This window comes from Rhinoderma darwinii, chromosome 5 (genome assembly GCF_050947455.1).
Source record: "Rhinoderma darwinii isolate aRhiDar2 chromosome 5, aRhiDar2.hap1, whole genome shotgun sequence".
NCBI lineage: Eukaryota > Metazoa > Chordata > Amphibia > Anura > Rhinodermatidae > Rhinoderma > Rhinoderma darwinii.
This window is the reverse complement of record NC_134691.1, coordinates 305,772,791-305,916,969: the sequence shown is the minus strand read 5'-3', so window position 1 is coordinate 305,916,969 and position 144,179 is coordinate 305,772,791. Positions and strand designations below refer to the sequence as shown.

At 41.9% G+C, this 144,179-nt stretch overlaps 1 protein-coding gene across 2 annotated transcripts; it reads right to left on the bottom strand.

Annotated features, from left to right (window-relative positions):
• Window positions 1-35,888: 35,888 nt before the first annotated feature.
• Window positions 35,889-136,766, bottom strand: UBE3C (ubiquitin protein ligase E3C). Of its 2 annotated transcripts, none has more exons than XM_075827401.1 (24): window positions 136,682-136,766; window positions 131,280-131,392; window positions 129,559-129,612; window positions 128,580-128,654; window positions 127,674-127,814; window positions 126,576-126,691; window positions 124,623-124,780; window positions 121,583-121,736; window positions 116,904-117,124; window positions 116,074-116,222; window positions 113,348-113,535; window positions 94,777-94,863; window positions 94,479-94,636; window positions 93,122-93,354; window positions 89,473-89,577; window positions 85,998-86,085; window positions 80,375-80,472; window positions 79,466-79,598; window positions 77,619-77,866; window positions 54,404-54,616; window positions 47,762-47,950; window positions 45,790-45,856; window positions 43,867-43,997; window positions 35,889-36,790 (listed from the first exon to the last, which is right to left on the bottom strand). In XM_075827401.1, the coding sequence occupies exons 2-24, from the start codon at window positions 131,343-131,345 to the stop codon at window positions 36,620-36,622; spliced, it is 3,243 nt and encodes a 1,080-aa protein (XP_075683516.1). In that variant the 5' UTR covers window positions 131,346-131,392; window positions 136,682-136,766; the 3' UTR covers window positions 35,889-36,619. The 2 variants fall into 2 exon arrangements, with proteins under 2 accessions (XP_075683516.1, XP_075683517.1); XM_075827402.1 differs by having other exon boundaries at window positions 93,122-93,351.
• Between the last annotated feature and the right edge of the window lie 7,413 nt (window positions 136,767-144,179).

Here is a 144,179-nt window from a genome sequence, read left to right as displayed (position 1 = left end):
TCAAGCACAAATATGATGTAAGTGCTAAAAGATTTGTCTTGTACTATAAGGGTATGTGCACACACAAACTCAAATATGTCTGAAAATACGGAGCTGTTTTCAAAGGAAAACAGCTCCTAATTTTCAGACGTTTTTTCAGCCACTCGCGGTTTTCTTGGCGTTTTTTACGGCCGTTTTTTGGAGCTGTTTTTCTATAGAGTCAATTAAAAACTGCTGCATAAACGTCCCAAGAAGTGACATGCACTTTTTTTATGCGGCCGTTTTCCCATTGAAATTAATGGGCAGATGCTTTTCCGCCGTTTACGGCTCGAAAAACGGCCAAAAATAAGCCATGTGAATATACCGTAACACTTACCCTAAGATACTGACTCCAACCCTACTAACCCTATTCATCCATAAAGCACCAAAAGTATGTATCATGCCACCAGAGCAGCTAAGCCACTTAAGATTGCAAGTTGGTGCATGTTACTGGGGTGCCCAGGTCTGGCACTTTTATGCCTTCCTACCACTATCTTTCTCCTTTTTACAGTTACTTGGACTCCGGAAGTCTCTGGGGAAATCTTTCAGAGGACTGACTATTTTACTTTTCTCATAGAACGTCTAGCCGTTCGTTGTCAGTAGGAGGAAAATCCAAGAGGAAATTGAGACACAGTATATGTTCTGGTTGTCTGCAGCCCTTTCCTGAGGATGCCCCCTTTGATCAATGTTCTGGGTGCTGTGGGGGTCGATTTTAAGAAGCAAAACAGTTCTTGTATTAGTTTAAGACCAAGCTGGCAGAGGGAATGGAGGATGTAAAAGCCTCCAAGACGCTTCAGAATTCTAAAAGTTGTAAACGCCATAGATGCTGTGACTCTTCTATGTCATCTGGTTCCTTGATAGAACTGTTAGAAGGAGAAGTTATCTCTGAAGTATAAGCTACTGAGGTCATGGAGGTTTATTATGTCCTTTACAGAGACCGTGCTCCTAAATTAGTCAAGAAAATCATGGAAACGGGTGAGTATTGGGGCGAAGTAGTTAAGCACATTTGTTCTATTTTCCCAAGAAACTAAACAAGGGTTCTACCTAGCCATCCTGATTTAAAATTTATGTTACAGAATGGGTGAGAAGAGAAGAAACCATACAGGAAACCGGATATAGCTGCCAAGTTTAAAGCTGTTTCTAAACTAGATCCTAGTGAGTCAGAACCCTGGGAAAGTCCTCAGGGAATGCGGGCTGAAGCTCATCTACTTAGTCTGTCAGCAGGCTACATACGGGGACAGCTCAACTCCAAAGCGGAATATCTGAGCAGGAAGATTTTGCTACCTGTGGAATGGTCGTTGAAGAAGAGTGTTTTTTCCAATTAACTGGGAAGTAGGGCACTCCCCAAATCGACCTCATAGCCTTCAGGCAGAATGCAAAACTTCCCCAATTTTGTTCTCTTAACAGGTTTATCCATCCTTTCAAGATGGATGCAAAAGCTTTCTTGCTGGGACCACAGATTTGCATATGTCTTTCCTCCTCTTCCGCTGATGCAGAGAGTTCTGGCTAAGATAAAAGAGAGACCAATGACCAGATTTATTGCTCTCATTTGGCTGAGAAGACCTGGGTTCCCACTACTGTTACACCTGGCAGAGGGGGAGTTCTGGGAACTACCTCTTCAGAAGGTTCTCTGATATGAGGGTCAGTTGTTCCAGCCCCAACTAGAGAAATAGCATCTTACGGCATGGAATTTGAAAGGAACATTTTAAGAAAGGAGGGTATTCCAAAATCTGTTATTCCAACATTGCTTTTCGCTAGAAGACTGGCTACTGTAAAATCTTATGCGAGGATTTCGAAGAAGTTTGAGTGGTGGTGTGAATCCAAGAAGCTGTTTAACCCCTGTATTCTGGATGCTCTATTATTCCAGCAGGAGGGTTTCGACTGGGGCTAAAATTCAACTAATTCAAATTCAATGAAGGTTCAACTAGCGGCCCGCAATGTCCTCCTGCAAGGTCAGTTTTCAGGCCATCCTTTGATCAGCCAGTTCTTCAGGGCCATTAAATGTCTTAGGTCTCCAGTTAGGGAGTCCTGTCTTACATGGGATCTATCCTTCGATCTAGAATAACTTATCCAGAGTCCTTTTGAGCCTATGGACAAAGTTCCGTTTAATTACCTTTGCTTCAAGACCTTATTCCTGGTAGCAATCACCTCTGCAAAAAAAGATTCGGAGCTGCAAGCCCTTTCCCCGGTGGATTCATGCAGTATATGAAAATAATGCCGGATTGTATTTTTTTCTAAGAACTGACCCTTCTTTCCTGCCAAAAGTATCTTCAGAGGGTAACATAAATCAGGAAAGTTTTAGCCCCTCGTTTTGTCCAGTCTTTGAGAATAAGGGAGCCAAGAAAGCTTTGCCAGAAAGCTTTGCCAGACACTATAAGCTAGACATCTCTGCCAGATCGGCCTTTGGTTTAGGGGTGTTTTCTAAAGCTGCTGATATTTCGCCCACCCTTTCTTTTGCTACTTAAGTCCCAGTGGTGATGCCTGTAGGACGAAGAGAAAGTATGAATTTACTTATCAAAAATGTGTTTTCCTCGAGCATAAAGGCAGCCACAGAAAGACAGTCCAGAGGCTGCCACCTAGAAAATTGTTTCATATTACACGTCTGCTTTACTGTCTTTAATGTCTACGCAGGTTTAATAGCATGTATGGAGGCTTGCCTAATAACTCGAATTGTCTGATCATATACTGATGACCTATCCTGTGGATAGGTCATTAGTATGAAAAAACGGTCTGTGCCCTGAGCCCCTGACAACCCCTTTAACCCAGTGATGCTACCTTTTGGAGGAAAATAAATTTTCGTGAGTAGAATTAATTCTGATCACTGTATTATAAAATGTCTTGGAATTTTCTTATATAATTCATATTTCAATTTCACAAAATTGTCAAGATATTTGCTTATTGCTAGTTTGCGGCTAAAAACCTTTACAGACCTATCACTTCTCACAGCTGAGAATTTGATACAATTGTATCCAGTCTACATAATCCTCTGACAGCTAAACATATCAGCAGCACACATTTCCCTCCTGTCATTATATTAGCTCACAGAAGATTGTCTATACTGGGTATAACTGTAGCAAACTCAAATGTGAGAAGTATTACCAGTACTTGTATATGGGGTTCTAGCCCCTGAATTTAAACAAGAATGTCCTCATTCACTAACAGCAAGTAGAGATGTTTGAAATGGTAAGGAAATAAAAAAAGAAGTACCGTACTTTAAAAAGTTGCAGAATCAAATTCAGACAGGAGATACAATGTTTCTCTGCCAGAGGCATTCCAACCTCCGCTCATCTCTTGCTGCTCATTAGGCAAAAAGGCCTCTAAATCCGCTGTACAATCTGCACGTGTTAAATGCAGATTTTGCAGAAGATTTTGCTGTGGATTTCAATCTTTGCATAGACATTAATAAAATCTGCTACAAAAAATCCTGAAGAATGTCATATATCTGTTCATATTTTTTCTACTGCATGTGAATAGTGTCTTCTAAACCTCATTTACTAGCATCGTACTGTAGGATATGGTGGATTTTTGTGCCAAATCCGCACCGCCAAATGAGAGAAACTGTGCATTCTCATATTAACCTACACATGCATGTTTACATTGTAACTTACCCAGGACAGTTTTGTACTTATTTCGCTCAGTATTGTGCCCATAAGTACCATAGAGAAAGCCCATGCAGTAATTGGGCTTGTGAAATATGGCCTCATCCCCTTTGCTATGGCTAATTGAACCAGCAGCGGACAATCCCTGCTCAAAATCACAACAACATTGGATAACAAGTAAGTGGAAACAGCCAAGGTTTATACAATACTAATCCCTATCACCTATGGTTTCCACCAGGATACTGGAGGCCGGTAAAAGTAAAATAATTTTACTGGCAAGAGCAAGTGCCGGTATTCTTCCATTATAAAACAGTGCTTGTGCAGTCAGGTAACTTCCTGCCTAGCTGCCCAGCCGTAGGACCGTCGGCAGCGTCAGGACTATGTCAAGTGTGGGATTGGCGCTGGTGGGAGAGCCAGAGACCCTCACATTCAGCAGTCGGACATGTGCACACTGCCTGTCTGCACAGCCTCGAGAGTCAAGAGCGGAGGATGAGGATAGTGAGTGAGTTACAGTCATTGTCTGTCTGAAGCTGCCAAACCCAAGTGGCAAATCACGCTCAGTGTGAAGTCACACCCCCAGAACCATACCCACTTTTTACCCATGTTATACATGCCGATATTGTTTGTTTTTTTGGGGGGTTGCACAATTTGCCCAAAAGTGTGAATATACCCTGAATCTGGATGGTGTTTTCAGTTGAAAAAGGTGGCAACTCTATTACCATCTTACTAATAGCAACAATAAAGGGAATTGACTGGTTTGGACATGCTACCCTTCTCTTCTACAAAGGATAGGAGCAAGCTCTGAGGCCTCCTGTCCTACAATATAGTGGTGTGAAGGAAGGAATCAACAACAGGAAGGGAACCCATTTTATTTTTTTCTCTGGGACCATCTCTTTGTATTATTCTAATTATTAGTAGTCAAGACAGAGCTTATTAATTGAAAGAATGAATTTATGTGAGTTAAAACATTGATGTGAATACAGGGCATACTACTAACAACTGAGAACGGTATTCACAAAAATGACACTTTCCCTCTACGTTTCATTCTTCAGCTAGGATAGCAAGCTCCGTGTAATATGTAAAGATTTTCAGTGCCCATGTGGGCAGTCAAGAAGCGGTTTATAATAATAATAGTAGTAGTTATAATGGATGCATCTGGTTCGTGGTGCTACTGTATTTCCAGGAACAATCTGCTCTCTCCGCTGATGGGATATTTAAAAGGCAATGTCCAGTCAAGGTTCAAATGTAAAACTATTCATAAGGATTGTGCCCTTGAACACCTAAACCTAATCTCCTTCTTCTATTACTTTCCTATTGTTCTTACGACTCTGGCAGTGACTCAGAGTCACACAATCTGCTTATTAAAGATTGCAATGCAGTAGAATTACAGATATTAGATATTTTCAGAGCTACATTTAACAAGGAACATTAAAATAGATGTTATACTTACTGGCAATATTAATATAAAGCCTGGTCTCATAAGATAATAGAAATTGTACACTAGACTGACTTTTTTTTTAACGGAACGTCTCATGTATTAAATTTTAGTATTAATAATTAGATGTAAATTTGTAGAAAATAAATATTGTGTTTGTTCTTTGTTTAATGTTGTAATTTTTTTTTTTTAATAAAAACTTTCTTGGGGCGGACATATTGGAGAGACACACTTCTTTATTGTATTGCTTGTATACGAGGGAGTGACAGGAGAGATGTATACAGAGCCTAATCTGTGTGTGTATAGGGTTAGGCTGGCCATACACTTGAGATAACTTTCGGACGAACGATCGTTTGGTCGACATCTATTCCACCCCGAGAAGCCCATACACATGCACTCTCAGCTTGGCCACTGCCAAACTTCTCTCTCAGCAGTTTATCTACTTGCAAACATAAAGACCAGACATTTTGAAGTTCACCAACCCAATCCTTCTCTTCCCAACATCTGCCGCCGGGGGAGAGTCGAGACGCCGCCGTACGTATTGGATGGGTTTGGTCGACATACATCTAATGTGTACAGCTACCTTTAATATCCTTCCTTATCTATGTCTTTAGCAGTACAATAGTGTTATCATCTATCATTTAACCCTAGCTCCTAATGATAATGAGATGATTTTGTTCCTACTGTTCCACTCAAACAACAGAAGTAGGCTGGCTATAACTGTTGGATCTATAATTGGTTGTAATGTATTGGAACTATCATGTATTTTCGGGGGAACAGTGTAAAGCATCCAGAATTTTGCAGGATAGTTCACATCTATCTCATAGTCTTTGTTTTGATTGTGTGATCAGGGTACAAACAATTTCCTATCCTACTGCACTGCGGTTTCTAAATAAGTATATATAATTGTACTGTTGTGAACTGTTCGATATGTCCTAATCCAATGTGCTTTGCTTGCATGCATTAACCCATTGTTCTTTTACATTTTCCAATATGTAAATTGCAGATTTTTTTTTTCTGGGATCGTCATATTTGGCAATAAAGTTTATATTCTAATAAATATATCTCTAAATGATATCTAGTCACATATGAACCATTGCGAAACTGAACTCAATTTATTATAGCAGCTTTGTATCTTCTCAAACGACTTCTAGATGAGCCGTTACTTTAGATCTCTGGTCTGGATAATGTCCAGTTTTCGATGAACAAAATTGCAAAGAAGTATTTGGCAGTAAGATTGGATTTATAAATCTGCTCGCGAAATGGGATAAGTTTTGTTGTTAATGGAAAATGTGAACCTCATTTCCTGTTCATCATGCTAAAAATGTGACTCCTGATCGTATGAAATATTGTTAAATTATTGTGCAATAAGAAAATTTTCTTTGCTAAAAAAAAATAATTAATGACACCCGTGGGTGGAAGCTTAATATAAAATAATTGCCGTATTCGAAGGCCACATATTTCTCATACACTGACAACTAAATTTACGTCCGGATATTACAGATTTTTGGACATTATGGATTTTGTGATGATCATAGAATAAGACACAGAAGGGGGAGTTCCAGATACAGGTGGGCTCTGCAGTGACCTTGTAATGCTGAAGCTTGGTCTGTGCTGTTGCCCTCATAGTCTAGCTGGTCAGTAGCCGTCATTCATGTCAGTAAAGGGCTCTTTTCTTCCTTCTTATCTTGTTACAGTTTGTATATATAATTGCCTTCGCATGTCAGGTTTAGTTCCAGCTTATCCATAGCCAATTTCCTCAAGACATTAATTGGATCAGTACATTCACCACAAGTACTGTGATCTGTAGGACTTTATTTCAATGGCCCCCAACCAACCAGTTCTCTAAATGAGGACCCACTGGTGATCAGCTGCCAGACATGAACCCTGGGGAAAAAATGACAATCATGAAATATGAGAGGGTGATCATGTTTCCTTCAGAGTGGGAGCCGCTCTCCCATCTGACTAATAGAGAGTGATCCCAAGCAGAGCAGACCCCCTCTATAAGAAAAAAGCGTAGCTCGCTGTACTATGCTGTGACTGTAACTCCCATTCACTGCACTGATTCTCCGACTTGGATGAGGGGGCCAGAGGCATGGGGTCATGAGACCCACTGTAACTTCTATGGCCGAGGGCTGTGGTTCAGACTTATCCTCTGATGGCCCTGGCCATGGACATCTGTGTTCTCAATGACATCTCCCTCCAGGGAAACGCCGGCATTAACTTCCAGCTTCTGGGACTGTTTCCCGCAGGGCGCGCGCACCCGCATGGCCTTAAAGGGCCAGTACGCGTTCAGCTGTCATTAGTCAATAATTAGCCCAGAATGCTGCTGGACTATAAAAAGGGTTCTGCCCACTTGATCCTTGCCTGAGCGTTGTTGTATATGTAAACTTTGTCTTGCAAATGGTCTCCCAGCGTTTTCCAGTTCCCAGTGTTACACGTTCCTGCTGCCTGTACCCTGTATCCCATGCTATCGTATCTACTGTGCCATCTACAGTGAGAGTCAAGTTGTGTCTCCGCTACTGTCTACATTGCCTCAGGTACCCTTTCTGGACTATAGACATTGTTTTGTACCTGGTTGGCCAGCTGCTATCCCGCTACGCGGTACGGCCCAGTGGGTCCACACCCCGCGCCGTGACAGTACGCTCAGGCCATGGACCCTGCTCATCAATTCAAGGGCTTGTCACCCTCCCAAGCCATGCAGGTGGAACCTGAAGGATCTGCGAGCACGACAGGATCAACTTCTTGTGGCAGTAAACTCCATGGCACAGCAGCTAGGGGCGCTGGCTACATTCTTCTCTGCTCCTATTCTAGCTCCTCCAATCGACCCTCCTGCTACACCTCCTGGCAGCTCCGGTTTAGATCCTCGGTTCTTGCTGTCATTGCCACCTCGGTTCCATGGAGACGCAAGTTTGTGCAGGGGGTTTCTGAACCAATGCCATATCCACTTCACTCTGCACGCCCGAGCATTTCCTTCGGACGGAGCCAGGATTGCCTTCATTATGCCTCTACTTGCTGGCAAGGCCCTGGCATGGGCAAATCCTATCTCGGAACGATAGGGACCTATGACTTCCAGGGGTTCATGCGGTTGTTCCGTACCATATTCGAAGAGCCTGGACGAGTCTTGTCGGCAGCCACTGCTATCTTTAACCTTCGCCAGGAGGTCGCCTGTGTGGGCAAATACACCATCCTGTTCCGGACCCTGGCAGGAGAATTGTCCTGGAACAATGAGGCCTTGGAAGCATCCTTCTGGCATGGCCTATCGTCCGAGATCAAGGACGAACTTGTTGCTCGAGATCTACCAGCTGCCTTGGATGACCTGATTCTACTTGCTACTCGAGTGGACATAAGGCTCAGAGAGAGATCTCAAGAGGTTTGACAAAAGAGACGGCCTCCTAGACTGGCGCCCAACTTCCAGCAACCCCTCTTGCCTTCTTCTTCTGCTCCGCAAGAGGGTCCGATGCAGGTGGATCGGCTTAAACTGTCCGTTCAAGAGAAACAGTGCAGGCGCACCTTTGGACTCTGTTTATATTGCGGCCTTGCTGGCCATGTCGTGTGTCTGTGTCCTCAGAAGCCAAAAAAAAACAATGCCTAGGATTGGTTGGAGAGACAACCCTGGGCGATACTGCATTTAATAGAGAACTCTCCTCCAAACTGTTCATTCCTGTGACCATCGTCGCTGGCGAGAGACCTCATCTAGTCTCTGCCTACCTGGACTCTGCAACCAACTTCATCTGCCAAGACCTCATGGATCTTCAGTTGCCCACTGTTCTGCTGGAAAGGCCGTTGATCATTGCCTCGGTAGATGGACTGCCTTTGCCTGACCCAGTTTTGTCCGTGACCAAGCCGTTAAGACTCCAAGTGGGAGTTCTTCACTCTGAACTCATCTCCCTGTTTGTCCTGCCCAAGGCTGTCAACCCCATGCTGCTGGGTTTGCCTTGGCTCCATCTACATGCCCCAGTCCTGGATTAGAACTCTGGAGATGTTCTCCAGTGGGGCCCCAGGTGTCTGAACTGCTGTCTGGTGCATGTCCATCCGCCTCAGCCAACTCCGCATCAGTCACTGGCAGGGTGTCCTCCTAGTTATTCTCTGTTCTCAGATGTCTTCAACAAGAAGGAAGCAGAGGCATTGCCTCCACATCGAGCATATGATTGCCCTATCAACTTGGTTCCTGATTCGTCCCCTCCTCCTGGTAGAGTATACCCTCTCTCCTTGCCTGAGACCCAGTCTATGTCAGCCTACATTAAGGAGAATCTGGAGAGGGGCTTCCTTATACGAAAATCCTCATCCCCGGCCAGAGATGGGTTTTTCTTTGTCAAGAAGAAAGTTGGATCCCTCAGTCCCTGCATTGACTACCGAGGCCTCAACCAGATCACGGTGAAGAACAGGTACCCATTCCCTTTGATTTCAGAACTGTTTGATCGCATACGGGGGGGGGGGCAAACATTTTTCTAAGCTAGACCTGCGGGGGGCTTACAATCTAATCCGGATATGTCAGGGTGATGAGTGGAAGACTGCATTTAATACTCGTGATGGACACTACGAATATCTGGTGATGCTCTTCGGCCTGTGTAACGCCCCCGCAGTGTTTCAAGAATTTGTCAATTACATTTTTCGTGATCTCCTCTATGTCTGTGTTGTGGTGTATCTCGATGACATTTTGATTTTTCCCCCAGATCTTGAGACTCATCAGGGTCATGTCCGCCAGGTGTTGCTTCGACTAAGGGAGAATCATCTTTATGCCAAGCTGGAGAAGTGCGTGTTCGAAAATAAGTCTCCACCCTTCCTGGGCTATATCATCTCTGATCAGGGTCTCAAAATGAACCCTTAGAAGGTAAAGGCTGCCCTGGAATGGCCACGCCCTCAAGGCTTAAGGGCCATACAACGCTTCCTGGGATTCGCCAACTTCTACCGGCTGTTCATTCCTAACATCTCTTCATTGACTGCTCCCATCTCCAACCTCACTAAAAAGGGTACGAATGCCAAGTTGTGGACTCCAGAAGCTGAAGTCGCATTTAAAACCTTAAAAAAGGACTTCACGTGAGCCTCTATTCTTCATCACCCTGATGTATCTCTACAGTTTTCATAAGAGGTGGACGCTTCCTCTGCTGGTGCCGGTGCACTTTTGTTCCAGGGAGGTTCGAAAGGCAAGACTGTGGTATGTGGCTACTATTCTAAGCTGTTTTCTCCCGCAGAGCGCAACTACTCGATTGGGGATCGGGAATTACTGGCCATCAAGCTGGCCCTGCAGGAGTGGAGACACCTACTGGAAGGCGCACAGACCACAAGTACCTGACCTTTCTACAAACGGCTCAACGGCTGAATCCTCGTCAAACCAGGTGGTCGTTGTTCTTTGCTCGGTTACGGTTCGAACTCCACTACCGACAAGAATGTGTGGGCCGATAATAGTATTGACTTCCTGCATCTATTCTGTTAACCCTCTGTTCTCCATCTCCATGGAGAAGCTGGCACTCACTTCCAGGTTCTGGGACTGTTTCCTGCAGGGCACGCGCGCCTGTGCGTGCACGACCTTAAAGGGCCAGTACGCATCCAGCTGTCATTAGTCAATAATTAGCCCAGAATGCTGCTGGACTATAAAAAGGGCTCTGCCCACTTAATCCTTGCCTGAGCGTTGTTGTATACCTAAAGTTTGTCTTCCAAATGGTCTCCCAGTGTTTTCCAGTTCCCAGTGTTACCCGTTCCTGCTGCCTGTACCCTGTATCCCATGCTATCGTATCTACTGTGTCATCTACAGTGAAAGTCAAGTCGTGTCTTCCGCTGCATCTTCTGTGCCATCTACAGTGAGAGTCAAGTCGTGTCTTTCGCTGCATCTACTGTGCCATCTACGGTGAAAGTCAAGTTGTGTCTACGCTACTGTCTACATTGCCTCAGGTACCCTTTCTGGACTATAGACATTGTTTTGTACCTAGTTGGCCAGCTGCTATCCCGCTGCGCGGTACGGCCCAGTGGGTCCACAACCCGCGTCGTGACACCCTTGTTCCTGAGGTAAGTGCGAGTCCCAAAGGTGGGACTTGCGTCTATCAGACATATATAGCATATACCGTGGATATGCCATATATATCAGATATTGTGGGTCAATGCACCAAGGTTTACTTGGTTTCACTAGTGTCTTGTCCTAGATATGGTTAATAGTGTACACTTTGTGTATACTGGCAAGATCATCTCCTGTATGTACCAATAGGTTTATGTCATAAATATCTAAGATAGGAATACCCCTTTAAGGTAAAAAAGCAAAAAGTTGCTAACCTTATTATAAGACTTTAGTGTTCACATCAAACGAGATACATTCACTTGTACATTGTTCCAGAATTGGATGTAGTAGATTAGTTATAGTCCTTGTTATAGAGTTTAGTAACATGTAATAGGTTCAAGTGCAGCAAGGAGACGCTGTAGCCTGTATCGTTTCCACGTGTTTATGCGGAGTGCCTGTGACTAGCAGAGTGACATCACAAAAATGGTACAGTGGTTGATACTGGCCAAAACAGTACCAATGCGTTTTGGAAAACATGATTTCCTTCCTCAGGGAAATGGCTTATATCAGCGTACAGCTCTTTTTTATATGGTCCACGTAGCAAGGTGTACCAAAGTTACAATCCTAACCTCATTTGTATCCATTGCAGTAAGATACTTAACCATACACTATTCCCAAAATACAACTTTTCAATACTAATTGAATTACTTTAAAAAAAATCAACACGTTATTAATACTCAAAATCCCCCATATATAATATGTAATACTTATGACAATAAAATTGCATAACAATGATAGAAAAAGCTTAGACAAAAAGTTCAATCCCCCAGTTTAGACCCTTCTGAGTTAAGAGTTAAAAATCCAATTACTTTCTGCCCTCTATTTTTTTTAAATATAATCCCCCTTTCTCCACCCTTGTGGATTTTAGTCTTAAATCTTCTATGTACTTGTGATAATCGGTGTCCCATAAAGCCATTTGGCAACATTAATGAAGTGTTTTCGCAAACTTTTATGTAAAGATCTTTTAGCAGGACCCACGTAAGTTTTGCTGTACATACAGCTGATTGAGTCGATAGAAAGCTCCTTGAGTATGACCGGTGATAAGTTCTTTAATTGTAAAGCGATTTGTGCCATCTTAATCTTTCTACTTTAATTGTACTATGTTGAATTTTACAGTTTAGTGCCCAACTTGTACCCTATGGTCTAAAACCCAGTGTTTGGGTTAGGAAATTTGTATTAGTACTGACCTTATTACATAGATTTTTCTTGATTGCAGGTGCTATTAAATTACCCACCGTTTTTGCTTCTCTAAAAACAGTTTGTTCATTGGGCAGATATTCGGCTATAGTTTTGACTTGTTTCAAGAAGGGCCAGTATTTTCTCTCCACCTTTTTGAAAATTGTCTAATTATCCTATATCGATGGAAACATTAGAAATATAATTTCCTCGTTGCTAGCTTATTTGTTTTCCTTCATTATGCTGTGGAGCAATTGTTAATTATGATCAGATGGCTCTAAGATGCTAATATAATAATAATAATAATAATAATAATAATAATAATAATAATAATAATAATAATAATAATAACTGTTCCTAATGTTGCTAAATTGAAAGATAATTTTAACATCCTAACCTGCAATAGAATTAAAGGATTATACCATCCTAAACAGCAGAACATAGGGTTGGTTGGTTGGTTGGTTGGTTGGTTGGTTGTATGGAATGAAGTAAAACTTTATTATATTCAATATATATATTATATTCAACAACCAAAATAGTTTTTAGATTTAGGTGGAGTAAAAATATCAGTTTTTGCATTACTTTAAAGTGTAACTAAGCTTTTAAAAAACTTTTGACATGTCAGAAGTATTGATCGGTGGGGTTCTATGCACTGAGACCCCCACCATTTGCTAAAATGAAGCGTCAGAAGCGCTCAAGTGAGCGCTGTGCCGTTTCGGTTCTGATCAACTTTCTTCGGAAAGATGAGCAAATGGTGTATCCTATTGAATAACTGCAAGCAGAGATCTTGAAAACCATGAGGCATTGATGAAGAAATCTTATTATGTTATATTTAGAACTCCTTTAACCCCTTGAGTACCCAGCTCATTTTGGCCTTGAGGACCAGACCCATTTTTTTAATGTATCACTTTATGTGGTAATAACTCCTGAATGCTTTTACCTATCCAATTGATTCTGAGATTGTTTTCTCGTGACATATTGTACTTTAGTTTAGTGCAAAAATTTGGTCGATAAATTCATTGCTTATTTGTGAAAAACACCAACATTTAGCGAAAATATGAAGAAATTATGATTTTTCCCATTTTAAATGTATCTGCTTGTAAAACAGATGGTAATACTACACAAAATAGTTACCAATTAACATCTCCCATATGTCTACTTTATGTTTGCATCGTTTTTTGAACATCCTTTTATTTTTCTAGGACGTTACAAGGCTTAGAACTTTAGCAGCAATTTCTCATATTTTTAAGAAAATTTCAAAAAGCGATTTTTTCAGGGACGAGTTCAGTTCTGAAGTGGTTTTGAGTGCCCTATATATTAGAAACCCCCATAAAACACCCCATTTTGAAAACTGCACCCCTCAAAGTATCCAAAACAGCATTCAGAAAGTGTTTCAACTCTTTAGGCGTTTTACAGGAATTGAAGGAAAGTAGAGCTGAAATTTTCAAATTTCATTTTTTTTTACAAAATTCATATGTAATACATTTTCTTCTGTACCACAGAAGGTTTTACCTGAGAAACGCAACTCAATATTTATTGCCCAGATTCTGCAGTTTTTAGAAATATCCCACATGTGGCCCTAGTGCGCTAATGGACTGAAACACCGGCCTCAGAAGCAAAGGAGCACCTCTTGGATTTTGGGGCCTCCTTTTTTCAGAATATATTTTAGGCACCATGTCAGGTTTGAAGAGGTCTTGTGGTGCCAAACAGTGGAAACCCCCAAAAGTGACCCCCATTTTTTAAACTACACCCCTCAGGGAATTTATCTAGGGGTATAGTTAGCATTTTGACCTCACAGGTATTTTGCTATATTTTCTGGAGTTAGTCTGTGAAAATGAAAATCTACTTTTTTTCTGGAAAAACGTAAAAATTTCTAATTTTTGCAAGAAATAAAGGAGAGAAAGCACCCCAACATTTGTAAAGCAATTTCTCGCGATTACGGAAATACCCCATATGTGGTAATAAACTGCTGTTTTGACCCACAGCAGGGCTCAGAAGGGAAGGAGCGCCATTTGGATTTTGGAGCTCTGATTTTACTGGAATGGTTTTCAGTGCCGTGTCACGTTTGCAACGCCCTGGAGGGACCTAAACAGTGGAATCCCCCCAAAAGTGACCCCATTTTGGAAACTATACTCCTCAAGGAATTTTTCTAGTGGTATAGTTATCATTTTGACCCCACAGGTTTTTTGCTGAATTTATTGGAATTAGTCTGTGAAGATGAAAAGAGACTTTTTTTTGGAAAAAACACAGAATTTTCTAATTTTTATAAGGAATAAAGGAGAAAAAGCACCTCAACATTTGTAAAGCAATTTCTCCTGATTACGGAAATACCCCATTATGTGGTAATAAACTGCTGTTTGGACCCACGGCAGGGCTCAGAAGGGACGGAGCACCATTTGGATTTTGCAGCTCAGATTTTGCTGAATTGGTTTCTGGGGGCCATGTCGCATTTGCAGAGTCCCTGAAGTACCAGTACAGTAGAAATTCCCCAGATGTGATCCCAATTTGGAGACTATACCCCTGAAAGAATTAAATTAGAGGTGTAGTGAGCATTTTGAGTCCTCAGGTGTTTTATAGATTTTATTAGAATTGGTCCGTGAAAATGAAAACATTTTTTTTTCCAATAACCTGTAGCTTTAGCTCAGAATTTTTCATTTCCACAAGAAATACAGGAGAAAAGACACCCCAAAATGTGTTACACAATTTCTCCTGATTACGGAAATACCCCATATGTGGTTGTAAACGGCTATTTGGACATACGGCAAGGGTCTAAACGGAAAAAGTGCAATTTCGTTTTTGGAGTGGAGATTTTACAAAATTTGTTTTTGACACCATGTTGCATTGCGCTGAGGTACGAGTACAGTGAAAACTCCCGAGAAGTGACCCCATTTAGGAAACTACACCCCTCAAGGAATTCATCTAGAAGTGTAGTGAGCATTTTGACCCCCAAAGGTTTTGCAGAAATTAGTGCACAGTGGATGTTGAGATTGAAAATTGACATTTTCCACATATATGCTATTTCAGTGCCCAATGCGTTGGGCCCAGCTTGTACCACTGGAGACATACGCCCCATAAATTGTTAAGCGGTTCTCCAGAGTACGGTAATACCCCATATGTGGTCATAAACCGCTGTTTGGGCACACTGCCAGGCCCAGAAGGAGCGCCATTTGGCTTTTGGAGCGCAGATTTTGCTTGGTAGTAGTTTTGTTTAGTGTTTTACTGGTGTTTCAGTTTATAATGTGGGGGCATATGTAATCTGTGCGGAGTACATACATTTTTTGCGTGACACACTGTCGTTTTTATTGGTACCATGTTTGGCTACGCGCGACTTTTTGATCACTTTTTATTCCATTTTTTTGGAAACAACGTGACCAAAAAAGGAAATTCTGCCATTGTTTTTTATGGTATTTTTTTTACGGTGTTCACCGTGCGGGATAAATAATATGATATTTTTTTAGGTCAGGCCGATACGAACGCGGCGATACCTATTAAGTCTAGTTTTTGTCTTTTTTTTCATTTTTTTTCTAATTATAAAGGGCTTGATCAGGGAAACAAGGCGATTATTGTTTTTATTACGTAAAACTTGTATTTATTTATTTATCTAAAACTTTTTTTTAACTTTTTTTTAACTTTTTATTTTACACATACTAGGGGACTGGAAGATCTGATCTTCTGATCCCCTGCACAATACACTGCACTACTTCTGTATGTACTGATGTAGTGCAGTGTATTGTAACTGTCACTTTACAACTGACAGTTGAGCCTATTACGTCCTGCCTTGGGCAGGACCTAATAGGCTCCCGTACCTGGCAACCAGGAAGCCGTTGCTAGGCTTCCTGGTTGCCATTGCAACCATCAGAACCCCGCGATTTTTCGCGGGGGGGGGGGCAATGGGGTGCAGAGGGAGCCCCCTCCCTCTGTATCAATCACTTAAATGCCGCTGTCGCTATTGACAGCGGAATTTAAGGGGTTAAACTACAGCGATCGGAGAGGACAGTGATCGCTGTAGTTGCAGTGGGATGTCGGCTGTATATTACAGCCGACATCCGATGAAGATGGAGCGAGCACAGCTCCTGTGCCCGCTTCATCCTCAGGGCGTTACTATACGCCCATTTTCGGGAAGGGGTTAATAAAAAGTGTTGTTTTTTTTTTTACACCGCTTTCTCTGATCTCCTCACGTATCTCACAGAAGTGAGGAGATCAGAGAAAGTGACAGGAGCTTTCTCCTGCAGACGACGTCACAGACGGCTGTGATTGGTCAGTCTTCAGAGACTGACCAATCACAGCAATCGCCGGCATTGGGGACTGCTAATTGGTCCCCAGGCCGGTAGCAGAGACGGTTAGCTGTCAATGACAGCTGCCGCCGCTGTTCTGTCACTATGTGATTTCACATAGTGACAGTTTATTCCTGCGCCGTAATAGTACGTCGAAGGTACGCTGGCATAAGCGGCCAGCGACGTACTATTACGTCGAAGGTACGCAAGGGGTTAAGATGCTCAACAAACATAAAACTAGGACAGTCAATTTCAATCACTAAATGGGCTACGAAAGTGCCATCAAGGGGTTGAAATATTGTTACGTATGCTCATCATCTGAGAGAAGCATTTCAGTTAAGGTGGGTCATGTGGGGCAATCTTCCAAATTCATGGCAGGTCTTGAGTGGACCTCACTTATTAGTGGGCTATATAGCAAGGACAATTGCCACTAATTCGACTTTAATAGGACTTTCATACAAATACCCTAATCTAAATGGAACTTAACCAGGTGACAGGTTTCCTTGAACTTGGCTGGGTTGCTGTAACTACTGAACAATGATCAGCCAATTTCCAGTTCTAATAGATCCATTGTCAATGCATTTTAAAGTTCCAAGTTACATTTCCAATTGACAAACATTCTAGGATTAAACACCTCCTCTTTGTGTGTTGTATTTCATTGTTGGAGTCCATTTACATTGTATTGCATCCAACCACGGCTAATTAAACCAATGTCAATGTATCATTTTTATGCAATGAATATATTTAATCTTCTGCTCTGAATTCTCATTTTATCGTTTCCTCTTTTGACAGCTCACTAATCTCTTCCTAAGAGTCAAGTTCCAATATTTCTTGTAGAAGCTTTGTATGAAAATCTGGGAGCTGGCATTGGTTTTGTGATCAGATTTAATGAGTTGTGTCTATTTATACTGGGAATAAAGACCACTGTCTTTTTCTATCCTATATCGACAGAAACATTAGAAATATAATTTCCTCGTTGCTAGCTTATTTGTTTTCCTTCATTGTGATGTGGAGCAATTGTTAACCTTCAGGACACGGCCAATTTGACTTTTTTCATTTTCGTTTTTACCTCTCTGAGTTCCAAAAGCCATAACGTTTTTATTTCTTCATCGACATAGCCATATGAGGGCTCGCTTTTTGCGGGGCAAGTTGTAGTTTTTCGTGGCACCATTTATTGTACTGCATAATGTACTGGTAAGCTGAAAGAAAATTATTTGTGGGGTGATATGGGCAAAAAACAGCGATTACACCATTTTTTGGGGGTTTTGTTTTTACGGTGTCCATAAGGTGGTAAAAACGACATATTCACCTTATTCTACAGGTTGATACGATTACAGCGATACCAAATTTATATGTTTTGTTTTATGTTTTACCACTTTTAAAAAAATAAAACTATTTGCTAAAATACAAAAAAATGTTTTGTGTCGCCGTAATCTGAGAGCCATAACTATTTTATTTTTCCATAAATTTAGCGGTGTGAGCTGTAGTTTTCACTGTTACCATTTTGGGGTACATGTGACTTTTTGATCACTTTCTATTTTTTTTTGGAGAGAAAGGTGACCAAAAAACAGCAATTTGCATGTTTTATATATATATATATTTTTTTATGCCGTTCACCGAGCGGGTTAAACAGCGCTATATTGTGATAGTTTGGACTTTTATAGACACAGCGATACCAGTTATGTTAAGTTTTATTTTTTTAACATTGCTTTAGGGGAAAAATGGGAAAATGTTTTTTTTTAACTCTTAGGCCTCAGGCACACGACCGTAGCCATGTGCACGGCCTTGATTTTCGGGTCGGCCGGACGCGGTTGTGTCACCCACGAGCCGTTCACATGGCCACGTCCATTATTTCCATTTCTCAGAACACGGCCGCAATAAGACATGCCCGTTCTTTTTGCGGTCCTGGTTCCTGGGCCATGCACGGACTGTGGAAACGACGGTCGTGTACATGTCCCCATAGGAATGAATGGGGGCCCCAATTCTCCCAAGGATTTTCGGGGGAATTGCGGCCGCAAAAGCACGTTCGTGTGCATGGGGCCTTAATACTTTTTTTTTTCTTTTTTTTTGGAACATAAAACAAAAAACCTTTATTTTACTGGTTTTTACTTTTTTTTTTTTATTAGTCCCCCCTAGGGGACTTGAGCCAGCGATCGTTAGATTGCCTGCATGATATACTGCAATACTAATGTATTGCCCAAGGCTTCAAAGGAGTACAAAGATGGCAGACCTGGGGGCCTTCATTAGGCTGCCATGGCAACCATTTTCACCAGCCAATCGCATTGCGGGGGGGGGGGGGGGTGTGATGGCATGTTTGAGGGGCGCCCACCTGATTCTAACAATTTAAATGGCGCAATCACGATTGACCGCGGCATTTAAGGTGTTAAAAGGGCAGAATCAAAGTGATCTTTGATTCCGCCCATTGCAGTGAGGTTACGGCTGTATAACACAGCTGTCACCCGCTGAGTATGGGGCAAGCTCAGCCCGTGAGCCCGCTCTATACTTCCCCTCAAGGGCTGTCAAGTTACCAGTATGTGACATGTCGTTATAAGGGGTTAATTATGATCATGTGGCTCTAAGATGCTACTATAGTAATAATGATAAATATGTGGATTCACACTGAGTTTTTTGGTGCTGATTTTGACGTGGAAACCGCATCGGAATCAACGCCAAAAGACGGCTGAAATCGCCTCCCATTTACTTTAATGGAAGGTCGGAGGCATTTTTTTCCCAAGCCGCTCATGGGAAAAAAAGTGGTATGTCCTTTCTTGCTACAATTCTGCCTCTTACCTCCCATTGCAATCAATGGGAGGCAGAAAAAGCATTTTTCGCAGCGTTTTTTACCCGCGGTGCTCAATGGCCGTGGCCAAAAAACGCAGGGAAAACCACGGCAAGAAAGTGTAGGCAAGTAAAAATCTGCCTCAAAATTCCTAAAGGAAGTAATAATAATAATAATAATAGTAATAATAATGTCTGTTCCTAATATTGCTAAATTGAAAGATAATTTTAACATCCTAACCTGTAAAAGAATTAAAGGGTAACTAAATGTTCGACAAACTTCTGACATGTTATAGTGACATGTCAGAAGTTTGGATTGGTGAGGGTCCGAGCACTGAGACCTCCACCAATCTCTAAAATGAAGCAGCTGAAGCGCTCGTGCGCGCGCTCAGCCGCTTCGTGTCTGTTCGGCTTTTTCCAGAAAGCCGATGTATTGGAGTACGGGCTCAGAGACTTTCTATTGAGTCCGTACACAGATACATTTATTTGCGGAAAAAGCCGAACAGTCACGAAGCGGCTGAGCGCTCACACGAGTGTTTCAGCTGCTTCGTTCTAGCGATTGGTGGGGGTCTCAGTGCTCGGACCCCCACCAATCAAAACTTCTGACATGTCACTATGACATGTCAGAAGTTTGTCAAACGTTTAGCTACACTTTAAGGGATTATTCCACCCTAAACAGCAGAACATAGGGTTGGTTGGTTGGTTGGTTGGTTGGTTGGTTGGTTGGTTGGTTGGTTGGTTGGTTGGAATGAAGTAATATATTCAACAACCAAAATAATTTTTCAGATTCGGGTGGAGTAAAATAAACAAATCAGTTTTTGCATTACTTTAAGTCCGGTGTCCCACGGGTCGGATACGCTGTGTAAAACTAAGCAGCGTATTTGACCTGGAACCCGCAGTACATTCCGTCCGAAAAACCGCACCACATTGCGGTGCAGTTTTTCGAGCAGAGTTTCCGCTGCGTAAAGCAGCAGTAGAAAAAAACAAAAAAACACTTTCATTTGTACCCAGCCTTTGTCATGGTGAAAAACTCCCTCCATTGACGTCAAGTCCGGCCTCCCTGGATGGCGCTGCAGCCCATGTGTCACATGGGATGAAATGTCGTTCCAGGAGGCCAGACTGGAGGAAGGAGCAGGGAGTTCAGGTAAGTGTAAACGAAAATGCAGCATTTAAATTCAGCACCGCAGGTTTTCGCTGCGTTTTTTTTCCGCTAAGTGGGAATCCGGCCTAAAGAGTAACTTTTGACATGTTAGAGGTTTTGATCGGTGGGGGTCTGATCACTGATATCCCCACCGATCGCTAAATGCTTGGGTGAGCGCTGTGCCGTTTTTAGTTTCTAATCTACTTTCTTCGGAAAGCTGGGTGAGCAGTGTACGGACTCTTATACTTTCTATTGAGGCAGTGACCGCTCTAAGGAAAGCCGATCAGAAACTATGTAGCACAGTGCCCACGTCTGACACTATTTTTTTATGATCGGTGGAGGTCTCGGTGCTCATTCTCCCACCCATTAAAACTTCTGACATGTTACTGTGACATGTCAAAATTTTTTCAAAAGTTTAGTTACACTTTGAATATATATATATTTTACTGCAGCTATAAAACTTCTCTAGCTGATAAACAACCTCATCTTAAGGGCTCGACAATGCCCAATGGTCCATATTATAGAAATGTACAGTCAGACTAGCGCCTTTTAAAGCTTTTATTTATTTTTTACATTATATACTTTTTTACATTAAAAATAGGTAAACAATTAAAATTTTGTGATTAAATTAATGAAAACCAATTCTAATACGAATATTGTGTCATCTTTAAAAATTCCATCCTAAAAAATGGGTACATAATGCATTTACAACCTTATATATAAAATCTGATATTATATGGCATGTTTTCTTCCTCTATAAAGCATGGAGGCACATGGGATCCTTAAAGAGAACCTTTCACCTCCCCCTACATGTGCAGCTGAGTGCAGCATGTAATAGGCTGGGCTGCACAAACCCTGGGGCACTTTAATTTTTTTTTCTACCCTTTATTTAGATATCGGTGCCATTATATTTGGCGCCCAATATTTAATTGACCTCCTGAACTGCCAATGGGGCGTGTTACTATGGCTGTGACACTGTCCAATCACATACGGACTGTGTTACAGCAAGAGTGAGGATAGAGGAGAGAGTGTGCGCGCACGCTCTCACTCTTCAGCTTTCAAGCGCACTCTCATCTATTCAGCTCTTGCGAAAGATCAGTCTTGTACTTTGTCTGCCGAACTGGCAAGGGGTGTGTCACTGCTACGGACAGTGTAAGAGCGCTCTCCAGCTCTTACATTGCCCGTAGCAGTGACACGCCCCCTTGCCAGTTCGGCAGAAGACTGATCATGAAAGCTGAAAAGTGAGAGAGCGCACGCACACTCTCTCCTCGTTCTTGCTGTAACACTGTCCGTATCTGATTGGACAGTGTCACAGCCATAGTAACACGCCCCCTTGCCAGTACACGCCCCCTTGCCAGTACACGCCCTGTTGACAGTTCAGGGGGTTATTTAAATATCGGGCGCCAAATATAACGGCACCGATATCTAAATAACGGAGGAGGCTAGAACAAAAATGTAAAGTGCCCCAGGGTTTGTGCATCTCAGAACTCGTAAAGAGCCATAATATGGTTGTGTGCATGAGGTCTTACACATATTAAAAGGAAAGAATGGATCCTAGAGAGGAAAGGAATAAAACGTCTCCATTTTAGCCTTTGGCTTTGGTCCCTCCCCCCCCCCCACTTTTTCTAAAGAAAAAATTACATTAAATTAAAATGAACATTACAATAAAATTGTGACGTGTGAACTGAGCCTAAAACTATTATCCAGTATAATGAGGGCAGGATTTTCAGTCAGTCCACCATATTGTCATAACACTTGCATTGCCAAAGTGTACTTAGAAAATATTTTAGCATAGATTTGCGTTGACCATTCTCACCTCTTTAATGAAGAAAATGCGTCCACAATGTTTTATTCGTTTGCCTCTACTCTTGAAAAAATGACTCCTTGATTATGACTTAAGGTGGAAACATGTTGATAAGTTATAACATCTTGTGTACAGATCACCTCCGTAGTCTGTATATTACTTCAAGTTTTGCCTTCTACCCGTGTTTATGACAGCGCTTAACACTTTGAACTATGGGATATTTTATCTGCAGTAATGGATGATAATGTACTTCCAACAACGCAGCCATCCTCGCTGAATACATTACACTTCTTGCTTGCAATGAATTCAGATACTTTAGGCGACTGAGAATTTTTTATGGATTTATTGTGGTATGAACTGAATTAGTAAGTGCGTGAATAGAGATGAGGTTGGGTAATTGCCTGTGTAGCCTTTGGATGGTAGATGATCTATAGAAATTGAATGCTGGAATCACATGATCCCCTCATAAAAAAGAGAGATAAAAAACACAAACAAAACATTTGACTTGAAATCTTAGAACATATTCAACCCCTTCCCTCTTTGGCCACTTTTGACCTTCCTGACAGAGCCTCATTTTTCAAATCTGACATGTTTCAATTTATGTGGTAATAACTTCGGAATGCTTTAACCTATCCAAGCGATTCTGAGATTGTTTTCTCGTGACACATTGGACTTTATGTTACTGGCAAAATTTGCTCGATACATTCAGTATTTAGTTGTGAAAAACAACAAAATTTAGTGAAAAATGGCAAAGATCAACATTTTTCTAAATTTGAATGTATCTGCTTGTAAGACAGGCAGTTATACCACACAAAATAGTCACTAATTAACATCCCCACATGTCTACTTTAGATTGGCATCGTTTTTTTTAACATCCTTTTATTTTTCTAGGACGTTACAAGGCTTAGAACTTTAGCAGCAATTTCTCACATTTTCAAGAAAATTTCAAAAGGCTATTTTTACAGGTTCCAGTTAAGTTGTGAAGTGGATTTGAGGGCCTTATATATTACAAAACCCCAATAAGTCACCCCATTTTAAAAACTGCACCCCTCAATGTATTCAAAACAGCATTTAGAAAGTTTCTTAACCCTTTAGACATATTGCAGGGATTAAAGCAAAGTAGAGGTTACATTTACTAATTTCATTATTTTTTTTTGCAGAAATTCATTTTTAATCCATTTTTTTTTGTAACAAAGAAGGTTTTACAAGAGAAATGCAACTCAATATTTATTGCCCAGATTCTGCAGTTTTAAGAAATACGCCACATGTGGCCCTAGCCAGCTTATAGACTGAAGCCCCAGACAGGCCCCAGAATGAGAGGAGCACCTAGTGGATTTTGGGGCCTCCTTTTTATTAGAATATACTTTAGGCACCATGTCAGGTTTGAAGAGGTCTTGTGGAAATCCCCAAAAAGTGACCCCATTTGGGAAACTTCACCCCTCAAGGAATTTATTTAGGGGTATAGTAAGCATTTTGACCCCACAGGATTTTTGCAGAAATTATTGGAAGTAGACCGTGAAAATGAAAATCTACATTTTTTTCAAATAAAATGTAAGTTTAGCTAATTTTTTTTAATTTCCACAAGGGCGAAAGGAGAAAAAGCTCCACAAAATTTGTAAAGCAATCTCTCTTGAGTAAAACAGTACCCCACATGTGGTCATAAACAGCTGTTTGGACCCACCGCAAGGCTGAGAAGGGAAAGAGCGCCATTTGGCTTTTGGAGCTCAAATTTAACAGGAATGGTATGCGGAGGCTATGTAACATTTGGAAACCCCCCACGTGACCCCATTTTGGAAACTACCCCCCTTGAGGAAATTATCTAGGGGTATAGTGAGCATTTTGACCCTACAGGATTTTTGCAGAAATTATTGGAAGTAGGCCGTGAAAATGAAAATCTAAATTTTTTCAAATGAAATGTAGGTTTAGATAATTTTGTTTCATTTCCACAAGGGCAAAAGGAGAAAAAGCAGTTTCTACCGAGTAAAACAGTACCCCATATGTGGTCATAAAAGGCTGTTTGGACACACGGCAGGGCTGAGAAGGGAAAGAGCGCCATTTGGAGATCAAATTTAGCAGGAATGTTTTGCGGAGGCCCTGTCGCATTTGCAAAGCCCCTGATGGGATAAAACATTGGAAACCCCCCCCCAAAATTTACCCCTTTTGGGAAACTATGCCGCTCAAGGAAATTATTTAGGGGTAAATAAGCATTTAAATAAATGATCCAATTAAAAATCCATGGATGTGTGATAAACTTTGAAGCACTCCTTTATACACAGGCCAGGTTTGTCGGGGCAGATGTCACACTGATAAATGGTGTCTTTTCTTCTCCCCCTTTTGTAGCACACTTTGCACCCTTTTTACCAGTGGAGGGTATTTCGCTGGGAAAGTGTTGTCCTGGTACAATACGTGGACCATCGCTTCTAGAAGTACTGGGGCCCTCCCCTTCCTGCTTCCCAAATACAAGGGCCTTGATAACCACCTCTTGAAAATTAAGGAATTTCCCTGTCTGGCCTGGTATAGCACGTAAGCGTTATACAAAGCCATCTGTACGGCCAGCTTTTTGTACCACACCTTTGTTTTCCGCATGGCACTGTATGACTTTAGTACTTGATCAGAGAGATCAACCCCTCCCATGTACTTATTGTAGCCGAGGATGCAATCTGGCTTGGGGGTCATTGTAGTGCTACCTCGGAGAGGGACAGGGGTGCTGCCGCTAGCGTGTATTGTGGTCAACATAAGAACATCCCTCTTGTACTTATACTTGACCAGCAACATGTTCTCGCTGTTTAGTGATCTGCTTTCTTCCTTTCTTAGGGGTTGCCCAATCAGATTGTTAGATAGGCCTCTCTGGTTTTTGCGCACGGTGCCGCATGCTGAAGTACTTCTGGTGGAGAGGCATTTAAGTAGTGGGATGCTGGTATAGAAGTTATCCACGTAGAGGTGATAACCCTGGTCCAGCAGTGGGTGCATCAAATCCCACACTATTTTCCCATTAACTCCCAGGACAGGGGGGCATTCTGGAGGTTCTATCCTGGAGTCCTTCCCTTCATAAAGCCTAAACCTGTAGGTGTACCCTGAGCTACTCTCGCACAGCTTGTACATTTTAATTCCATACCTCGCCCTGTTGCTTGGCAGGTATTAGCGGAATTTTAGTCTTCCCTTAAAATGTACAAGGGACTCGTCTATTGCAATGTTCTTTTCGGGGGTGTAAGTTTCTTGAAATTTGGTGCAGAAATGATCAATGACTGGCGTAAATTTTGAATAAGCAGTTGTATGTGGGGTCATCACGGGGTGGGCACTGTGCATTATCATTATAATGCAAAAATGTCAGAATAATTTCAAAACGTGTCCGGGTCATTGCCATGCGATTAAATGGGGTGCTGTATAAAACGTCCGTACTCCAGTATTGCCTAATCTCTGGCTTTTTTACTAGGCCCATATGTAGCACAAGTCCCCATATGTCATCATCTCTGCTGCCTCTATGAGGGTCCACCTAGCAAATGATGACGTGGGGTTTTGGGCTAAAAATTGCTGGACGTATAAATTTGTCTGGGCCACCATTAAATTAACAAAATCCTCAGAGAAAAAGACCTTGAAAAAGTCAATTTCTGTGAGGCCTGCAGTCTCTAACCGAATTCCTGAACTCCCTGTGAAATCCGGAATGTGAGGCTCATAATTCTCAGGGGGTGGGTTCCACATGATATCACTAATTTGAGGGGTTTCCTGAGCTGATGTCCTGGGGCGCCTTTGTGGGGTTCCTCATCACTGGATGAGGAGGAGCTCAAGAGGAATGGGACAATTTCCTCTTCTCCCTCGCTGACCGATTCAGTGTCAGAGGCCAGGATGGCGTATGCCTCCTTGGCTGAGTAGACCCTTTGGGATGATTGGGACATTTTTATTAGGGGGGTATGTAATGCTTCAACACGTGTAATACTTCATTTATTTTTACAGAGGTGGTTGTGTGTGTTATGCTTTTACACGTGTAAATGAAATTTCTAGAAAAAAAAAAAAAAGGAAGAGAAGAAAAATAAGAAAAGAATAATATAAAAATTTAAGAGAAAGAAATTTACTGAACGTCCAATATAAAACTGTAAAAAATTCCTGACTACCTGACACTAACAAATGAATAACTAACACTAATTATAACGCTGTAAATTTACTCTAAAATTGTCACTACACTATCAAAATTTTAGTGAACGAACTTCAGTTAAAAAAACTGAATATCCGTCACTAACTGGCGCTAACTATACGGGCATGTTCACATGCAGAGTCAAAAACTTCTCAACATACGGAGCTGTTTTCAAGAGACGTATTTTGTGCCACTCGCAATTTTCGCAGCGTTTTTCACGGCCGTTTTTGAAGCTTTTTTCAATAAAGTCTATGGTAAACGGCTCCAAAAACATTCCAAGAAGTGTCCTGCACTTCTTTTTCACAGCCGTTTTTTTACACGTCAAAAAACGCAGCGAAAAACGCTGTCGGAATAGAACGCCGTTTTCCCATTGAAGTAAAATGGGCAGATGTTTGGAGGCGTTCTGCTTCCGATTTTTCGCCCATTTTTCGAGCGTTTACAGCCCGAAAAACGGCCGAAAATAGGCCATGTGAACATACCCTAGCACTGTAAATTTACTCTAAAACTGTAGAAAAAAATATATAGCTAAAACTTCTGCTATATATTTGTTTTACAAAACGAACGTCAGTAAATTCCGCTACTCTAAAACTCTAAGGCCTCATTTACACGAGCGTGTGAGTTTTGCGCGCGTAAAAAACGAAGCGTATTGCGCGCGTTGCCATTGCGTTTGGAATGCGTATACGCAGCGTTGTTGCGTTTTAAACGCGCGCACGACCAGCGTTTGCAACGCGCGTAAAAAACGCAAAGGTCGTTAAGGCGAGGCCAGCCTACAAATAGGCCTGCTGGCCCAACCCCTGCTTGCTGGGAAAACAGGTTTTGCGCCTTAATTGCAGCCTCTGCATTAAACCCCAGTGTCTGTTTCTCCATTTGAGTCGTTATCGGCTTTGCAAGGCACAGTTATGCCTTCTCAGTCGCTGGCACGTGTGCTTCTTGCGTGGATGATCTCGCGTCGTTTTGGGGACCGTCGACCCATGCTGCAGCACCAGACGCGTGGAAGATGTCGCATTTGGGTTTCATCCACTTGTGGCCCAACAAACCACCAAAGGGCATTTTCATACTCTGTATGAGGACTTACGCCGGCACCCCGAAAAATTTAGAGCGTTCTGCTGCTTGTCTGTGGCCACATTTGATCTTCTGCTTGAGCAGATTCGCCCTGGCCTCACCTACCAGAATACCAACATGAGACGCTGCATTTGCCCTGAGGAACGTCTGCTTGTGACCTTGAGGTATGTGTGCAGTTGCAATTACTTAGTCAATGACGCTGTCAGTTTTACAAGTCCCCCCTAACATGTGTTGTGGCTTTCTTTTTCTTTCTCTTTGCTTTCTAGATTTCTGGCCATAGTAGGCAATAGTTATCATTCGTTACATTTCTAATTTCTTTTGGGAGTGACCACAATTTCGTTCATTGTCACATCCACCTGTGTCGTGTTGTCGCAGAGTTTAAAAAGCACGGTCATGCCTCAGCCCACGACAGAGCAGTGGCTACGAATTTCGGAGGGATTTCTTAGAGCAAGTCAATTTCCTAACTGCATTGGTGCCCTAGACGGCAAACACATTCAGGTGAAAAAGCCCCCACGCAGTGGCTCGCGATACTATAATTACAAGCAGTTTTTTTCTATGGTATTGTTGGCCTTGGTGGACACAAATTATTGTTTCAATATTGATGAGATAGGCTCGTATGGAAGCTCTGCAGATGCCCGCATATTCCGTTCATCAAGAATGGGGAAGCGACACTTGAATAATCGCCTGGCGGTGCCGGAACCTTCCATCCTCGCTGGCTCCAGCGGACACCCAATCCCGTATGTCATCGTGGCGGATGAGGGGTTTGCCCTCACAAGACAAGTCATGCGGCCTTTTGCAAGAAGGGGCTTGGATGATCGTCGCCGCATGTTCAATCTCCGCCTAGGCCGAGCTCGTAGATGTGTGGAGTGTGCCTTTGGCATTATGTCGAACAGGTGGCGGGTCTTTTTGACGACAATGCAATTGTCCATGCAGAATGTGACACGTGTTATACAAGCGTGTGTCGTTCTGCATAACTTCTGCCGCATTCATGATGCAAGCTTTGATGCAGAATATATCCTAACACATGCCGCCACCAGCGACACTGTCCCGGCTATTCCTCTTGGCCGGTCTCTCACATCCGACCTTCGAGTGCGGGATACTTTGGCAGCATATTTTTAGTGCCCATCAGGAGCCGCACCATGGGGGCGTGATGACATTTGAAGGGTTGTCTATTTTTTGGAAGCTTCAGGATACAGGTCCCAAGTGGCCAGTGTTTGTTGTTTTAGGTTTTGTTTGGGTAGGGTTAGGGACTCGCAAAACATGAGGACCCTTGACGCGGGTTGCGAGCTTACATCTGTGGGGGTTTGATCAGGACATTTGCCATTGGGAAACACGTTTTCAGGAGATAGAATGATGGCCGGCCAAAAGTTAGGCTACTCCAATTGCGACTGTCCTTAGTGTGCCTAGAGTCACATGACAGCACCCAAACGTTCTCATCTCTTGCAAACAATGTCAAACCCTGATAGATGAACTAAAACCTCATAACACGTGTGCATGCATTGGAGGCCAAAGCCCAGCAGTGCGTGAGTGTATAGTCGAAAGAAATGTGGGGCAAACATTGTGTTGAGGGGTGCGAAATAAAAACAACACGCAATAGAAACAATGAACAACCATGTTTATGTTGACAGAACCTCAAAAATACATTTTCAACAAAATAACACCAACATGGTGGAAAATACATAAAGGGACTAGTTGCCAGCCCTTCAAAAATCCAGCTGCCAACTTGGAGCACACCAACACGCTCACAGGTGTTGGTAGTGGTGGCCCGGGGAGGAATAAGCGGGCATTTAAGCACCACTATGCTGGACCTGGAGCTGCGGAGGATGTTCCTCACCAGCGTAGTGGTGCTGATGTTGGCCCTGGTAAGTTGGGGGAGGGAAAGGGGGAGGCATAGGGCGCATATAGGGGTGGGGCCGTGCGATCGGGGTGGGGGGGTGATAAGGTGCCGGCAAATGTGGCGTGGTGGCCGGCGTGGCAAATCCGCGCCACTGTTCTATTGCCGTGAAGCAGTGGTGCGGATTGTGGGGGGGGGGGGGTGGAGGTGTCGATCAACGTGATGATCGACGCATGGAGCCGGGCCATCCTTTCCATAGGGACCAGCCTTAGGAGGGGAACAATGCCCCGGGCAAAAAAGTCCTGTCCATCCTCATCTGCGGCTCGGCTCAGGTACTCCAAAGCCTGCGTATCCACTTGGCCACCGGCGGTGGGCTGTGGAGCTCAGCGGCGGCGAGTTGGTATTCTCGGGGGGCGCTCCTCAGACTGTACAGGGGCGGGGTCCAGGGCTGTAGGCTCCGGGCTAAGGGGCAGGTCAGGGCCAGCAGGAGGTTGCGGCTGAGACTCTGCGAAGTCGGTGTCCTCCGCTGTGTCCTCCAAATTGTCGGTGGTTCTGGAATGGCAAAACAGCGTTAGAACACAATAGAGATCATTGCCCACAACAACAAGATGGCAAACAGGACCTGGGCGACAAAACATTAGACACATGCAAAAACACAATTTCTTACGTCCGCATCTCCATAATGTCCTTCAAGAACATCAGCTGCTTCATGTATATATATGGGCGCTTTCGCGAGGCCCCATCTCCGCTGCGTCCTTTGTCCCCCATTTCCCGACGGAACTGGTCGCGGCAGCTCCGCCAACGTGTTTTTATATCTTGGACTGTTGGAGGAAAAACAAATAAATGGTCACATATTGCGACCACGCCATAACAACTCTGCCCTATCAAAAAATGAGGGGCCCTACCCTGCTAATGACATGCTACACGGTGATGCGGCTGCAACACAAAATGTAATTTGGCAATTGAGTGGAAGACACATACAGGGCCACAGTACTTCAATAGGGATGACATTGCATCGTTTAAAAACACATGGTACTCACCCATCCTACTGCGGTCCCGGGTTCGGCCACTCTCCCATTCCGCAGCAAAAAGAGCCTTGGCGATCTCCTCCCAGGCGTCCTCCTTGGCCGTGCGGTCGTGGTATGACTCTGCACGGGTGTCCCATATCGCAGTTTGGGCCTGGACCAGGCTGATGAGGTGCTCCACATCCAGCCCACGCGGCATGCCTGCAGATCTCTGGGCAGTCTACTCTCTCTTCACACAGGCTGGCCCACTCGCAGAGAATACGCAAGCACTTCCTGGTTTGTGTTTGCTTGCTCCAGCTTTATAAACTCTTTTGCATGGACATAACAAGTGATGCGTGAAAATCGCGCATGCAACACAGGAGCATCCGTGTGGCATGCGTGGTTTTCACGCACCCATTGACTTCAATATTCGTATATTACGCTCGTGTAAATGATGCCTACAGTTACATATAAAAAAAAGAGGCCCAAAAAAACCCTGCGGCAACAAATTACCACTGTGGCTGATTATAGACTATAGATTATAGACACAAAAGATGGTGCAGTAAAAAAAAGGACAAAAAAATAAAAAACCTGCGCCAAGAATTGAGCACAAATGCTAATCAGTGACGGCGGTCACTGATCAGTGCTCAGCGGTCGCAGGATGCACACACTAAAATGGTGTGTACAATGGGTAAAAAAAAAAAAAAAAACTGTGTTAAAAAATTACCATAGATGATCAGTGATGGCAGTCACTGATTGTCACTCAGTGGCCGCAGGGCGCACACAGTGAGACGGTGCAGAAAACAGAAAAAAAAAATCCTGTGCCAAAAATTTAGTGCACAGATCGATCAGTGATGTCGCTCACCAATCCGCACTCACTGGCCGCAGGACATAAAAAATGGAAGAGGGGGAGGAGGGGAGGGGTACAGGGATAAGAAATTTAGGGACAAAACTAGTGCTGCTAATCATCAGCAGCACAGTTGATGATGATGACCACAGCAGAGGTGATCACACAGCAGCAGGAAGCAGACAGACGTCACAGCAGGATCGCAGCACGGAAGGCCTCAGAACCGGTACGTATCAGCTCACAGACGGTCACACCAGCTCTGCTCACCGTTCCTAACCGGAATGAGGTGGGCAGGGCTGGTGGAGGGTGTTTCAAAGACCCGCCATGGCTGCGATTGGTCGGTCGGTGCAGACCGACCAACCGTAGCGATGGGGGGGGGGGGGGGGGGTGGCATCACCGCCATTTTTTACATGGAACATGGTAGGGATTGGTGCTGTCCTAGACAGCACCAATCACCACCATATCACTGTGCCCTGTGGCACAGTAATTGGCTAAAGCCGCAAACGGCCGGTCTGAATTGACCAGCCAATAGCAGCTATCGGGGGGGGGGGGGGGGGGCGACACACCCCATGGCATCGTGTACCTATGGCCTGCTGTTATGAACAGTAGCCATCTTTACTTCAAAACTTTCTTATTCTTTACTATAACCGCTTTCCCGTTTATCTTAAGCATACATTTTGCGGGAAGCACTGGCTTTCCATGACGTATACGTACAACAAATGTCGGGAAGGGGTTAAAGACCACTGAACCTACAATATGTTATCTAATCTCAAAAACACCTATAGGGGCGTATGGACTTCATAGAGAGGGAGTCCTCAGTACAGACACCCCTCTATGAGCCAGAGATGAGAGCCACTAACAAGCAGTGGCTCTCACATATGTCCTGTTACAGCCACATGGATGGCCATTCATATGACTGGTCACATGTAATATTAGATTTCCTCTGTAGCCGCCACTGCAGGGAAAATGAGTCCTCCGCACACAGTTCAGTTTTGATGCCGTTTTTGACGCCGTTTTTGACACCGTTTTTTGAGACAAACAGGATGAGTGTTCACAACAGAAAGTATTTTCTTTATATCTTTACTTCCTCTTGGATCCACTTCTGGCTTTGGCTTAAAGCAACCCTCTAGTCCCCCCCCCAAAAAATTTTTAACGATTGCAAAATTATTTCTCTGTCTTTCCTCTTGCTCCGTTGCCTCGTTCTCGGTCCCAGTTATCTTCTATGCAAGGTGGCCACCGCTGTCTCAGACTTGCATAGGAAGCGTAGTATGCAAGTCTGAGACATGCCCCCTCCTTTACGGTCCTCGGATGGGTCAGCGCTGCTGACACTTCCCCCTGCTGGTTACCTGACAGGGGTTCCGTCTAGAGCAGTGTCAGTGAAGAGAGGACTGAAGACAGCGATGGGGACGTCAGGACTCATCTTCTGTAGGTAACTATAGCACTGTGTGTTTGTAACCTTGTTATGTCTTTTATTGTCCGTTTTTTTACAGGGTTCCTTGTGTTGGACTTTGGGCGGATTGTCGTGGGATTTAAAAAATAAAATAAAACGGTGAATGAGGGCTGTAGTGGTGGAGTATTTATTTCAATTTTTTTTTACTGTATACCGGTACTGACACCGGTCTTATAATGGACTGACACCTCCATTACTATTGCTAGGGCTTGGTGTCAGCCAGAGAACCTTCCCATCCTGATAATATCAGACTGCGGCTGTTGGTTTTCCTTGGGTGGTTATGGAAATAGTGGGGACCCTATTTTAATCATTTTCATAAATAAATAATAAAAAAAAAAGACCAGTATGGGGTCCCCCCTATATTTCCATAACCAGCCAAGAAAAAACAACATCTGCAGTCTGATATCAGGATGGGAAGGTCCATGGCTATTGGTCCCTTCCCATCCTAAAAATACCAGCCTACGGCTGCCCCAGGAACTGCCCGTCACATCAGCTGGGCCGCTCCTGATGGTTCCCGGCTTTTCCTGGTGCGTTGGTTACCGGGGTAAGGGTATGGAGGGGTTAGTGTCAGCCAAAGGTGAACAAGCGCAGCTCTGGCAGACACCAAGCCATAGTAATAGAGGTGTCAGACAGACACATCCATTACGAACGCTGGTATGCAGTAAAAAAAACAAAACAAAAAAAAAGCTTTATTGAAATAAATACTCCCCACTACAGTACTTTTTCACTATTTTATTTCAAATAAATGAATCCCACCACGATCTGACATAGTCCAATGCAAGAACCCTGTAAGAAAAAAAACCGTAGACAATTAAAGACAAAGTTACAAGCATACAGTGCTACCTACAGAAGAAGTCCTGACGTCCCCGGCGAGGTCTTCACTCCTCTGCTCTAGCAGAAACCCCTGCAAGGTAACCAATGTCAGTAGCGATGGACCAGCGCGGACGTCATCAGTGCGGGTCCATCAGAGGACTGTGAAGGGGGAGGAGGGGTCGTGTCTCAGGCTTGAATAATATGCTCCTTATGCAAGTCTGACAGCGGCGGTCATCTTTGATAGAAGATAATGGGAACCGAGAATGGGCCAACGGAGCAAGAGAAAAGAAAGATGGACAGCAGGTAAGTTAAAAATCATTTTGCAATCGTTGATTAAATTTTTTTGGGGGAATGGAGGGTCGCTTTAAAGGAGCAGTATGTGAAGAAATAACCCAATTTAAATATACATTGATCAAATACATATTACTGATTTATAAAGTCACACGAAATTGTGAATAGATATTTTAGTGTTGTAAATTTATTCTTTAATGCAAACTCCAGATCCATCCTTAGATGACTTACCTGTATACACTGTAGGACCACTTCCTTCACCAACTGCACACCAGAGAATAGCCTTCTTTAGAAATGTGGCAGAGCTCCTATCATAATCTGTATAATAAATGTAGGCTAGGTTCACACTGCGTCTGTAGTGACCTCTTGGTTTATATGCTGGGATAATCTCCCTATGTATAGGTCTAACGTGCCCATAGGCTTCAATATCCAAACATATGTCATGAGTGTTCTTTGCCATATCTTCAGCCAGGATATAACTGCCTCAACTGTACTGAAATGTGTAGTTGGCAATACACCTGTATGGCAAAAAAAAAATGAATGCCACTTTTTTTTTTTCAATAATAGGAGTTAACAACTGATGCTCGTAACTCTATAGGCACACATTTGCATATGTGTGAAGAACATGAATTGCAAACTGTTTCGAGCAGTTCCGCCAAAGCTCACCTTAGGCCAGTTTCACACGTGAGCGTAATACGGGGCATTTCTATGACTGTCTTATTGCCACACCTGCTTATGGCTTCAAAAACTGCATAAAAAAACAACTAATCAAAACCTGCATTTGTAAGGGCACCCTAAGGCTGGGTTCTCACGTCACGATTTAATCTACTATGCCGCCTCTACAATCCTCTAAAGTCATTCAGTCGTCCGTAATGTGGCTGCATTTAGCATCTGTACTAGGGCTGCAATACCCAGACTCCCCGCAGTCCAAGTCAACAAGTTTAGATCACCATAGGACACTTTGGTTCACCTGAACTGCAGGGGGTCCGGGTCTTGCGGTCTGTAATAAGGATGCTAAAATGTGGCCACATTATGGAGTCTGAATTCGACTTTAAACTGCATTCACATATGCTGGCATTGTTGTGCTGTAATATTTTCCTGTGATCTTAAATCTGCCTCAGACATACTGATATCTTCTCGTTTCCAATATCCTTGTCTTCACACATGATGTGTTTACTCATCGAGAATTAACTACTGTCAGATTACCAGTCTCTACACAGTGGCAACTACTACCGGATTACCAGTCTCTAAGCAGCGGCAACTACTACCGGATTACCAGTCTCTAAGCAGCGGCAACTACTACCGGATTACCACTCCCTTAAGCAGCGGCAATTACTACCGGATTACCAGTCTCTAAGCAGAGCGGCAACTACTACCAGATTACTAGTCTCTATGCCGCTGCAACTACTACCGGATTACCAGTCTCTAAGCAGCGGCAACTACTACCGGATTACCAGTCTCTAAGCAGAACGGCAACTACTACCAGATTACTAGTCTCTATGCAGCTGCAACTACTACCAGATTACCAGTCTCTATGCAGCTGCAACTACTACCGGATTACCAGTCCCTTAAGCAACGGCAACTACTACCGGATTACCAGTCTCGAAGCAGTGTCAACTACTACCGGATTACCAGCAGCGGCAACTACTACCAGATTACCAGTCTCTATGCAGCCGCAACTACTACCAGATTACCAGTCTCCCTAAGTAGCGTCAACTATTACTAGGATTAACAGTCTCTAAACAGCGACAACTACCAGATTACCAGTCTCTATGCAGCCACAACTAGTCAGATTACCAGTGTTCATGCAGCACCGACTACTGTCACATTACCAGTCCCCTTACCGTTGCCACTAGTTTAAGATCACAGCCTCTATACAGCTGCAACCAATATCAGATTACTGTAGATAGGCACGCGGGAGCAGAGACGTAACTTGGCGTAATGTATATTTATATGCCATTCAGAACCCATGGAAAACTGGTTGACAACCCCTATTGCAACTGTGATGACATTGATGAGAGGTTGTCACCCCTGTAAATCTAGTATATGTTAGATCATAGAAACAAGTGAATAGAGTATTGAAAGACTTCCCACGAAAGGAGAACTCAAATTCATTGTTTTTCCAAGTGACTGGGGGAAGGGGGGCCCTTTAACGTATAAAACCGACAAAGACTGAGAAGATTTTGAGTCTGAAATTATATTTAATAGATGTTACCATATATTCTCCCCCATAGCCATGACAGTGGACTGTACTACATGACAACTAAATAATAATTAAAAAAAACTGTACAGTAATGAGAACAGAAGCAAAGAAATTTTTGTATATTCACAACTTTATCGTAGTCATCATGATGTACATTGTACAGAAGCACTTAAAACCCATAGTCCAGCCTCTCCACAGGGGTCTTTTTAATAGAAAGAAATAAAATACTAGAAATGACACTTGATGTCTACCAACCAGCGGGGCAGGTAGTGAAGACAACACCGTGGAGACAATTAAAATTCTTGTACTATTTCTGATGCAGGTAGGATTGGCCGTAACGCGCCTCGCTCTGTTTTGTGATTGGCAGAGGTGCTGTAGATGATCCGGACCCTGTTTTATGCCTTTAAAGTACCAGTCTGCTGGTTGTATAGACATAGTGCCAGCTTCTTGAGATTTCCAATCCAAACAGCACTCCACCAAGTGATCATCTTTGGTTAATCTTTGCAGACTGGTCACATTATTTGAATAGTGCTTTTATTTCTGGAAAAATGTTCTCAATCAAAAAGCAATTTTTACTTGCTGAAATTCGATGGCAAATTTTAAATCTACTATGGGTGTAAGAAAAGCCAGGATTCCTGAAACATTTCCATTTCATGGGAATTCTATTTAGGCACCAGTTTCCAATCCTGCGTTGGAGTTTAAGCTCAACTCAGCTCAGTTCAAAGCCAGCAGAACATTCTATAGCATAAAGCAGTTTGCTCCTCATAAGATTCTCGTCATAAAACTCTGGAAGCTTGAGAAGGTTCATGCAGGTGCTTGCAGTTGGAAGTCGCTCTAGATCAGACCCTCCATTATGGATGCAGAAGGCAGGATACAGCTCCTAGAAGACAGCGGGAAGATAACAATGTGAAATAAAACATACTTGGAATTCTCTCAACTTATTTAGTAGTCCTACTGGCTAACGGTCATTGTATTTTATCCCAATCACAGGCTGCAGAGCTTTATTGTGGTGGGCCACCCTGGCCAGGTGATGTGGGGTCAGCATGGACAACATAGAATCAGACACAGAAAGAATCAGCCAGAGGAAGAGATCAGTAGTGCAGGAAAGGAGAAGAATCCCTATGGTAAGCAGATTGTTTTTTTTTTCTCATCTTCTCTTTTTGTGGCTTAATACACAAAAACTTGTAATATATCTTCTATGGGGAAAGTGGGATCTTTCTAACCTTCCAGCAGCCTGTAGTTCCCCCTTTAAATGTTTGTAAATCACTAGAAGTAAAACGGTAAATACTAGATAAGAAAGAGAAAGCTGCAGCAGTATCTCTCCCTCAGTGTCTGTATGCAACTCATGCTGTGAGAGGGGAGAAGGAGCTGCAAACCACACGGCAAAGCTTTGACATCACATGAACCCAACCACTGTGCACAGTTATAGAGTGAAAATTAACATTTACAGACATGAAGCAGAGAGGAGGAAAAGACCAAACATGTTCTACATTTATTATACATCTACAGCTGCCCGATTAATTAATGTTGTTTTTTTTACAGGTACTTTTTAGTTTATATTTTTCCAGAAAACCTCTTTGAAGTATATAGAAAATGAATTTGGAAAGCCTTTATCCTTACATACTGCTTTACTCATATTGCATGTAGGGATGCCACCTCCCCTCAGCACCCCCCCAACATTCTACAACAAGGTTCATCCATTCCAACTCAAATCTTATGTTCTATTTAATTGGGCAGGAAGGACTTTTTTCTTTGTGCAATGGCCTCAATCCCAATAAACAATGTAATTGCAATAATAAAACCAGGTACCAAGGAGCAGAGTGTAACAGATGCCTAATACTTTTAACCCCTTAATGACCAGCCTATTTTAGAGCTTAATGACCAAGCCATTTTTTACGTTTTTCCATCGTCGCATTCCAAGAGCTATAACTCTTTTATTTTTGCGTCGACATAGCTGTATAAGGTCTTGTTTTTTGCGGGACAAGTTGTACTTTTTAATAGCACCATTTTGGGGGACATATTATTTATTGAATAACTTTTATTAACTTTTTTTTGGGGGAGGAATAGAAAAAAACCTGAAATTTCGCCACTCTTTTTCGCGTCTTAAATCAACGGCGTTTACCGTGTGATATAAATAACACCATAACTTTATTCAGCGGGTTGTTACGATTGCAACGATACCAAATTTGTATAGTTTTTGTATATTTTACTACTTTTACACAGTAAAAACACTTTTTTTTTTCAAAATTATTTGTTTTTGGGTCTCCATATTTGAAGAGCCGTAACGTTTTCATTTTTTCGCCAATGCGGTTGTATTAGGGCTTTTTTTTTGTGGGAAGACTTGTAGTTTTTATTGGTACCATTTTTGAGTAGATGCGACTTTTTGATCACTTTTTATAACAGTTTTTTAAAGTCAGGATTCAAAGAAAACAGCAATTTTTCCATAGTTTTTATTACATTTTTTACGGCGTTCACCGTGCGGGTTAAATAATGTTATAGATTTATAGTCGGGGTCGTTACGGACGCGGCGATACCAAATATGTGTAACTTTTTTACTTTATTTTGTTTTTTTAATAGTAAAGCATTGTGTAAGGGGAAAAGCTGGGTTTTTCATTTTTTTTCAAATTTTTTTTTTCATTAACTTTATTTTAAAAAAAATTAACTTTTTTACTAGTCCCACTAGGGGACTATAATATGCGATTCTCCGATCGCTATTGTAATACACTGCAATACTTTTGTATTGCAGTGTATTACTGCCTGTCCGTTTAAAACGGACAGGCATCTGCTAGGTCATGCCTCCGGCATGATCTAGCAGGCAGTCGCTCCAGGCAGACCTGGGGGCCTTTATTAGGCCCCCGGCTGCCATTAGAGACACAGACACTCGACGATCGTATCGCCGGGTGTCGGTGGGAGAGAGAGGGAGCTCCCTCCCTCTCTCCAAAACCACTCAGATGCGGTGCACGCTATTGCGCACCGCATCTGAAGGATTAAACGGGTGAGATCGATACTAATATCGATCTCACCCGGCAGAGCAGGGACTCTCCCAGCCCTCAGCTGCCTCTAGCAGCTGAGAGCAGGGAGATTTGACACTCCCTGCTCTGTTTACTTTATCCTGATGCAGCGCCGTGAAAAGGCGTATGCATCGGAATAAAGCCTATTAGTGGCCGCCGTTAAAAGGCGTATTGGCAGTCACTAACGGGTTAAAGGTGGTCTGTAGCCTCCTGGAGTGGAGGGGGCCTCACTTGTCTGAATGTTAGTTTTCAGGATGGAGAGAGTGGAGGGTGTTTGGAGTATTTAGTAGAATAGAAGTAGAAATTGTAGCACTATGCCGAATATCTGACCTTACTAGACATTACTTATAAACAGTTCTTTATAAGTGGTAGATCATTTCAATATTTTACAATGATTTTCTGTTACCGGCAATCCAATCTCCCCATTATAGCGGGTTATTTAGTGTAACAATGAACCTTTGTATCTTTCACATAAAGGCAGAGTCTCCACAGGGTTATTAACACAGAAGATAGGCTATTTTGAAGGCAACCATTTCAGTACATCCCACTGCCAAATTGCTGCGTTTTGGGGCCATCTATACAGGTTATTGGCTTTTTCCACTTTAAAGGTTTACTAATGTAACAGAATGAAGTGCTACCGTAAAATGAGAGGCTGGCCAAAGTAAAAACTGCATAATGAAACACATTACAAGCCGGAGACAACAGCTCACCAGTGGAGAGAAACCATTTATTATTTTGACCTGACTGGAACTTCGCTATCTTACTCACTCGAATACAAATGTAGGTTTTTTCTGTATCTACAGCGACCTAATTTATTAAAGTTATTAAGCTTTAATTAGTTTTAGAAAATGCTATCTTGTAACATTTAATCTGGCTCCAAATGGGCTCTTAATTTGTTAATGGTCTAACCTTGTGATATCCAGAGTCTACAAACATTAAATAATGTCTGGGATTTGTCAAGGATGCAGCTCCGTAGAGCCTTAAAGTGGTAACTACTGCCAGCTGTTTAAGAGTAATACTTAATATTCATCTTACACAAGGGCTGAACACTAGATAAGAGCCTTACAGTAAGAGGGGATTTTTTAACAATGGCTCAATATTCAAAATAACATTTGGTGGAACGTAAGACAATTCAAGACAATATGAGGGGCGTATGAGCAATATGAGTGGTGAGTGTGGCATGTTTCCAGTGTGAGTGGCGAATGTGTGGAATGTGTCCTGCATGTGAGTGACGCCTGTGTGGCGTGTGTCCTGCGTATAATTGATGCCTGAGAGGTGTGTGTGCGGCATATGTCTAGCGTATGAGTGTCACCTGTGTGGCATGTGTCCAGCATGTGAGAGGTGTGTGTGCGGCATATGTCTAGCGTATGAGTGTCACCTGTGTGGCATGTGTCCAGCATGTGAGAGGTGTGTGTGCGGCATATGTCTAGCGTATGAGTGCCACCTGTGTGGCATGTGTCCAGCATGTGAGTGGTGTGTGTGCGGCATATGTCTAGCGTATGAGTGCCACCTGTGTGGCATGTGTCCAGCATGTGAGTGGTGTGTGTGTGCTGTATGTGTTCAGCACGTGTAGGGCGCGTGTGCAGAGTGTGTCCAGCGGTAAATGGCATGCTTATGATCCAGTCACCACATTAATTTTTGGGAAAGCCCTAGACAACCAATACAGCCATCATTACAACTCCCACACTCCTTAATGTCAAACCTATCTTTGTTAGGCCGTGATACATCCCTGCTCCTTATATCACTTAATGGTAGAGAACATTTACGATTCTAATGGTTTTCTTACACGGCTCGACTTAGGCCGTGGAAATGAGCGCCGATCAAGGAGACCGTTCTATCGCGCAGAACTTACGTAACCCCAAATATATAATAATTACCGTTAACCACCTTATTTTGCCTGTCCTACCACGGCCCTATTTGCCTTTGTGCCTTCAATAAAAAAATGTCTGTACTTGGATTATTTTCATCCATGTACAGAGGCTGCATCTAAAGTTAAGAAAGGAGATCGGTGTAAAACTAAACTAGTGCCTTTGTTCTCGGTGCTACAGCGATGTCATATGTACACATATATGGAACCAGTATGCACAGGAGAACTAGAGGATTCATTTTTTGGGGTAAATAATATTGATTGAACAAACTAACTTTAAACAGAACATGAAGAAATAAGAAAACATTTATAATTTTCACTTTTCTGACCATTTTTTCCTCACCTAGACCTACAAAATTAAATTAGATCAGCTGCAATTCTAAATATTATCCCCTATATGTGTCCTGTAAAAAAAATAATAATAAAAAAAACTATTTGAGGGTAAAATAAGAAATTAAATTGAAAAAAGTCACCCCTACAGTACCGTATTCCAAAAAGGTGACAATTTGCTCTGGGCATCGAGGACCCAAACACCCAAAGTCCTGAAAGTCTGTAACAAATGGTTTTTTTTCTGTCTTTGTTGCAATCATTTCAGAATCATATGATAAATATATCTGCACTATGTGACTGTGATTTTCTTCCAGTAACTTATCGGCCATTCACATGAGTGTGAATCTCGTCCGTGTGCTGCGCATTGAAATCACGCACAGCACACGGACCCATTGATTTCAAATGGGCCGTACACACATGCGTGGGTTTTCACGCAGTGAGAGTCCGCTGCGTGAAACTCACTGCATGTCCTATATTTGTGCGTTTTCACACACCTAACACAATGAAAACAATGCACAGCAAACGGATGCATATCCGTGTGCGGTGCGTGACTTGTGCATCAATTCCATTTAAGAAAAAAGTGCTTTGTGAGCGCTTGAAAAACGCATGCCACTCGCAAAGCACACTGATGCATAACGCAACACACACTGACAGATTTACATGCGTTTTTCATGCGCGTGAATCGGACACGCTCGTGTGAATGTAGCTGTATATTATCTATATATCTTAGCAAAATAGCTGCTGATGGATATTATTGCCCAGACCTCTTAGAACATAAGATTTAGCAGCTGATTGGTCGATCTAGTGACCTCACATACTCTACGATCATTCGTCTCCATACTTTACCTCCCATCGCTCCTTGCGCCGATTGACGAGCTGTCTTGTCGATCGGTGCTCGTTTTCACGGCCCATATGAACGCTCGTGTAAAAGGACCTTTACACTCATTCCCACACAAGCCAACCCTTTAATCTTATTCGCTTCAAAGTTACGTAAAATACGGCAAAGAGGTTGGTTGTCTGACAGTAATTTTGGCCAAAAGCTTTACAAAAGTACATGTATTGTTTGATGCAAAAATAATTGAAGAAAAAAAGTCCATCATGGCATTCTACAAGCCCAAACACATTTCCACACCTTTAAGGAATATTTGTAAATGGTGAACAATGGATATTGAAAAATAATGACCATTTTAACGATGTCCCTTGTGTAAGCTACAGTACCCATTCATGCGCTATAGATAAACTGTGTCAATCTTTACACTTGTTATATATATTGTGGCCTATATTTGGCATGGCTATTATTTAGAGGGGCGGTAGATTATCCATAGATAACGTTGGGACATTACTCAGAACTCATTTAAAACTATTTAGACAAATAAAACATCCATAAGGGATTAAGGCAGAACAAACATTCTCACTTCTCTATTTATCCAGCACAGAAATAGCCTGATCTTGTCCACACCCCGTACTGAATGGAAAACGTCTAATTACTCACTAATCGCTGTCTAGTAGGCGCTTTCATGTTCAATTTCAATGCTTCCTATAGTTCTAATATGTTTTCTCCGGTCTATTCACATTTATTTATCTGGGGTTACAGCCAAGCTCTCTCTCTCTTCAGTAGTTAAGCCTCAAATTGGCTTTTAATGTAGAAGGTCATGAACTATAAGGACCACTTGTGAGGTGTGAAGATAAGAACGCCTATTGTCAATGAGGGTCGTTTTTTGTTCTTACAAACACCTGTTCATGGTAAAACACCAATTTAGCTCTGTTTTCGATGGACCATGGACAACAATAAAGGACTTACTGATCTATGCCATATTCACAGGTTAGGGCCTGTTCACATCTGCTTTCCATTGAGGGATTCCGTCTGAGGTTTCTGTCGGGGGAACCCCTCAACGGAAAGGCAAAAGGAAACCTTAGTCGACTGCTCTATTGATTCAGTCAAACCAACCAATGTGAACACAGCCTTAGTAAACGGTCTTCTACAAGTATTTTTACAAGATAAACAAGTTCAATGTGTTAACATTTTACTCAACATCATATTAATACATTTACTTGTCTTTTAATTACTTAAAAGGGTTCCCAAGATAAGGGAAAAAAAAAAAAAGAGTCTTGTATTTTTAGAGAAACAGCGCCACTTGTCCGTGGGCTGAGTCTGGTATTGCAGCTCACCCCTTTTACTTTGATAAGGCGGAGCTGCAATACCAGACCTGTAACTTAAAGGTCATTAGACAGTGGCAATTTAAATACAAGCATCATAGAGATGCCAAAAGGTGCCGTTGGTCTTTGTCAAGAATAGGAGGAGAGAATCTATCCAACCTCCTCAAGTGCCGCCTGCAAAAGTGCCTCAGTGCCCGCTGACCTAACTGCTGATCGGCATCTGTAAGGTTTATTTAATGTACCACTGTCTAATAATAGTCAGACTATTTTTTCCACATATCTAATATACACTAAGTAAATCTCTATGTATGCACTGGATGTAAACAAACAGGACTGAATTACTACAGGTGTCGTGTTTGTTCGAAATAAATGTATTTTTTAGAGTGGATTCACTGGATGATCTGCAGATTTATGGGGCCCTATAAATCAGAGCAGTGAAGAGTGGGCAGTAGGTGGCAGTTGACTGGAGTGTGTGGGCTCCTTTTCTAGATTCACATCAGTACCACCTATAGTGCCCCCATGGCATCAATCTCCTAAACGACAGAATCTTAGGCTAAATCTAATGGCACCGAAAAATACTGTAACTCTTACTTTAAAACCTAATAATGGAGGCCGAGAACAGCTTGTCACAAATTTCAGTAGTTTTCTCTTCTCCTCATCCGTAAAGCTTTCCACGACTCTCCAGAAAATTTTGATCACTGGATGATCTGCAGAATATCCTCCTGAAATTAAAACAAGAGCAGAAACTATTAAACAAGTGCCTCCTAAATACAGCGGTTAAATATGGACTCCGATATAGACGTGAACACACGGATCAGCTCTATATTTTCACTAATCCATCATGCGTACGAAAGCTGACGGACCCATCATGAGTCAATGGGATGCCTCATAGATTCTGTGTGAACAGAGCCTAAAATCCTATCCCCGGTTGTACCTTTTTCCTCTAGTACAAGGTTTGCAATCTTTTCTTAAAGGGAAGGTGTTATGATTTATTTATTTAGTTTTAATTATATTGCTTTTAATATAATATTAACAAAAATGTTATTTATTTGTGTTCTCATTTTTTACTTTTTACTGTATTCATACTTTTACTTCTCTATGGGGGCTGACATTTTTTTTTTCATCTCTGTATGTGTCGATTAACAACACATACAGAGATGCTATACAGCACAAACAAACCCCATAGAGAATGCGAATGGGAGCTGTTCCATTCTCAGAAGCGTACGGTGTCTATGCGGGAACGGCGCATGCGCCGCTCCCACACAGACCAAAATGAAGCTCCTTTGTAGAGCGAAATCCGGCGCCATTTTCATGCGGACCGGAAACCGCTGCCAGACAGTAAGATGACGACTTCCGGCTAGATGTTCAACGAAGCGAAGGCGCAAGGAAGAGGAGCGTAGGCGAAAACAACTTTGTTAGACCAGCGGAGGCAGGAGCAGGTAATTTATGTTCGTGTATGATGTGCGTATTATGTTCGTGTTATACTGTCTGCTGGGCACTGTATCTAATCCTCCTACCACTGTGCATTCGCTCAGAAAATGGCGGCACGCTGTGTAGAAGGTTTGAAGACATTCAAACCCCTCCTTCTCCTGGCACTAGCCAGAAGAAGGGAGGGGGGGGGATTGTGTGAGGACACTAGAGAGTGTGCCCACCCCAAATTTGCAGCATAAATCAATGAGGTTGCTTTACCAGAGTGACCATGCTGCAATTTTGGGAACTGCTCCCTCTAGTGGCCAGCACATGGAAATGTTATAAATTAGAATCTAATTTATAATATTTCCTGACTTGTGAAAAAATAAAAATAAATTAAAACAATGTGTAATCACTTATATACTAATTGTTTAACTGGGAAAAAATAAAAATTCTAGCGACACATTCCCTTTAAGGTGATTGAAGTTTTTAGATGTATTTCACATTTTAGGGTCAAGATTAGTCATACAAATGCTCTTAAAGCAGATCCGTCAGCTTAATATGCTGCACCATACTCCTAATAGCCAAATTTCTATTTGGTTAATAGGAGTGCTGAAAGAATACAGCGGACTCATAGTTATAAGTCCGCTGTATTAATGAGGGGAGCGCACCCCCTGCGTCCCCCCCAACCCTCTCTGTGGTGACTGACAGGCTTGCACATATAAACAGAAGCCTGCCAATCACTGGCCTGAAGGGTGGGCGGGGGGGGGGGGAGCGATACCTTTAAAAATACAGCAGACATAATTATGAGTCCACTGTATTCTTTTACCTCTCCTATTAGCCAAACGGCACAACATTTTCTGTGCCGCTTTGGCTACTAGGAGCACAGACCTGTAGCTGTAATATGCTGCCCTTACGTAGGACGGCATATTAAGCTGACAGATCAGTTTTGTATGACTAATCTTGACCCTGAAATGTGAAAAATACATCTAGAAACTTCAATCACCTTAAGAAAAGATTGCAAATCATGTACTTGAGGAATAGAACAGAATATTAAGCAGACAGATTCTCTTTAATGTGCTATATCCTCAAAAAAATACGCACCTGAATAGTTTGTGAAAGACTTCAGGTCATCGAGACAAATTGGAACCTGTGCCCCTGAAATCGAAACCTAAAAAGAAGACCCCAAAACATCATAGAGTCATTAAGAACAGAAGCATACATGAAGTGGGACATTGAAGCTGCCTTTAAAGGGGTAGGCTCATCGCAGACAATCCCTTTATATGGGAGTCACTAGTTGATAAGCTGATCGCCATGGGTCTGTTCACTTCCCCTGCAGCAGCTGCTACATGGAAAATGTAGTATTACATGCGGCCATTTGAATGAACGGCCTCCCTGTAATGCATGGACGGACCGGGATGTGGACGGTCCTCTGCTTGTTAGTGGCTTTCCATGTTGGCTCATAGAAGTGGGCATATGGAAAGGGGTTGTCAAAGTTAGACAACCCCCTTTAAAAAACACAAGATCCATATGTATTAATCATACTTAGCACCCATATTTTTGCAGGTATCTTCTGCGTAACACATATTGCTATCTTCTAAGAGATCAAACAAATGTAAAAAAGTCTAAAGCTAAATTCTGCTTGATTCAAGTGCAAATGTGAATTATGTGCAAATGAAGTTGACAACGGACATCTGTCCGTGATGTCAAATACAGCAGCATAAAATATGCCACAGAAAAACGCACTATATGACGCTAGATAATGACGCTAGATGGTGCAAGAGTGAAGTCGTAAAACAGCTGATCACAAGTACTGGTATATAAAAAGAAAACTGGTTGGAGCGCAGGGGCAGCTAGGAAACTAAAGAGGGACCTCATTAAGTAAATCATTTGCCCTTAGAAATTAGTTCGACCAGAAGAAATGAGGATTGTGACCTTTTTCATGTCTGTGCTATTATTTTGAATGGGAGCAAACATTTATGGAGTACTTAGAATCACAAACCCTTTTGTAAAGTCTAGAAAATTTTTAGGTCAAATAGTACTATAGGGCTACGGTCACACGTGGCGGATATGCTGCAGATTTTCTGTCTGGATTTGCGGACGGAAAACCTACCAAATAATAAAGAAGCCGTAAAGTGAATGAAATTTGAACAAATCTCAACCAGACGCTGCAGAAGTCACATATGACAATACGACATCGAAGGAGGCCGGGTGTACAGAGACCAGCTAGGGAACCAGGGATGCGTTGCCAGGGGAGCGCCAGGTGAGCATAGTCTTTTTTTAAATTGGTTTTTATACTCTGCAGTGGAAAATCTGAACCAAAATTAGCACGATTCAGTGCGGATTTTCCGGCAGAATTTTCCACAGCAAATATGACCTGTGCGGACCAACCCTAGTAATGTGTAGCTAGATGGTGCAAGAGTGCAGCCCAAAGATTTGGGTAAGGACGGCCATACACATTGGATAGCGGTCAACCTTACCCATAAAGCTGGTCCAATGCCATTTGCATATCAGAAGCTTTTGCAGCCATCTTTGATCTGCACTCTTGTGTCATCTACCCTCAAATTCATATAGTATGTTTTTGCTGCTGCAGTATTTTACCACAGTGGCCAGAAGATAATGTTTAAACAACAATAGAAAAAAATGTTCAAGTCACACAGTGACCACGATTTCCAGAAGAGTCTTGTCCTGACGAAGACTGAAACAACCTTTGAACAGTACAGTGTGGAAAAATTTGCCAAATGCTTTCCTGACCTACGGGCAATCAGACAGATCCATGGAAATGACATGCGGCTCATATCATGTAGGTGGGTTAGATCAAGGTCAGATTGGGATGTTTTATAAGAATCCAAGACTCTGGCTTTACAAGTAACCAAAGCCACTGAACAATAACATGTAACTGAATGTTTGCCTTCTGCTTAGAGAAACAGTTCCCAAACCACTTCCGAACATTGGTATTTATTTGTATTATAAACTCGCTGCATCCCTGGAATCACTGTTCGGTATGTGGTTAGCTAGACATATTTATTTACATTGGCACCCGCCACATACATACAGCACACAACGGATAAAATACCTGGATTTCCTGCTGATCAAACATCCTGAGCCATTCCAAATTGACCACATTGGCAAGACCTTGCCTGAATGCCAGACAATGCTGGCGGATCTGCTTGTTTAGCCTGTAGTCAGCAACAAGGTGGATGTAAGCAATTCGGTTGGCACTCGTGACAGGGATATCTTTGCCTCCAAACTTAAGTTCTACCACCTGATAAAAGGGAACACACCATATAAATCAAGACAGTACATCTGCCCGTATTAAAATTACTTTACTAAAGCAACATAATCTATCATGGTTACTTTTAGTCACTAGATGGCGCACTCTAGCAAATACACTACAGACCATGGCTGCCTATATGTATCTGTACATTTTAGTATAGTGTATGATGTTTTATGTAAATTAACCCCTTCACGACTGCCATACGGCTATATACGTTACAACTGCCGATGCCCCGTGCAGTTGTCACATGTATAAACGTTGACAGCCTTGAAGGGGTTTAAGGAGTGCAGTGCTGCTCTCTGGCCGGGGATTTCCCTCCTAGAGGGAGCCCCCGACATCTCTCCATACCCACAGTAAATAGTGTGCCCCCCTGTAGATAGCAATCCCTCCTTTAAATAGCACCACCTAAACTCCCACTGAGAGCAGAATCCCAGGTGTCAGATCGCTCTGTGTCGGGGATTCCGCTTCTAGAGAGAGCCCCTGACGTCACTGTCCACCGTCAGGGGCTCTCTCTAGGAGCGGAATCCCCGGCCAACACTCTGACCGGGGATTCCGCTACTGGAGAAGCTCCTGTCGTCACTATCCATATATGGACAGTGACGTGAGCGGTTCTCTCTAGGAGTGGAATCCCCGGTGTCAGATCGCCCTGTGCTGGGGATTCCGCTACTGGAGAAGCCCCTAGTGTCACTATCCATATGGGCAGTGATGTCAGGGGCTACTCCTAAAGTGGAATCCCCAGCCACAGCGCTGCTGACGCTGAGACAGGGGATTCCGCTTTTAGAGATAGCTCCTAACGTCACTGTCCATATATGGACAGAGACATCAGGCGCTCCCTCTAGGAGCGGAATCACCGGCCAGATGGATTTCGGTCCTTCAGGAAGCTACAGTGGTGCTATTTACAGGAAGAGGTGCAAATTACATGGGGTGGGTGGGCGTGCTGATACATACAGGGGAAGTGTCACTATATACAGGGGAAGTGGCGCTATCTGCAGGGGGTGGCGCAATCTAGCAGGGGGTATGGCGGCGCCATCTGCAAGGGGGTATGGCGGCGCCATCTGCAAGGGGGTATGGCGGCGCCATCTGCAAGGGGGGATGGCGGCGCCATCTGCAAGGGGGGATGGCGGCGCCATCTGCAAGGGGGGATGGCGGCGCCATCTGCAAGGGGGGATGGCGGCGCCATCTGCAAGGGGGGATGGCGGCGCCATCTGCAAGGGGGGATGGCGGCGCCATCTGCAAGGGGGGATGGCGGCGCCATCTGCAAGGGGGGATGACGGCGCCATCTGCAAGGGGGGATGGCGGCGCCATCTGCAAGGGGGGATGGCGGCGCCATCTGCAAGGGGGGATGGCGGCGCCATCTGCAAGGGGGGATGGCGGCGCCATCTGCAAGGGGGGATGGCGGCGCCATCTGCAAGGGGGGATGGCGGCGCCATCTGCAAGGGGGGATGGCGGCGCCATCTGCAAGGGGGGATGGCGGCGCCATCTGCAAGGGGGGATGGCGGCGCCATCTGCAAGGGGGGATGGCGGCGCCATCTGCAAGGGGGGATGGCGGCGCCATCTGCAAGGGGGGATGGCGGCGCCATCTGCAGGGGGGGATGGCGGCGCCATCTGCAGGGGGGGATGGCGGCGCCATCTGCAGGGGGGGATGGCGGCGCCATCTGCAAGGGGGTGGCGCCATCTGCAAGGGGGTGGCGCCATCTGCAAGGGGGTGGCGCCATCTGCAAGGGGGTGGCGCCATCTGCAAGGGGGTGGCGCCATCTGCAAGGGGGTGGCACCATCTGCAAGGGGGTGGCGCCATCTGCAAGGGGGTGGCGCCATCTGCAAGGGGGTGGCGCCATCTGCAAGGGGGTGGCGCTATCTGCAAGGGGGTGGCGCTATCTGCAGGGGAGTGGCGCTATCTGCAGGGGAGTGGCGCTATCTACAGAGGGTGTGGTGCTGTCTACAGGGGGAGCTATATACAGGGGGTGTGGCCCTATTTACATGGGCATTGTGGCATTATATGGGCACTACCTACAGGGGACACACTGGCCCTATCTACATGGGCAGTGTGTATGGCACTATTTACAGTGGGCACTGGCACTATCTACAGTGGGCAATGTGGCACTATCTACAGTGGTATAAAAGGAAAATGAGGCAGCACTACCAGATATTTGGATAAAGATCCTTTTATTCCACGTGTGTGCAATGTTTCAGCTCAGTGTGAGCCTTTCTCATGCTTGAGAAAGGCTCACACTGAGCTGAAACGTTGCACACACGTGGAATAAAAGGATCTTTATCCAAATATCTGGTAGTGCTGCCTCATTTTCCTTTTGTCCTGATTGAGGGGTCACTCTTGGACTGTGACCTAGGAGGTGTGCACCCGCTTTAGAGAAATTATCATGTGCTGCTGATTTGTATCCATCTACAGTGGTATTGTGAAACTACATGGGCACTGTGGTGTTTTCAGTTGGGTGCGACAAAAAAAAAAAAACTAAAAAATAAAATCCACCCTCTTTTTTTTTTTTTTAAACGTTCATGAAAAACAAATGGCAAATGTCGGTGAAAAACAGTCAGGCGGTCGGCTAATGGATTCAAATTTTAAGACACATGGATGCAAAACAGCCATGAAAAACTGACAGCTGATCCGTTGTTAACTGCCCTTTTTTTCACGTCGTGTGAATATAGCCTTATAGCCCTCTTATCCGCTCACAGTGACAGCGTATATACCCACACACACACATATATACAGTGAAGGAAAAAAGTATTTGATCCCTTGCTGATTTTGTAAGTTTGCCCACTGTCAAAGACATGAACAGTCTAGAATTTTTAGGATAGTTTAATTTTACCAGTGAGAGATAGATTATATATTTAAAAAAAAAGAAAATCACATTGTCAAAATTATATATATTTATTTGCATTGTGCACAGAGAAATAAGTATTTGATCCCCTACCAACCATTAAGAGTTCAGCCTCCTCCAGACCAGTTACACGCTCCAAATCAACTTGGTGCCTGCATTAAAGACCGCTGTCTTAAATGGTCACCTGTATAAAAGACTCCTGTCCACAGACTCAATTAATCAGTCTGACTCTAACCTCTACAACATGGGCAAGACCAAAGAGCTTTCTAAGGATGTCAGGGACAAGATCATAGACCTGCACAAGGCTGGAATGGGCTACAAAACCATAAGTAAGACCCTGGGTGAGAAGGAGACAACTGTTGGTGCAATAGTAAGAAAATGGAAGACATACAAAATGACTGTCAATCGACATCGATCTGGGGCTCCATGCAAAATCTCACCTCGTGGGGTATCCTTGATCCTGAGGAAGGTGAGAGCTCAGCCGAAAACTACACGGGGGGGAACTTGTTAATGATCTCAAGGCATCTGGGACCACAGTCACCAAGAAAACCATTGGTAACACATTACGCCGTAATGGATTAAAATCCTGCAGTGCCCGCAAGGTCCCCCTGCTCAAGAAGGCACATGTACAGGCCCGTCTGAAGTTTGCAAATGAACATCTGGATGATTCTGTGAGTGATTGGGAGAAGGTGCTGTGCTCAGATGAGACTAAGATTGAGCTCTTTGGCATTAACTCAACTCGCCGTGTTTGGAGGAAGAGAAATGCTGCCTATGACCAAAAGAACACCGTCCCCACTGTCAAGCATGGAGGTGGGAACATTATGTTTTGGGGGGTGTTTCTCTGCTAAGGGCACAGGACTACTTCACCGCATCAATGGGAGAATGGATGGAGCCATGTACCGTCAAATCCTGAGTGACAACCTCCTTCCCTCCACCAGGACATTAAAAATGGCTCGTGGCTGGGTCTTCCAGCACGACAATGACCCAAAACATACAGCCAAGGCAACAAAGGAGTGGCTCAAAAAGAAGCACATTAAGGTCATGGAGTGGCCTAGCCAGTCTCCAGACCTTAATCCCATCGAAAACTTATGGAGGGAGCTGAAGATCCGAGTTGCCAAGCGACAGCTTCGAAATCTTAAGGATTTACAGATGATCTGCAAAGAGGAGTGGGCCAAAATTCCATCTAACATGTGTGCAAACCTCATCATCAACTTCAAAAAAAGTCTGACTGCTGTGCTTGCCAACAAGGGTTTTGCCACCAAGTATTAAGTCTTGTTTGCCAAAGGGATCAAATACTTATTTCTCTGTGCACAATGCAAATAAATATATATAATTTTGACAATGTGATTTTTTTTTTTTTTTTTATATAATCTATCTCTCACTGGTAAAATTAACCTATCCTAAAAATTCTAGACTGTTCATGTCTTTGACAGTCGGCAAACTTACAAAATCAGCAAGGGATCAAATACTTATTTCCTTCACTGTATATATATATATATATATATATATATATATATATATAAAATTACAAAAGTGTTTTTTTTCACACTTTTAGTAATTTGTACGCTCATATTAAAAATGAAAGACATGGAATTAATTAAACGAATATAGAAGACGAAAGCCTCATAAGTCTTGTAAAAAACAAAGTAAAAATAGTTGTGATATTCAAAGCGGTGCAAAGATATTGTTAAAAGAAGTGCATATGAGAAATGGAAATTTGACCTTGACACAGGGGCATCAATGACCCTTGGTCATGAAAGGGTTAAGCATCTGCATGGTAACCTCGCAATGAAGTAAATCCGTAAACTTTTTTTCCCCACATTCCTCATGTACATTAAAAAGGGGTTGTCCAGGAATATTAATGGATAACTAATCAACGTATGATTGATGGGGGTTCGATCCACTGGGCCCACCACTAATCAGTAGAATGAAGGGGCCACCGAGCTTGCTGTTCGGACTCTGTTCACATCTGCATTCGCTATTCCGTTGCTCTGCTCCGTCAGAGGAGAAGAACAAGGGAATAACCAGAAGCGCCTGTTCTGTTGCATCACAGACACCCCCAGTGGCTGACCGAACTCATTAACTTAAATGGGTTCTGTCGGTTTTTCCGTTGGGGGATATCCATGTTTTTTCCGGAAACAATAGCGCAGCAAGCTGAAGTATGGTTTCCGGTATTATCTGCGGAATCTGAACAGCGGCCCCTAACTGAGCCTCTAACGCAGATGGCCTTACACCTGCCTGGTACTGCAGCTCAACTCAATTTAAGTAAATGGGACAAAGCTGCCGTACCAGGCACAGTCACCCAAGTATATTTCGAACTGTACCACAAAAGACAATGAAATGATCTTACATTGGCGGATATACCATCAATTAGAAGTTCAGGACAACCTCTTTAAGGGGCCTCCTATATAACACTTTTCGTAAATCTCCTTCAACGATGGTTTAAACAGTTCTGCTAGAAAGAAGTGCAGGATTATAATACTAGCGCAACACATTCATTTAAATAGGGATGAGCTACAAAGTCAGACACAGTCCATGGACATGAGTGGCGCTGTTTCTGGGGAAGAAAATCCAAGACACCCTCTTTAACTGTTTTATAATGCTTTTGAAGAGATTGCCACCAGACCCCCCCCCCCACTCAGACAATTTGGGCATAACTAAATCGACATGTATGTTGAAAATGTGTTTAAAGGGAAAACACATCCAAAAGGTGTAGATCACGGGCCTGGTCTTCACATCTATATGGTCACCTCCATATTATTTTACAGCATGAAATCAGTGACACAATCCGTGATATTGGTTGATTTACAAATAACTTGTTGGGCAATGTATTTTTACAATTTACGATTTCCTGAATTGATTCGATGTTACTGTATTCCACTCCAGATCCTATACATGAAGTACTCGTCACCTGATACCATACTGTAATGACATTAGGAGTCTTTAATGCAATGCTCTTCATCTGCTTGGCTACAATAGAGCTTGGAGTCCTTTGCAGTAACTGAGGCCATATAAAAATGTGTCTCATTTCATCCAAAATAGCTCTAATCTATATTGGCTTCGGAACAATGACAAATTAACGACTTATGCATTAGAATTTCACTCGTCGTCTCAGTAAAAGTTTTAAGCGTCCGTTAATGCCCTCGACATCCGGGATTATTGCTTTATTATTACCTAACTAAATACAAATTGAATACAAAAAGGGCTACTTAATGCCAGAAGCAATTTTAGGATAATGGCTAATCTTTACGATATCTTCTAACTGTAATTATTGTAAGGTTTAGGTCACCCAGGCAGAAAATCTTAAATATACAATGCTTGTCCAAGAAAGAGAGATTCATAAAAAAGTCAGATACTTGAAGAAAACAAAAAACAAATGGTAGATAAGAGTCGGGGGAACAGCTGGGTTTATACATGCGCCACTCAGAAGGCCAATCAAACAATCCGTCAAAATCTGCATGACTATTGTCTAACTGGTAATTACGACTTTCCTTCAGTCCCAGCATATATAGTATAACACACATAATAAGAGAGCAAACACCTCGGTCCCATATACTCTTATCTGGACAATGGAATGAATCATTAGCAGGCTGCCTTGGGAACTCACCTGCGCTTCCCCGAGATCATTATTAACCACAGTAAAGTTTAACCCAAGTTCTTCCACATCTCCTTCGTAGCTTTTCAGGAACAGTAAGTTCTTGTACATTTCTGGATCCAGAGAGGCCAGGTGGTGGATATCTACATCGGCGCTGGTACCCAGTAACTTAGATAGGAAGAAACTGGCAAAGGGCAGCTCTACAAGCATGTTTTCATACAGGGCCTGCAGAAAGACATCATTGTATATTTATCATTGTATCTTTATTTTATTTGTCCTTTACTGATTCAATTCTATTTATAAAGAATATAGTATATACTAGAAGTAGTATGGTCTGAATTTACTCTGAAACTAACTTTTCAAAAACATTATGCTAATCTAATAGTATACCTGATATATATCAACTTTGTAATTTACTTACGGTTAAAATGTTGTTGCAAATCCATGCAAATTTGGTGTGGAGTTACTGCCCCTAGGTGTTTCCCTTCCTGTATTCTGCTGTCCACCCCCTGTTGTCAAACAAAATCCGTCCCTAGTTACAGAGCTGAGCAGAGCAGAGCAGACGCACTGCAGGAAGTACGGTTATGTCTCTCCACTGCCTGTTCATAAAAGTCTATAGAAAGGGGAGGGGGAACAGGAGCAGGGAGAGAAAGATACAGACATGCTGCCCATAGAAGTATATGGAGATTGGAGGTAGGAGCGGAAGAGGGAGAAGAGAAAGAGATACAGAAGCTGCTGCCTATATAAGTTTAAAGAAGGGGAGGGGAAGCATAGAGAGAATGAGACACAGACATGCTGCTTATAGAAATCTATGAAGAAAAGAGGGGGAAAGAAGGAGGGAGCAGAAGCAAAGAGAGGAGACACACATTGCCCATGCAAGTCTATAGAGAGAGGAAGAAGGAGCAGAAAGACACAGACACACTTCCCATAGAAGTATATGGAGAGGGAAGGGGAAGCAGAGACACAGACATGTTGCCCATAGTAGTCTATAGAGAGGGGGAGAAGGGAGAAAGAAACATAGACACGCACGATGCCAAGATAAGTTTCTGAATAGGGTAGGGGTGATCAGAGTAATAGACACATGCACACGCGGACATGCTAAAGCTGCTGGTAAAATGTACACACAAATACATATATACACACACATACATATATATATATATATAGAGAAAAATAAACTTTGCAGCACTCCAACATGAAAAAGGTGGTGGTTTATTTCATCCAAAACAACAGCAACGTTTCAATCCTACAATAGGATCTTTATCAAGCCTTGTGTGAGTGCTGCTGCCTTCTTGTTTGCTATATATATATATATATATATATATATATATATATATATATATATATATATATATATATATATATATATATATATATAGGCACACACTGAGCACGTGGAATAAAAGGATCTTTTTTACAGATATTTGGCAGTGCTGCCTCACTTTCTTCTGCCTATATATATATATATATATATACACACACACATACACACACACATATATCTACACACATATATACACACACACACACACACACACACACACATCTATCTATCTATCTATACACACATACACTACCGTTCAAAACTTTAGGGTCACTTAGAAATTTCCTTATTTTTTGAAAGAAAAGCACAGTTTTTTTCAATGAAGATTACATTAAATTAATCAGAAATACACTCTATACATTGTTAATGTGCTAAATGACTATTCTAGCTGCAAACGTCTGGTTTTTAATGCAATATCTACATAGGTGTATAGAGGCCCACTTCCAGCAACCATCACTCCAGTGTTCTAATGGTACATTGTGTTTGCTAACTGTGTTTGAAGGCTAATGGATGATTAGAAAACACTTGAAAACCCTTGTGCAATTATGTTAGCACCGCTGTAAACAGTTTTGCTGTTTAGAGGAGCTATAAAACTGACCTTCCTTTGAGCTAGTTGAGAATCTGGAGCATTACATTTGTGGGTTCGATTAAACTCTCAAAATGGCTACAAAAAGAGAGCTTTCATGTGAAACTCGACAGTCTATTATTGTTCTTAGAAATGAAGGCTATTCCATGCGAGAAATTGCCAAGAAACTGAAGATTTCCTACAACGGTGTGTACTACGCCCTTCAGAGGACAGCACACACAGGCTCTAACCAGAGTAGAAAGAGAAGTGGGAGGCCCCGCTGCACAACTGAGCAACAAGGCAAGTACATTAGAGTCTCTAGTTTGAGAAATAGATGCCTCACAGTTCCTCAACTGGCAGCTTCATTCAATAGTACCCGCAAAATGCCAGGTGTCAACGTCTACAGTGAAGAGGCGACTCAAGGATGCTGGCCTTCAGGGCAGAGTGGCAAAGAAAAAGCCATATCTGAGACTGGCTAATAAAAGGAAAAGATTAATATGGGCAAAAGCACACAGACATTGGACAGAGGAAGATTGGAAAAAAGTGTTATGGACAGACGAATCGAAGTTTGAGGTGTTTGGATCACACAGAAGAACATTTGTGAGACGCAGAACAACTGAAAAGATGCTGGAAGAGTGCCTGACGCCATCTGTCAAGCATGGTGGAGGTAATGTGATGGTCTGGGGTTGCTTTGGTGCTGGTAAAGTGGGAGATTTGTACAAGGTAAAAGGGATTTTGAATAAGGAAGGCTATCACTCCATTTTGCAACGCCATGCCATACCCTGTGGACAGCGCTTGATTGGAGCCAATTTCATCCTACAACAGGACAATGACCCAAAGCACACCTCCAAATTATGCAAGAACTATTTAGGGAAGAAGCAGGCAGCTGGTATTCTATCTGTAATGGAGTGGCCAGCGCAGTCACCAGATCTCAACCCCATAGAGCTGTTGTGGGAGCAGCTTGACCGTATGGTACGCAAGAAGTGCCCATCAAGCCAATCCAACTTGTGGGAGAGGCTTCTGGAAGCATGGGGTGAAATTTCTCCCGATTACCTCAGCAAATTAACAGCTAGAATGCCAAAGGTCTGCAATGCTGTAATTGCTGCAAATGGAGCATTCTTTGACGAAAGCAAAGTTTGAAGGAGAAAATTATTATTTTAAATAAAAATCATTATACATACACACACACACACACACACACACACACACACACACACACACACACACACACACACACATATCTATCTACATAGCCACACACACACACCTATATATACATATCCACACACACACACACACACACACACACACACACACACACACACCTATATATACACATATATATATATATATGAGAGAGAGAGAGAGAGAGAGAGAGAGAGAGATATCGGCTGATCGCTGCCCTGTTAACACACGGCAATAAATCGGGAACCCGCGTTCATATTTCCGCTTGCTTGCTCGATCATTGGCCCGTGTAAAAGGGCCTTAATACTAGACCTACTGTGCCACATGATTGCACTGAAGTACAGCTTATGATGTACATATGACTTGCAGGTCAGAGCTGTGCATCCATTTTTTTTTATCAGGTAACTTTTCACACTGCCAATGTTAGCCTGCAACTGCTATACACAGCTATGTTCAGTTATCATTAACCCTGCGGAGATGCCAAGGTCTACAAACTTGAGTTGACCCCAAGATGTTTGCATGATTGCAGCCTTGTAGGAATCCAATCATTTATGACCACTTCAAATGTTTGGCAATTGGGACAGTCATTACTTCAATCAATGTGATCTGCAGAACTGGATCAACTAACGGTAGGGTTATTTAAAGGCTATGTCCACTTTCACAACCATTTCTTTTTATTGGCCTAATGCATCTAAAATGAAAATTGAAGCAACTTTGCAATAGGTCTTAATTAAACTTTTCCTACATCTCCTATGCAAACCTATGTGTCTCCGTGGTAGCAGACAACAAACATATCCTTTGTAGTCTGATCCTGCAGTCCTACTCTCTGCAATTTGTCCCCTACTTCTTGCTAACTGACAAAATGTATGTTAACATGAAGTAGAGGACTGATGAAAAGCAATAGGACTGCAGAATAAGGGTGAGTTCACACTGAGTTTTTTGCAGGTGGAAAATCTGCCTCAAAATTCAGTTTGGAATTTTGAGGCAGATTTTCCTCTGCCTGCACGCTGATTTTCGATATAAAGAATCCGTACAGAATCTTGGACAGAAAAACAACACGATAATAAACGACAGAGATTTACTTTAGAAAGTTGAATACAATTTCTTCACACAATAAGTAAACTACTTTAGGACATATTTACTAATAAATATGTGCCCGAATTCTAGCTCAAATAGAGTCAAAATTCTGGGGCACATGCCATGCACTACATTTATACAGTGAGTAAGACACTTTTTGCAAATCATCCTACAAGGGGGCATAGCTTTGGGGGTAGAGGACTTGGCTTAAACTGCGCAAAAAGTGTTCCAAAGTAAAACAACCAAGAAGTGGTAAAAAATTAGACAAAAGTGGCTAAAGACGCAAACATTTTTATCATCCAGCATGAACCAGTGATAAATTAGGCGCATCTAGTTTAATTATAAGCCATCTAAATTTAGTAGTAAATCTGCCCCTTTGTGTTTCAATTTCTCACAATTTTAAAGATCTCGGTTTGCGGTCACTAGAAAATAACATTATTCTTTACATCCAGAGGATGAGAACCCACACACAGTGGCGTAACTACCGCTGTAGCAGCCATAGCGGCTGCTACGGGGCCCGCGGCAGCCGGTGGCGCCACTAGCATCCGCTATGGTGACACCACATTTAATAGTATCTGCGTCTTTAGGACGCAGATACTATTGAACACCATGCCAGAGCAGTGACACATTCCCTTTAAACTTCCTTCCAGCTTCTCTATAGTCCATCAAAGGACTATTTTACAGTCAGCAGCCTGCGCACCACACACAAACTTCAAACTGCAGTCCACAGATTAAGGCTATGTTCACACGGAGTATTTTGGGGGAGGAATATCTGCCTCAAAATTCCGTTTGGAACTTTGAGGCAGATATTCCTCTCCCTGCACGCCGATTTTCGCGGCAATTATCGCGCCGTTTTTCGCCCACGCGGCCATTGAGCGCCGCGGGCATAAAACAGCGAGATATATGCTTTCTCCTGCCTCCCATTGAAGTCAATGGGAGGTCGGAGGCGGAAGCGCCCGAAGATAGGGCATGTCGCTTCTTTTTCCCGCGAGGCAGTTTTACTGCTCGCGGGAAAAAGACGCCGACGCCTCCCATTGAAATCAATGGGAGGCGTTCTCGGGCCGTTTCTGCTGAGTTTTGCGACGCGGTTTCCGCGTCAAAAAACTCGGCAAAATACCCCGTGTGAACATAGCCTAAGGATAAGCAAAGAGGATTTGTTTTTGCTTTATTTCTTTGATAGCTTCAGATCACTCCTGTTTAGCAGGTCAAGAGTATATTTATGGAATTGTAGATAAAGCTAATACATAAGTCCAGGTACTTTCTAACTTTACTATTTAACCTTCGGGACAAAGCCATTTTTTGATTTTTCATTTTGGTTTTTAACTCCCCGCATTCCAAGAGCCCTAATTTTTTAATTTTCCGTCAATAGAGTGGTGTGAGGGCTTATTTTTTGCAGGAGGAGTTGTAGTTTCTTTTGGTACCATTTATAGTTCTATACAATGTACTGGGAAACGGAAAAAAAAAAATCTCTGCAGGCTGAAGTTGGAAAAAACTGTGATTCCTCAAGGTTTTTTGGGTTTCGTTTTTACGGCTTTCATCGTGCGGTAAAAACTACAACTTCTCTTTATTCCGTGGCTCAATACGATTACGGTGATACCAAATTTATATAGGTTTTTTAATATTTTACTACTTTTATTGATAATAAACTTTTTGATAAAAAAAAAAAAAACATGTTTTGTGTTGCCACATTCTAAAAGCCATCATTTTTTTCACTGATTGAGCGGCTTATTTTTTGCAGGGCGAGCTGTAGTTTTCATCGGCACCATTCATACGTAGAATTTTTTGATCACTTTATTTGACTTTTTTTTTTTTAGAGCTAAGTTGACCAAAAAACAGAGGTTTTGGCGTTTTCAATTTAATTTTTTACGGCGCTCATCGTGTACATTAAATAAAGTATTCAAAAAAGAGAGATAGAAGCAGCACTCAAAAAAACTCTGGTTTATTCATCCAGCATGCACTGCAACGTTTCACCTTCTCTATGAAGGCTTTTTAAAATAAAGTATTGTAATAGTTCAGACTTTTATGGACGCAGCGATACCAATTTTGTTTATTTTTTCAATTTTTTCGATTACTTTATGGGGAAAATCTTTTCTTTTTAACTTTGCATTATTATTTTTTTCACTACTAAAAACTTTTTTTCACTTTTTTTTTTATTTTTTACACACTTTATTAGCCCCCTAGGGAACTTGAACCAGCGATCGTTAGATCGCTGGTAACATATACGTTTTGCAGTATATCGTCATTTTTACGTGCTTCTGTTAAGCCCAACCACAGGCAGGGCTTAACAGAGAGAGAGTGAAGGCAGTCCTGGGGGACTTCATTAGGCCCCTGGGCTACCATAACAACCGTCGCCACCCCCTGATCTCAATGCGGAGGGGCGATGAGCTGTCAGAGGGGGCCCCCTCTTTTCAACGCCTCAGATGCTGCGGTCGCGATTGACCACAGCATTTGAGTAGATCGCTGCTCCCGGCAGTTAGTCCCAGGTTTCCGCTGTAAAATACAGCCGACACCCGCAGCATACTGAGCACGCTCCATACATCACCCCCCGCAACCGGACATAACAGCCTTAAATGTAAAAAAAAAAAAAAAAAAAAAAAAAAAAAAGAATGACTTTAATTGTTAGCATTGACTTAAAGAGGCTCTGTCACCAGATTTTGCAACCCCTATCTGCTATTGCAGCAGATCGGCGCTGCAATGTAGATTACAGTAACGTTTTTATTTTTTAAAAACGAGCATTTTTGGCCAAGTTATGGCCATTTTTGTAGTTATGCAAATGAGGCTTGCAAAAGTCCAAGTGGGTGTGTTTAAAAGTAAAAGTCCAAGTGGGCGTGTATTATGTGCGTACATCGGGGTGTTTTTAATACTTTTACTAGCTGGGCGCTCTGATGAGAAGTATCATCCATTTCTCTTCAGAACGCCCAGCTTCTGGCAGTGCAGACACAGCGTGTTCTCGAGAGATCACGCTGTGTCGTCACTCACAGGTCCTGCATCGTGTCAGACGAGCGCTACAGTTGATTCTGCAGCAGCATCAGCGTTTGCAGGTAAGTAGCTACATCGATTTACCTGCAAGCGCCAATGCTGCTGCAGAATCAACTGTAGCCTCTGGTGCCGGTGTCCTCGCTCGTCTGACACGATGCAGGACCTGTGAGTGACGACACAGCGTGATCTCTCGAGAACACGGCTGTGTCTGCACTGCCAGAAGCTGGGCGTTGTGAATAGAAGTGGATGATACTTCTCATCAGAACGCCCAGCTAGTAAAAGTAGTAAAAACGCCCCGATGTACGCACATAATACACGCCCACTTGGACTTTTGCAAGCCTCATTTGCATAACTACAAAAATGGTCATAACTTGGCCAAAAATGCTCGTTTTTAAAAAATAAAAACGTTACTCTTATCTACATTGCAGCGCCTATCTGCTGCAATAGAAGATAGGGGTTGCAAAATCTGGTGACAGAGCCTCTTTAACTGTACCACAAAAATACAAAAAAGGAGTAAGAATAGCACAAGACAAACACAGCTCCATGTAGGAAATCACGGTTTATTCAAGGTGTGTGCGCGAAATTCCTGCGTGTGCAAAAACAAACGGGGAGCGTGAAGTAAAGCTTCGTTCTATAGCCATGGCAAGGTCATTGTTTGCTATACTGAGAAGAACAAAGCCTCCATTGTAACCAAATGTATGTATGAAAGCTACCTGGATAAAAACGACAAATTACCTTCATGACTCAGAGTCTAAAAGCAGAAAATAACCCCACGTTGCCCTTCCCTTTCCACCTTAAAAAAAAAACCCCATAAGAAATCGGGTTTAAAGATTCAATATTGAAGTCTGAATAAATGATGGTGTTAAGCAGCATGACCGCATCAGCGAAATGGATTATAAATGAAATTTCCATAATGTATGCTACACAAATATCAGCACGGGCATAAATCAAGGTATTTTCTAAACACAGGTTAATTGTACAACTCCGCAAACTGTCTATTTTTTATGCAAATTAATCCACTTAACATTTGTCATATTGGGCTTAATCCGCAGACACTTGCATCAGATGCCCTTATGGGGCCATCAATAACTCTGCTGCCGTAGAGAGAACGCTGTAGGTAGATTGCAGAAACTTGTATGTTATTTTTCAAGTGTCCGTCTCCTGCGAATGTTTATTGCCAGGGATTGTGCCAAAATGATTTGAAATAAAACGGATTCATTATGGTAGAAGCCTTTTAATATAAGAGAGTGAGCTTTGAATGTGATTAATGCAAATTGTGTTGCTATCATGAGAATGGATGGGGACAACATCACAGGCCAGATCTGCCGGCTGCCAAATAACTTTGGTAATTTACTACATTAAGAATCAATAAAAAAATAATGCTTTTCAAATGCATCGCTATCAATCCGAAGGAAGTTACCCAGCAAACATTTATATTTCCATCTAATAACTATATAAACTCTGAAACCCTATTTTACACCAACTTTCAGGAGATTAAGTGTGAATATAGTCACTACATTTCCACTTTCAGTCATTTTTATCGGTTTTGGTATAAAATCTAAAAGCCGTACCAATTACAACTCATGGTATTAAATGGGCACAGACCGCAAAATGAATATCCAGATAAATGAATTTGAGCTTAAAGTGAAAATGCGTAAGGGGGGCTAGTGTTGGACACGGTGGCACATTCCTTAGTTATACAGGTTTTAGAAGAGAACACACTAATGGGTCCCATTTATTATAACTGAACTGGGCATATTGCTTATAGCAACCAATCACAGTGCATCTTTCATCTTTCCAGAGTAGTTTAAGATATGAAAGCAGAACTGTGATTGGTCGCTCTTCCGACTAATAAGTAATTGCCATTCATTTCTATTACGTCGCCAACAAAAGTTTTCCATACACGTGTGCGGTGTTCAGAGGCTCGGCATTTACCTGTCTGAAGAGCATCCTCCGAACATGGAGCATAGTAGGGCACTGCCTATTATTCAACACATGGTAGGGCAGGTTTTAAAGGGAGTCTGTCACCAGGGAGTCTGTTTTTCCCCTAAATCGCTTATACCGCTTGAGAAAAGCAGTGTCCACATACCGTACTTGTATTACATGTCTTGATTCTTTCTAAACGCTCAAAAACCCCATTTATTCATTTGTACGTTGTATGCTAATTAGGCCCAGAGTCCTCTGGACCAGGAAGTGTCCGGCACCTTACTCTAACGCCCCCGTTACCCTTCCTTGTAAACTTGGATACAAACTGCGCGGCGCAGACGCATGATTTGGATGAGGGGGTCTCGATGCAGCAGCTAGGAAGAGACGTCAGGCAAGTATACAAGGGAGGGAACAGGGGGAATGGGTGGCGATACAGAATAAGATGCAGGACACTTCCCGGTCCTGAGGAGTCTTTGTGCCTAGTAAGAATATGACTTACAGATGAATAAATGCGGTTTTTGAGCGTTTAGAAAGAAACCAGACACGTAATACAGGTATGTGGACACTGCTTCTCCCAAGGCCTGACCAGCAGTATAGGTGTTTGGGTGTAGGGTGGGGACAGACTCCCTTTAAGGGCTCATTCAGACGAGCGTGAATCTCGTCCATGTGCGGTGCGTTGAAACAACACAGAGCACATGGACCCATTGATTTCAATGGGGCTATTCACACATGCGAGTGTCTGTTGCGTGAAACTCATTGCATGCTCTATATTGGTACGTTTTCACGCATCCAGCCACACATTGAAGTCAATGGGTGTGTGAAAACCACGGACAGCACACGGATGCACATCCATGTGCGGTCTGTGTTTTACGCATCAATTACATTGAAAAAAAAGCGCTTGTGAGTGTGAAAAACACATGCCACTCGCACAGCACACTGATGAATGACGCCCAGATTTACGCGTGTTTTTACAAACGTAAAATCTGTCACACTTGTGTGCATGTAGACTAACAGGTTTTTATAGGGCCCATTGGTTTAAGCTTGCAAGATTATATTTTCTAACAGCGTATGTCAATGTGGGCCTTGAGCTAAGATATAAGGGACCTCTTTATGTAGAGACGTGTGTATTTACACCTGTGCTTCCGCATGGATATATAGATATATATATACGTATATAGCGGTTCCACGGGCTTGCTGTATTGACGTGTACATGTCTGTGGAGGGATACATACCTCCACAGAGTGCAACCCCATAGATGCAAAATTGTGGTTCCCACTAGAGGAAATTATTTTGAGGGCCCACCATCCATCTATAAGGAACCTGTATATGTTCCCAGTCATATACATTGCTATCATCACACATATGCAGGAAATACCATCAATAATGCCTAATAGATAATTTGTGAATCATTTAATAAAAAATAAACCCTAGTGGCAAGTGATTGACCTCAAATTTAGTTGTCTTCTGCAGGATCTTGGGATACCCATTCTTGTGTTAGTCCCTAGGCCCACCCAAGGATCCTCCGATGGGCCGGTTCAAACTTGATGGTGACAGTAAAACACACTGAAGAAGTAGATATCTTCATGCAAACACCAACTCCTAATTTTCTTTTCCTTACTTACTTAGCCAAATCACTACAGGTCATTCGGAGAATGTAACTGCTTCACGTCCAACACTTCTCCTATTCTATGTACCCTCATCATCAAGTAATTTCCTGCTCATCTGACACAGGGACTATTTTTGTCAGTAGAAAGGCTTCCAGGAACTCCGGACCAACATGTTCCGGATTAATGGAGTATTACTGGTCATGCAGTGGTAATAAGCCAAGCACAATCTATCAGCCGGGACTACCAGCAGCATCATTGCTGTAAAATGGCACCGAGTTTACTCTCCTTATAGGCTGCACAAACAACCCTGCATACTGGTCTGATAGATCTGCCCATTAATGTTTCCATAAACATAAAATAAAACTACAAATAAGAAATTATATTGCATTTCAAGGAATAAAAAAAAGAACAACTATGTTTACTGATATTATATGTTAATATTAAATCACAAAAGTCACAGCAAAGCAAAAAGTTCAGATGGTGCAATTATGGAATAGGATTAATTCTGATAATACTCTTAAGTTAAGTAGGCAAAGCTTTCTCCAGAAGATCACAATGTTATTACCGTATACCGTACTTTTACTGTTTATTTATTTGCTGTCCACCGGCCTGATTTACAGGCAATAAAACGCAATCACTTCACAAGCCTAAATAAGGAATCATTTGCTAATGGAACTTTTAGCAGATATGGGACCAATGACATGAGGTAATTCTTCTCAGGACGGGGCCGCGTTCTACTTTATCACGGTAAACATTCCCTAACGTATACATTAAGGAAAAGTTAAATACATTATGACCTCATAAATATTCCAATCAGTCGATAGGCTACTTAGTGTTAAAAGACCAGACTCTATCAGTCATTTAATACTTAGGTAATTATTATATAAATTTAGGCTGCAGGGACGTGGTGATAATCATAGGTGCCCAGTACAAGGGGAGAGCACACATTACGAGAAAATGTTGACTCTTAATTCGCCGCATTGCGAGAGCCGTAACTTTTTTATTTATCGGTCGATTTTAGCGGTGTGTAGGTTTGATTTTTTTGCAGGACGAGTCATATTTCTTAATATAACTATTTTGAGGGTACATATAAATTGTTGACTAACTTTTTTTATTTGGGGAAATAATAAAAAAAAAAAGCATTTCCGCCGTTTTAGTTTATGCTGTTCACCGTGTGGTTTAAATAATGTGCTAACTTTATTATACAGGTCGTTAGGATTCCAGCGATAACATATATGTGTATTTTTTTAATTTATTTTTCTACAGTTTTGCTAAATAAAACAATTCTTCAGGGGAAAAAACTTTATTAAACTCTAATTTATTTTTTTGTCCGACTATGGGAATTCACTATGCGATAATTTGATTGCTTCTATAATGCTTTGGTATACTTAATATATCACAGCATTGTTGCCTGTCAGTAAGACAATCTATTAGGCCGTGCCTTCGGCACAACATGATGGGAAGCCTTGTTAATAGCCAAACATTACTGCCCCGCAATCGCATTGCGTGGCGCAGATGTGTGTCAGAGGTAGTCCCCTCCCTCTGTCTATCCACCTAGATGCTGCGGTCACTATTGACAGCAGCATTAAAGGGGTTTTCCCATTAGAGACATTTACGACATATCCACAGGATATGTCATAAATGATAGATATATGCGGGTCCCCTCTGGGACCTGCATCTATCTCTAGAATGGTACCCCCTAAACCCCGTTCTACTGCTCTGTGTTGCGGCAGAAGTGTATGATTTCCAACCATGAAGAAGAAAACAGTGTAGCTCGCTGAGCTATGCTGTTTCCGTAAGTCCCATAGTAGTGAATGGCAGTTACGGAAGCAGCGTCGTAGCATGCGAGCTATGCTGTTTCCGTAACTACCATTCAGTTCTATGAGACTTACGTAAACAGCATAGGTCAGCGATGTTTTCTTCTTCATGGTCGGAAATCACACGCTTCAGCCACAGCACAGAGCAGTAGAACGGCGTTTAGGGGGCCCCGTTCTAGAGATAGGTGGGGGTCCGAGAGGTGGGAAACGCATCTATCTGACATTAATGACATATATGTGGAGGACCACCTATCACACAGTGGTATGAAAGATAGGCGGTGTACACCAATGTGATCTAAGTATTATATATGTCTCCAAAAGACATTTATGACATATCCTGTGGATATCCTCAAGAAAAAGCATGGTTGAAGAGCAGCACACGTCTCCCAAATTTCAATCAATAGATTCTTTTATTGGTCAAACATCAGCTTTGAGAAAGACCCTCCACTTGTCACAAGTCGAAACGTTGCAATTTTTTACTGGATGTTTGAACAATAAAATAATCTATTGATTGAAATTTGGGAGACGTGAGCTGCTGTTCAACCACGCTTTGTCTGAGGATTACATTACGTCAGACTGCATTTGTTTGCATTTTACAGCCTGACACCGCTCCTGATATCGGGATTTGTGCTGCTTCAAATACTTTATTTTTGGATTATATCCTGTGGATATGTCATAAATGTCCCTGATGGGAAAACCCCTTTAAAAGGGGGTTAAAAGGCTGAGATCAGAGCTAACTCCGATGCCAGCCACTGCAGCAGGATGTCGGCTGTACCCCATGCACTGGGCTTAACCGTACGCCCAGTTGCGAGAAGGCAGTTAAAATGGCCGTACAGTTACGTCCATATGTATGAAAGGCTTAAAGGCGTCTTCTAGTTTCAGCAAGTAAGTCTTAATCTTTCTTTATTTTTAATATACTTTCTGTATTAATTTCATATGGTTTTCAAGATCTCTGCTTTCTGTCATTTAATAAGAACCGTCATTGTTTACTTCCAGTAGATAATCTGTCCCTGCAATATTAGGGCATATGGACTTCATAGTGGACCCCTGATCAGCTGATAGCCACAGAGAATCCAATCTGAGAGGCGTTGTTTGTGATGAGACAACTCCTTAAGATATTGCAGTAGTTTTACGGACAATCCTATGTAAACCCACAAATAACAAATTTGTCGTCACAATGTGTTTTGCCAAATGATAAACTCAGTACTGCTTCATCTGTATATATTTTTTAAGCAACACTAAATGTTTAAGGCTCTGTTCACATCTGCGTTGGGGTCCCGTTCCGACGTTCCGTCTGAGATTTCCGTCAGAGCGGGACCCTGAACAGACACAAACTGACACAGACGGAAACCAGAGGTTTCCATCACCATTGATTTCAACGACGGGTCCGATGCACAACAGAGACAAACGGAAACCACGGTCACCGGATCCGTCACCATTGAAAACAATGGTGATGGATACGGGAACCTCTGGTTTTCCATCTGTGTCAGTTTGTGTCTGTTTAGGGTCCCGTTCTGACGGAAAGCTCAGACGGAGCGTCAGAATGGGACCCCAACGCAGATGTGAACAGAGCCTAAGTTGCACACAAATTTCCAGCCATTCCTCCCTAATAGCCTCCTCTTCTTTGGTCCTATCCGGTTTTATATTACAAACTAAACTGTGACTGTCTGTAAGGACACTGGCCAAAGGAAAAGCTCCCCCCCCCCCCACTGCTGTCTACAATAGACTTAGGCTGGGTTTACACTAGGTTTTTTCCCAACCTTCAGCATGTACGTCGGGAAAGCTCCCAACGTTGACACTAAACGTCTCCATAGGAGTCCATTGGTCAGAAGAAGGCCAAAAAAGTGCTTTTTTTGGCCTCCATCTGGCAAGAATATGTCAGTATAGACTACGCTATTCCAACCCGTGGTATCCTGTAAAAAAATATCTCTGTTAAACGGAGATCATATTAGCCTACGGGTGACGGATATGCTAAGCGGATGCCTAATAGTGGCGTCCATCACCCATAGACTATAATGGCATCTGTTTAATGGATACATCATGAAAAAAGCTAATTAAAACCCATAATAGTCTATAGGTAACTATATATATATATATATATATATATATATATATATATATATATACACCCTTGTTTTCTGACACATTATTTGCTGTGCGAAGAGGAACTATGATGCTGAACATCATGACATTTTTGGGGGCCTAAAAATACTCAAAGTACAGTAAATCTCTGTAGACCCAACAGCCATGAAAAAAAATCCAATGGTCCAGAATCTTCTGAAGCTTTGGAAGCCAGTTATGTTGATAATAAGTTTAAAGCGTACGTGTGGGTGCTAGAGTTCACTTCGGATGGACTTGTGAGAAGTCAAAAGACCTTGCGATCTGATAGCCTGGAAAATATAAAACCAAACACGGTTCACCGAGCTGCACTATCAATTGACTATAAATTTCCCGTGTCATTGCCGAGTGTCCTTACAAGAAATATACAGCGTCTTCATCTCATTTTCTGTCAGGATGAATTCCGAGATTAAGATGGAAGAGGGACATTATGTAGTTCATTGTGATAATTATTATGCAACAAATTCTTCCACTTTTGAAGAAAAAGAATTTAATTGTGTAGTTGGAAACAGAATGTAGATGTAAATTTATATTCCCTCAAAAGAATTCTCTGCAATATATCCAAAACTCAAGTGATGGCCATTAGCTTAGCACTATATCAAACATGACTAGATCTGGCTGCAAAGAAATACATATTTCTGAACTCATTTTAATTATCTTGGGTTCTACTATTTGAATCTCTTTCCCTTATACATTTGGCAGAAATTTACTTAAACTCATATATAATGGCCTGTAGTCCAGATATGGATTAAATGTAGATCCTAAAATCAAATCAATTCAAACACAATTCTTTTCACTATTAAATCTTGCAAAACTATTAATCATCCCTGGAACATTAAAATTATGACCTCATTTGAAGCCGTTCGCATTTTCTCAATTTTTATAGAACACCAAAGCAACAGAATACAAGCTGCGGACAGGTATGCTGCCCGGTTACAAACGCTCCAAAAATATTACTTTCTAAAAATAATAAAGGTAATGCAATTCAGAAAGGCAACATTTTTTTTATTTTTTGTTCATTTTCTGAGATTTATTTTTTTTGTTCACTAAGCCATCTCTTTTGGAGCAATCAATTGTCGTAGTTGCAGTAAAGAGTCGCTCCAATGTTGTCCCTGGCTGCGTCTCCCACTAGAAACTCAAAGCGCACTGTTGCTGAGGGTGACACCAAAGTCTCCCCTGCATAATCGATTTTCAGAAGAGGCTTTAGGTGTCGTTTGGTTGCCTCTGCAACAGTACTACCAATTAGTTCAGAAGACGCAGCCAGGAGCAACAATGGAGGAACCTTTTATAGAACATGACTTGTGTGAATAAATGCATGCTCAGAGATGATTATGTAGTATGACTGCTTACATGTGCTTTATTTTTCCAGAAAGAGGCGCACACACTTACACATATATATGCACACACACAGTATATGTATATTATAAACACATACATACACATATATATATATATATACACACACACACACGTGTATATATATATATATATATATATATATATATATATACACACACACACACACACACACATATATACACACACATACATACACAGTATATTTTCAACCACACTGTAGTCTTTTCAAAACTGAGCTGCTCATATTGCAAACATTGGGTACACAGTAGTGGCAAACATAGAATACTTATTTATCTAACTTTTCTTACTTTTACTTGACTTACTCGCTTGCTTTTCCGTTAGACCGTTTTAATTAATGAGACCTAGCGTCTACTGTATTCCACTATTCTGTAATATATCAGGGGGAATTATTAAGCACAGGAGTAAAAGGTCTTAAAGGGGTTGTCCGAGATTTATTTTTTTAAGTACAGTTAGAAATACATTACACATATTAAAAATTGCATAATATACTTACCCGTGCAATCTTGCTTCTGTTCTCCGCTTCTTCCTACTGGTCACATGAGCTCTGACGTCACCTTTTCAGCGACCTCCACTGTCGTGTCGTATCCCGATCACATGGTCTCGTACCAGAGAGACCTTGGATGGTATACGACACGTCACTGGTGACGTGTCGTATATCGGCTTCTTCTGCTTCACATCAAGTAACGCGCATGCGCGGTCACTGCTGTTCTCGCGGTCCCTGCTGCTCTCAAGATAACAGCAGGGGCCGCGCATGCGTGTTGCAACAGAACAAGCCGATATACACCACGTCACAAGTGACATGTCGTATACCCGGCAAGAATTCAAGATCAACAACGCGGCAGAGCCAGTGCAGAGAGTGACGTCACCAGTCAAGTTCCCCACGGCAGGATCTGGAAACGGGGCCACTTTGGAAAACGTAAGTATATTACAAATGTATTTATTTTGATAACTTAAATGATTTAAAGGTGTTATTAAAAATATTATGTTATCTCGGACAACCCCTTTAATGTATTAAGACGCATGCCTCTGAATAAATGAGGCACATCTCTGGCTGTCTGTGCCCCAGAAAGCTGGCATCAATTTTGGCTATACTCTATGCCAGTTTCTGGTGTAAATTATAGTGAGTTTGTTGGGCAGCGGGTGGCGCCACCCACTAATGCTAAACCCCACTGCAGATGCGGCGTAAAACGTCAAAAAGTTGCAAATTATTGCACAAATGTGGTGTTCAATATTATTTGCGACTTATTTATGCCACTATACTGGTGTATAGCCAGTGACAAATTCCCCCCAGAATCTTTTGACATGTTAAACTAATGAATTCCTTAAATGTTTTATGACCACAAGTTAAAATTTATAAACATGACATCCGTACTGATAGTGATAGGTTCTCTTTAAATGTCATTACTTCGTATAACAATAATGTCAATTATAATTATTAAGACATTTTCTGTTTTTTACCTTCCACTGATTATTATTTTCTGACTCAATATTATGTGACAAGTGACATACAATAATTGCTATTTACTCAAGAAAAACACAACTTTTTAAATCGTTTTCTTTTTTTAAATATTTTAGGGTCAATTATATTATCTTACACAGCCTTGCATCCCTAAGGCGACCTTCTTAAATACTTAAAAAAAAAATAATTATATGTGCCATATGTTTTAAGCGTTTTTAATGGTATTTATTTAACATGAGTTTTTGGTGTTGCTTTTTATTTAGTGTCTTTACACAATTTTTTTCCTGCAATTTTGAACTTTCTAAAAAGAAACCTACAGAAAAAAAAAAACAGAAAAAAGTGTGCCTTGTTGACATGTTATGGAAAAACTACAGAATTTGCGTTCGGAATGGTGGACAGAAATTCTGCCGCATTTTACAGAACCAGCAAAGTGGATGAGATATTTACCCATCTTATCCACATGCTGCAAAAATTTTAGGGATGGAAATTGTCTTGCGTTGTGAATTTTCATCTCCACAGCATGTAAATTTCTGTTGTGGAATGTTTGTGTATTTATTGTGGAATTTCCTCATTGAAATAGAATGCATGTGAGGAATTGAAAATCTGCAGCTAAATATGCACGATATATTCCGCTGCGGGTTTATTACAGAAGATTTCTGCAACAAATCCATTACGTGTGAACTTACCCTAAAAATGCCACAAAAAACCTATGTATGTAGGCTCTCCTATTTAGCTATAGACTTTAACCCCTTCCCGCTTTGGCCACTTTTGACCTTCCTGACAGAGCATCATCTCAATTTTTGCGGTAATAACTTTGGAATGCTTTTACCTATCCAAGCGATTCTGAGATTGTTTTCTCATGACACATTGGACTTTATGTTACTGGCAAAGTCTATTCGATACATTCAGTATTTAATTGTGAAAAATGTAGCCAAATGTAACCAAAATGTAGCAAAAAATTTGCAAAAATTAGCATTTTTTTTCTCAATTTAAATGTATCTGCTTGCAAGACAGGCAGTTATGACACACAAAATAGTTACTAATTAACATCCCCCATATTTCTACTTTAGATTGGCATCGTTTTTTGAACATCCTTTTATTTTTCTAGGACGTTACAAGGCTTAGAACTTTAGCAGCAATTTCTCACATTTTCCCAAAAATTTCTAAAGACTATTTTTACAGGGGTCAGTTGTGAAGTGGCTTTTAGGGCCTTATATTTTAGAAACCCCCCAATAAGTCACCCCATTTCAAAAAAACTTCACCCCTCAAAGTATTCAAAACAGCATTTAGAAAGTTTCTTAACCCTTTAGGCATTTCAAAAGAATTATAGCAATATAGAGGTGAAATTTACAAATTTCATTTTCTTTGCAGAAATTCATCTTTAATCAATATTTTTGTAACTCAAGACGTTTTACCAGAGAAATGCAACTCAATATTTATTGCCCAGATTCTGCCGTTTTTATAAATATCCCACATGTGGTTCTAGTATGGTAATGGACTGAAACACCGGCCTCAGAAGCAAAGGAGCAGCTAGTGGCTGTTGGGACCTCCTTTTTTATTAGAAAATATTTTAGGCACCATGTCAGGTTTGAAGGGCTCTTGCGGTGCCAAAACAGTGGAAATCCCCCAAAAGTGACCCAATTTAGGAAACTAGACCCCTCTAGGAAATTATCTAGGGGTATAGTGAGCATTTTGACCCCACAGTTTTATTGCAGAAATTATTGAAGTAGGCCATGAAAATTAAATGTGACATCAGTGAGAAATATGTGACTAGATGTGACATATCAGTGGGAAATAGGTCATGCCTAGCTTGTGCCACTGTAGACACACACACCAAAAATTGATAAAAGGGTATTCCCGGATATGGCGATGCCATATATGTGGAAGTAAACTGCTGTTTGTGCATACTGTAGGATTCAGATGGGTGGGAGCGCCATTTGGCTTTTGGAGCGTGGATTTAGCTTGGTAGTAGTTTTGTCTGGAGTCTTACTGGTATTTCAGTTTATAATGTGGGGGTACATGTAAGATGGGCAGAGTATATCAGGGGCATAGTCAGGTGGTACAATAATGGGGTAAAAAAAAAAAAAAAAGAATCCATAGATGTGTGTTACGCTGTGGAGCAATCCTTTCTGCACAGGCCGGTGTCGCACTGATAAATGTCCTTCCTTATCCCCCTTTTGGTCCACACTCTGCACCTTTGCAGTTTGAGGAATTTTGCTGGAAAGTGTTGTCCTAATATAATACGGGCACCCTCGCTTCCAGCAGATATGTTTGGGCCCTCCCCTTCCTGGTTTCCTAATTTTAGGGCCTTGATAAATCGCCTCTTGAAACAGAAGAAATGAAATACTTTTTATTTCCTGACGTATTGGAGCCTTAACTTTTTTTTTTTTACATAGACGTAGTGGTATGAGTGCTGTTTATTTTTTGTGGGACGAGCTGTAGTTCTGATTGGTAAAATTTTGGGGTACATGTGACTTTTTGATCACTTTTTATCCTTTTTTTAGGGGAGGCAAGGTGACCAAAAAACAGCAATTCTGGCATTATTTTTTAGTTTTTTATTTTACGGTGTTCACTGCGCAGGACAAATAACATAATATTTTTAAAGTTCTGGTCGTTATGGACGCAGCAATACCAGATACGTATGGTTTTTTTTTTCAATAAGTGACTTGATAAGGTAAAAAGGGCAATGTGTTTTATTTTATTACTTTAAAATTTTATTTTATTTTCTGAAACTTTTATTTTCATTTTTTCTTAGGCCTCATGCACACAACCATAGCCATGTGTCCGGCCGTGATTTTCGGGTCGGCCGGTCACGGAGTGTCAGCCGCGAGCTGCCTGCAAATCGCGGGCTGTGCACATGGCCGCGGCCATTATTTTCAATAAGCCCGGGCTCCGGGGCCATGCACGGACCGTGGATACCACGGTCGTGTGCATGGCCCCCATAGGAATGAATGGGGCCGCAATTCTCCCGTGGATTTTCAGAGGAATTGCGGCCGCAAAAGCACGTTCGTGTGCATGGGGCCTTACACTTTTCTTTAGTCCCACTAGGGGACTTGAAGGTCCAAATGTTTGATTGATGTTCTAAGACATTGCACTACCTATTTAGTGCAATGTATTAGAACTGTCAGTTGTTCACTGACAGCAAGCCGATCAGGCTCCGCATCTGGTCGGGGGCCTAGTCGGCTTCCGTAATGGCAGACAGGAGGCCATTATTAGGCCTCCTGTTGCCATAGTAGCAGTTGGCAGCCTTGTCATCGCAGGGCTGCCAATTTGCTACAAACCACTAAGATGCAGCGATCACTGCATCTAAGGGGTTAATGGCAGGAATCTGAGCTAGCTCCGGTTCCTGCCGTTACAGCAGGGTGTCCGCTGTAACATACATAACATGCAGCGGACACCCACTGCTTCTGAGCCGGAAGCTGAGCCGGTGCCATCTTGCCGATGGTAACGGAAGCCTTTTAGGCCCCGCCTCCGAGTGGGGCATAGGAGGTTTTCGTTGCTGGCAGACCGGGAGGCCAGTATAAGGCCTCCGGTTGTCATTGCAGCCATCGGCAACCCAGCAATCACGTTGCTGGGGTGCCGGTGGCTAAAAACCCCTCACATGCTGTGATCTCTATTGAACGCAGCATCTGAGGGGTTAATCGGCCGGAATGGAGGCTAGCTCTGGTCCTGGCTGTAACATACAGCTGGCACCCAGCGGCGATGGTGCGGGCTCAGCTCCTGAGCCCGCATTATCACTGGGACGTAATGGTACTGCGCTTTGCAGGAAGCCCTGCCCGACAGCGCCATATATATTCGGCGGATATCAAGAAGGGGTTAAAGTAACATCTGGGCGCAGCAAACAAATTACACCAAAAACGTAGATAAATATTGTATTGTGTGAATCCAGCCTTAGAGTATTTGCTAGTTCATAATGTATGGTAACAACCACATTTGTTAACAAAACTTCCTAGCTATAATAGTAATGAACACGGCTCCTTTAAACGTAGCATTTTCTTCAGAGAGAATTTCCACACAAAATAAAATAAAAATCCATATTTTAAGAAAAAGATACACAAAGTGTACAATGCACACATAGGAGAGTAAAATCCTGTTCTATCTCTATTATATATATATATATATATATATATATATATATATATATATATATATATATATATATATATATATATATATAAAAGCTGCAACAGCATGGACGACATTATATAGCAGTAATGGGCAGTGTAGCGGAGAACCCAGCACTGTGGTGAAAAATAACACTAACCAGGAAGCTGCAGCACATCTGTATATGCCTTTGTCACTCTCCTCTTTCTCCCCCCTTCCCTCTTCATAAACTTCTATGAGCAGCGTGCCTCACTCTTCTCCTGTGCCCGCCTCCCCCATCCTCTCTCCATAGACTTCTATGGGCAGCATGTCTGTGTCTCTTTCTCTGTCTGGTCCCTCCCTCTGCTCCCCCTCCTTTCCATAGACTTGTAAGGACAGGCAGTGGAGACACACCCCCACCTTTTGCAGCAAATCAATTCTGCTCTGTAACTAGGGACGGCTTTTGCTTGATAACAACAGGGAGTGGATAGCAGATTACAGGAAGAGAGACACCTAGTGGCAGTAACTTCACACAAAATTTACATGGATTAAACCACAACATTTTAACAGTAAGCAAAGTACAAAGTTGATACATATCAGGTATAAGATTAGCATAAGTTGTTTAAAAAGTTAGTGTCCATTTAATTATATTTAATTCTAAGAGATCTTGTGTTTTTACAAACATGACAAAAGGCCTCCAACATGGTTATGACTTTTGAACTTGCTTATTTTTTAGGTCCTCACTTTGTTAGGCTGTGTTTACATTTGCGTTGCAGATTCCATTGTTTTTTTCTGCAGCTAATTTGTCCGGCAAAATGACAGACATCATTATGGAAACCAGACAGAACCCATTAAAGTCAATGGGTTCCGTCGGTTGGTGTCCATCATGCGACAGATCCGGCGGTTTCCATTGACGTGACTTTAGCCTTGCAAATTTTGGCAATTGCTCAATTTTCTACCAACTAATGCTAATTTATAAAGTTCAAACCTTTTTAAGTTGTACCCAAGCCCGTTTCAATGTAAACTTTTTAGGTTGCGGCAGAGTAGGGTAGCATTCATCATAGATACAGTTATTGCTTTAATGAATACTGGTAATGATCAGATGAAGATGTAAAAAAGATGCACAAAAATATGTTTCCGGTCTAAAAAACTATAGCAAAGGAATCTCCAAAAACTATTTGTGAAGCTGCTTTTTACAGATATTCGGGTGGTTCCCGACTTCTGATTGGCTTCAATTCTAAATCTCTATCATTGAAAGGTGTGTGTATATATATCTGAGAAATTCTAGACAAAGCTGAAAAATGAGTCATGTTGCGTGGATGTGTGCTCCTCAGCCCTCATTACTTCTTCCTCTCCTGAGTCCCTATTGATAAACTATTTGACCGTATTATGCTTTTTTTTTCTTTTAAGGTCTACTGAAAACTAAGATTCTGCATACCTTCTTTAGTTGTTTCGTTTACACTCTGTAGCTCACTTTATTTACCAGCAACCAATTTTTATTTCTTAAAAGGGAGGAACTTGTATGAAGTCTTGCAAGATCTCACAACTTATGACACGGAGTACAAAGCAATTTGTGACAGGTATCTAATTTTGCTGGTGGATAATTAGGCCACACAAATCGGATACTACTAAAGTGTTCAAGATTACACAGATACATATAAATGAATGATATGATCGTTAATTACACATAAAAGTAATATCTGTTACCTTTCCAAGCATTCTGCCTAAAAAATAGTAGTGCCTGGCGAAGGAGTCTCCAACGAGCGTCTGTGCTGCAGGATTGGGGTACAGCAAACCCTCATTAGTAGTCTTAAAAAATCCTTGGTTAGGATTAAATCCAGATTTCAGCAGCTCATTTAAAAATTCCCTAAATATTCCTCCACCATCTATCCCAGCCTCATCCAGTCCGTGCGTGTTTAGTAAATGGACACGGATTCGCTTTTTGAGATCAGGTTCTGCAATGACAAGTAAAAATCAATATTATGTCTACAAGTAATAATTAAAAGTATGCAAAAAGTTTCAGTGAAATTCCGTTAATCTAGATAGGGATAATCTGGTACTTATTTCCCACAAAACTGCAATATAATTTGAAATTTCACAAAATTTAAAAACAGTAAAAACCATTTGGGATATCCTATGATAAAAAAAAACACATTATAGTAGCCTTACAAGTGAGTTTTATATACTTTCTATGATCAACCAATGATCTAGACTTTCTGATAATCCAACAACTATCATGGGAGTTGGATGAAAATAATTGTATTGTAACATGATAATCAGATAGTGCTTGTCCCACGAAAATTCTTTAACACCTATTCACAGGAAAGAGAAGTGTATGATCCCAGCGAGTCCAACCGCTGGGTCCGAGCGCTGTACTTGGCAAGTTTCATCAGTCCCATAGTGAATGAATGGAGTGGTAGTGAATACGCGTGTTCACCGCTCAATTCAAACAGAGGACACAAGACCCTTGTTCTTGTGATCGCTAGGGGTCCCAGCAGTCGGACCCACACCGATCATACACTTATCACCTATAATGTGGATGGGTGACAAATGATGTTTGTAGGAGAAACCCCATTGAATTAAAAGAATTGAAAATGGTGATTACTCCAAGACTCTATTCCATGTCAAATGGGTTTTGGTTATTAAACCTACATATGATCATGTTTAATTGTAAATGTAATACCTGAGCATTGACTTACAAAGTGATTTAGGTAGCTATGGTATGTATGGGTCCTATGAATTGAAGCATGGAATGGAGTCGTGAATTGCTCAGCTATCAGTAATAGCTCCTCAGCTAGATATCACAGGACCCAGTCGAAGATGTTTCATGACATCCAGCCACTCATACACTGAGGGTGCCATGATCTAGAGGAAGCATGCATGGAGAATCTTCTGTTTTTTGTTAAACCCTGCTGTTATTCATGTCATCCGAGTGGCACCCGATAGTTTTCACGGACGCATTCACTTCAGTGGGTTAATTGGGTCAGTGAAAACGGACCCCACTTTCCGATCTATGAAAAGATAGAACATGTCTTGTCTTTCCACGGATCACAGACTCGGGCGGCACACACACTCGTGTGCAAGAGCCCTAATTAATCCTTCTCTAGACTAAAAACACTCACCTGCTTCCCGACCGCCCTTTGGGTATTGCAGATTTAGGGCTAATTGAGACGAGTGTGTATCACGTCCGTGTGACGGCTGTTAAAACAACGGCCGTCACATGGACTCACATAATTCAATGTTTCAACGGAGCGTGTGAAGGGTCTGTGAAAAAATAGGACATGTCCTATTTTACTGTGTGCCACGCATCCCTCTATAAAGTCTATTCTATGGGGGATCCGTGACAACGCGTTCCCGTACGGGTGCACGTTGGACGTGAAAAACGTCAGTTTTTCACGTCCGAGTTTGCCGATGCTTGTCTGATTGTAGTCGAACTCACAGCAAGGACATAGATGGGAATCTCAGGAATGGTCATAATCATTCTCATTTTTTAACAGTGTTTATAAGAGACAATAAATAATCAATTATAAGTCAGAAACAAATCTGATACTGACCATTCTCAGGAGATAATTTATCATACGCATCCTCATATATATAGTTCCTTCTAATGGTGACGTTAATCCCATCTAAAAATGGTCCATCGCCTTGCACTTCCTGCTTGTCCGCATAGATCAGTCTTTGGAAGATCTAGAAATAACGTATAATATGGATCATTTATGACGTCACATAGGCTTTGGTTGACAGGTTATAATGGGAATTGCAATTCCATATCAGCAGATTCATAGATTACAGAAACATCTTGTATAAAAAACATGTATATAAACAGGAAAATACATCCCAATGCCATACAGTAGTTTGAATATTTTTTCTTTACTACAGATACAACGTCATTGTCTAATGTGGAGAATCCAAGAAGAAGCTACATTTTATTATTTTTGGCCTATTGTATGACTAAATGGATTTACTGTCTTGAAATCCTATATTTGTTTAGTACAGTGCTATACAAGGCTCTGTTTACACTGACATTTTATCAGTTCTTCAGGGTTTCCAGTATTTATCATGACAAGTATAGCGCCATCTGCAAGCCTATTCTTGTCGTAAAAAATACCGGAACCAAAGAGTCCTGATTCAAGAGCATCTGTTTATAAAGAAATCCGGCAGAGCTGCCATGGCTCCAATATTACTGAAAGATATCACTCTAATGTGAACAGAGCCTAAAGGACACGGTTAGGACCACTTCTGTGGACTGTAATGAAATGTAGGAATACAAAAACTACCGTAAATGTACACAGTCTGGACCCTGCAAAAAGAGGACGCTTGAATGATTAAGCATAAGATTACATTTCCCATTGTCATGGTCCACATATGATCATTATATGTAACTTGCAATGACACAACACAGTACACTGAACTCTACAGGGTCTAATAAACTGCTAACAAATGATATAAAATAGGACAATTACCTTTACTCTTTCTTCAAAAGGAACTACAAAAGGAAGTTCAGTCAATATCGCTAACTGCCTCTCTTCAGAAACTGACAGAGGTGCCGGCTCCATACCCACTGGAAAATAAGAGAAGATACAGAAGATGGATTTAGGTGGAAAATATTCGAATGCACAATTTTTTATCTAGGTGGCAGGGTTTTTTTTTTTGTTTTGTTTTAGGCCCACGTACTAACATAGTGGTACATTTGTACAAGCAACTAAGCATGTGCCAATCTTACATAATTCAAGTTCAATGGCACACATTTACAGCTCCATTCCCACGAAAATCATATCCACCTATATTACTTTCAAAAGAATAGAATACCATTGCCTATAATGGAATACAAATGTAACATTTCAAAAAGGAAGAAAACATCTGTACGGACAGTCGGGAATGCCAGTGCTGATTTATGGTTTGAAGAGAAATGTTGAAGACTGTGGATCTTACGTGTCCCCATGTGCTCACTGTGGTTCACGGATGCTTACAATTCAACTATTTTTGTTAGTCTTTACACCAATGTGCAAGAGCTTGCTTTAAAGGCATTCAATTTTTTTCTAATAATAAACATTTTTGTCATGAATTGTAATAAAAAAAATAATAATTTGACTTCCAGTTTTCTAAATGCAGTCACCAATGCAAGCAATAGGTTTTCTTTCTGTTTGCCACGGCTACGTCCAGGGCCATTTTTTTGCTCAGGATTACATTCGTGCCGTTACATAAGCATTAATATGTTTGTTCTGATTAAAAGTAGAAAACAAGGGGTTATCTCACTACAGACAGTGATGGCATATCGCTGGGATATGCCACCAATATCCAATCACAGTATGACCACTGTAACCTCCACTGACCGCTAGAAAGAAGTGGCAGTGAAGCTATGAATACGCAGTGTCACTTTGACTCTACCTGGCTTTTTTCGGAGGTCGCATGTTTGACCATCGATTAGAACGGGCAAACCATGCAGTCTTTGAAAAAAACATCAAGCGGGCCAAAAGGAGTTGTGGAGACACAACACTTTCCCGGAGCAGCTGCCACTTCATTCTAACTATCGTCAGCAGTCACAAGGGTCGGACCCCTATTAATTGGACCTGAATAGCATATCCAAGTGATATGTCATCAATGTCTCTAGTGAGACTATATAAAAATCCATTGATATCACCACTGTAACCTGGGAATAAGGGTGAACAATAAAAAAATAAAAAAAAAGAATTAAACAGTTCCTTTTTTTATTTCATGACTTAACAGCTTATTTAAAAGAAATAAAACAGAACCTCCTTAACAGGTTCTCTAAAGCAACCCTATATAGCCTGAATGTTTACTATCACAGTATATTGCTAATCTCAGCAGTAAAAGTGTAAGGGTTAATACATGTATAAACACAGAACTGCGTGTACAGCAAAGGTAAGCCTCAATTAGAAAGCTGGAGCTCAATTACTCTGGCCAATTAGTCACGCTGATCTACATTTCACCATCAAGATCTCAATATGTGGAGAGAATGATGGTCAGAAGATGTCAATACACACAGCATTAGAAGCCGGAGGAATGCCACTTAGCAGAATGAGGGGTTACAAGTAAATACAGCCAGCTGGTATCATACTGGACTTTCCAAACCAAGCACACAAAACCTTATTTGTTCCCATTGAAAACGTGGTATTTTATAAATGAAATCAGCAAAAAGTATGGAGTACTGACTAAACAAAGCAAAAAAAAACAGATGAGCCTACATGAAGGGTCAGAAGATAAACGATACGTCTACATGATCTCTACAATGAAGACAAGATATTCATCAGAGCGGAGAGCTCCTGGGGGAACATGCTTTTCTCTGGGGGTTTGTGCCCTTCATCAGTTTCTCTCTCCTTTCTTAGGGTCCATTCACATGTTGTGGTTTAAGTGCGGTTAAAAGCGCATCCAAAAACGACAAGTGTTTTTACCATGTTTTTTGGTTACTGTAAAAAAAGTAACAGCATTAAAAAAACGCATCAAAAAGCAGTAAAAACGCATGCGTTTTTGACCGGACCTCAACCACTACGTGTGACTGGTCCCGTACTGAACTTCTGTATAGTGAATTCTTACCCGCCCCCTTCAACTTCTTGACATTATTGTTGTCATATACACATTTACTTTTAATACTAAAATTTACGTTTGACTGCAGTTCAGCCCAATCTTCAAAAGTCAAACTCACAGGAGTCCAGAAAGCGGAGATCTATGCTACTGTATGCAGGGTCCACACAATGTGAGCTGCTTTGGGGTACATTCCAAAAGGCGGACACAGACAACTGAGGGCCTATGTTCAAAAACAGAATGCGGGCCCCTTTCCACCAGCATACCAGCAAGTTAGAGCTTGCCTAAATTACGATAAATAATGACTCTAAAAAAAACACATTTTTTTTGTTGTCATGGCTTTTAAAAATGGCCACAGTGTCTTAAAGGGGTTTCCAGTCATAAGAAATTGGTGGCCTATGCTTAGGATAGGCCATCAATATCTGATCGTGGGGGTCCGACTCCCGGCACTCCTGCCGATTAGGTGTTTTGAAGGGGCTGCGACGCTCGTACTTGAATGGGAGAAGGCTGTAATACTGTGAACCGCCACCACAAGTCTGTTGGCGACTCACAGTACAAGGAATGAAGGTAAGCAGCGCTCGTACAAGCGACTCTGTCCCTTGAAACCAGTTGATCGGCGGGGGTGCCGGAAGTCAGATCAGCACCGATCAGATATTAATAGTCTATCCGGAGGATGGGCTGTCAATTTGTTATGACTGGACAACCGCTTTAATTCCCCCTGCAGTGATGGGTAACAGCTCTGCTAGTCTTGGGCAGTGATGTGTTTAATGATAACATCCCTGTTGGGCTAGGGTAGTAAGTGTAAGGCTTTACTAATTGTACTAAAGGCTGCACGACCCATTCCCCTTGCTACTCCATATGTGACTGTACGGACACACAGACACAGCATCATCAGCTATCAGTCAGTCACAGAGCAGCTCCGACAAGTATACAGTCTTTATGATTGACTGACAGGGATGATGCATTGTCTATTTAATCTATCAGACCCATGGAGAGTGTTAGTAGGGAAAGGAGAAGAGAGGTCTTAACCCCCCCCCCCCCTCCGTAGCCCTCTGCAGAACATTGGGCTTACAGTTCTACCTTGAATGCAATGTTCATGACCGGCAGGAATGACGGCTTTTAATGCTGTCCAGTGTTAATGCAAGACACTTTTTCAGTAAAGAAGAGTACACCTCACTAAAAACAATGGGATCAGTTGGCCCATAAGCTTCCCACAAATTATTATATAAAAGAAATATAAATATTCGAAGGGAACAGAACCGGATCTCCAGACAGTCCTAATATCTGGATAAATGTCATGAAGTCAAAACAGTGGTCACAAATTATTTTCTTACCCAAAAAAGCGGATGCGAAGGAAACAAAAATCTATTTTTTACTCAATAGACCACCAAATGTACTATTTTTGTTAGCCACGGAAAGACATTTGCTGGTGACTACTTTATTTCCCTATGCGGTGGCCTTTGTAGGAGCTCTGAAGTACTGATTGTGGTAAAAAAAAGCTGAGCACCAACAGGCAGGTCCACGATTACATCTGGGGAAGATGCTGATTCCGCTAGGTGTTTCTCATTTCAATGGAAAATATGTGAAAGAAAAAGACTCCTTAATTTCCCACCTATAACTTTGCCTAATCCCAAGAAAACTATAAAAAAAATAATTATTATATAGTAGAAGATCACTTGCTATGACTTACTAGGGTCTAGACCAGGGGTCTCAAACTCGGCCAGGTAAGTGGGCCACATATAGAAAAAATGGGAAGTTGACGGGCCGCACTACTTTCAAATTTGATACAATACAAAATTATTGTTAATCAATTAGTTATTTGAACTACTACAACACTATATTACTATAATAATAATACTACATTACTATAATAATACCGCTAGGTTTAAAATTTGAGATATTTCTCCACGTGCTTATTTCAACAATCCAGCTTTCCAGTTTAAGTGTCGCTAAATGCAGTCCGGCGGCTCAGTTAGCAGTGTTTGGCAGACACACATGTCAAGATTGGGCAGCCCCTTTTTAGATAGTGCCACAGTGCATGCTGCCGCAGTGCCCTCTGTGGATGCTGCCGCAGTGCCCTCTGTGGATGCTGCCGCAGTGTCCTGTGTGGATGCTGCCGCAGATTCCTCTGTGGATGCTGTCACAGATTCCTCTGTAGATGCTGCCACAGTGCCCTCGGTAGATGCTGCCACAGTGCCCTCTGTAGATAATGCAACACACCTAGATAATGCCACAGTGCCCTCTGTAGATAATGCCACAGTGCCCTCTGTAGATAATGCCACAGTGCCCTCTGTAGATAATGCAACACACACACCTAGATGCTGCCACAGTGCCCTCCGCAGATACTGCCACAGTGCCCTCCGCAGATGCTGCCACAGTGCCCTCCGCAGATGCTGCCACAGTGCCCTCCGCAGATGCTGCCACAGTGATGTCAGGGGCTTGCCCAGAGCTGGAGTCCCGGAGCAGAGCCGCTTCTAGCACCCTGCCTGGGATTCCAGCTCTGCTCCTGACATCACTGTCCATATATGACATCACTGGGACTCCTGCTCTGGGGAAGCCCCTGACATCATTGTGGATGTATGGACAGCGATGTCAGAGGCTTCCCCAGAGTCCCAGAGCAGAGCCTATACTAGCGCTCTGCCCTAGACTCTGGCTCTGGGGAAGCCCCAGACATCGTGTGTCCAAACATGGACACCGATGTCAGTGAATTCCCCAGAGTCCCAGAGCAGAGCCTATACTAGCGCTCTGAACGGGACTCCGGCTCTGGGGAAGCCCCAGACATCGCTGTTCATATGTGGACAGCGATGTCAGGGAATTCCAGAGTCTCGGAGCAGAGCCGATACTAGCGGCTCTGTGCCCCGCGGGCCGCGTGCTTGAGACCCCTGGTCTAGACAGTAAGTAAATGTTGGAAAAATGAAGAGCTATGTGCAGGAGTAATTCCCTGCTTACACAGAGCCTGGCAGAGTGAGCACTTTTGTATGGCCAATGTTCAAGTAACTACTCGGTTGTCAATGCTACTGTATGTGACAGCGACTATTTTATAAACACTGCTATGTGGCTGGAACAATGTTATGGGTAATTCTGTGTGGTGGGCACAATAGTACGGCAATTACGAGTTGATGTTATTACTGTTGTGCCTATACTTCTTCATGGGTACAGTAGTAGGAAATAGCTGCAAGGTGGCACCACTGTGTATATACTATGTGGCGAAACTGTAAGGACTACTATTTGGAACAATCCAGAGTCCTTTGCATAACAAGCGTTGGGCAGCCAGGGTGAGGGAACGCAGAGTATTGAGGGTATAACTAGCGTATGTTTTGGAGGTGTGGAAAGGATAGCAAGAGGTTGGGGTGGAAAGGATAGCAAGAGGTTGGGGGGGAAACATACATTAAAAATTTGCTGTGGCATATACTTCTAGACTTCAATGACTGAGGCTCCTGAATTGTTGCTAGCCAATATAGTGGCTTCCTAAAGGCAGTTAGCCAGCCGCCCTCTGGTCTATACACTAAGGCTATATGACTTTTGCCAGGTCTGTGCAATTACCATCTAAAGTAGATTGTAAGGGTCCTATCCTCCCCATTCTCCGATACCTCCACACGTGTCTTGCAGATGGTACATAAAGCTGGGTTACCTAGTAAACAAAATACAGACAATGAAGCACTAGATCAGACTCATCATTGTATCCGTTCATATTATAGTCCTCGGCCTTGTTCGCACAGCGCAGATTTTGCATGTATTTTTTAAGTATATATAAACCGATAGAATACCAACGAACAGGATGCAATAAAACGTAGTGCTAAGAAGAGATAACCAGTAAACTGTAAAGCATAATTGCCAGCTGTATTGCATGCACTATATTGGATCCTGGGTAATGACCAAGATATACTTGGTGCATCGATCAATAATTGACAAGAGACTAAACCAAGAAAATATGATCGACTACGGCACACAATAATGAAAAAAAGATATAAATTTTATTAAATTACAAACATGAGACAATTTAAAAGATGGAATGGGGAATAAGTCACACAATAAAAAGACGTCGCATCAATCAAAAGGTCGGATATGAGTATTGTGTCAACATGTAAGCAGTTTACATTATAGCAGCAATAGGGAATGCATATGATCACAGAGGAAACCGTGTCCAGTTGAGATCACAGCAAGTAAGAGCCAGACATGTCCAAGAACAGCGATATGATCAGTACAAAAATGAGGTACTAGTGATTGTAGCGATATCTGAATAGGTGTGAGAGGTAAGTATGAATCGCAGGAAGTTTAGATACACGATGTTACAAGACAGTGTAACATATCAAAATATCTTTGGAATCAACGGAAGGTAACCAAAGATGATGGACAAAACAAGGCAATAGCTGCTAGACAGAACAAAAGTTATGAAACATACCGGTGGACATGATGGAAGTGTGAGATGAGACGTCTCATCTCACACTTCCATCATGTCCACCGGTATGTTTCATAACTTTTGTTCTGTCTAGCAGCTATTGCCTTGTTTTGTCCATCATCTTTGGTTACCTTCCGTTGATTCCAAAGATATTTTGATATGTTACACTGTCTTGTAACATCGTGTATCTAAACTTCCTGCGATTCATACTTACCTCTCACACCTATTCAGATATCGCTACAATCACTAGTACCTCATTTTTGTACTGATCATATCGCTGTTCTTGGACATGTCTGGCTCTTACTTGCTGTGATCTCAACTGGACACGGTTTCCTCTGTGATCATATGCATTCCCTATTGCTGCTATAATGTAAACTGCTTACATGTTGACACAATACTCATATCCGACCTTTTGATTGATGCGACGTCTTTTCATTGTGTGACTTATTCCCCATTCCATCTTTTAAATTGTCTCATGTTTGTAATTTAATAAAATTTATATCTTTTTTTCATTATTGTGTGCCGTAGTCGATCATATTTTCTTGGTTTAGTCTCATGTATTTTTTAAGCCAAAACCAGGAACCGAACCTAAACAGAAGAAATATATAAAGGAAGACATAGGTCTGCTGTCCTGAATCCAATTCTGGTTTGGGCTTAAAAATGCACGCAAAATCTGCAGCAAACGTGAATAGTGTTAACAAATCCTTATAGAAGAAAATGAATTAGGTAAAGATGCCACAATAGGCAATAATAGAATAGGTTTGTGAAAAAAAAAATAGGTTTCATGTCTAGATGGTGATGTGAGAATTGAAGAATTCTGCAAATATATAAAGAAAAGAAACAAAGTCCCACAATACTATCTATAATATTTCTGAGAGGTTCTAATACAGCATAAATAATAGGGACATTAACAAAATGAGCTAAACAATTGATATTAGTTTCACGTCACCTCTGCTGACATGTCTGTCTTCGTAAATCATTTTAGTCCCATTGCAATTCTGGAGCATCTTTCCTTAGAACTGGACGTTGTGTTGTTCCTCTGTTATTCCTGTTAGTAATGTATGAATAATTTGACAACTAGGTGTTACTAGTTGGGGATGTGTCATTACTCAGAATGACACTGTCCAATCAGTACTGACAATGTGAAACTGGGTATGGACACACCCCTTTGACGAGGAAAATGGTAACACCCAGTTGTCAATTTATTTTTTACATTTCAAAGAAGAACAACCGAGAATTGTAGAGTTCTAAGAAAATATATGTTTCATAACTCTTATTCCATTGGGGAATACAAGTATTTACTAAAATAGACATGTCAGGACAGGTGACAGGTCCTCTTTAAATGTTTAAGACTTTGGACTAATTCATGGAAAGCTTTCCATTTTAAAATTAAAGGGAACCGGTCATCCACATTATGCAGTCCTTGCTGAGGGCAGCATAATGTAGTAATAGACGCGCTGACTTTAGCAGTCTGCCACTTATGTGCCAACGTGAACCCTTTTCTGAGAACTTACATTCAGAGCCCAGGCAGCGGCACCAGAGATGAGTCCAGTACATTCATAAACTGCCGCTAGCTCTGCCGACTCCCCGCTGATTGACAGATGGGGAAATATCTGTCAATCAGCTGAACGTGGGCAGAGCTAGCAGAAAGTGGGCGGCGCAGCACATTAAGTCTGGCAGCGGTCTGCGCTCTGAATGTAATTCAGAGTGTCTTGTCCCTACATTATGCTGCCCACAGTGAGGACAGCATAATGTGGATGAACGGTTCCCTTTAAAGAAACACTCCAGGCAAAACTGATACACTATGTTATGTCTAGGGCCGGAGGGGGGAGGAGCATGACACAGGGATTTTCTTTTTGGAGTCCTTTGTATTTCTGTGTCATGCACCGTCCCATCCGGACCTGCACTAAGATAACAGAGTGTATATATTTTAGATATGAATCTTCATGAGTGGAGTATTTATCTAATGCCTGAAAACCTATTTCAATTGTTTTCTTTACATATTAAAATGAGGGCAAAAACAGATAAATAAAAGGAATCCAGGACAGTGAAAGACTGATCTCACACATGCAAAACAGCTCCCGAAGGAAGAAAACGGTCTTTCTAGGTCCACCTGTAGTTGACTATCCTGTAAGTCAATGTCAAGCATTTAAAAAAAACATTGAACCCTACTGATGAGAAGCAAAAACTTCAAAACAGTGCTGCATACAGATGGGTGTCACTGGTTTGGCTATTTACAGTTATGTTTCAAGGCTCTATAAAGGGTCAAAGATTAACTATCAGGGTAGTCACCTTTAGGTGGCACTAGAGATACAGTTTTCTTCCTCCTGGAGGAGAGCTATTTTGCATGCTTTTTTTTCTAGAGGGCATTGCCTTTTAGACTCCTTACCTGCTGGATCTCCGCCAGGGGAATCAGTACCTTCCAATAGCTGTCCTTAATACAGATACTGTCCCATGGACAATTCATTTGAGCAGCATACAGATTGTACAGGTCCCAACAATTACACGCTGGTTTGACCCACACATTGCAGGCAGTGCAAACAGTCTGTCCCTGTCACTTTATACTGTAAACACTATTTACATTTGAAAACTACAAAAATATATAAAGCAGAAACTTACTTTATCAGCTTTGATGTTCTCCTGTTCAGACAGCCAATGATTGAGTGGACAAAAGTTTCTTCTGGTATCCCGAGCCTTTAACATCTTTACTAAGTTGGTAATTACCTGCAGAAAACAAAAAAGTTGAACAGAAAATCGCCTCCCAACCGGTTTGCTATATTGCTACATTTTAATCGCTTTTTCCAGTGACTAACATTAAAAGGCTTGTCCAGTTTGGGGGTTGTTATTTATACTGATGACCTATTCACAGGATAGATTATCAGTATATGAACGGTGGGGGTCCGACACCAGGATCCCACAGCCATCAGCTGTTCCGGCTGCCGGAAGCTATGCAGGGGTCGGTGCTGGAAGCAGAAAGCTCTGACCACTGTATAACAGCCGTACTTGGTTCCTTGAATAGGAACAAAGCTGCAGTACTGCAGCAAGGCCGCTATACAGTGGTAGGAGCCTTCTGCTTCCGGCACCATCCCCTGTATAGCTTCTGGCTCCTGGAGACAGCCGAAACAGCTGATCGGTTAGGGGTCCGGGTGTCAGTCACCCACCGATCATTTACGGATGACCTGTCCTGTGAATATAAAAAACAAAAAAAAAAACAGCATAAAAAACAACCCCCAAACTGGACAATCCCTTTAATGACACGTCAATTAGGTATGCCATAAAAGTGTGATTTGTGGGGGTCCAGCTGCTAGGAGCCCCAAAGATCCTAAAATAATTGGGTTCAATTCCTTGCTCTCTATGGAAATATTAAGCTCTTAAAATCACAATAAAAATTAGGCACATAACAGGGTTGTCTCCCTGCTTGGAGCTCTTCTCTATGAGCCAGAGAGGATAGCCACCATGTCATACTACATTTTTTCTGCAGTGGCAAGACGTTGCTTCCCCCGGTAATAACTGCTGACCGCCAGGGGTTAGAGACGCTGTACCCACGGTGATATATTAATCAATGGCCAGGCTTTTACTTAAAACGGGGTAGTCTTTTTAAGACAACCCCTTTAAATTAAAATACCTGCCACTTAGGAACATGGCAGCAGTCTGAGAGGCTAAGCAGCCACCCCCAAAAGGCCAGGTCTGGATGGAACCCAATACAATTCAGATATAATATAAAGGATCAATCAATGATGGGAAAAAGTTTCATATTGTCCCAACCTGCAAACTATGATGTGAGACAAATCTGCCAGCTTGTGCTTTTCTTTGACAGGAACGTCGGCAAATGATTTGGTTCTATTTAAAACTTTTAAGTGAAACTCATGCAGCCTGGTAACAGGAAAACCTTAGCATATTATGACACATTAACGCGGTATTTCCCCTTATGAAAACATTATCATTTAGGTTAAACTCAGTTAATGTTCATCAGCCCCAAGCTTGTAAGTGAAATGTGTTGTAAAATGAGCCCGAATGGGCTGGATAAAGGCTATTGTCGGCTTGTAGAATGAATAAGCATTGCTTAATTAGCCCATCAGGTTAAGTGCACGCATTAATGGGTCCTTCTTAAAGTCTAGCGTGACATCTTCCTCCAACCATGGCCAAGTAGAAAGTTCCATTAGCAATATTAATACAAGCTTAGTTGATCATTTTCATTCAATTAACTTCTTTCAATTAAATAGATAGCTTGACAAAAGCCGTGATAAAAGACCTGGAGGGACAGCTGATGACTCAAGCCCAACATTACTGTGCGAGAGGTCGCTGGTATTAAACGGACAGTAAATCTAGCATTCAATTTGGAAAATGCATTTCTCCTGCTTCTGTGCCTTTAATGAGCAGGTTTTTTTTTAGCTGACTGGATCTGTTTGCTTAGGAGAAGACATTGAGTGGCACTTTTCTGCACCAGACCCATTCTAGGTTATATTCTATACTTGCTTCTACTTTCCTTTTTTTTTTTTTTGGGCTGACCTTGGCAAAATAAAGTGAGGGAGAGATAGAAAAAGTGCACAGAGTTGTGTTAGAGAGAGGAGATACAGAGAAGAGAGAAAACAGAGAGAGAGAGAGAGAGAGAGACTGACAGATGAGAGTGATAGAGAGCAGGGGCACAGAGGAGGGAGACCAGAATAACAGTGGAGAGAGAGGGAGAGATTTATTGTAGTGTCAACCGAAAAGGGATTTGCCCTCCATTTGGTCCATTAACACCAGCATTATACAAGTCGTGATGAGATACTAATTAAGCTGAATTTTAAGACATTAATGCTTCTTCCTCATCACAAAAACGCAGAAAATAATCAATCAATCTGACCGTCTTTAAGCAGTTTTACAAGTTCATGTGATTTGAACACATTTCCGGGCAAACTCGGTTTAAATGCAGATCGTATGAAGACTATAAACGTAAAGGGGTTGAAAACTTTTATTAAAGGGTCTTCAAACTCAAAGAGAATTTGATGTGTAATATACGCTCAGCACTCAGGGCCCAAATTGTAAACGTACGACGACATTCTGAAAGGAAGTTTCAACATAAATATATTACGGCTCTGTTCTCTGACTTCAGTTACTGTATCAAAACAGAAAACATAATAGATGTTTCCATCCCCAAAAAGTTTCCCCGTAAGGGGGTTGTCCGCCATCAGTTCTAAACTATGGAGGAACCCCGCAGCAAGTGTTCAATTCCCCTGCAGAGCCACCACAGGGGAAATAAAGCATTTCACAGTTCCTACTGAAATCAATGTGCTGTCCATGTAATGCACAAACATGCAAAATCCTCCAGAGTGAGTGGCACTCTCTCAGCTCAGGCTAATAGATGAGGTTCTTGGACACCCACTTGTAAAAATGGGTTTTAAAAATCGAATAACCCATTGAAATCCAGGATCAATAATGGACATATTTCTACTGTAAAAACAACAGAACACGTAATAAAAACAATAAATGTGAACAGAGCCTGAAAGTTTAAATCTCCTGTAGGTTTTATCTAAATGCAAGGGAAATACACATTGGGGGGAACTGAGCTGCATACTTAAAAGGGTAACTAAACCATTAGAAAACATCTGGCATGTCATAGTGACATGGCAGAAGTTTTGATCAAGTGGGGGTCTGAGCACTAAGACCCCTCACCGATCGCTAAAACTAAGCGGCAGAAGCGCTCGGGTGAGTGCTGAGCCGCCTAGTTTCTGATCGGATTTTCTTGGAAAGCCGAGCAATTGGTGTACGAGCTCAATAGAAAGTCTATGAGCCCATACACCAGAAAACTAAGCTGCTCAGAGCTCACCCGAGCGCTTCTGCCTCTTCATTTTTGCGATCGGTGGGGGTCTCAGTGCTCAGACCCCCACTGATCAAAACTTCTGACATGTCTCTATGACACGTCAGAAGTTTTTTGAAAGTTTAGTTACACTTTAAAAATTCCACTTATTGTACATTTATCATCATTTTCTTTACTTTTAATATATAGTGAATAGTAAAACGGCAAGCCTTCAGCTGACTTTGTGTCGCACCAAATCTGAACCAAATCATTACCGGCGGCATTTCAGAATATTGCAGGAATGTGCAAAGTTTGCAATGCATTGTGGGGAATCTTAGGAACCAATATTCTAAACTTTGCTTTCAGTGATAAACAGTGTTTTTCAAGGTTCCTCATGACCTCAGAAGCACAATGCACAGCAAGCTAATGCATTCTACAGATTTAGAAAATACTTTCCCCAGTTACCGTAGAATAAAATATCTCGGTTACCTTAAATAGTTGAATCCATCGTTTCTGCTCAGTTTGAATGCGCTGTTGCATCTCTACATTGGTGGTGACGCCAACACTTCGAAAAGCTGCCATGTATTCTTCCCGCACCTCTGGTTTTGTCTCGGGGTATGCCAGCTTGATGATTCCTAAACAAGCATCTCGTAGGCAGCGCGAGAGGACAATCAACTCTCGTAATGTGAAAGGCATCATTGAAGATTGTCTCTGGCCAACTACTGAAAAAAAAAAAACCTTCACAATCTCTCTCACAGACATATGTACAGACAAGCAACACAACAGAAAAAATAAACTTATATAACATGGTTACAGACAGTAAAGTGGGAGAAAGCCAAGCATCTGGCAATGTTATTTAAAGGGGGTTTACTTATGAAGACAATCCCTGTCCATATATCCTATTAGGGCATGTGAACGTCATAGAGGGAATTCCCTTGCTCAGAAGGCGCAACAAGGAGATGCTCTGTTAGGCCCTGTTCACACTGTGTTTTTTTTTGACACGGAAACCGCCTTGGAAAACGCGCTAAAAATGCCTCCCGCGAGCAGTAAAAAAAACTCTAGTTAAAAAGAAGCGACATGCACTATCTTCGGGCATTTATGCCTCTGACCTCCCATTGACATCAATGGGAGGCAGAGAAAGCGTATTTCGCGGCGTTTTTGCTCGTGGCACTCAATGGTCGCGAGCTAAAAACGCAGCGAAAATGCGGCAAATGGCGTGCAGGCAGATGAAAATCTGCCTCAAAATTCCTAACGAAATTGTGTGAACGAAAGTGTGAACTCAGCCTAAGAGTACCTCCAACACCGGCAGTCCTGGCCCGCCCATGTAATGCTATTTAAATGGCCATCATGTAATACCACATTTGAGCAGAGATTAAAGAAGCCCGCCTCTCGGAAAATCAGCTGATCACTGGATCTGTTTCTAATCTAAATTCTTGATGAGACAGCTCCTTAAAAGTGTTAACAAGTGCACATGCATTTTGCGGGCAAGGTGGCACCACAAAGAACAGATAAAAAATGTGCCCGTAACCCAAAACTGAAATTGTTCGTTTTACATGACATTACGAATATAAGATTCAATGTGATTTCTGAAAAGAAAAACAATTCTGGTGTTAGAAAATCTGGTTGTGTGGTAATCTGATTTTCCAATAATTGGTTATCTCCTCAGCACAATTCTTGCTCAATCATCGAACTGGACTATGTATGGCCAGTCAGACTCAGAATGATGCCACAATTACATTGAACGATCATCATCAATATTGTCAGTATTAGCGGCCACCTAAAATGACTATTTTCCCTGTACATAGACAAGAGATGCACTTAAAGGTAAAATGTTCAATTCTCTTACCATCGATTGGATCACTAAAGAATTCATTATCATGTATAGAAATAAGGGAATGGCTAAAGAGTGAGCTAAAAAGATAAAACAGAGGGATGATCCGATTGGAGTCCTCTAATGACATGGGAGAGCCTCTGGATATCACCTGGAGGAGCGGCACCATTGACCTAGAATGACAAACCTCAAATCATTACAGACATTCAGGAAGGGCAGAATAAATTAGGAAATTGATAAACTTTGTAACAACATAATATAGATCATATCACTTAAAACACCTGAAATAGATGTTTAATATTCCCCGGCTTACCCTGTAATCATTTTTGTCGTCATCGAAGAGATTAAATACCATAGATGTCTTAAAAATCTTGCATTAAACGCTAGACTGTACAAGAGCCTGAAAGAAAAAACAGAAGTCTGTGAAAAAGAGCACATGCTAATTCAAGATCTATATTCATTATCGGTGGGGATCTGGCTACTGTGACCCCACCAATCCCTTGAAGGAAGAGGTCTCAGCACCTTCAGAACACTCTGTGCAGTAAATGGGGTACGTACCTGCAGCAGGATAACAATGGCGCTGTGCAGAAAAAAACAACAAAGCAACTGAAGTGCGCAATGTGCCTTACTAGCACTGCAGGCACTTCATTCTAATGATTGGTGAAGGTCCTAGAATTGGACCTCGACCGATCATAAAATTATGTTTTTTCCTACAAAAACCTTCAAAAAGGTCTTGCTAGTAGGGTAAATCTCAATCAAATAAATGTTATATTTAATTAAAAAAATTCCCCAGTAACCAATATAAACAAATTTAACAAACAAAAAATTTCAGTAATACTAATACAAGGTCGGCAGCAAGTTTAGAGTGAGAGGGGCTAAGAGAAACCACAATGGCCTTTTTGTTCAAGCACTTTGGAACACATCAAGACCTTCTAAGAGAAGGTAATTTACATCCCGACTTCCATCACATATCCACACAACAAGGAAATTAATCCTCTTTCTGGGACAGTGGGAGAAAACATGCAAATTACACCTCCCAAACCCAAATTCCATGAGCAATGGTTTCCATATCTTGAAAATAATTAAAGGCCAATAAGCTCCAAAAAGCTGTATACATGATGGAATAAATGTCTCCATATTTATTTGGCTGTATCGGAGCTATATACCAGTGGTTGCATGCATGGTTGTAGCAAGGTTCGGATAGCACTAGGTTAAGGCATGGGTGCATAAGTAGGGTCCCAACCCGATCCAATGGAGAAAAAGCACTATGCACACCAAAGTGGAAATTCATTTGCAGATAATTTATTATATTTATAGCCAATGACAGTGTAGTGCGACGTTTCGGTCAATACCATGAACTTCCTCAGCCTGAGGTGCTTTTGCATGCATGGTTGGCCACGGAGGGTAAAAAAACAAAACAATTTGCATGTCTCCACCCACTTTTTCGAGAATGAGGATACCATTTCTTGTCGTCTGGATATGTGATGGAAGTGAGCGCGTAAATACCTTCTGTTGTGTTCCAAAGTAATATGAGGAATTAGGCCAGACGTGTGTTTTTTTTTTTTTCAGCTACCTAATTTGTTGCAGATTTGTCATGGATTTCAACCCATGCATTGCAAAGCGTGAAATCTGCAGTGAAAGTCCATGACAGAATTGACATGCTGGGGATTTTGAAATTCGCAGTATTCCCTCAGTTCTGTGCAGATTTTTTCTGCAACACGCAGACAGGGTTTTGAAAATGGAAGCTGAAAATCTGCCGCAATTCCGCAGCGTGTAAGTTAACCCTAATACATCCATGCTTTAATTGATGCACAATGGTGCCTGTAACTGCCAACAGCTGGGTAGCCACATGGAGGAGGTCAGAGAGCCACGTGTGGTCCTGAGTCACTAGTTGGGTACCATTGCTGTAGCCTACACTAAATATATTCAAATACAAATATACCACATTTATCTTTGGCTATCTAAAATCTTAACTAGTTCGAACACAATAATCCGGTGTGGATTCTTTTACCTTGATGAATATCGGATTTGTGCTCGAAAACATATTGAAAGCTCAGCCCATTACTTGAACCAGAGGTTATAATGTAAAAACGAAATACAGATTGTTAGAAATACTGAAGGGTTACTGAGCTGGTCAGTGACAATGAAGAAAATGTCAACTGCCCCGATTGTTTCCTTGGATTATTGGTAAATGTGTCAAACAGAAGTAATATAGTACAAGTGGAAGCAATATTTGATGCATCAGTAGTTATTCTTGTTAGGGTTGCCCTGTAGAATGACTTCAGTAAGACAAAATCCTCTTTACTGCAGTTAGAATTTGAGCCAACTTTTATTCTCGACATTTACTAGTAACAAATGAACAAGGATCGTCATTTTACAAATGGGTTTGCCATATGTAACCTTCCAATACACTGGAAGAGTCCGGTCATACACTTCACAGGAAACAGCTGAGCGCTCTTCTGTGTTTTCTACGCTCACCAAAGGTCCTTGGCAGAACGCCTCGGGGTTCCTAGCGAGACCTGCCTGAAAAGATATCCACTTAGCTGGCACAATTATGGAACATCAAGGGTTAAAGATAAACATTGGGTGCAATAAAACGAGCTATTTCCTCTACTGTGGGACCACGGAGCATTTGATCACATTTATACAGGGAAGAATGGTTTTATTTTTGTTCACTATTTTAAGTTTTTTTTTTTTATCCTGTAGCAGTGAATATTACTAGTTTTATTCAATAGCTATAAATTGTAAAATAAAATAAATGACATCATTGTATAGAATTTAGTTACACTCAGAATATATAAAGAGCTCTTTAGTATGGTCTCCACTAATATAATCTGCCTCAGTAGGACATATGGACAGAGGTTGTCTTTTTGAGAAACACCCTTTTCAGTGACTGAAATTTCATTTTGATTTCACGACTGAGAACAAAGCAGATCTAAGCAATTTTTAAAAGGTTATTCCCAACTCAGCGACTATTCTGTTCATCTAACAGAATATCAGCTACCAACGGCAGAACCATGTTGTACAATTTTTTACACATATATACTTCTTGCACACAAATGTATTACGGCTCCATACAACCTCTGAGTTGTATTCAGCCATCATTCAGGACTAGGGGAGTCACAGGAAGACCATCAATATAAAACATAACCTTTAATTTAAAAAAAATACACGTAAAAAAAACAGCTTTTATAGCCAGGTCACACAAAATTAACACTTGAAAGAGGGCAGGGAAAACACTGAAGGGGATAGTGTATACGGTAGAAAGGGAAATCTCACCCTACATAAATCCCTTCTTGTAAAGAAGCCCCGCCCACAGCAGAACTGCCGCCCGATCAGGGCAATCTGGAACCTCCTGGTTACGCCCTAATAGGTCCCTATAAGGCTTCGTTCACATCTGCGTCAGGGCTTCGTTCACATCTGTGTCGGGGCTCCGTTCAGGGGTTCCGTCGGAGCTTCCCGTCTGGAGAACCCATGACTGAAACACACACAAAACAGTTTCAGTTTGCATCATCATTGATTTCAATGTTGACTGTTCCAGTGCAAATGGTTTCTGTTGGTCACCGTTGTTTAAGAGTTCCGTCATTTTGACGGAATGAATTGTGCGGTCGACTACGGTATGGATTCCATCAAAACGACGGAACCCTTGCACCACTGTGGCAAATGGAAACCATTTGCACCAGATCCGTCACCATTGAAATCAATAGTGATGCAAAAGGAAACCTACGGTATGGTTTCCATTTGTTTCAGCAAGGGTTCCGTTCATGGCTTCCCGTGACGGAAAGCTCAGACAGAACCCATGAACGAATCCCTGACGCAGATGTGAACGAAGCCACAGGGGTATGAACAAAGCGAGATCCCACTTTGGAAACTCCTTACAAAAACCCTGATAGGTGCCTCTTTCCAATAAGTGAGCGGAGTTTAACACAGAGTAAAAAAAGCATGTATAATACTTAACAAATGTAAAAGAATTGTTACTAATGTCACACATATCGCAAGTCACATTGATGTCTCACAGGAGAAGTTGCAATATATGTGAAAGTCATGACAAGGCAGCCCACTTAGGTACAACGGATAGTGTCATAACCTAGATATATCAGCAGAACAATATCTGTAGTGTCAAAACTATAATTCTGGTACCTGTGTCACAAACACCAAAGAGAATTGTAACTTTTTGGCCCAAAAACTAGTCCCTAATTCAACACTAATAGACTTTTATGGGGCCCTACTGTACCTCTGTAGGCGTCCGACTCCGTACGAAGGCATACAGAAGTCCTTTTCTAGCAGATTTCGTATAAATCTGACAGAAAAAAACCAAAACCATGGCATGCCTCATCGGACGTCATATTATGGAGAGCAATTCTCTCCTAGAAGCATTGCAAAGTTTCATGTTTGTCTAAAGCCAGTAAAAGGAAGTGTGAAATTCCTTCCCTGCTCTGATTAAATGACTCATTAAGCTTTTATTTAGGAGAACCCCCAATAAAACTTAATTAGCTGAAAGCACGATTCTCCTACTTATGTCTCAGCCATAAACACGGACCCGTTTCCCATTACAATCATTTCAGATAATGAATTGAACACAATAGTTTTAAAAGAAGGTGTCACAATATTGTCACCTCTATCAAGCTACAAGATGTCCCTGGCAGAACATGACAGCCAATACTATCAAACCCATTCATGAGTCCCATCACCCAGCCATAAACGAACCCTGCTTTGGTCAATACAATGCATGCTCTTCATCGCTGATAGTGTTTCACTGATAAAAAATAATTAAAATACAATGGTTGATGTGTTGGAAAACAAAATCAAAGGGCAATTACAAGGAATACATCTGAAATAGGTTTGCTCTTTCATCCTGTGAAAGGAAGGTCACCAAACGCAGTGTTGACACATGAAAGTTGGGAATAGGAATGCACCGTCTTCACATAAAGTACTGTGTGGTATGTTCAACATCACACCTGGGTGTTACTATTCCCAGCTTATTTAACAGATTAGTAAAGGATAAAGACCAAGCATTGTCATTGTTAAAAACTTAGACCAAAAAAAAAAGAAGCCAAGAAGTCATCCAGAAAAAGTCATCAGTAAAGCCAAAAAATCAGCTGCAAGAAGGACAAGTTGGAATTGATCTTCTATAGGTATGTACATATAGTTGTACAATATGTATAAAAAACAAAACAAAGAAACAATGATTCAGTCATAGTCATATAAGCCTGTGTTCACAATTGCATTGTAAGCCTGTCGGGTTCTAGCAAACGGTCTTGTATTTTTGACAAGAATTGCACAGTTTGCATCGCTATTCTTGCCATCAAAAATACCGCAACACCAACTGACTCCATTTAAGTCAATGAGGTCCATTGGTGACTATTTAAATCTGTCACAGCATCAAGACTTCCGTTATAAACTAAAGCCGTGACGCCATTATAAACGCACACTGATGTACAAGTAAATAATATTGGTACAATTGTGGCGATGATGAGCAGAGGTAAATGAGCGTTGCGGATCTATCCTGGCAGAAGTTATTTGTCTTGAGCAGGAAGACCCTCTTCTTGTGCCAATATTTCGCACAGGAAAAAAGTTACATGTGAGTAGGCGCTGACTGGCCGCTCATATATAATTGCAAAAGACAGCAAGAAGAGAACGTGGAGGAGGCAAGTATTATGCTATAAGGGGCTCTGTGGCTGGCACCCTACAAGGAGCAGTGTGGCTGCCTCTGTATGAGGAGCATCCTGGCGGGCACTGTATGAGGGCCTCTGTGGCTGACAATTAGGGAGGAGCTAAGGATTCATGCTTTTTATATGTCTCGGAATGTAATATATGTTATCCCATATATAATTATACAAAGCCATACAACATCCAAAAAAGGTGAGATTTTTTAGGGTTTATCCAAACAATCATTTTTAAAAGAAACTTGGTGCCTATCCCCTTGTCAGCTGTGAGTACAATGCCAATTTTGAGTCATATTGGACCTCAGTCTTTTCAATATGGTTCTCAGGCAGCTCGTGTCTAGCATCCGGTCTGTTGGGTATGGAGGGAAAGGAGACTCATTATGTGGGGAGCTTTTCTATGCATGGGTTAGGACAGCATAATATTACTATACAGTGATGTTAGTAACAAAAGAGGTTGGCAATCATCACTAATAAATCCAAAAGTTGATATTATACAAGTTGCACGGACCTCATAAACAACTGATAAAAATAAAAAATGGCTGCCCATATTACACAGAAGCTACTTGGCACAGTAATAACAGAAAAGTCTATTTTAAATTGGCCTAAACGTGTTGCCAAAAACAAAAGAAAACGCCTCCCAAGGCAGCAAAGTCCACAAAGAGAAATTGTTCAGGCCAAAGTTTTTAAACTATTAGGTTGCCGACCATCTGTAAATTTCTATGAAAAATTGATGCATCTGTGATATTTTTCTGCACAGACGTGTGCTTTATTGTGATTATAATTGTTGCTCTGATTATCCGTTAAAATTTTTTGTCAGTCCTTAATTTTTGGATAAGTTGCCCTAAAAAACATCAGGTTGGCAACCCTGACTACTAGGCAAATGTTCCAGAATTCTGTCAGCGTAGCCAAGAGGAGTAATAAAAAGGGGACCAAATTTATTAATGGCAGGCTCCATTTAATACAAAAATACATAAGTAAAGTACCATGTGGTGCCACAAGAAAGTGTCTAGCAAGTTGCGCCAAAAGGTTCACAGCGGCTTTCATATTTCCAAGTAAAACATTTATAGCGACCCTCAAGTCCCCAAAAAAATGTACTATACATTGGAAATGTATAATCAATTTACTGTACCTGAATGACCTGGCCTCCTTTCCGGTCCACCGTCTTCCACTCTGACAAGCACTGATGACTTTGGTGCTGCTGGACACAGCGCCAACACATGGGTCGATGTAATCAGTGTGGGTCTAATGGAGGGCAGTGAAGGGGATAAGGGCATGTCTCAGACTTCCAAAAAAGCTCCCCATAGCGCAGTCTGAGACTGCGGCGGTCATCGTTGAGACCAGAAAACGGGGCACCGCAACGCAGGCCGAATCATTCAGGACAGGGGCAGCAGGTAATTTGACTATACATTTTCAATGTATACTTAGTGTCTTAGTGTTTTTTGGGGATTAGAGTGTCGCATAAAGGCCAGGTCTTCGTAGCTTATGTTTCCACAAGTATACGAATGGGGTATAAGGGTGTGATAAGCACTTCAAACAAGGACTAGAGGCCTAGCCCGTAAACCTTAGTTCCAATACACCTTCTGCAGAAAACACTGAATTGAAGGACACAAAAATGGGTTGAAAGTTAATCAGACTCAGAAACACAGATGCACGGCCTACTAGAAGTGAAGGGAATTTATACCGATCTATAACACAGCTATAAGACATTGTATCAGGGGATAAAGATATGTGCCAGAGCTATTGTAGTAGTCAAACACCAAGCACATCCATCAAATATGTGCACAGATAGCCCATTTCATCCCCTTCCCTATAAATAATTGTATGACAGCCCTCGGACGCCCTGGTTTTTATTATTACAGCCGGGCTGCGATAATTTTGGAAGACGTTCTCTCATTAAATGGCATTTGCTCACTCTACAACTGGCACCTATTCTTTGCTTATAGCGTTCTGATGAGAAAATTCAGAAACATGATCCCATTATCCCCAGGGCTCTTATGACACTGATCAGCATTTGCCAGTCATTTCTTGCGGTACACACTGCGTGGTAACATATATTTTTGGCATATCATCTTAAATTAGATTAGGATGGCAGAGATAAAAACAGTCACCATAGATAGGTCTTCAGCACATAACCATCATCATCAGCAGATCCAGCTGAAGTTGGTTGAATAATCGTTACGAGTAAACCCTAGGGAAGAATAACGACATACTAATATTCTAAGAAAACTGTAGTACGTCACCTGCTATAGAACTACAAGTTCCAGGATGACTTTTCATGCTGGGGTATGTATCTACTAGCTGATTATAGCTGGACTATCTCCTCCATCTGTGACGAATGATCTTCTAACGGTTCAGTTTATGTAGAAAGAAATATAAATGCAACTCACGAGCGGCTATTTGATGGACAAATCAACGGTAAAAAGCCTCGGACTGAAAACTTGCCTCTCAATAAAGCCACAAATTAATAGAGCTGCTAAGTAGACTTAGACTTGTAATGCACTTTAAAGATTAGTGGAATCAATAGTGCAGACCTGACATGCCCTGGGGAGCCACAACAAATATTGCTTGTTTGTAGCTATGGAAAAACCAAGGTTAAATTGACTTCTAAATTGAATCAAACAGTAAATCTTGGTGTTACTTGTAATAAAGGAGAAGTTGTATATATAAAAAAAAAAGTAACATTCGCCTGCGGAGCACAATGATCAGCGTGCTCGGGTTCAGGAGGCGACAAGCAACATGAGCTGGTCTGGCTTAAAAAAAAAAAAAATCTATAAAAGTATAAGTAGAAATAAATGAGCTGAAAGCTACAACAATTTATTAAACAAAAACATTTCAGCATAGCAAATTGCGCCAAATAACCTTGACACTCTTCTATTGCAAAAAAATCCTATTGATTTGGAATTTGTTAAAACGGCTATGAGGATGTCTGAGCACTTAAAACCCCTTCTCAACAGGTCGGCAATGTATACAGAGTTGATGGCCATTCACATACGCTATTTGTCACAACTCCAGCGTAAACGCACACGCGCACTCCACCATAAACATGTATGTTTATGTCTCTGGATATCTGCCATCAGGGAAGTCATGGAGTCAGGAGACCCTCATATACATTAGATTGGCGTCCGACTTGTTTATGTGTATGGCCAGCTTTACAACGGGTTCTCACAATGTGGGTGCTGCACAGTGGTGGATGCAATTATTTTAGATGGGAAACAAATCCAAAAGAGAAGTATAAGGCCCTGTTCTCACAGAGTTCTGCCTGGAAAAATCAGCTCTGTTTTTTTTTTTGAGTGGTTTTGCAACCCAGGCAGTTTTTGCCGCATTTTTTTTTTTTTTTACCTCTTTCTTCAACAGGCAAAGGAAAGAACCGCAAGCAGTTTTTGCCATAAAACCTGGCCTTTCGCGGCATTTTTTTCCGTTTCCCATTGATTTCAATGGGGTTTTTGAGGCGGAAAACACCTCAAGATATGGCATGTCGCAAAAAAACACGCGCAGGAAAAAAAAACCCTCTACCTCCCATTGAAATCAATGGGAGGCAATTTTGCCCGTTTTTTGCCGCGCCATAAAAACTCTAATTGAACAGGGCCTAAGGAGAGCTTACATTCCTTAGTTACCCTAAAAAATGTAAAAAGATTTACATTTACAAGTATAGAAAAATAAATGAATTAATTGAGACAGATTGGTTAATTGACTTCCTATGAAATTGACCCTAGTGTCTGGTGTCTAAAGGTCCTATTACACGGCCCTATATGGGCTGTGAAAACGAGGGCCAATCAACAAGGCAGCTCGTTGATCGGCGCTCGTTTGCGCCTTTCACAAGGAGCAATGCTTGGTTATGTATATATTTCCATCCTGTCGGTAGCGCATCTCCCGGTCTCAGTGCAGCGCTTGGTTATGTATATATTTCCATCCTGTCGGTAGCACATCTCCTGGTATCGGTGCAGCGCTTGGTTATGTATATATTTCCATCCTGTCGGCAGCACATCTCCTGGTCTCGGTGCAGCGCTTGGTTATGTATATATTTCCATACTGTCGGTAGCACATCTCCCGGTCTCGGTGCAGCGCTTGGTTATGTATATATTTCCATCCTGTCGGTAGCGCATCTCCCGGTCTCGGTGCAGCGCTTGGTTATGTATATATTTCCATCCTGTCGGCAGCACATCTCCTGGTCTCGGTGCAGCGCTGAGTAATATGTTAGTGCTATATAAGCAGCCAGAAGTATAAGAAATAATAATACCAATCGCTAGAAGGAATGGCCTGTGGACATGTACATCTGTGAAATACCCAAAGAGGAAAGGCGCACCCATCTCATGGACCCCCATCACTGCTATCTTCAGATGACTCAAGAAAATATCAAAATATAAAAGTGGAGGTAGATTTTAAAGGGGTATTCTGACAATAGACATGCATGGCATATGCATAAGATATGCCATACAGGTTTGATAGGTGGGGGTTCCATCACAACCATTGTGCAGTAGTAGTAGCTCTCTCCATTACAGAAAAAGACACGAGCAGTGAATGGATTCAACAATGAGAAGTATAAATGTTTCAATGATACTTCTCAGGCCTCTAGGTCAGGGGTCAGCACCCTTCGGCTCTCCATCTGTTGTAAAACTACAACTCACATCATGCCCTTACAGCTGAAGGCTTTACTATTCCAGCCCAAAACTGCCAGAGCATGCTGGGAATGGTTGTTTCACAACAGCTGGAGTGACGGAGGTTGCTGACCCCTGCTCTAGGTTCTACTCCTATTTTTTCATTAAAAAAAATAAAGATATATATTTGCAAAACGTGGAATGTGAACTTGACCTTGATTTTTGTATGTAATAACCAACATGATCTACACAACAAATAAAATAGTCGATTTGAATCCTAAGAACTAGAAATTAGCATTATCATCATTAACCATTTTTACAGTTTTTGTTCATCTTTCTGCTTTACCTGTATAGACATACTGCTGTATATGTTACCACACAGTATCCTGGGAGTATAAGCATATCAAGTTTATGCGCAGTAATCAATGACATTATATCTGGCACGGATATCTCGGTGGTAAGATTTTATCAATATTATGACTTTTAATTAAATATAATGATCTGCATTACTGTTCATTTGGACGGTGTTCCAGCATTAACCACCACTAAATTCACAGTACGAAAAAAAGTGACAATTTTCACCAGTGCTGTTGGAATAAAAAATTGCCGGCTACCTATGGTTCTCCCTCTGGCTGATAAAATGACTCAAACCTGAAAAGGCCATAGTTAATCAAACCATCTAGTCTTGGAGGCAATTATTTTTTTCTTATTTTATTAAATATACAACAGTGGTATAGATCTAGGCGAAGCAGTAGTGGCAATTGAAACCTGTCGCCTACCCACTAGCCACCTAGATCGGCAGCACTATATGCAGGGGCATAAAGACATTTCAATTAAAATCACCGATATTGCTGTCGCACTGTGGCCCAAGAGCTTCATGGGGCTGTCTGGGACTTTAACATTATGGCCTATCCTTAGAAAGGGGCCGTAGCTGTGCCTGGTACTCGAGCTCAGCTCATTCAAGTGAACAGGGCTGAGGTGCAGTACCAGGCACAGCCAGACCCTTATGTTTGGAGTTATACCTGGATAAACAATGAAGGGGCCATTTCGTTCTGTTGACCGGTGCAGATCTTTGAGGTCGGCCCCCTACCGATCACACATTGATGGCCTATCCCAATTAAAACAATAGTTGTCCTGGACAAGCCCTCTTAAGCTACGTTTATTAAGAACAGATACATCCTGCAGGGCTGTACACATGTACTCCTTCCTGTCGCTCCCAATGCAGATTACAATCCACCAGGACTCACAAGCACCAGCTTCATAATAAGTGAAATGGCCTACCAGTTTTGGAGCGTGAGAGTAAATCAAAGTGCCCAAGGAAAATGTTAGCAAATAAAGGGAGAACATAAAACCCCTTAGCAGCTGGAGCCCTGGACTTAGTTGAAAACTAAGCCCAACATAGCAGGGCTGACCACTATGCAAGTGTTTGGGACTGATGATTTATTCCTAATTAATTGAATAGATGTTAAAATACATGCTAAATCAACTGGGTAAGTCTCTGTCTCTGTTTACACCATGTATGTCATATCAGTGTCCTTTCGATGTACACTACCGTTCAAAAGTTTGGGGTGACCCTTTCAATTTTGTGGTTTCCATAAAAACTCACACTTATATTTATCAAATGAGTTGCAAAATGACTAGAAAATATAGTCAAGACATTGACAAGGTTAGAAATAATGATTTTTATTTCAAATAATAATTTTCTCCTTCAAACTTTGCTTTTGGCAAAGAATGCTCCATTTGCAGCAATTACAGCATTGCAGACCTTTGGCATCCTAGCTGTTAATTTGCTGAGGTAATCGGGAGAAATTTCACCCCATGCTTCCAGAAGGCCCTCCCACAAGTTAGATTGGCTTGATGGGCACTTCTTGCGTACCATACGGTCAAGCTGCCCCCACAACAGCTCTATGGGTTTGAGATCTGGTGACTGCGCTGGCCACTCCATTACAGATAGAATACCAGCTGCCTGCTTCTTCCCTAAATAGTTCTTGCATAATTTGGAGGTGTGCTTTGGGTCATTGTCCTGTTGTAGGATGACATTGGCTCCAATCAAACGCTGTCCACAGGGTATGGCATGGCGTTGCAAAATGGAGTGATAGCCTTCCTTATTCAAAATCCCTTTTACCTTGTACAAATCTACCAGCACCAAAGCAACCCCAGACCATCACATTACCTCCACCATGCTTGACAGATGGCGTCAGGCACTCTTCCAGCATCTTTTCAGTTGTTCTGCGTCTCACAAATGTTCTTCTGTGTGATCCAAACACCTCAAACTTCGATTCGTCTGTCCATAACACTTTTTTCCAATCTTCCTCTGTCCAATGTCTGTGTGCTTTTGCCCATATTAATCTTTTCCTTTCAATAGCCAGTCTCAGATATGGCTTTTTCTTTGCCACTCTGCCCTGAAGGCCAGCATCCCGGAGTCGCCTCTTCACTGTAGACGTTGACACTGGTGTTTTGCGGGTACTATTTAATGAATATGCCAGTTGAGGACCTGTGAGGCGTCTATTTCTCAAACTAGAGACTCTAATGTACTTGTCTTGTTGCTCAGTTGTGCAGCGGGGCCTCCCACTTCGCTTTCTACTCTGGTTAGAGCCTGTTTGTGTTGTCCTCTGAAGGGAGTAGTACACACCGTTGTAGGAAATCTTCAGTTTCTTTGCAATTTCTCGCATGGAATAGCCTTCATTTCTAAGAACAAGAATAGACTGTCGAGTTTCACATGAAAGCTCTCTTTTTCTAGCCATTGTGAGAGTTTAATTAAACCCACAAATGTAATGCTCCAGATTCTCAACTAGCTCAAAGGAAGGTCAGTTTTATAGCTCCTCTAAACAGCAAAACTGTTTACAGCGGTGCTAACATAATTGCACAAGGGTTTTCAAGTGTTTTCTAATCATCCATTAGCCTTCTAACACAGTTAGCAAACACAATGTACCATTAGAACACTGGAGTGATGGTTGCTGGAAATGGGCCTCTATACACCTATGTAGATATTGCATTAAAAACCAGACGTTTGCAGCTAGAATTGTCATTTAGCACATTAACAATGTATAGAGTGTATTTCTGATTAATTTAATGTTATCTTCATTGAAAAAAACTGTGCTTTTCTTGCAAAAATAAGGAAATTTCTAAGTGACCCTAAACTTTTGAACGGTAGTGTACATCTGACTGGTATGAGTCGGCATACCATTTTTTGCAATTGTATTTACTTTCCAATACATGTTCGACCGATATGCGGTTTGTATATCACGGACCGAACACGGTCGTATGCATGAGGCCTAAAGTGAACCCGTCAGCTTTCCCGACATGTCTGTTTTAGTACTTGTCTTACCCATAACATAACAATTCTGGAGCATCTTTTCTTAGAACGTTACACGGATCCTTTTCTCTGTCATTCAATTATACATACTTTATGAACAGATTGATAACCGGGTGTTACCAGTTGGGTCCCTACAGTGTCTGACAATGTCCAATCAGTGCTGACAGAGTGAGACTGTAGGGACACATCCCTTTTACAAGGGAATGGTTACACCCAGCTGTCAATTTATTCATACATTTCCAGGAGTAATAACAGAGGAACTGCGCAACGCAGGGTTCTAACAAAAGATGTTCCAGAATTGTTATTTCTTGGGGAATACAAGTATTTACTAAAAGAGACAGGTCAGGGGAGGTGACAGGTCCTCTTTACAGAAGTTTTCTGACTAAAGACATACAGACAAAATATAAATTTTGGACTAATAAACAGACATAGCATTGCTTATACACAATATGAATCTTTAGTGATCAGTGTATTTAAAACTCCTTTGTGTTAATTGTAATAAGTCCTCTCGTAAAACCAGGGCAAGAGAAGCCTAAAAATATGATCTTACATCTCACATCCTGTTTTAATGGCCCTAATCCTAAGGATGAGCGTTTACTTCCTGACAGCAATAAACATCAGTGGGCCAAGACTGACCCTAATGAGTTCGCAGCAGCGCTATTTGCAACCCTGTTGACATGGATTCACATCACTGCCCGGCAAAAAAAAAGTTCAGTTTTATGGCCCCCTGACATACCCTGATGAACAGGAACTTCACTTCTCTTGTATTCTCTGTTCACAATGTCACTTTCTCTGCAGCTTTGTCAGCCACTGACGATAAACGCTCACCCGGTCATTAACTGAAAGTAACAGTTACAAGTTTCAGATAAGCGGATACAAATGTGACATTCAATATGGCAATGGATCTCGACTCTTCTGGCAAGTAGAGAATTGCCCAGAGTGGAGAACCCCTTTAAGAAAATAAAGTGCATTTTTCCTCAACGATAATATCAGGCTTTACAAGAAATATATAATATACACTACCACTCAGAGCCTGAAAATTCTGATGACTGCGGCTCCAGGAAGGTGAGATATGGACTTTTAAAAAGTGAGTTGCAAACTTTAAAATTGTGCGAAATGCGCCAATTTGCACTAGAATTTGGCACATTTTTTACACATTCTAGACCCAGACACAGTAGTACATATGCCCTATGCCTATGCAGAGGATTTGGAGCTCGATCAGAAAGAATAGAGTTTTGACTGCCATAAAGATATATATAGAAATTAATCAGCAACACTTTTAGAAGGAAAAATCAAAATGGATAATGGATAACCATACTTCTAAGGTTATACTCCACTATGAAAAATAACATTGGGCAGATTTACTAAGATGCCAGTCTTATCCGTCTGCTCTGCTGGCGTAAGATGCAACAGATTTATTAAGAGGCGCACACCTCTTAGTGAATCTGTTGCATTTTCCTGCTGGCCCTGAACGCGGTCGTGCGTCATACGTACATTATACTCACCTCACTGCTACTCTTCACTTCTCCCCTTATAAAAGGGTCTGAAACTCAGGAGTCAACGTCATCAGTGCTGCGTCCCACACAACATGCTGACGCTGCCCAGCTTCAGTACGTTGCATGATCTGCGTCATGCTGAGGGAGACTGAGGGGACCCGGAGGGCAGAAGAGGAGCGGTGAGGTAAGCATATTTTTTTTTTACTTTTTTATTTATTTAATTGTCTGAAGGGGGAAATAAGGATTGGGTGATAGTTTGATGGAGGGAGGGGGGGGGGGAGGCCGAACAGGAGCCTCTACCTTGTTACACCCAACAGAGTAAAATCGATGCCAGATAAGAGTTGGCGTAAATTTCCACTATAATATATGCCAGTTTTCTGGCGTAAATTATAAGAACTTTATTGGACCGCTGAGCCCCCGAACCCTCTAGTGAAAGCCACGCGCTTTCCACAAAAGTGCCGAGGGCGGTGTAAAAAGGCCAAAGGTTTTAGAAGCTTTTGCAACTTTTCCATGCCAGAAAACTGGCATAGAAACATGATAAATTCCCCCCATTTACCATGTACATTCTACTTCAAAAGGAATCTGTCTAGTGATGTGTTTAACATACAGAATGGGAATAATTGGTTTACATAAACCAGAAATACTGCTATCATTTAAATTATTCTTTGATAATCCAGATGAACAGTGTGTGTGGTGATAGACCTGGGATTGACAGCCCGCAGAGTACTGACATTAATTTACTTTTCCAAATCCCAACATAGAAAGCAGTCAGCAAAAATTAAATAACTATTGACCGGTCTTCATGCAATCACATAAACTCCATACTCTACCACCAAGAATTTTGTCAAAAGCTCAATTGCTTACTTCATTGATTTACAGTGTAAAACCCTTGAGTGTTTGGCAGATTAAAGTAAAACTAAATACAATACTGAACATTGACCGCACAGAACAACATGATTTTCTACTCATTGATGCGCGTAGGGAGCGAAGGTTGGCACGTCCACTCCAATCCCACAGAAGAGTTACTGTACCACAAATTGCTGAGAACGTTAATGCTAGCTATGATGGTAGGGTAACAGAACATACAGCGCATGGTAGCTTGCTGCGCTTGGGGATACATAGTCGGAGACCTGTCAGAGTACCCATGCTGAACCCATGTCCACTTCCAAAAGCGCCTACAATGGGAACGTGATCATCAGCACTGGAACACGGAGAAAGGAAGAAAAAGAAGGTGTCCTAGTCTAATGAATCACATTTTCTTTTACATCATGTGTACGGCCGGGTGCATCAATTACCAGGGGAAGAGATGGTACCAGGATGCACGATGGGAAGAAGGCAAGCCGGCGGAAGCAGTATGATGCTCTGGATAATTGTTATGCTGGGAAACCTTGGGTCCTGGCATTCAAGAGGACACATACAACCTACCTAAACATTGTTGCAGACCAAATACACCCCCTTCATGGCATCGGTATTCCCGAATGGCCTCTTTAAGTAGGATAATGTGCCCTGCCACACTGCAAAATGTGTTCAGGAATGGTTTAAGGAACATGGCAAACAGTACAAGGTGTTGACTTGGAATCCAAATTTCCCAGATTTCCATCAGAAGAAGCATTTATAGGATGTGCTGCAAAAAAAAGTCCAATCCATGGAGGCCCCACCTCACAACTTACAGGACTTAAGGGATTTGCTGCCAACACCTTGGTGCCAGATACCACAGGACATCTTCAGAGAAATTGTGGAGTCCTTGCCTCAAGAGGTGAAAGCTGTTTTGGGGCCAATAAGGGGGATCTACACAGTATTCGGCAGGTGGTTTTAATATTATGGCTGTACGGTGTATAGTGTCTGTGCATAACATTTCCAAGAAAGGCAATTACAAGAAATAGCCTTGGGAGTCCTTTGTAAGGTCCCACAATCTCCCCAGAGTGACACCGGCACTGATGAACGCAGCGCAAAGGCTTGCAATCACTGTTATAAAGGTAGCCTTCCCCCATTAATGCTGTAATCCAGTTTAATAGAAGCAAAATTATGTAGGTTTCATCAACATACCCTAAAATTACACAAATTTACCTTGCTTCTTATAAAATTGACCTTATTCTATGCATGCGTACAGTATTTTGAGGACTGCCCTTTCCTAAACCAACCACACATGAATTAAAAGCAATATTATTTAAATTATATTTAGGTTATAGTAGTTTTTTTTCTCTACTGGAATGATATGATTTTCTGCTAAACCTTTGCTTTCAGTAAAATTCAACTTTAAAACACTAGAAATAACCAGTGGCGGATTATCATTATGGCGGTTCGGGCAGCCGCCCGGGGCCCAAGGCTCCCAGGGGGCCCATAGCCACCCGAACCCCCTCATGCCCAGTGGCGTCGCTAGCCTTGGAGGGAGCCCCGGTGCCAGGACCGCACCTGTCATCAGACGAACGGAGCTTCGCTCCTACTTAGCAGCCGTGGTCTGTGCTGCTTTAGAAGCTCCCCCTCCAGCCCCCCTTCCCTGTAAACATCTCTCTTCCTGCTGCTAGCTGTCGGGACATGGGGGAGGGGAGACCATCGGCAGGCTCTGTGTCGGGCTGTGAGCAGGAGAAGAGCTGCAGTGAAGACTCACAAATATCCTACATAAAAGGTAAGTGCGTTTACAGTGTGTACTTTATATGTGTATAATGTGCATACTCGTGTGTGTTTACAATGTGTACTTTATATGTGTATAATGTGCATACTCGTGTGTGTTTACAGTGTGTACTTTATATGTGTATAATGTGCATACTCGTGTGTACTTTATATGTGTATAATGTGCATACTCGTGTGTACGTGCGCGTATGTATATATATATTTCTGACGCAATTCCGCAGAAACTAGCAGAAATTTTGCTGCAGAAAAAAAAAGCACCATTTCCTGAATTTTTGCTGCAGAAAATGGTGCGTATTTTGCTGCGTTTTTCTCAGTGTTAGGAGATGGTGATGTCTCCTCTGAAAAAACGCAGCAATTCTGTCCACTTTCCGCAGCAGGAATTGACATGCTGCAGTACGAGAAATACGCACCGCAGATTTGTCCATGGATTGTCCCCACCAATCCATGGAGGCCTCACCTCACAACTTACAGGACTTAAGGGATTTGCTGCCAACACCTTGGTGCCAGATACCACAGGACATCTTCAGAGAACTTGTAGAGTCCTTGCCTCAAGAGGTGAAAGCTGTTTTGGTGCCAATAAGGGGGATCTGTGTGTGTGTGGCTCTATCTACAGGGGGGTGTGTGTGGCTCTATCTACAGGGGGGTGTGTGTGGCTCTATCTACAGGGGGGTGTGTGTGTGTGTGTGTGTGTGTGTGTGTGTGTGTGTGTGTGTGTGTGTGTGTCTCTATCTACAGGTTTGTGTGTGTGGCTCTAACTACAGGCGGTGTGTGTGTGGCGCTGTCTACATGGGGGGTTGGCGCTGTGTCCCTGCACAGTGCGATACTGTCAGTATGTAGGGACACAGCCCTGTGAAAGGGAAATCGTAACCCCCATTTGTTAATGCTTGTGCAAAAAGGTAGTGTTGCAATAGTTACGGCGCGGCAGGGTGGTGGTGGAGAAGGGGGGCCCAAGTTTGGGTAACAGCCCAGGGCCCATGGTCTTCTTAATCCGCCACTGGAAATAACAATACTCACTTAAAGTACTGAATTGAAGGGAAGGTGAAATAAAATACTGTCCCCCAGTAAACCACAGTTTCCATCTTTCTATAAGAGCATTAGTGACCACCTCGGATTCATTAGGGATATACGTTCCATGAACACTGAAATACATGTCAGCACATTTCGTATTCTAAGTACTTGCCTGACTTTGGGAACCATCATGCGGTGCTGTACCATTAGTGTATGGCAGATTGAAGCCATAAGAGTGAAGACCTCCTCGCTGGCAGAATCTCTCCATACCATATTGAGCAAGGTGTTGGTTTGCTGTTTAGTATCCAGTTTCTTTAGGCACTCTTCTGTGATATATTGCACAGTCATCTTGCCATCACCCTAAGCACGAGAGCACATAAAATTAAGGTTTGCCTACTACATTTCCTTCTAATTTATTCGAGCATTTTTGCAACAGTAAGTCAGGAACTATGACAAAACACCGCTTATATACCAACGTGGCATAGACCACGGAAATGTCATCCAGAAAAATTATTTCTGTCAAATGTCATGTGAAACTTTTATGTTTAATTGCAACTGGCATCAAGTTGGACTTATGTTAAAACATTTTTTAGCTGTTTTTGGGTTGTGTATGGAGTGAAAATGAGCATAACCACGTTTTTGATAGGATGCTAAATACAATACTGGAGCACTTGTAGAACTAGGCAGCCACAAACTAACTTCAACATACTCTGACTAACTTAGTTTGTTAAAGTCTTCTGATGTCAATATAAAGGTGGCGATACACATTAGACTAGCATCGGCAGCACAGGAAGTTTTTTCACTGTATATTAAATATTCGGCCGACATTCCTTCAGCACATATTGAGTAAAAAAAGATCAGGCATGTTAAACTTTAACATGCCTGATCCTTTGTTCTCAAGGGAGGTGTGTCTGGCAGCAGCAGCAGCTCCCCCCCCCCTTGCCGATGAGAACACATGCACGCTCGGCAGAACCAAGCGTGCAGGTGTATGGGACGCTTTTTGCAGGAATAACGGTTGGACGAATAAGCGCTTGGCTAACAGCTAATGGAGGTGTATCTTAACATCTTAACAATCGGTGGTGTATGAGTGGGCATAACTAAACTCTCATGTCAACACCATTATCTAAGACTTTGTTCACACTTTGGCTGGGTTCAATTCTGTCAGTGTTCCAGTGTTTTTGACTCCAAGAATGTTGCAGTCTGCAGCGTTATTCTTGCCTGCAAAAACACTGAAACCCCAACGTAAGCCTGAGGAACCCCATTATAAGTCAATGGGATCTGTCAGCGTTTATTGGGATGTGTCATACCTGTGACTGCTTCGTTAAGAACAGAAGCCATGACGGTAGTGTGAACAGAGCCTTATGTAAATGTTGGTCTCTTGTGGTCCTTCCAATAGTCCTATTCCTTTGCCTGACTTTGAAACTGTTTGTTTCTCAAAAGATGAAGAATAAAATATTGTCTAGTCTGACCAATGCACAATACAGAAAAAAATAGAAATTTCCCCAATAAGCTATTGATCCATGGGGGGGCAATAGACTTCTTTAGTGCTCAATTGTTTACTATGGATAAACTTTGTGGAAATTCAATCTACCAGAGTAAGTGGCATCCCGGTCTGGTTTAGCCCTCGGCTTCAGCCAACAGGGCAAAGGCCCATTTACACTGGCCAATTACGCGTTCTTATGAAACAGGGCAGCGATCAGCCGACAAACAAGCAAACGCTCGTTCGTCGGGTGACCACCTCATTTGTGCAACCTCTAAAATCATAGCTGTCAGCAATACATCTCCTCGTGTAAACAGGGGATGTGCTGTTAAAAGTGATGCAAACTGATGGGGGCCAAATGAATGATCATATTAGCGATCATTTGTCTCCCATACAGATGGCATCGGCCCGTGCAAAAAAGCCTGTTGTAAATTAATATAGTCAATCGGCACTTGTTATGGGCAGAAATAGGCTCATGTAAACCAGCCTTAAAGAGGCTCTGTCACCAGATTTTGCAACCCCTATCTGCTATTGCAGCAGATCGGCGCTGCAATGTAGATTACAGTAACGTTTTTATTTTTAAAAAACGAGCATTTTTGGCCAAGTTATGACCATTTTCGTATTTATGCAAATGAGGCTTGCAAAAGTACAACTGGGCGTGTTGAAAAGTAAAAGTACAACTGGGCGTGTATTATGTGCGTACATCGGGGCGTGTTTACTACTTTTACTAGCTGGGCGTTGTGTATAGAAGTATCATCCACTTCCCTTCACAACGCCCAGCTTCTGGCAGTGCAGACACAGCCGTGTTCTCCAGAGATCACGCTGTGACGTCACTCACAGGTCCTGCATCGTGTCAGACGAGCGAGGACACATCGGCACCAGAGGCTACAGATGATTCTGCAGCAGCATCGGCATTTGCAGGTAAGTCGATGTAGCTACTTACCTGCAAATGCTGATGCTGCTGCAGAATCAACTGTAGCCTCTGGTGCCGACACGATGCAGGACCTGTGAGTGACGTCACAGATCTGCACTGCCAGAAGCTGGGCGTTCTGAAGAGAAGTGGATGATACTTCTCATCAGAATGCCCAGCTAGTAAAAGTAGTAAACACGCCCCGATGTACGCACATAATACACGCCCAGTTGTACTTTTACTTTTCAACACGCCCAGTTGTACTTTTGCAAGCCTCATTTGCATAAATACGAAAATGGTCATAACTTGGCCAAAAATGCTCGTTTTTTAAAAATAAAAACGTTACTGTAATCTACATTGCAGCGCCTATCTGCTGCAATAGCAGATAGGGGTTGCAAAATCTGGTGACAGAGCCTCTTTAACTCTGATTTGGATAAAACTATATAAATGTGCCCTCACAGAATCTTTCATATAGTATATAATCTCTTAATAGGGACAAATCACTTACAACTGTGGTCAGCATTTTGCTGATGTCATCATCATCTTCAGAGTCACTGGCAAGTTCCTGGTGGTTTGCAATAGAGGACACTGGTAACTGTGAGAGAAAGGCCTGCAGTACTCGCAAGTATACAAGCATGCCCTCTTCTGACAGAGTGCCTGAAATAAAAGACCAATGTGACCAATGAATCCTAATAATACATGAAAATTAGGCATTTTATTCAGTCAGTTGTTCTAACCCCAGGAATATTTTACTGCAGGCCCAAATAATTATTTACTCAGACATACCCCAAAGATACGGTGCCGCTAGAAGTTTAGTTCACATCTGTAAAGCTGACATTAGACACACAGATTAACCTCTAAAGCACTGAGCATTCCAATATTGTTGCAATAATGGTATTGGGATATAGACAAGGATGTAGCATCAATAGTCACCCATTTAAAGGGAATCAGTCAGCAGTGGGCAGCACTAGCCAATGGGATAGCAGGGAAGAGTGTCTTGGACTACCGAAGCACAGTGTACATTGGGTAGTCTGAGAAGCGCTGCACCATCTTGGATGACAGCACATGGGGCCCGAGAATTGGTCGATCAGCGACACAAGTTGCTAAACGGAGGGCACCAGGTAAGTAAACTCTGCATTCCCCAGCAAACTAAGTTTTTACCTAAAACTGGAGGGTCACTTTAAGGAGCAGGTCAGACAATATTGCGGCAGAGTAATTGCCAGGTCCCAGTCCAACTAGAGTAGATAAATAATGTGATGGGACCATCTGACATAGCCCAAACAAATTTCAGAGTAGTAACATAAAATGAAAGGAAATAAAATGCAATTTACTATTTACCCAAGTATGTTTCCCCGACGGTAAGTACAAAATAGAAAAGCCAAGGGGTCTGGTGACATTTCAGTGGGCACTGGACCTGTTCCGCTAGTAATGCATTCAGAAACAGTTCATACGGGAAAGCAGTGGGTCTATCCGCCAGTGCTGGAATGATGAAGTGGAAGATCTGATCGGTATAAGATGCGGCCAGAAACTCTCTGGTAAAGGCAGAGAAAACCTGTTGCCTGGACATAAAAAAAATATTGTATTTAGGGAGAAATCAACTATAAAAACCAATACATTTTACTTTTATTTCAGTAGAAGTAGAGAGTTGGTCATACACCATTGAAAAACGAAACCCTCAAGTTTATCCTAAATCATACCATAATACATACAGAATGCACGAAACGTTCTCAATACCAAATACATTTTGGGAACTTTATCAAAACTAGGGCAAAAGGGAAAAATGTTCCCATAGCGATTAGAAGACTTTTTCGTAAAAAAAAAAAAGAAAAGCATCAACCTGATTGGGGTAGCCCATAGCAACCAATTTCCCCTTGCACTAGTTTTGATATGTCTTCCCCATTGTTTTTGCATAATACAAAAATAGTGTCCATCAAGAATGAATTTAATGAATAGAAATGGAATTCAACATGACGTTTGACTGTGGATGATAATGACCTCCAGCCACCATTTATTTTGGGCCATTTTAAAATGATTAACTGATCAAAATGTTGAATTTTAAACACAAGATATATCAAAACCAAATGCTTCGGAAATAGTTGACCGTGTGCGGGGACAGTGCTGGCAAAATTGCAAATTAAAATAAGGAATAATAATTCTTTTGATGAAGTTCTTATTGCCAGAAAGCTGCCAGACCACTGCCTTGGATACACAGAACGTATGTCTCTTAATCTCCTACCCTAAAGTAATCAGTATAAATTGTGCCGCATTTCAGGAGATGTAAAGCAGGAGGATTAAACATCATTTATAACTTTCAAGCTTATATTAAAGGAGGGTCAAATACAAGAAAATGCAGATACACATTATGTCAGCCAGAATGACTTTCTAAGTCTATGCAAACGAATAAGATAAATCCTAGCACTGGAAACTCTGAAAACAAATACAATTTTCAAGGCCAAAACGTAAAATCAATTCCTCATCTACGAATAGTCTCTGATCTGCCGACCATGTCCTCAGAATGCCGTCACCCATCTGAACTGGTTACTACTTACAGGGGTTGTCCCAACTGAGCAATCTTTTCTCTAAAGTTATAATCTGTGACGTACAGCGGATTGTCAAAGTATTCAGTGGCTGTAACCTCCACCCATACACTGTTGGCAGAGGAGAGATGGAGGCAGCCATAGGCCCTATTCACACAGAGTTTCCTTCAGGAATTTTGAGGCAGATTTTGAACTGCCTGCACGTATTTCTTTGTGAACATTGAAGCTAACGCAAGGATCGTGTGAAAAAAAAAAATGCTGCAAAAACACTCAGAAAGAAAGGACATGCTGTTTTTTTTTTTTTGCGACTGGCCAAAGCCACCCGGGAAAAGAACGCTTCTGCCTCCTATTGAAATCACTGGGGGCGATTTCGGCCTTTTTTTGGCGCTAATTCCTACGCTTTGTGAACTGCCCCATACATTCCCAAGCAGCTGCTGCTACAGGTGAAGTGTAATTTTTACATAGTTGAACCAAGTCCGGGAGAGCGCCGGCCGCTCTTTACCCATTTTTATATCCAAACAGGGTATATGGACAGGGGTGGCCCAATCCCTTTAGGAACCCGTGAAGGGACACATAGTGTAATACATAGACACTAAAATTGGCCATAGACATGAGATTTTTCTTTGCACATCCCGTCAATTTCAACAGGATCCATCAACAATCTAATGTATATTTGGACTGACCAATGGCAGGCCCTGCGGGGAAACAAAAATTCAACAGGCTAGAATCCAACTTTTACAATCAAATCCAATTCAATCCAATTATTCCACTGCCCCTCCCTTCAAGATAAGGAATGGGAGTCGCTTATACACCTCTCGACTTTCACCTATGTTTAATGTGGTTTCCTCCCCACCTACAAATAGGTGATAAAAGATTGACTTGGGGAGTCCAAATGCTGGGACCCTTATTGATTTAGGAGAACAGGCCTGATTTAGTCATAGAAAGGAAGAAAGGAAGAGCAGGCTATTCTATACCCATTGAAATAAATGGGAGTTACGGAGACCGCTGAGTAAAAGAACTCCGCTGTCTTTGCACTTCCAGTTTTCAATGTAAAGAGACTCAACATGGACGGCCTGCTCGGTATAAGATGCCTCATTTTGGACGGGATTAAAAGCAGCTCACTTTTGGGATCTGTTGTTGGCCCTTCTCCTACTATCAAGGTGTAGTAGAGACAGGATGATCATGAAGGAGGCATATCGCGTGAGATAGCGTATACCCAGTCCAGCCATGTAAATACAATTCAACAATAGTTTACAGTAAATCAATTATATTGTCCCTGCACCTCACACACTGGCATCTTCTCTCTGGATCTCTTCTACTGGAGTAACCACTACCCTGTATAAAGTTTTTATCCAAGTACTCAACCTCTCTCAGTATCGCCACATTATTCTGTAAAGTTCACCTGAATATCACTGTGATCATTTCAAACCTTCCATAGGACTTGTAGCACAAAGAGTTGGTGTTTAGTAAATTAAGTAATCTTCTTTAAATGTTTTGTTTCTAAAACAAATGTAATATATAGTCTATAATAATACCCTATTATAATCCACCACTTCCACATATACCAAAAGACTATTGCCTCGTGACTCAAGGTGATAACCACCATCTCTACTTAGGTTTCAATGTCATGTGGTTATCACCTTGCTGGTAAACCCGTACATCCTTGTAACACCAAAATAATGTAAGGCCGTGTTCACACGGGCGGATACGCTGTGTATCCAGCCTGTGCTCCGCAGGGAATTCCGGGCGATTGAGCGCACCAAACTGTGGTGCAGTTTTTCGCCAAGAATGTCCGCTGCGGAAAACTGCTGCAACAACCGACCTGCTAGCAGGCCGGCCTCCTGGGATGACATTTCATCACAGGAGACCACTGCAGCCTGTGATTGGCTGCAGCGGCGGTCACATGGGATCAAGCGTCATCCCAGGAGACTGGCCCTCTGACGTCATCCAGGCCGGCCTCCTGGGATGATGTTTCATCCAATGTGACCACTGCTACAGCCTGTGATTGGCTGCAGTGGTCACATGGGATGAAACGTCATCCTAGGAGGCCACTCTGGAGGGAGGAACACAGACTTCTGGGTAATTATGAGGTTGTTTTTTTTCTGGGTAGCGTTTTTTGTGGCGGGATCACAGCAGACCCGCCACAAAAAAACGCAACAACTGCTATTTGTTGCGGGATTTATCTCCCAATTGAATTGAATGGGGAAAACCCACAACAAAAAAGCAGCATTTACGCGAATACAATTGACATGCTGCGGAATAAAATTTCGCACCGCAGGTCAATTTTGAGCGTTTTTTTCCGCACAATATTTACACAGCATGTGGATGAGATTTGTTTTATCTCATCCACTTTGCTGCTACTGTATTTGCTGCGGATTTTCCGCAACGAATTCCGTTGCAGAAAAAACGCAGTATTTACGCAATATGTGAACTGACCCTAAGAATATATAGTACTTCCTCCCCGTCCCTCCCTATGCAATGAGTCATTTATTCACACAGTAATATTACCCTACATGGATATAATGATCGTTCATGTAGAAATGCAGAATGAGGGGGTATGTACTTTTCATAATTCATACAATTCTATACAGCATTGAAATCAAACAGATCTGAAGTAGACTTAATTTGAGTAGTGGGGGGGGGGGGCGCCTGCGAGGACACAAAGATCAAATAAATCAAATTATTGAAATCACAATTATATCAAATAATTATATGCAAAGTTATCTCTGCTTTGAATATATATAAACTCACATTGCATAATATGCAATCCCATAATCTAATGCTAAAAGTAGGAGAAAACTTATGTTAGTGAAGGGCAGTCAAGAAGATAAATTCCCTGTGGCCACTCCTTGTATACTGTAATACCCCAATAAATAAGCTGGTGTACCTCCAAACCAAATACATTTTAAGCTTAATATAAAACTATGCAACATACAGCGGTGAGAAATGTACTTTCAAAAAACAGAAAACAGCCTGCACCAAGTGACCACCCTCAACTTTAAAAAGGAGTTATCCGGGAATTGAAAAGTTTTTTCTTAAGGGCTGCGAATGAAATAAAACAAAAAAGGCAATACTTCCACCTACTCCTACCACCTAAACTTGCGCCGGCAATCCAGCACGGTCGCTCCGGCGGCACTCCCAGAGGTTGTCTACTTGCACGCATGTGAGCGCTGCAGCCAATTAGAGGGCTCAGCGGCCAGAAATACGATTAGTCACCAGAGAGCCCCGTTCAGCCATCTTATTGGCTGCAGCTTTTAAATGCATGTAAACAACCACCGAGACTGCCGCCGTCGTGACAGTGCTGGATTGCCGGGGCAAGGATAGGAAAGTACTGCTTTATTGGTTTATTTATTTAATTTGCAGCCCTTAAAAAAAACTTCACTTCCCGGATAACCCCTTTAAGATAACCAGAGCAGTTTGACAACTAGCAATGATGCATAAAAATAGTAAATGTAGATCAGGCATCAAATCATTTCTTACCTTGCACCACCAGAACAGGAGTTGTATGTAAAGTGCAATGGTTTCATAACATTCTCTAATAGAATCTTCGCAATAGGAACTCTGGAGACATCAGAATATTCAATGCTGGTTGGAAGTTTGTTGTTAAGTAACAAGAAAAGTGACCTGTAGTATCCTGATCAAAAAACAAAAACAAAAAGATTTCATTAACAAAAGTATTAAAGTCTACATCATGACCACAAACAGTACAGTCTATGCTGTAAAGTTTTACTGTTAACGTTTCTCAAGACAGAATGTGCTGATAGAATACAGGAAAATTCTACAATTTAAGTCAACATAACAATTTGTATAAGTGTCCTATTACACGATCCGATATAGGCTGTAAAAACAAGCGAAGATTAACGAGACAGCTCATTGATTGCCGCTCGTTTGCTTCTTTCACAAGGAGCAATGATTGGTTATGTATGGGGACAAGCGATCTTTACTATGATCGTTCGTCCCCATACATTTCTACTATGTCGGCAGCACATACCCTTGGTTACGCAGTGAGATGTCCTGCCGACAACGATAATATTTAATGCTAGATTAAAGAGAAGATCTTGTTCATTGGCTGATAGTTTCCCTGTTTACACAGGGCAATGATCAGGAAGGAGGGTTCATATGAATGCTCGTTTGCCCAAACATTGGCCCGTGTAAAAAGGCCTTAACTTTCCTTTACTTACCCTGTACTGATTTTTATGACATATAATATAAATGTTGTTAGAAAATAATGTTAAAAGATGTTTTCACTAAAGATTCAGAAGTGAGCAGGTTTACTCTTACGAAAGTGATTTTATATACAGTTAGGTCCAGAATTATTTGGACAGTGACACAAGTTTTGGCATTTTAGCCGTTTACCAAAACATATTGAATATACAGTTATATAATCAATGTGTGCTTACAGTACAGCTTTAATTTGGGGGTATTCACATCCTAATTTGAGGAAGGGTTTAGGAATTACAGCTCTTTAATATGTAGTTGTCTCTTTTTCAAGGGACGAAAGGTAATTGGATAATTATCTCAAAAGCTATTTATGGGCTGCATGGGCTATTCCCTCATTTATCCATCATCAATTAAGCAGGTAAAAGGTGGATTCCAGGTGTGGTATTTGCATTTGGAAGCTGTTGCTGTGAACCCACAACATGAGGTCAAAGGAGCTCTCAATGCAATTGAAACAGACCATCGCTAGGCTGAAAAAAATGAAGAACTCCATCAGAGATTTGCACAAATGTTAGGAGTGGCCAAATCAACAGTTTGGTACATTCTTGAAAAAAAGAGCGCACTGGTGATCTCGTGAACTCCAAAAGGCCTGGACGTCCACAGAAGACAACAGTGTTGGATGATCCCAGAATCCTTTCCATGGTGAAGAAAAACCCATTCACAACATCTACCCAAGTGAAGAACACTCTCCTGGAAGTAGGTGTATTAGTATCTAAGTCTACCATAAAGAGAAGGCTTCATGAGAGCAAATACAGAGGGTTCACCACAAGGTGCAAACCATTAATCAGCCTCAAAAATAGAAAGGCCAGATTAGACTTTGCCAAACAATACAAAATATTTTTTTTAAAACACATTTTATTTATGGTAATGTTAATTTGTCCAATTACTTTTGAGCCCCTGAAATGAGAAAGCAGTATAGAAAAATGGTTGCAATTCCTAAACATCTCATAGGATGTTTTTGTTCAACCCCTTGAATTAAACCTGAAAGTCAATTGCATCTCGGTTATTTCATTTCAAATCCAATGGGGTGGCATGCAGAGGCCAAATCATGAACATTGTGTCCATGTCCAAATAATTCTGGACCTAAATGTATAAGCTAGGGCATATAGACCAAACTAGGTTGTAGTCAACTACGCTATTGATTCAGTCAAAACGATGGTACCCTTGCACAACTGAGACAAATGAAAACCATTGGCACCGGATCCGTCACCATTGAAATCTCTGGTGATGGAAACAGAAACCTTTGGTTTCCGTTTGTGTAAGTCTGGGTCCTGTTTCGACGGAAAGCTCAGGCGGAACGTTGGAACGGGACCCTAGCGCAGATGTGAACGAAGCCTAAGCTGTGGTGCAAGCTCATGGAGAGCCGTCCCCTACCAATCTTATCTTTCTTTAAAGGGTAACTAAACTTTCAACAAACTTCTGACATGTCATAGTGACATGTCGGAAGTTTAGATCGGTGGGGGTCCGAGCAATGAGACCTCCACCGATCGCTAAAACGAAGCAGCAGAATCGCTCGTGTGAGTGCGGAGCTGCTTAGTTTCTGATCGGCTTTTCTCAGAAAGACGATGTAGTGGTGTACGGACACAATAGAAAGTCTATGGGCCCTTTCACCGCTACATTAGCTTTCTGAAAAAAGCTGATCAGAAACAGAGCAGCTCAGCGCTCACCTGAGCCCTTCTGCCGTTTTCGTTTTAGCGATCGGTGTTGGTCTCAGTTCTTGGACCCGAACCAATCAAAACTTCTGACCTGTTACACTTTAATTATATTGAAATCCCAGCCCACCTTGGGGTATGACAGAAGTGAAATTCCTAAGAGAGCATTTAATACATTTTTATTTTCTCTGCATTCAAAAAATTGGTAAAATAGACAGCATATGTTAACATGTCTTTTATAATAAATACTTGCATTCTTAAAACACTGCGTTGTGCCTTCCGCTGTTTTTTCTCTTGAAAATATATGAATATACCGGGCATTACCATTCCTCTTCTAAAAAGAGTATGCCTATACAGAGTGACTGTCAGCAGTAATTGGATAGTGTTAGAGCGTGTAAGGACACGGGGAATGGTAACATATTCATTCATTGCCTGGAGAAATAACAGAGGAACAGCACAATGCAAAGAAAAGATGCTCTGGAATTATTATTCAATGAGTAGGGTGAGGGGAGACGACGGGTCCTCTTTAAACATGGACCAAGTGTGTTTAAATTGAATTTTAGTAAACATCAACCCAAACATATATATTTTATACATGCCTAGCTGTATACCAAACCAGTTAACAAAAACCGCTCGAGCAATTTACCGACCTTTCTGAATCATGTAGTGCAAAATTTGTTCAACTATTGAAGCCACAGGCGCGGCATCTTGTAGGACAGGTAAGTAAGTGTTTTCTGATGAAAAGACTTCAACCATTCTCATGGGTAGTGCAACATTGAGGCGGTCATCATGGCAATGCTGTAATAACCTACATAGCACAAAAAAATAAAGTAAAGCTACAGTACATGTATAGGATGTGTAGACATGATTTTATATAGAGGAACATTTGGCTAGTCAATGTTTCTGTATGTGACTGGACATCACTAACTGCTGTAAGGGGAAATATTCTGTGCTATGATGCATATTCTAAAAACGATTAACACTAAACAGAATGAAGCGGGCCTACCGTGATGTTATTTGTCACACTCCCATCAAAATGTAACATCGTGAGACAAAGCCAGGAGCTATAGTCGTCTTGTAGTCTATCCAATGGTAAGACGCCAGAAGTCTCTCCTGCAAAGCTGCTAATAATATAGGAGTTTTGCACGACCGGTCCACAGGATATGCCATAAATGTCTGATAGATGTGGGACGTCTGGTAAGGTGTCTGCTGACTGTCGCATCCAGGGAGAGACTCAGTGCAGAGGTAGTCAGGGACTCTGGAAACAACCAAGCTCGCGGAGTTTCTAGGCGGCACGGGGCCAGAGGCCCCCTAATCCGGGGATAAGTCTGGGTCCCAGAAGTGTGATCCGCATCTATCAGACATGTAGGCCGTGTCCACAGGATATGCCATAATTGTATGTCATAAGACAAGCCTTTTAAATAAGAAAATGTAAAAACTCTTTTTATCTTGCTTGTAATTTGAAATGATTGATTGAAGGTAAGAGCCCAAAGATGGACGCTGCACGAATAAGAGATTCTAGGGACAACATTTCCTCTTTTGATTTTTTTCAAGTGGATCCAAATGAATAAATACAACATATGTCTTGGCAATGAAATATAGATATGTGGGCACATTGATGTATTTGTTCATTTGAACCCATCTAAGGTCTGAGTGACGACGCTTCACCTGACAGAAATTAGAACAGGAAAAAAGACGACAGATTTGCTCAGTAGTGCAGCCTCAGGCGTTGAGCCTGCAACTTTAAGTGATCATATCTTAGCACAGAAATAAGGTATAGTAAAGCTGGTTTGGGGCAACTCCAACAATTGTATTAAGCAGCTGCATTATAAGCAATTATTTTCAAAATCGCCACCTTTACAAGCAGGAGCTGGTGCCTGTATTCTGATGATGACACGTGCAGGAGGGAGGCAAGGAATTGATTTGTCTAAAGACTAGCAGGCTTGTTACTGGCATTACCCATGCTATAGGCACCAATTTAAATACAGCAGCAGCACTGTATTAGGCCCCATTCACATCGCGTTTGTGTTATCCGCCGAGCATATACGTTTCTTTATAAAATGTGGAACATTGAAAATGTATTTTCTGTTTGCGTCTGTGTTTTTTATAGCGTGTACGTTTAGCGTATACTCATACGTCGGTATATGTTTAGGTCAGTTTTTTACCTAAAAAAAAAAACTTATACTTTTTTTTTTAAGTGAACACTGATAGAAAAAAAACCAGATAGATTTACTGCATGTAAACGGATACAACCGCATAGCATTATGTTTGCATACGACGTCCACTGAGATTAATGCTAACAAAAAACCGTTACGTCGCGTATACCTTTTTTTGAAGTACAGAATAGCGCAGCACACAACGCTTTTCAGTACTTTAAAAACACAATATCCCCACGTAAACCATGACAAACAGATGCTATGTTGGTCCACGTTTGACCAATTATAGTCTATGTATACGCTGAGCTAGAAGTTTCAATACTTATACGCTCGGCGGATAGAACAAATGCGATGTGAATGGGGCCTTACAGAATTACTGATAAAATTTTCGGAATCCAGATAACCCCAAGTATTGTTTAAACAATGCATTCATTTCGATTTACTTACCTACAACATAACCCCAAGAGCCTCTTGATTTGGTACAGACAAGTAAGTCTGTCTGGGCCTGTGAGTTGTTTTAGAAACTGGGGATTATACTTTATCAAGTTCTGAGAAATCCATATCTATAAGGAACATGAAAAAAAAATATGACCAACTAGTATACAATTACCTTTCATGATAAAGCGTATATTAAATGTGAATTATGCCTGTAGCAAGGTGGCAAACTTGTAAAAGTAAAATGCTTTTGTTCATACATTTTTCAAAATGATTCTAGTTAGTGTCAAGTAATCAAAATTTAAAATTGCTAAAAACTAAATTAAAAGGAGTTTTTACATTGGTGTCCTATCCCATCAACATAAACCTACCGGCCGACTACCTAATGTGTATACAGATGTCCTGACTCTCCCTCAAGGACTCTCCCCCAATGGCAGATGTCGGATCGAAGTCTTAGGCCCAGTTCACACAGAGTTTTTGGTGCTGATTTAGAAGCGGAAATCGCATCAGGATAAGCACCAAAAAAATAGGAGGCAGTGGTATTTTTTTACCAGGCGGCTTAGGACCACTCGTGGGGAAAAAAAAAAAGCAGCATGTCCTTTCTTGGAAGGGTTTCTGCCTCTGAACCTTTATTGAAATCAATGGGAGGCATAAAAAAAATAGTGCCGCTCATTTGAAAAAAAAATTTGTCGCGCCGCGGTTTTGCATTTCATTGATTAAGAAAAACGTCTAAAAAACCGTGGCATAAAAAGCGTCAAAATAATGCTGCCATTTCAAAATCTGCCTCAAAAATCCTGAAGAAATTTTGGGGCAATTTGTTCTGCTTGACAAAAACCACCATGTAAACTTATCCAAGGCTGCTTTCCTTCATTGCTATGCTGCTTTCCTACTAGTTTATCTAGCAATCCATATATCTGTCTGTCTATTCCCATTATTTTGTATGAATAATATTCGTATTAGGTTTGGATGGAGATTAATAAGTAATAACAAAAAACTGTGCAAAACTATCCACAGACATTACATGGCAGTCAAACGAGCTGCAAAGAAAAAGAGATCTTCTTAGGTCACTGAGAAATGAATTCGATTGATAGGATTTGAAGTTGACCTTACCAAACGCTTTGAATCCTCGTTCTGTCTGTAAAAAAAGAGCAGTTTCCGTACGAGAAGTGTAAGGTTTCTCCCGTCTGCGGACGGTGCACTGGAAGTAGCGGAGTTCGCACAGAAATCAAACTCGCTTCTTTGGATGGAGTACTAAGAATAACAAAGAATTATGACAACATCAGTATCATGGCGGTCAGTCTGGCTGAGTGTTACACATTACATAGGACGTGTCGAAGAGGCTGCTGGCACCATAGGATGTACTAGAAATCTCACCTATACTGCTGCATGGGCAAGAAAAACCCAAGTGCAGCGGCGCTTTTTATATAAAGGACTATAATACTATCCTGGAAATCCATGTAGACGCTATTAGGCCTGAGTGATGAGGAGGTTCAGCAACAACCCCCTTTTCTACGAGAAGTGTAAACGTGCCTAGGGCTTCACCTCTACAAAATCACAGTAACATTAGCAAACAAGTGCGGTGGGAGAACAGCCATGGGTTCATGTAACCCCCGCTTCTGAATTAGGTCACTTACCAATACAGTCACTGTAAGATTGTGCCGACACTCCCCAAAGGCCACGACTGTATGTAAACAATACCTCAGTGAGGCGATTTCCTCGTGAGCACATGACACGTGACATTAACGCCTGACAACATAAACTCTGCCGCTGTACACCAATCTGGAAATGCACATACAGAGCAAGGATGCCCCAAAGCATATGGACAATGCATTCTCGTGATTAGTTCATGTAACCACTTTGGCACCAGATTATTAGATAATAGGAATAAGCAGCATCAAAATAAATAAAAGGTGAAAAGTACCAAAAAAACCAAAAGGGGGCTTGCATATGATTTTTATGACCACAAGTTGTCATCTGCTTTAAACTATAAAAATAAGTGTACAGGAAAATACGTACTTGCTGTTTTCTATCCTTGTAGCCTCTTATATAGGATTGGATAATTATTGCATTCTTCAGCCTTCTCCTTTCTTCCTGTAAGAAAAAAAACATTAAAACAGGCGCCCCTATATGCATGAATAAAACACCAGAATTATTTTCTGTTTTCTGTAAGTCCCGGTTTGGTAAATGCCATGATGCCAACTTTGCTGAACAGACATGGGAAAGGAAACTCACAACATAAAGTCCCCATTACTGCCCTCCTAGACAGCATCTACATAGAAATAAGCCATGCCATGTTCTACTGTCATTCACTGGTCCAACAGAACCTAAAACACTGGTGGTCAACCCAATATATTGTCGGGGCTTCAAATGCGGACCTTGACTCGATCAAAGGGCGCACATCATTCCGCCAGGTCAAAGAGTGGGCTCAGATAGCTGTATTTGCAGCTGGCATTTTCTTTATAGATTTTATTTTGCTAAATACAGGTTTAGAAATTATTATTTTATTCTAGCAGAGTACATAGGGAGGGAACACAGTCCACAGGCACATAAAAAAGCTCATTTTATATATATATATATATACACACACACACACACACACACACATAACATTTAGATGTTAAGATACTACAGTGCTCCTATAACAGAGGAGAAAACACAGCAGCTCTTCTAAACTTTACGGTTGGGTAAAACATTCAGCGTACAGGAGCGCTTATATCCGATGAGACGGATGGAGACAGCCAAGCACAGCTATCTCCGTCAGTCCCACAGAGTTGAATGGAGCTGAAGGGCGCATGCCCGACTATTGCTCCATTCAAACGGGTAGGAACAGGAGTCAGTACCCCTGTTCTCGCAATCGGTGGCGGTCCCATTGGTGGGGTCCCTAACAATCAGACACTTATTCCTTATCGTATGGTCAGGGGATTCGTGTTCGTCGTAATCTTAGAAACACATCATAAACATTTCACTGCTTTACTGCTATTTTATATCACCCTACCTCCCTCTTTCGCCTTTCTTCCTGGGTTCGATGAAGAAGAGATGCTATTTCCTCCTAGAAGTTAAAATAAAGTATAGAGTTAAACAAGGCATTAATAAATTAACAAACCTCAACTACTATCACTCAAGAGATTGTGGAAAACTACAATGTAATGCTTCCATTGCAAATGGTTTCCGTTTGTCTCCGTTCCGTAAGGTTTCCGTTTTTTTAGAGGAAACAATAGCGCAGTCGACTACGCTATTGTTTCCTGCGAAAAAAAAACAGTGAAACTTACCATGGTAATGCAAACGGAAGCTATTGTTTCCGTTTTTCTTTCCATTCATGGTTTCCTCCGATGGAAAGGTCTAACGGAATCCGACGCTGATGTGAATGAGGCCTTTGTTCTTTTTGTAAGACGTTATGATTAGTATTACAGAAAGAACATTGATAGTAAGTAAAAAATGTAACAGTTCACCCTGTCCTTTATGCAGGGCATACAGATGCAACAACAATGACAAATGCAAAGCATAAACAACAGTAATAATAACAGAATACATTACTGATGATCAAGAAATCCAAACTAAAACTTCTATCAAACAGGGTATCTCATTCTACATGATCAGGCGCGTAAGAAACAACGTCAAGGCCACGGACACCTGCTCATCAACGGATAGCACCCTGACGAAAAATACTGAAGTGGGCATGAGGCCTTAGTAACCGAATCACAAGTCAACTGCTATATTTGTGCTATCCTACCCTACATTTGGAACAATGCCTGCAGAGCGTTCATAAGACATCTACAAGACTTTCTTTTTTTCTTAATAAATTTATAGATATACAATTCATAATAGTAAACACAGCCTTTTACACCCATAAAGCAATAGCAGTAACATAAGAAAACAAAAAAGAAAAAAGAAAGAAATTGAAAAAAGAAAAAGCTGAAGAACTAGCCACTTAATAGAATAACAACCTATAGGTTAGAAGACTCTCATCAAAAGCAAAAAGCTGGAATGCAACGTTTTCTATTCATAATACCAAATGCAGAGGCTCAATATGTAAATCAATATATGTCCCAGCTGAAGGTGTATGTTAACGCCATGGATGTCTACCAGGAACCTCTAAGGCCGGGTTCACACTGAGTTTTTTGCAGGCGGAAAATCTGCCTCAAACTTCCATTTGGAAGTTTGAGGCAGATTTTCCTCTGCCTGCACGCCGATTTTCGCAGTGTTTTTCACCCGCGGCCATTGAGCGCCACGGGCATAAAAGGCAGCGAAATACACTTTCTCTGCTCCCCATTGATGTCAATGGGAGGTCAGAGGCGTAATCGCGCAAAGACAGGGAGAAATCCGCCCCTGCCTCCCATTGAAATCAATGGAAGGCTTTTTCGGCCGTTTTTTCTCGTAAAAAAACTCCATGTGAACCCAGCCTAAAGCTTTATCTCAAGGGAAACAAAGAATCGGAAAGGATAGTCCAAGCTGTTTAATAAATTTGTATATGAGTGATGGTGTGTTACCCCCATAAATACGCAGAAGCCACCGACAAAATTCCAATGTCTATCGCCATCTATATGTTTGACCTAACAGTGTAATTTGCTCTGAAGCAGCTAATGGGCTACTGTCGCTATACCACAGCTGCCATTACTACCCAGCGCACTCACATATGGGTATATCAGTGTTGATGTATTGGGGCGCTGCTAAGTTTGGCAATTTTGAAGTACAAAAACAATAATACATTTGTATTACCTTTCTACTTGCTCCTCCCAGCGATACCTTTGGCCTGGTTTTGAAATCTCCCTCAAAGCTGAACATGGCTGCAGTTTATCCCATCTAGGACATATGGTGATTCTGGAGGGTTACTAACAAAAAAAAGAGCACTCAGTGAGAAAATATTCAGAAAAAGCAGACATTGTGGAATTATGGTCACAATCTTCCTTAAAAGGGTTTTCCAGTCCCCAAAAATTCATGGCCTAGCCTCAGGATAGGCCATCAATATGTGATCGGTCAGGGTCCGAATCCTGGCACCCCCACCGATCAGTTGTTTTGAAGGGGCCGCAGCGCTCATTTTTACTTGTCAACACACTTATAGCAGCGGTATACAGTATTACAGAATGTACTTGAGTAGGAGAAGGCTGTAATACTGTGAACCACCACTACAAGTGTGTTGACGATTGACAGTGCACAAGTAGAAATGAAGGGAAAGCAGCGCTTGTACAAAACAGCTGATCGGCGGGGGTGCCGGGAGTTGGACCCTGACCGATCACATATTATTGGCCTACCCTGAGGATAGGCCATCAGCTTTTTGGGACCGGAAAACCCCTTTAAATCTGTGAAAGTTGTTTGACGAAAACCCATTTCAATCAGCATAAAAGCTTTAACTTTAGAATAACTTTATTAATTCCGTTCTTCTCCATTCACATCTAAACCTAAATTCAGAATTCTGCTGGTGTTCTGTTCTTCTGCTGTTAGAGAGCAGTGCATTGTGGGAGTTCAGGCGACTGTTTAGACAGCTAAATTGTAATTTTAGATGTGAGATTTGAAGTGGCAGATGGAAGACCAGTTTGAGTAGGACCGAAAATACAATCCCAGGCACAGCCACTCCTCATCTGTACGGCGCGGTGCCTGTAAACTGTGAAAGGGCCGAGGCGACGAAAGCCGCAGCCCCATTAATCAGCTGAACGGCGGTGGTGCCGGGAGTCAGAGCCACAATGATCTAATATTGATGACCTATCCTAAGCATAGGCCATCAATAAAAAACGTCCGGACAACCCCGTTAAGGAGTAAATAGGACTGAGGAATATGAAACTTTCAATCTGTAGCGCTGATTTCCCTCAGTCCATCACAGAAATACGAGGTTGTCTTATCTGGACAACCCCTCTTTTTTTATATAAGGATCCGCTGGCGATCAGCTGGCTACTGCAGTATGACAGCTGGAAGAGGCTGCACATTTCTCCTGTAGCTGTGAAAACCCCATTAAATAGAAAACTTCCAAAACCAACCTCCAGAATACTATTCTGAAGATTATCTGTAAAACTGATTTGGAAAAAAGCCACAGAGACACTCTCAGGTAACACACAATATCATTTGATATGGAGGGGAATGGGGCAGATTGTTATTACACAGCACTATCGTATGTACCGACAGAACCGAACATTGGTATCTTCTACCACAGGGACCGTCACAAAGCTTTACCAAACTCCTGATTGGCACATCTCCATAGTTATGAAATGACAGATGCCAGCAAATGTATTGCTGCACAGGTTTACCATGGTGAGGTCTGGTGTCTCCTGTCAGAAGATAGCATCAGCGAGGCTCGCGGAGCTGGATCCCCAGAGCAATGGGGCACTCTAAGCTCTTTAAATGAGGGGTTTTCCCACTAAGCACTTGTATCACCAATCTACAGAACAGGTGATACATGTGATACATGTCTAATCGCTGGGGGCCCCACCGATCACTAGAACTGGTCCCGACCCTGCCCAATCACAGTGAGTAGGATATTGAATGGAGCAGTGGTCGCTATAGTTCCGTCGGCCACAGACATTGATGCATTACACGGTCGGCCGTTCGCTTCCACTGCAGGAGAAATGTATACCCAGATGCGGCTTCCCCCACGATACCAGCTGGACACGCGGTGATGAGCTGATCGCCCAGCCCTGTTCTATTTGGAAGCTGCGTGCGTCTTCTTTCGATCCTATTAATAAAACGGTAATGTACATACCAAGACTTCTAATGCTATTCTAAACTAAATATCGCTCTGTGTTAAATCAATCTCCTTTGCAGATTTCCGTGTGATTTGACTCATTCTTGTGTCTTGTAATAATCCCTGGGAATAAATGACTTGGGATCTTAATTGACAATAATCGTTGTCATCATAACTGAAATTATTACGATATGCTAAAACTTTGTGTCACTGGACTGTCAATGACTTCGGCCCCATGAACACGGCCGTAATTTTGATCCGCAATTACAGACCGTAATTGCGGGACAAAGTACGGACCCATTCATTTAGATTGGCCACATACACCTTCCCTTATCTGAGCCATGGAAAGGCTCCACAAAAATAGGACATGTTCTATTTTTTTTATATTATGGACGGTGCCCCCATACTTTATAATGGGAGCACGCGGGTGACTGTCCGCAGCCGGCCTAAGCCATAATCATGGAGCGGGATTATGGCTAGAGCCGCGTGATTTGGCCTTCTGCAGTCAGCAACGAAAAATTCTAGGGACCCTCTCGTAGTCAGAAAAGAACACCCCTTAGAAGTTACAGAATACAGTATAGTTACAGTATAGCCATACAACAACGTATGTCGGCCATTGGCTGCAAGGTTAAAAAAAAAAAAAAAAAAAAAGAGTATACAGCCCGGTTTTCCTGTGTCCCACTGTATAGGTAAGCGCAGCATAGAATATAACCCTGACAGAGGCCAAAAGGACACCCTCTTGGCCTCCATTGGGTGAACGGGGGCATATGGCTACACTTGTTGTATGCGGCGAGAGCTTTACAGGCGCATACGCGAAATGTGTTCACGTATAGAGATGTGAAATTACACTCAACAGCAAATATTCCGGATCAAGCCCCCGCTCTAAAGAAATTGAGGGGATCTTAACCTTCCAGACATTTATGGTATAAATAAGTGAACACGTCTATTGCTGCCGCCCAGCGCCCCCCACATGGACTGTCACTAGGGTAGCTCCCCCTCTCTGCAAGGACCTCCTGACGTCAGAGGATCACGTGAAACTCCAATGTCATGTGATTTGGGATCTGAAGTGGACTTGTGTTATTGCTGCCGTACTTTCTTGGTCTCACCAAGTTAATGGGGGTTTAACATATTTATTGGGGAAGAAGCTTCATGTGCTGCTTTTTGTTACTAGCTTTGAGGAAGGGGCGATGACATTCTGTTTGGGGGGCTTGCCTTGCGGGGGAAGCTGTTTAGGGGGAGCATTTTGGGAAGTCATTTTCTGTTTGGGAGAATGTCTCGAGAAGAGGTGTTTATGTGTTTTTTCTAAGGTACTAGCACAGTAGGGGGGGATTATATATTTGGGTGGAAATTTTGAAGCAGATTTTTAATTGCCAGCGTTTAACGCCTTCTTTTTTGCGGGTAATTTGCCAGCAGCCAAGCAGCGGGCAAAAAAACGCTGCAAAACAACGCTCAAAATGAGCGACGCAGGTTTTTTCAATCGGAGGTTAGAGGTGGAAGCCACTCAAAGAAAGAGCATGCCGCTTTTTTTTTGGCCAAAAGCTGTCAGAAAAAAAAACGCCATCTGCTTCAAATTGAAATCAATAGGGGCGATTTGGGCCATTTTTTTGGCGCTGATTCAGACTCTGTTTCCGTGTCAAAAAACTCTGTGTGAACTGACCCTTAGGGTTTTTTTTATGTGTTTCGTTGTGTAGAGATAACATGCTATTGAACGCAGCACAGAGGGTATGTTGTACTCTGGTTCTTATTCATTGACCACAAGCAGAGGTCTTAAAAACTGTGATTGACACACAAAGTATATTAGAAAATTGAATAACTTTACATTATGCAATGAATTAGCTTTATGTGCTGAAAGCTGAAAACCCATAAACAACAATACGTTTGTTTTTTTCAGTTTAATAAAAGCTAAAACGAATGGAAAAAAACGGACACAAACTTGTATTCGATGACCCGTCACAATCTTTATGTGGCCTCTATCGTATTGGCAAGCTGCTGTTTATAAGATTCCTCCATTGTTGTTCCTGGCTTAGGGGCAAGCGCATGACTCCCGAAGCCTCTTTAACATATAAGACTAGCGCTACACGCCTATTTAAAGGGGATTTCCCATAATACAACTTAATGGCTTATCGATTAGATATGCATCAATGTTTAACCTTTTCATGACCAAGGGTGTTTTGGGCCTTGATGCCCAGAGCAGAATTTAACAGATAAGGCTCTTGAATTTTTGGATTGGATCTGATATTTTTTAAAGTAAGAAGTCTTATTAAAAGGGGAAAAATGGTCAGAAACTAGAAAATAAATACACTATTTCTCGTTATTTTCATATTTATTCTAAGGTAGTTGGTACAATCAATATTATTTACCCCAAAACTGAATCCCCTAATTCTCCTGTGAACCAAATATATGTACATCGTTCAACGAATGACGCCGCTATAGCGCTACAAGTGCAAAGCCCCCACTTTAGTATTACAGGACCTCTCTAAAGACAATGAAATTACACTTCAGTTCACGATCACAGATCAAAAGGACAACCTGAACCAGTCAATGAGCGAGCAGTGCCATTAAACAAAGTAAAATGAGGAGGACTACATCAGTATCCCTTTCATTTAACAGGAGCAGGCAGGAAGAGGTTAAAGTATCGCACCATTTGAGCGACATGATACAACTGTTGAGAAAATCAGCTCATTCATCCATTTCTCTCGTTAGAAATCAATGTAAACATTACGCAACAGAGCAAATTCCCAATGACTTGTAGGAGCACGACTGTCACACAACTTCTAGCTGCTGCGTCATGGTGACAGTGAGATGCCCACATGTATGAATGTGCTGCAGTGTATAGAAGGGGGGAAAAGGTGGCCATGTATTCGTGATGCAGGTAAATGGCGCACATGGATGACACCACACGCGATAGATTTATTAACTGCTCCCTTCTATTGATTTTCTATTGTGATCTATATTGAATACAAATGTTGACTAATAAAGCGATACACAGTGATCCAATCTGCACAAGCCCCAATAGTGATAAGTGTCCCCCATTGTGACCTCATCAGAATATTACAATAAGTAGTGACATCATTTTACATGAATGCAATAGTAACCCAATAAATAAGCCCACAGCATCATCAATATTAAACAATAAGAGCTGTCAAAATGCTCCCAATGGCTCCTGCACAGCAGCTTCTAGACCAGAACAAAGGCTGGGGCAGGAGTTACGTCATTTCCATGACGTCACTAGTGCTAGCCACTTCTTATGAGTGGTAACTCTCATGACAAGGGGACACAGGGGTTTCCCTGTCACATATGACTCAGCAGCAGAGATATATGACAAGGAATGCTAAACGACGTGCAGGAATAAGCTTGAGCCGCGAACCAGCCGTTCCCTATGTAGGACCGATACACCGGCCTGTCCCCACCAGTTCTCTCCCCTGCACTATGACAGGTGACTCGTTACCTGGGAGCTCAGACCGGGCACCACTCAGCAACAAAAACAGCAGCAGCTCCGGACATTTCCCTTGACAACGGAAGTCCCGCCCCCAGCAACCGGCTCAATCTACTCAGCACATTGGTTGCTACCGGCAAGTATCTTCTACCTCTGGTTGGAGGAGAGGGATTGTCAATCACATGTCTTTCTCCAGCGTAATGACGTCACTGGTAACCTAGGTTGTTCTTTGCCTGAATGTTACTGTTAAATAAAGTATTGTAAAAAAAAAAATCTATATACTAAAACCGGCAAACAGAGCTTCCTTTGCGGCTCATTCCTATACGACTTTGATGACGTAACCGCTCACATGACCCCTGTGATATCTGTATATATGACCGCTTATTGGAGAAAGTTCAGCTAGTGAGCGGTATTACTCTGCAGTACAGCTGTATACTAGTGTTGAGTGACGCTCCAAGTAGTGGGGATAATATTATATCTAATATTATAATATAATATATTATACATAATATTATGTCCAAGCAGATTATGATTTGACGGGAAGAATAGAGCATTATGCAGCGATATTCTTCCAGTCTAAGGCCTTATTCACACGAACGTGATATACGCACGTCGCACGGACCTATATTAGTCTATGAGGCCGTGCAGACAGTTCCGTGATTTTTATGCATCGTGAGTCCGCTGCGTAAAACTCACGACATGTCCGTTCTTTGTGCGTATTTCGCGCATCACGCACCCATTGAATTCAATGGGTGCGTGAAAATCACGCGCACCACACGGAAACACTTCCGTGGGACGAACGTGATTCACGCAAAAGCAGTGAAAAGTATGAATGAAAACAGAAAAGCACCACGTGCTTTTCTGTTTACAAACATACAAACGGAGTGTCATAATGATGGCGGCTGCGAAAAAAGCATGCAGCCGCGCATCATATGGTGATGACACACGGAGCTGTCAAGTGCCTTTTGCGCGCGCAAAACGCACACGCTCGTGTAAATCCGGCCTAAGGCTGTGTTCACATCACCGTTCCTTTCCGCTGAGAAATTCCGTCTGAGGTTTCCATCAAAACAACGAAACCCTTAGGCCATGTTCAGACGTGGCGGAATTTTTCAGCTGCAAATGTTGGTGCAGATTTGGGGCAATTACGCAACGAATCTGCTCCTACATTTGCATATTTGACAGGTAATTCAGACGTTGCGGTTATCACAGCGGACTCGCCACAGATTTCAGTTTTTGCATTGCAAAGGCTGAAATCCGCAGTGAAATTCCGCTTCTCCGCAACATAATGAGCGTGCTGCGGAGGGGAAATTCCAGAACGGAGCCCTGACGCAGATGTGAACACAGGCTATGAGCACACGTTGCATATTTTGGTGCAGAAAGTCTGCATCAAAACCACAGGTTAGCGCAGGTAATTCCGCAGGTAAAATCCGCACCTAATAATGCATTTTTTTTATGTGACGTTTTTAGGTGCGGTTTTTACATTTTGATGTGGGAATAGGTGCAGTTTTATCCTGCGGATATTGGTGCGTTTTTTTTCTAAACTTGACAGATACAATTCACAGTCTGAAACGCAAGATAAATTGACAAGCTGCAGATTTTAAAATCCACACCGCAGGTCAATTTACGTGCAGAAAAATTCTGCAACGGGTAGATGAGATTACTTGTAACCTCATTTACTTTGCTGGTACTGTATTACGCTGCGGACTTGCCGCAGGGAAATAGACGTGGAAAATCCGCAATTAATACGCATTGTGTACATTCGGCCTTAGACTCCTCATGTATGAAAATATTCTCACCTAAAAGCAATGCTTCTAGAAGAGAATGCCTCCGTACATCTGGGGTCCAATGGAGAATGGTGTGATTTTTTTTCTTTGGATAATAACTGTATCGAAATGCAGCCAGGTGCATGAGCCCTTTCTCTCAGTTGCAGGATTTTCTGTGATCTGGGTAGCAACAATTAGGGTATGTGCACACGACCTCTTTTCAGACGTAATGGAGGCGTTTTACGCCTCGAATTATGCCTGAAAAGACGGCTCCAATACATCGGCAAACATCTGCCCATTGCTTGTAATGGGTCTTACGATGTTCTGTGCAGACGAGCTGTCGTTTTACGCGTCGCTGTCAAAATACGGCGCGTAAAATGACGGCCGCGTCAAAGAAGTGCAGGACACTTCTTGGGACGTAATTGGAGCCGTTTTTCATTGACTCCAATGAAAACCAGCTCCAATTACGTTCGTAAAAGACACCGCGAAAAACGCGAGTATAAGCAAAAACGTCTGAAATTCTGGAGCTGTTTTCTCCTGAAAACAGCTCCGTAATTTGACGTATTTGGCGTTGTCGTGTGCACATACCCTAAGAATCGATAATTATCACCTATCCACAGAATAGGTGATAATTATCTGATCGCTGGGGGCACAGCCCCTACCGATCATGATAAAGGGGGTCCCGAATCAGGACACGTCTTGGGACGTTTTTGGAGCCGTTTTCTCATAGACTCTATTGAAAACAGCTCCAAAAACGGCCGTAAAAAACGCAGCGAAAAAAGCAAGTTGCTCAAAAAACGTCTGAAAATCAGGAGGTGTTTTCCCCTGAAAACAGCTCCGTATTTTTAGACGTATTTTGTTAATCATGTGAACATACCCTTAGGGTATGTTCACACGGCCTATTTTCGTCCGTTTTTCGGGCCGTAAACGCCAGAAAAACGGCCAAAAAATCTGAAGCAGAACGCCTCCAAACATCTGCCCATTGATTTCAATTGGAAAAACGGCGTTCTGTTCCGACTGGGGCGTTTTTTTTACGCGCCCGTTTTGAAAACCGGCCGCATAAAAAAACGGTCACTTCTTGGGACGTTTTTGGAGCCGTTTTTCATAGACTATAGAAAACAGCTCCGCAAGTGGCTTAAAAAAACGTCTGAAAATCAGGAGATGTTTTACCTTGAAAACAGCTCTGTGTTTTCAGACGTTTTTGAGTTTGCGTGTGAACATACCCTTATTCTAAAAATGTGACATACTACACGGCTTACCTTCTCAAGTAATTACCGGTTCTGCGACCGTGTGTGTATATATATATATATATATATATATATACATAGAGTGGATATAAAAATTCTACACACCCCTGTTAAAATGCCAGTTTTTATCATGTTACAAAATCAGTAGGAGAATTTCAGAACTTTTTCCACCTTTTAATGTCTGTCACCTATAATCTGTACAATTCCATTGAAAAACAAACTGAAATCATTTATAGGGGAAAATAAAAAAACTAAAATAATGTGGTTGCATAAGTGTGAACACCCTCTTATAATTGGGCATGTGGTTGTGTTCAGAATTAGCCAATCACATTTAAACCCATGTTAAATAGTAGTCAGTATACAGCTGCCATTATTTAAAGTGATTCTGAGTAACCCCATATAAAGTTCAGCTGTTCTATTAGTATTTTTATGATGTTTTCTTTGTTGCATGTGACAGGAAAAGCCATGGTCCGTAAAGAGCTTACAACACATCAAAGGAATATAATTGTTGAAAGGCATCAGTCAGGAGAAGGATTTCAAAGAATTTCCAAGGCATTAGATATACCATGGAATACAGTGAAGACGGTCATCAAGAAGTTGATTACATTTGGCACAACAGTGACATTACCAAGAACTGTACGTCCCTCAAAACTTGATGAAAAGACAAGACGAAAATTGGTCCGGGAGGCTACCAAGAGGCCTACAGCAACATTAAAGGAGCTGCAGGACTTTCTGGCGGGTACTGGTTCATGTAGTGCAGGTGACAACAATGTCCCGTATTCTTCATATGTCTGGGCTGTGGGGTAGGGGGGCAAGACGGAAGCCTTTTCTAAGAAAGAAAAACATCCAAGCCCGGCTATATTTTGCAAAGACCTACATCAAGTCTGCCAAAAGCATGTGGAAAACGAGTTAGGGTATGTTCACACGCTGAGCCAAAAACGTCTGAAAATACGGAGCTGTTTTCAAGGGAAAACAGCACCTGATTTTCAGTCGTTTTTTGAGCAACTCGCGTTTTTCGCGCCGTTTTCGCGCCGTTTTTTCAGCCGTTTTTGGAGCTGTTTTCAATAGAGTCTATGAGAAAACGGCTCCAAAAACGTCCCAAGAAGTGTCCTGCACTTCTTTTGACGAGGCTGTAATTTTACGGGTCGTCTTTTGACAGCGACGCGTAAAATGACAGGTCGTCGGCACAGTGCATCGGCAAACCCATTGAAAGCAATGGGCAGATGTTTGCCAACGTATTGGAGCCGTCTTTTCAGGCGTAATTCGAGGCGTAAAACGCCTCGATTACGCCTGAAAATAGGTCGTGTGAACCCAGCCATATGGTCTGATGAGACCAAGGTTGAACTTTTTGGCCATAATTCTAAAAGGTATGTTTGGCGCAAAGCCAACACTGCACATCACCGAAAGCTAACCTTACCCACAGTGAAGCATAGTGGAGCCAGCATTATGGAGCATGGTGGAGGCAGCATTAGGGTATGTTCACACGGCGGGGGTCCGTAACGGCTGAAATTACGGGGATGTTTCAGCCTGAAAACATCCCCGTAATTTCAGCCGTACCGGCATGTGCAGGCGCTTGAACGCCGCGTCAATTACGGCCGTAATTAGCGCTGCTATTCATTGGAGTCAATGAATAGCGGCTCCAATTACGGCCAAAGAAGTGACAGGTCACTTCTTCTACGCGGGCGTCTATTTACGCGCCGTCATTTGACAGCGGCGCGTAAATATACGCCTCGTGTGAACAGACAAACGTCTGCCCATTGCTTTCAATGGGCAGATGTTTGTCAGCGCTATTGAGGCGCTATTTTCAGACGTAATTCGGGGCAAAAACGCCCGAATTACGTCCGTAAATAGGCCGTGTGAACATACCCTTATGCTTTGGGGCTGTTTTTCTACAGCTACAACTGGGGCTTTAGTTAAGGTGGAGGGAATTATGAACAGTTCCAAATATCAGTCAATATTGGCACAAAACCTGCAGGCGACTGCTAAAAAGCTGAAGATGAAGAGGAATTTCACCTTTCAGCATGACAGCGACCCAAAGCAGAACCTCCACATCAACAAAAGAATGGCTTCACCAGAAGAAGATCAAAGTTTTGGAATGGCCCAGCCAGAGCCCAGACCTGAATCCCATTGAAAATCTGTGGGGTGACCTGAAGAGGGCTGTACACAGGAGATGCCCTCGCAATCTGACAGACTTGGAGCGCTTCTGCAAGGAAGAGTGAGCAACAATTACCAAGTCAAGACTTGCCATGCTGATAGACTTCTACCCAAAAAAGACTGGATGCCGTCATAAAGTCAAAGGGTAATTCAACAAAGTATTAGTTTAAGGGTGTGCATATTTATGCAATCACATTATTTTTGTTTTTTATTTTTTCACCCTATAGATTTCAGTTTGCTGATAAAGGTCCTAGGACAGAAACATTGCTTTGTGTTTGACAGAATAAACCGCCACTTTTTCATATTGGAGTGCTGCAAGTTTTCTCTTTTTTATATATATATATATATATATATATACTGTATATCATTATTTAATCATTATTTAAACTTGCCAGTGTCCAAGCTGTGCACAAAACAAAAAAGTGGACATAGTAAGGCCCTATGCACACGACCGTATTTTTTCCCTCCCGTAAATACTGGCCGTAAATACAGGTCCTTTGTCACACATTTTCTAACCCGTATTTAACCCGTATTTACTGACCCGTGCCCGTAAATAGAGGGGGGCTTGAAATTATGTCACATGATCGCTCAGACACCATTTTCTCTACTTCTCTTTATTCAAATATTGAAATCCCCTGACGTCGCCTAGCAACGCTCCCGTAATTATGGGTGTACACACGTAGCCCCATAGACGTCTATAGGCCTGCCCGTGCCGTAATTACGGCCTGAAATAGGACATGTTCTATATTTTTCAACGGACCAGGCACCTTCCCTTACGTAAACGGGTAGGTACCCGTGGCCAATAGAAGTCTATGGGGCCGTAATTAAGGCTGTAATTACGGCCGGTAATTACGGCCGTTTTTACGGTCGTGTGCATGGGGCTTAAGCCTGCTCCGTCCTTTGGGTTAGGATGAACTGTTTTCTCCCTATAGATTAGGCCATCTTTTATTGACAGATAGTTTACATTTATACTAAAAATGTTGGGTTATTAGATGCGTTGCTTCCCATACAAAGATGTTTTTGCCAATAGTTAGGGTGTCTTATACCACATTAACGTGTTTGTATTGGCAAAATTGGATATTGAAAAAATTGGCAAGATCTGACTTAAAAATGCTAAAGATTTCCGTGACCTTAGTTTTTTAATGTAAGTTTTCTTTCTTTTCCTTAATAGGATGATCATCCGCTCTCCAGCTTTGCTGGTCTAATGTCACTGCCTTACAGCAAACTGCCTTATGAGTTGGACTATTTCTGTCAGTGGCTAAATAAATTTAAGTGCAGTATTTTAGTATTTATATTGGTATTGTGTTGGTCTCTTTGTGGTTTGTGACTCTTGAAAGTGACCTAGGGGCCTTAAAGAGGCTCTGTCACCACATTATAAGTGGCCTATATTGTACATGATGTGATCGGCGCTGTAATGTAGATTACAGCAGTGTTTTTTATTTAGAAAAACTATCATTTTTGACGGAGTTATGACCTATTTTAGCTTTATGCTAATGACTTTCTTAATGGACAACTGGGCGTGTTTTACTTTTTGACCAAGTGGGCGTTGTGGAGAGAAGTGTATGACGCTGACCAATCAATGACAAATCAGCCTCATACACATCTCTCCATTCATTTACACAGCACATAGTGATCTAGCTAGATCACTATGTGCAGCCACATACACACACACTAACGTTACTGAAGCGTCCTGACAGTAAATAGAGATCACTACCAGCCAGGAGGTGATGTCTATTCAGAATCCTGACACTTCTGTAACGTTTGTGTGAGATTTACAGCAAGGCAAGTGTAATCTCGTTTTAAATGACCGTTTACAGCCATTGGTTTAAAGTCATTGGTCAGCGTCATACACTTCTCTCCACAATGCCCACTTGGTCAAAAAGTAAAACACGCCCAGTCGTCCATTAAGAAACTAATTAGCATAAAGCTAAAATAGGTCATAACTCCGTCAAAAATTATCGTTTTTTTTTAATTAAAAACACTGCTGTAATCTACATTACAGCGCCGATCACATTATGTACAAGATAGTGCACTTATAATGTGGTGACAGAGCCTCTTTAAAAAAGGTTCCGGGTCTTCTGTTTTTGCTTTTTGTGTGTAGAAGTCAATATTGAAAAAAGCTATATTACACAATCGGACTTTGTTACGCATTTAGACACATGAACAACTTTGGACAAAAATATTCTCTCTAATGACATGTTCTAGAGACATATGTTGAGGTGTAGATGATAAGATTCCCACCAATCACTAGTACATTAGGGTTGCAGCACTTTTCAGTACACTGTACTCTTTAAAGATGTTGTCTCATAAAGGCGACCCCTGTCCATATGCTGTATTAGGGCTCGG

Bases quoted from the DNA above. Each gene is read 5' to 3' on its own strand.
- UBE3C (XM_075827401.1), bottom strand. From the start codon at position 131,345: ATGTTCAGCTTTGAGGGAGATTTCAAAACCAGGCCAAAGGTATCGCTG. The intron at 129,613-131,279 runs GTAATACAAATG...TTTAACTTCTAG, and splicing joins TGGGAGGAGCAAGTAGAAAG to GAGGAAATAGCATCTCTTCT. The intron at 94,637-94,776 runs GTAAGCCGGGGA...TTGTCATTCTAG, and splicing joins ACGACAAAAATGATTACAGG to GTCAATGGTGCCGCTCCTCC.